Genomic DNA, 103,877 nt, shown 5'->3' with positions numbered 1-103,877 from the left:
GCTCCCTCCAGAGAGCCTGATGCAGGACTCGATCCCAGGACCCCAGGATCACACCCTGAGCCGAAGGCAGACACTTCCCCATCAGAACCCCTGGGCCCCTGTCCCGGGCTAATGTACTGGAGCAGCTCCCCGTAGTCGGACACTCACACCTCCAGTTCTCCTCATTACAAATACGCTGTATTGCATGTCCTTGCTCATCTGTGGGTTGAAGGATTGCAGTGTGAGAGGCTGTGGCGGGGGCAGGGCTGTGAGCTGGAGGGTTTCTCTGTTACCTCGACTCCAGACAGCCTCCTGTCAGGTGCGGGAGAACATGCTTCTCAAGCACTGTTGGCTCCTTTTCAGGCCTCCCTTCTCCTCTGGAGTGGCAGTGCTCCACCCTAGGCTCCTGGGCTCCCTCCTGCTCCGTCCTCTCCTCACCCTCCCCCCGGTCCCCTGTGGGGGCATCCCGTGCCCCACTGCCCCAAACCCCGCGTGCCACCCCTGTGTTGTGCTTGTGCAGCATCATCCAGTGCTCTGCCATGAGGAAGAGGCACGAGAAGAAGGAGAATTAAAAAATTTGTGTTTGTTCTCATCCTTGTATAAAAATTATTAAATTGAGAAATAGACAATATGGTTATGTAATTATAAAAAGACCCCAGAGAGCTTTCACTCTCACCTGGCTCCATTCATAAGACAGGCATTGGATACTTTTTAAACAGTTTGAGCAGTTTTTAAGTTTTTCAAACTTGCCTAAAAGATGCAGGAATTCACATATCAAGCACGAGTGTTTCATCGTTTGTGTCGCCCACATGCAGAGGTGGGCGTGTTTCCCCAGAACCATATTTAAGAGTTTGCAGAGCTCCCAACCAGGATATCTGGTGCCGGGGTCTGCCCCCAGAGGTGTTGCCGCTCCTCCTGTCAGGCAGGTGTTTCTGAGCAGCCGCCAAACAGCCAACTGGCTGGTGCCCTCGAGCAGGGCCTTGGTTGTTTCCGGCCCTGCACTGACTGGCCTGGGCACCTGTGCAGGTATGCCTTGCATGGCTTTGGCGGGTGGGCGCTGGCTCCAAGGGCAAAGGCCCCTCCATCCCCCATCTGTGGCGGGGTCTGTCCTGATCCGGTGGGTGCTCCACCGGGCGTTGGCTGTGGCAGCCTCAGCACATCTGCGTGAGCTACCAGCTCCTGACCTTGGCCCATTTCCGGATCATTCCACAGCCCCCTCGCCCAGACTCAATGATGGAGATGACTCACCCGATGGGGGCCAACGTCTGAATCGTAAAAACACAAAACTGGGCCGTTTTGCAACAAAACCAACTGTGGGCTAAGTGGAGGCAGCTCCATACATGTAAACATCAGACCAACTGTTTTGCGTCTGGTGACCGCCGTCCTCTGCCCTTGTGCCACCTCACTGGGTGACAAGGAGCCAGGGAGCTTGGAGGATGTGAATGCTAGAAGAAATGAGATTCTGTGCGCAGCTCTGGGGCCTGTGGTCCCTGCACGACGGCTCCAGCCTCGGGGGCATGAGACGTGGAACTGAGAAGCCGTTGACCCTGGGATAACCCTGGCCAAGCAGACACGTCGTGGAGACAGTACAGCCGGTTCCTCCACATCGCCACACCTGCCAGACCCCCACTCACTGCACCCCTTGCCCAATCGGAAACCATGGGGCTCGGTAAACACCAAATGTTAATGTCGTTTGTGCCCAGGATTCTGTTAAAGACAGGAGAGAGAATTTCGTTATCTGGATACATTTTTTTTTTAATTTTATTTATTTATTTCTTCGTGAAGGATACAGAAGGAGAGAGAGGCAGAGACACAGGCAGAGGGAGAAGCAGGCTCCATGCAGGGAGCCTGACGTGGGACTCGATCCCGGGTCTCCAGGATCACACCCGGGGCTGAAGGTGGCGCTAAACCGTTGAGCCACCGGAGCTGCCCCATCTTTTTTTTTTTATAAAGAAATAAACACTTTAATTCTCAGCATGGAGGGGACACGTGGCTCCCGTTGTCCTGGGCTGGGTCCTGTGGCCTCAGCCACTGCCACATGGTCACCACACTCCCCAGAAAGAAGAAAGTGGGAGCAGCAACACTGCCTCTCGCTCTTGCATTCAAAGAAATGCAGATGAAAAACAACCAGGGGGGCACCTGGGTGGCTCAGTGGTTGAGTTCTGCCTTGGGCTCAGGTCATGATCCCAGGGTCTTGAGATCCAGTGCCCCATCGGGCTCCCTGCTCAGCAGGAAGCCTGCCCCTCCCTCTGTTCATGCTCTCTCTTTCTCTGTCTCTCAAATAAATAACATCTCAAAAACAAAAATCCCAAGAGGCCATGATATGCTGCCTGATATTTTATACTATAAAAACACACGTTTTTTTTTTTAAAGATTTTATTTATTTATTCATGAGAGACACAGAGAGGCAGAGACACAGGCAGAGGGAGAAGCAGGCTCCATGCAGGGAGCCCAATGTGGGGCCCAATCCCAGGACCCAGGGACCATGACCTGAGCCTAAGGTAGACGCTCAACTGCTGAGCCCCCCAGGCATCCCCCAAACACCTGTTTTTGGCAGAGTGTGTTCAAACCATCATTGTGGGTTATAACATACATTGTCCTGATGTGTTTCCAAGGCACCTGTCCACACCTGCCTTCACCTCTTGCCTCTGTCTGAGGCCCTGGGGTCCGTGGGCACCCGGCGAGCTGGGCTCAAGAAAGCACAGCAGCATTCGCTAAAAGGACACCAGACATGGTGACACTGTTTGAGGTTGGAGCCTCTCACAGCCCCAGTCATGAGTACACGACAGACATTTCCAGAACCTGGACATGCGGCTAAGGCGTCCAGGATGTGCCTCACTTGACTTGAGCTGATGGTGTGAAAGCAAGTTAGAGCCCTGTCCTGGGAGCTGCCGAGGGAGGCGTGGGCAGCCTGCAGGGAGGGCGGCTGTGGGACGATGGGAGGGGGCCTGCGGCCTTCCCCCAGGAGCCTTGGCCCTGGGAAGTCCTCAGAGTCACGAGACTGAGCAGCGCACATGGGATCTCCCCCACTTCTCCCTTCGGTGCTGAGGACCCAGTTTGGTCTGTTGGATCATTAATTAAATAACTAGAGAGGAAAATGGTGCCTTAACTCCCTTCAGACGTCTCTCTAGCATAGCTGGCACCCCTGATCTCAGGTCACCCCTTGCCCCTGTTCCCCATGAGCACATTTTGTCAATTATTACTGCTTAACAAATAACCGAAACTTGGTGGCTTAAAATGACCATAAACATACCGATTCTGTTGGTTTGGGTGGTTCAGGAATTTGGGTGCAGCTTGGCTCTGGCTCGGGGTCTCACTTGGAGGCTCAGCAGGGTGGGCACCCGCTTCCAGAAGATTCCCTCCCTCACTGGTGCTGGCTGTTGGCCGGGGGCGTCCATGCCTGCCCACATGGGGGTCTCCATGGCGCCCCCGGAGCAGGTGGCCTGGGAGGGACCTTGGAGGTCACCTCCATGTTTCTGGTGACCCAGGGGCCATGTTGGTGGGTCAGCCCCATGCCCAGGACACACCTGGCTGTGACTGGCCCTGGGTTATCTAGGGAGCTGGCTGCCGCAGGGGTTCCTTAGGAGACGGTGCCACCTCCCAGGCCACACCCCACTTGGCATTTTGTCCATCGCCTCTTGGGTGTTACACCTGGGCAACTGCCCTCATGCAGTCCCACATCCTTGGGCCATTTGCATGCAGCAGGCTCTGGGCCTGGGTCCTCAGGCCCCATGGGGGTCTCACTGTGGGTCTCCTGCCTCAGGGACATCAGTGGGCAAGGGTGGTGCTGTGGGAAGGCGCCCGGGGACCCTGGTCCTCCTAAAAGCTCTGTGCACTCCGAATCCTCCCCATCCCACGGCTGGGGGCCTAGGGCTCAGAGCTCTCAGCGCACAAGCCGGGACGTGAGCCTGGGCACCTCTGAGTCCTCTGCAGCCTGCGTGCTCGCCCAGGTCATCACATCCTCGTCCTGTGGCTGGTCCTCAGACCCTCAAAACCTGGGCCACCAGGAGGGCAAGCATGCTCCTGCAGCCTGACCGCCCCAGGGAGTGGGTTCACGGTGCGGACACCACGTGGAAGTGCGTGGACCAGCGCGCCCAAGGTGCACTCTTGAGACATGTAAGGCAGGCCCACAGGAGCTGCAGGGATGCCCTGGCTCACGGACCCGGGTGATGTCCTCACACTCATGAGTTCCTGTGCATGAGGCGCTGCCTTGGGGGGCTCCCTAGTGACCCTGCCAGCAACAAGGACACTAGGACTCAGAGAAATCACTTTGTTTCTAAGCAGCATGCAAGGCGGGAAGAAGCCACCAGTGGGACCGGGCCTGGGCTCGGAAGATTGCTCATCTGTGCACTTACTTTCTCCGGAGGTCACAAGCTGCCTTGTGACCAGGGTTGGCCCTGTCCCTGCTCCTCTGATGGCCCACGGGCCTCCTTGCAGTGAGTGGCCCCTGGGGCTCAGGCCCGCGGGACCTCTGGAGGTTTCCGGGGTCGTGGGGTTGCAGGTCTGTGTGGAGGAGCCCACAAGGCAAGGGGAGGCAGGAAGGCCGTGGCCTCCATCGCCTACACCCCTGACGGCTCACTGCCTGGGTCCGACAGCACAGGCTGTGACGCAGAGGCCCAGCGGGGCCCAGACGGCTCTCCGGCTGCTCTGGGCTGTGTTTTCGCAAAGGAGGCAGCTTGGGGAACCAGTGAGCTGGGGCGTGTGACGCTGCGGAAATGCGAAGGCACAGTCCTTGGTGGCCCGTCTTGCAAAACCAGCAAAAGGAAGTTGTGTTTTGCTGCTGCCTGAAGTCCGCACGGAGCAGAAGCACGCCCTCAGAGGGCAGGTGAGTGGAGCTGGCCCCGGGGTCTCTGCCGGCCCTGCCAGGGTCCCCGCTCGGGTGGGGGGCATTCAGAGCAGGTGCGGCTTGCGGGTGGCTGCTCCATGGTGGGAAGCATGTGCTGCTGCATGGCAGTGGGTCTGTCCTTTGCCTCTCAGGTGCCCCTGCCAGCACCTGGTGGGCCACATCCAGCGGCAGGCATGCCATCTGCCGGGACAGCGCTGGGTGTTGTCTAGGGCACCTGAGATTCCTGCTAAAGTGAATTGAGGTTGGGAGAGGCCCAGCCTATGCACCTGCCACCGAATCCCTGGGTGTTGTTCTGGGGAGGAAGGGTGACTGGTCTGCACAGTTCCTGGGGGGCCAGGCCTTCCCACAGAATGTGGCTCTGGAAGCTTCCCCCAAAATCTGCAGTTTGGACACTGGCAGAGCTGGGATTTGGTGGTGCTACTGGGGAGTGGGATCCCGGTGCCGCGACTCCGGGCAGGGAATGGGGGGACACCACGGGTGGCAGTGTGGGGAGCCGGATGCCGCTGTGCTTGTGCAGAGCAGGGCTGTGTTCTGGGCCCCGGAGCACCCGGTTCCCTGGACCCTCGGGGCCTGCAGTTGCCCGGCCAACTCCTGGGCCAGGCCTGAAGAAGACGAGACCCAGGAGCCCTGGGTCTTGACCTATCAGCTGCCCCACTGCACCCAATGCCAACCTCCAGAGCCTGACAGCTTACTGGGGCCGGGCAGGGCGGTGCACAGGGAGGAAGTGGTTTGTTTCCAGCTGGGGGTTTGCAGGAGGCCAGAGGCCCTGGTTCCGCTCCTCCGGCTTATTGTCTGTCTCCCCACAACGACCAGGGGCCCCTGAAGCTGTATGGGACCATGTGCTCTGACTCTCAGTTGGTCTCAGTGGCCACAGCTCAGATGGGGGTGCTGACAGAGGCCTTGAGGACACCTGGGCCCTTGCTGCCTTGAGCCCCTCAAGAGCCCAGGGGTGGAGATGTCCCTGGACTCAGAACAGTGACTGTAATGCACCAACTGGGAGTGCCCCCCCCATCCTCCACACCTGTCCTAGGTGGGCTCTCATGACCCCCAGTGACCCATGAGGAGAGTTAGGCACCTGAGAAATGGGGGTGAGTGTGGAGGTCAGACCCTAGGACACATGTGAAGCCCAGCCCTAAGTGGGGCATCACTCACCTACATGGTCCCCCAGCTGCCCATGGCTGGGAGACCCCCTGCCACCAACCCCAGTGTTCTACCGCCTTCATCCCTGGGCACACAGCCGCTTCCCACATGGCCTGGCTGATTCTCATTGGCCCTGCTCCCTGTCTGTTCCCTCTTCCTGGGACACTGTTCCCTCCAACTGGGACACATCCATCTGTCTGGGGTCCCATGTATGGTGGTAATGATTGGTCATCTCAGAGGTGGTCCCTGGGGGCTCTCATGGGCCTCCATGAAGCCCAGCTTGCCCAGGACACAGAACACTAGCCCCCTGCCAGTGTGTGGCTTTGGGAGGGTGAACCTGCTGCCTGGTGTTCCTGTCCCGCAATAACCTGGAAGGTCACTGTGCAGTCAGGTGAGGCTGCATAGAGTGAGAGTGACCCCGGGCAGGGTCCGTGTGTGTGTGGGTCCTCCCCTGGGGGCAGTGAGAGCAGACCCCCCTCCCCTGCATGGCTGCAGCACTGACCCCGGGGGTGGGGGCCAGGCTACACACCCAGAACCCTGGGCAGCGCCACCTGTGCTCGCAGTATCTCCGCTGGGAGCTGTTGTTGGGCTCTGGTCCACTCGCTTCTCTAGGTATTATAGTGGACGGTAAGCACAGGGGGAGTCCCTGGGGAGCCAGCGGTCAGCCTCGAACCCTGGCTCCCGAGCACCCCTCCCCCATGCACTTGGGCCGGACATCAGGTCCCCTGTCTTGGTTGGCCACTGTGCTGGTGACTGCGGTGCCTGTAGGTATATTCCTGCCCCAGAGTGAGGTACAATGACGCTCAGGAGTGTGCTAGTTTACGGTGATAAAACAGATTAGGGGGGGAAAGCGGGGATCACACCTCTGTGGGAGACGGTAAAGGGGAAGCAGTGCACGTGCTCGGTTTTGCAGGCCCCCCAGGCCTGTGCGCATGTGGCCTCGGTGCCATGCAGCCTTTGTACTCTGCGGCCTTCATACCCTGCACCCTGCGTGCCGTGCACTTGTGCGCCGTGCGGCCCGTGCGCCTGAGCTGGCTCCGCCGTCATGACTCCTCGCGCTGGAGCGGGTACGTTTCTGGGCTGGTGGTCCGGGAGTTTCTGCTGGGCAGCTCGGGGCACACATCATCCCACTGTGCCCTGGCGTGGCTCCCCGAGGCCTTCACGATGGAGCTGGTGACAGGGGCCTGGGAGCTCGAGGCCCGCCCGTGGCCGATGCCCATCAGCCTGGCTGTGTCTGTGTGCTGGGCTGTGGGACACGCAGGACGTGGCCAGCGGGTCTGCAGGCTGTGCTCCACCTCGGGCTTCAGGAAGGTGTGTCCATTTTACAGAGGAGGAAACTGAGGGTCTGCCAGTGCAACTGGCCTGTGGTGGTCCACCTTGTAAGTGCTGGCCGCTCAGCCCAGCGGCACAACCACCTCCCCAGATCCGCACGGGAGGACCCACCGTGGTGTCGTTCACTGCCTGGGGGTGGGGTGGGGTTGGGGGTTGGAGGTGGTGGGGGTGTCAGGGCGCACGGGGGGGACACAAAGCGGGGCACATGGGTGTGGGCTGCGATCTGTCCTCTTGCGGTCTGTGTCAGGAACCCCCCCAGGTCTGTGTCAGGTCCCTACACCCCCCAGGTCTGTGTCAGAACCCCCCCTCCTCCAGGTCTGCATCAGGACCCCCCAGGTCTGTGTCAGGGCCAGATTTCTGGAGGGGCAGGCAGCAGGGTGGGGGGCATGTATAGAGCAGCAGGTCTGGAGGTTTCCAGGCAGCGCTGGGTGTGGGCCAAGCCTCAGCCACAGAGCGTGTTTCTGGCAGGGCCCAGGCGCTTCTGGGGGTGTGTGGGGAAAGGCAGGGTCCCCAAGGAGGTGAGTTCTGGGCGTTTTTGAGTCACTGTTGTCTTGGGTGTCATTCACACAACTTCTGAAGAGAATTTTGTAAAACCCATTTTTTTAAGCTGCTTTTTTTGTGGTAAAACACACAGGACATAAAATTTGTCGTCTAAGCCACTTAGAAGCATCCAGTTTGTTGGCATGAAGTGTGTTTGCGTGATGGTGCAGCCATCCTCACCATCCATGTCCAGAATATTCCATCTTCACAACTAAGGCTGCATCCTCATGAAGCACTAACCCCCCGACCCCCCATCCACTTCCTGTCTCTGTGATTGGACGACTCAGGCACCCCTCGTGGCATGTGTGTCTGCAACAGGCACGCAGCATCACGTCCTCAAGGCCGACCATGCTGTGGCTGCTGTCAGGGTGTCCATCCTCCTGAGGGCCGTGTCCATGTGCCCGCCATGGCCATGGGCCATGCCTGCTGCCTGCTGCCTGCTGCCGTGAATAGTGGTGCTGGGACCACGGGGGCGCAGGTACCTGTTCAGCTCTCTGCTTTCAGTTCTCCTGGGAAGAAGGTGTTCTTGAGGACCAAGTGTCAGAATTCAGTCATGGAATGAAAGCAGCGTCTCTAAGGAAAGCTGTGGCTCACCTAGGAGCCCCCGGGGCAACCCAGCCTGCAGGCTGCTGCCGCATAGGCATCCCATGCCATGGTGATGGTCACTTTCTTTCCTTTTTGTTTTTCCATAATTTCTAAGCTTTCTGAAAGGGACATGTCACTCATGCAGCTTTGGAGAGCACGTAACTTCGGGCGCTGGTATGAGCCAATGGGGCGTCCCCGTAAGCGGGGTGGCACCTCCTTTCCTGTGCTCAGCTAGCCCTGCGCCCCACCTCGCCATCTCTGTGTGCTCCCATGAACTCAGCAGACAGGACGGAGACCCCGGGCTGAGGCCTCAGGGTGAGAGCTGTGCTTCTGGAGCCTGACCCTGGGGCCAAGCAGCCCTGGGATGCAGGCCTTTCTCACAGTGCTGCAGCTTCCGGGTTGCTGCAGCCTAGGCCCCCAGCTGGGACGCTCCCTGATGTCGCCCTGTGTGTCTTTAGGCTTGTTCAGATGGCTGGCTGTGCGTAATCAGCCACTGCACTTAGTGGGGCAGACCAGCAAGCCTGCCGAGTGTCGTCGTCTAGCACAATACAGGGGCTGGCAGGTTTCTCCGGGGCTGTTGCCGGTCAGAGGGTCATGGTGTCCAAGGTGTCTTTGCTCAGGCTCACGCCTCTGGTGGCCTCAGTCTGCAGGGACCACACACAGGGTGCTGGGCGCCAGGCGGCAAGAGACGGGGATGGTGGTGGTTCCAGCAGGGGTTTCTGTGTTGTTCCTGAGGAGGGCACAGCTGGCAATAGGTGGAGTTGGGCGCTGGCCAGCCTCGGGGTCCATCTGCAGGACCATCCCTTTCTGTCTTTGGCAGCCACCAGGCGGGGCTGGGCTCCAGGTCGGGGACCAAGCATTCCTGCTGTCCCATCTGGGGGCTGCTGCACATGGAGCCCCTTAGATGGTCCATGGCACCCTGTGTCGGGGGTGCATTTGATTTCTCCATCTTTCTGAGACTCTCCCAGCCTCAGTGTTGGGGCTGCTGATGCTGGGTGGCAGCAGCCTTGGTGTCAGGGGCCCAGGTTGTACCACGGTTGCCACTCACCAGGGGGTGGCAGGAGCCAGCTTCACTCATCTGGGGCAACTCAGCGCTTGTAAGGCAGGAGCCAGGGCCAGTAGAGGTGACTGAGGGCAGCTCTGTGGCTCCATGGTCACACACACTCCCAACCCCAGGATCTGGACGTGTCAGAATGAGCCTGCAGTGTCTGGCGGATCTGGCTCACAGGTGCTGGCATTCTGCAGGCCCGCGCGGTTCGGGGCAGCCTTGGCTCACTTCTCTGAAACACATCACCCACCTTGGTACCTGTAAGCGAGCATACAGTGTGTTGAGCACAGCTCCTGGCATGTGGGGTGTATGTGTGCACATGCGTGCGTCCCTGTGTTATAGAAGCACATGTGTGGGTGCGTGTGCATATGTGCGTTGCCTCCCAGAAGCCCCCTGCTCCTCTGAGCCATGTGGAGGGCGAGCAGGAATGGGGCTGGCCTTCCCTGCTGCTGACCTTGGCTTTGAAGGGCAGTGGGGAGAAAAGGCCACGGGCTGCATCCTGTGGCTTCCTGAATCAGGCCAGGGCAGTGGTCTCTGCTGCTGCCCCCACACTCCGCTCCCCGGGGACGTCTTCATGTGGGGCCTTGGGCTTTCCCTTCTGGCTGAGTAGGTTCTGCTGTCCTGGGAAGGACAGTGGTCATGGTGCACAGTCTCCAGGGGCAGGCTGCACCCGCTCGGGATGGGAATACCCAGGGGGCACCCGCGCTGCTAGACCTCCCCAGGCTGTGTGCCTGCCACCTGGGCTCTGCCTGGACCCGTCCCTTTTGTAAATGTGGCACCTGGGGAACATCCCCCTGCCAGGTTGGCCCAGAGCAGCTTGGCCACATGAGATGCGAGTGGTGTGGCAGGTGTCATGGGCGGAGCAGGGGCCCAGAGTGTCCTGCCCATGACACCTTTACAGTTTTGTGTGGGGGCGTGAGGGGCTGTGTCCCCATCATTGCTGCTTTAGCCTGTTTCTCGAGGGCGGAGGGGTGTGTATGGAGAGGCTGCTGGCTGCGGGGCGATTGTGGATGTGAGCCCTGGGCGCCCATGTTGGGAGGTGTCAGGTGGGTGCTTGGCGTGGCTGGGTGGTGACCCCTGGCTCTCTGCACCCTGGTGAGACCTGGCCTCCCAGTGTGGGTGCCTCGGGTGGGGCGGTCGGTGGTGGCCCGGAGGTTCGGGCATGGCTGCTGCCCCGCTGCCCTGCTGCCCTGCTGCCCTCACGGTGGCCTGCGCGGGGCTGGCCGGGCGGGGCGGGGCCGCGGAGCTGCCTTCCACCCCCGCCTTGAGAGCTGGCCTGGCGCCTGGCACTGCGGTGGAGGCAGCTTTCGAGCTCCTGCCGTGTTGTTTCAGGACCCCTGTTGCAGACCTGCTGGGCAGGAAGGAGATTTTCAGCCAACCTCCCAGCCCGGCTGACGCTCACGGCCCGAGGCGGCCAACCCACACCCCGGACACAGCCAGTGGGGAGCCAGGCGCAGAGCCCTCCCTGGAGATCTGGGCATCAGGTGAGGGGGCCAAAGGGAGATTCCAGGGAATGTCCATCTCTCCTGGCCGGGTGCCCCCTCCCCCCACCCTGACTCCTGACTAGACTCCTCTCCCCTCCCCTCCCCTCTCCTCCCCTCTCCTCTCCTTGGGCAGGGCCGGGAGAGGGGGTGGGCAGTGGAAGCAACGAGGGGCTCCAGGGCTCTTCGGAGGGGGTAGTAATCTGGGGCACAGCCCTGGCCTCCCTGGTCCAGGTCTGTGGACGGTGGCAGGTCACAGTGATGGTGAGGAGGGCCCCTCAGGACCACCTCCTGGGGTGCAGAGCCCCCAGTGACCTGACCCACTGTGCTCACAGCAGTTGTTGTGCATGTAGTTTAAATGTGTTGAGCAGCAGGTGGCTTCACATTATGGGATTCCTTCCCTTGCTCGTTCCTTTCTTTTTGTCTCTTGACTTTTTTTCCTTTTTTTGTTTTTAATTTAACATGGAAGAAATTTATTTTTCAAATAAGATGCTTTTCATTGTCCTTCCCCAAGAGCCTGTCTGGGCAGGACTCCCTGGAGCCCTGTGGGCTGTTCCCTCCATGCACAGCCCCTCCCACCCCCACCTTTCCCTGGGGGGCACATTTTGGGGGACTGGTCCCAGCCTGGCCAGCCCTGACTCTGCTCATTCCTCCCCACAGGAAGCCTGCCCCCCGCCCTGCCAGCTCCCCACGGGGCCCTAGGAGTTCAGCTCTGAGGATGGAGTCAGAAGGGACGTCCTCAACAACCCATGCTCCCGGTGCTGTCCTGGGGGAGCCAGATGCTGGGCCTGGCTGTGCATCCCTGGAGCTCCCGAGGGCCGACCCAGGGAAGCTCCAAGGACTGCCACTCGGGCCGAGAGCCCATGGCAAGGACCCTGACCTTGGGAGCCCTGGCACCCCAACCACCTCAGGGGACGGCCCCCTGGACCTAGGGCCCTCGGGGGGGCCCAACGGTGGTGCTAAGCTCCCTAACCGGGACAGCGGGATTGACAGCCCATCGTGCAGTGTGGTCAGTGAGCAGTTCCCCTGTGAGGAGGGTGGCGAGGCCAGCCGGGGCCCTGCAGTCCTGGGCCACCTGGAGGCAGCCCCAGAAGGCGAGGCCGTGCGGGAGGCGGCCGATAGCAATGTGGGCGAAGGTAACGGTGAGGAGCCCGACCCCAAGAGCAGCCCCCTGAGGGCCCCTGTGGACCCAGTCAAGGTAGGCCGCCCTCCTGTCCTGGGGTGGCCTGGGCTCCTCTCAGGGGTTGTGATGTTGTGGTTGCATCAGCTGCACCTGGTTTCAGTAACAGGTGTACATCAGCACACTGGAGAGGCCTGGCAGCTGGGTGGCAGAGAGGGCAGGGCCTTGGCCCCTCAGGCAATGACCTCACTCCCAAGCCTGGGTGACCGTCCCCACGGTGCCCCAGCCCTGGCGGCCGTGGGGGTATAGGTCAGTGCTCACAGAACTACCACCACGCGCTCCACGGTGCTGGCCACCCACCTCACAGAGCCCCTGTGAGGAAGGCAGCATGAGTGTCACCTGTGTCAGGGACACAGATCCACAGGGTCGCTAGGGGGCGTGACGGGCAGGAAGGGAGCCCGGGCAGGGGTGAGCCCTGAGCAGAGGGCCCAGGAAGCAGGTGTATCCACGGCATGGCAGGTCTGTTGTGGGAGAGCCCGTGTGCATCCCAGCAGCATCTGGGCTCTGCCCTGGGACACGTGGGGATGGAAACGAGGCAGAGGGCTGCGGCCCAGACACCCCCTGTGCACAGGGAGCATGGGTAAGTGACCAGCTCCCATGAGAGGCACATGAGACACCAGACCTGCTGGCCCTGATGAGATGGTCCTTGCTAAAGTGCACGGGGCAGAAGACAGGCCTGGAGGGCACACTGTTGGGGGGCAGGTGGGAGCCATGTCCTAAAGCCGTGGCTTTGTTATATCCGGGTGCAGTAACACCAACAGATGAGATGAAGGCCAGCGAAGGGGTAGTTTCTGACTTACAGCCCGCAGGAAGAGAGGTGGGCCTGGACCCAGGGCCACACGGGGAGGACCAGTGGGTCAGGGGGTAGAGGGGGTGGGAATTGTTAGCGAGAGTCTGTCTCATGGTTTCTGGGGGAAGGAGCAGGCAAAGCAGGGTGAGCAGGTTTAGGATCGGCTTGAATGACTTGAGCTGCAGGGAGCCGTCCCAGGTGTGATGCCTGGGGCTGGGTGACCAAGGCAGGGGACCTGGGCGAGCCCATGGAGGTGCCCGCCATGCTCTTTGGGGCTGGTAGCATAAGAGGCACAGTACGTGGTCCTTTACATCTCTAGGACTCAGCCGACCCTGGGGGCACCCTCCCTCCAGCGTCAGCGAAGTCCCAAGATGTGCAGACATCCTGCAACACGGAAGCCAGTTGATGTGGCTTCTATGGGCCACACCACTTGTGACGCTCAAGGTGTGGCCCTGGGGGCTCCGCGGGCCACCCTGATCTCCAGGTGGTGGGGGCCGGTGCACACCCAGGCCCACCTCCCATCCTGCCCACATGGGCTCTGCGGAAGGCCCGGTCTCCACGTCTGAGACACGGAAATGCCTGCACTTGTGGGTTCGTCTGTCTTCCCCATCACATGCCGGCCCGTCCTCGTCCTCGGGGATCCTGTGCCTGCCGTCCCCCACCCAGTGGTGTGAGATCGTGCTCCTGTGGGAAGTTAGCCCTCGTCATGCGAGGAGGTCCCGGCCACTGCTGTTTCTGTTGCAGAAGGACACTGAGTCTTGTCAGATGCTGCTTCGGCATAGATTCAGGTTGTCACGAGGGTTTCTTACTGTGTGTCGAGTCCTGGAATAAACCTCCCTGCGGCGTGGGGTCCCATCGTGTCAGGACATCCACGTCAGTGAGTGTCAGGGTCGCCTGTCCCCAGTTTCCCTGTGAGCCATCTGCCCACTGGCCTCACCGAGCTCAGACATGTCTCTCCTCCTTGATGCTTTGGAACATTAGAGAAAGACTGGTATTTTCCCGTGAAGCCACGTGGTCCTGGGCTTTTCTGTGTTGGAAAGTTTTTTATTGCTTATTCAATCCACTTATTTTTGCTCCTTCAGATTTCCTGTTTCTTCACTTCTTCATCTTGGTGCCTTTCTAGGAATTTATCTGTTTGGACCGTCTGATTTGTTGGAGTGTAATTGTTCACGTTGGTCTCTCATGACCCTTTTTATTTCTGTGGTGTCGCTTGTAATGTTTCATTTTTTATTTCTAACACTACTTATTTGAGGCTTTTCTATTTCTTAGTTAATTTAGCTAAGGGTTTGTGAATTTTGTTGGTCTTTTCGAGAAATGACCCTTAGTTTTGATTATTTTTTCCATTGTTTTTCTGTTCTCTGTTTCATTTATCTGTGATCTGATCTCTGTTGTTTCCTTCCTTCTGCCTGCTTTGGGTCTGGTGTGTTCTCTTGAAGTGTAAAGTTAGGGTGTTGGTTTGAGATCTCTCTTCCTTTTTCACACACACATTTACAGCTACAAACAAACAAATGTCCCTCCTCCTCCAGCCTTTGCTGTATTCCACAAGTTGTGGTGTTTGTGTTTTCATTTTCACTTCAGGCTGTTTTCTGTTTTCCTTTGTGACTTCTTTGCCACTTATTTAAGACCGTGTTGTTTGATTTCTACCTCTGCGTGGCTTTCCTGGTTTTTCTTGGGCTGTTAATTTCTAATTCCATTCTCAGTGATTGGAAAAGATATTTTATATGATTTCGGTCTTAGGTTCATTGGTGTTTGTTTTGTAGCCTTATATGAAGAGGGTCATGGAGAATATCCCCTGTGTGCATTCTGTGGTTGGGCAGAGGGTGCTGGTCTGTGTGGTGGATGGTGCCACCTACACCCTGTTTCCTTAGGATTCTGTCTGCAGGACCTGTCCAGGCTTGGAAGTACAGGACTGAGGTCTCCTGGGACTCCCTTCAACTCTATCAAAATTCGCTTCACATATTTAGGAACTGTGAGCTTTGGTGCATAGAATATTGGTTTAAACTTTTAAAAAAGCTTTTTATTAATTTAAGTCATCTCTACACCCAACATGGGGCTCAAACTCACAACCCTGAGATCAAGAGTCCTGCACTCTTCTGACGGAGCCAGCAGGCGGCCCTGGTGTGTTTGTATTTGTAACTGTTCTACCTTCTCAGAGAGCTGGTCCTTTTTATCATTGTGTGATGCTCCTTGCTTCTGGTAGTCTGTGCTGCCTGGTGCCTCTCTCCTGGCCTCCCTTCGCATGGTGGGTCTTCCCACCCTCCCACTTCCAGCCTGTGTGTCCCTAAGTCTAAAGTGAGTGTCTTGTGGACAGCACACCGTTGGCTGCTGTTCTTTCAATCCATCCAGCCAGTCCTTACCTCTTGATGAGAGAGTTTGAGCCATTTACATTTAAAGTAACGACTGTTGGGGAGACCATTGCCATTTTGATCATTGTTTTCTGCATGTCTCGTGGGTTTTTGTTTTTGTTTTTTTTTTTTTTTGGCTGTTTCTTAGTGTCTCCCTTAGTTATCACTGTTTTTGTGAAGCTACATTTTGATTCCCTTCTCGTTGCCTGTTGTGTATATCCTATAGATATTTTCCTAATGGTTACCATTGAAATTACTTAAAACACCTTAAAGGTGGAGCATCCTACTCTAAACTATACCTGCATAATGTCTGCTCTCACTCGCAGCAGGCCTGTTTCCATGGCTTTCAAACTCGGGCTCAGGTCAGGTGCTCCCAGTTGGGCCACAGGCCACATAGAAGCTGATGGCCCCTTGGGCGGTCCCTCGATGTGCCGGGGTGCAGGATGCATGGCTCACAGCCTCATGTCCATCCAGAATGGGACCTCCCGCGCGAGGACTTCAGCATGTGCCATGCGGTGCTGCCCGGGGTGGGGGGAACACAGAGACGTACCCGTTGCTGTTGGTTTTCCCATTTTACAGTGACATGGATCAGTGGCTTCTCAGCTGTCTCTGGAGTTCTCACTGGGACGCTCTGGTCCATATGTTGTTAGCGCCACGTCTCTAGGGAAGGAGGGCCTGTAGCTTTCTGAGTGGCTGTCTTGCTGACAGGCCACAAACCACTTTTTTTTTTTGATGTGGCTGCTGCAGCTGCTCTGTGGTCAAGGTCTCAGGAGGGCAGGGTTGTCTCTGGAATGCAGAGGCTTTGGGGGGATTAGTGGGAGCTGTGGGAACTGAGCCCCTGCTCCAGGGCGTGTGGCCTGCTCTGCCCTGCAGGCCCCCTGGTCGCCCTGGTACCAACCCCACCTCCCCGGGGACCTGTGGTTCCTGTCTCTGCAGTGTCCCAAGTCCCAGAAGCTGCTCCACATTGCCCAGGAGCTCCTGCACACCGAGGAGACGTACGTGAAGCGGCTGCACCTGCTGGACCAGGTAGCCCGCATGGGGGTTCTCACCTTTGTGCACGTGTAGCACTGCCTGGGCCTTACAGCTGGAGGATGGATGACTTGTCATGCAGCCATGCGTCTCTTCCAAACCACCCCCCTTTGCTGTCTGAGCCTGGGGCTGGGGGCAAACGTCTTGGGCTAGAGTCTCCCTGTCCCCTAGCAGTCTGGGGTTCATGAGCCGAGTTCTGCGAGGCGTTGCTTCTGTCTGTAGCTCACAGAATGGAAGAAAGGAAATCAGGACCCTCCGGTTCCTGTGAGCGGTGGGTGGAGGCAGCTGGGCTGTCCCAGTCAGGTCAGCGAGGACCGCGTGTATAGACATAAGTGTGCTCGCTGTAAAACCGTAGCTGTGAGCCAGTTTGATGAAGCAGAGGTTCGTTAAGAAAACGGGAGGCCGCAGCAGCCTCTGCCGAGCCCCTCACCCCAGCGACGGCAGCTGTGGCGGCTCCCCTCTTAGCGCCTCTCTGCGGGCCTCTGCATACCCAGGTTTTCTGCGCCCAGCTGGTGGAAGCAGGCATTCCATCGGAGGTCACCACAGGCATCTTCTCCAACATCTCCTCCATCTATCGCTTCCATGGGCACTTCCTCCTGCCTGAGCTGCAGACGCGGATAACACAGGAGTGGTGAGTGTGGCTCCTGGTCCCCAGGAACGAACGGGCCGAGGGTCCCGGTGACCTTGTCCCAGCAACCGTGTGGGATTCTCAGGGCCAGCGGCCTCGAAGTCTGGGCTTTGTGTGCCTGAGAGACAGGCGGGCGTGTGAGGCCGGTCTCGCCATGCCCCGGCCTTCCCTGTGCAGTTCTGGGCCAGCCCTGACCCGTTTCTCCCGTCCCCGGGCCTTCGCTTCTTCCACCTGCACTTCAAAGTGACTTCAATACCCACTCAGGCTCTATGGGATCTGTGAACTCCAAACAGCAGGGAAACTGTGCTGGCAGGCTCCTCTTCTCTCCTTGTGTATTCTCCTCTTTTGCTTTAAAAAATGAGATGCTCCCCTTCTCAGGGCACCTTGGCTCCTTGGGCTGCCCCCAGGGGGCTGTCCTTCTGTCCCTCTGCCATGGTCATTTATTCTTAGCAGAGGGCCAACTTGACTGAGGATAGTAAGACCTCATGGACATGGCCCTTGCCCTGCTGTTCAGCCCATGCACTTCTCCCGTAATTGCTGGTGCTGCGGCTTTGCTTCGGGGTCTCTGCTGGAACCTCTCATCTCCAGCCTGGCTTGAGCTGGGGCATTGGGAGCATTGGGAACTCAGCCCACTGGGGTCTCCAGCTGCAGCCAGGCCAGTAGAGCACAGAGGCCAGGGGCTTGCGAGGCTCCACAGGCATCCCTGTCAGGTTGTGGATCTTAGTGAGGAGCACTAAGATCTCCACCCGCAGAGCCAGTTACCCAGTGTCCTAAAGGCCGTCGGAGTAAAGCCACAGCCAGACAGACCACTGTCCACACTTGCTGAAAACGAGTTTTGTCCTCAAGGCCTAAGAGAGGCTCCTGGTGCACAGACGCCCGTGGGGCTGCTCCCGTCCCCCAGGGAAGGAGCCAGGGAGGGATGCCCACCCATCTTCCAGGGATATCCACCAGCGCAATGGCTTTGTGCACTTGCTTGCTTTTTGATGATTTCTCTAGGGTCACTTCCCCTTTGAACTGTGCTTAAAGTCAGAAACTATTGGTTTACCATTTTTATGCTTCTTGACATTTATTTTCAAATTCCTTTCTGCACTGTTTTTGGTACCGCACAGCTGCTTTCCCATGACGTTGCCAGTGTCCACTCGTCCCATTCTTCCTGAAATTTGCTCATCTAAGGGCACATGGGGTCTCATGGACTCTCTCTGATGAGTGGCCTGTCATTTGAGCATCCCCTCCCCACTGGCACCCCTGGTCTGGAGCAGCAGTCCTATGCCTGTGTGGTTGGAGGGCCATGTGATCTTCTGGTTTATCCCCATGTCACATGCAGTGTCCCACCCTGCACAGTAGAGGGGAGGAAAGGAAGGCTCAGAGAGGGTGACCAGTGTGCCCACCATCACACAGCGCTGGGACTTGTGCACTTGCCCCACGGACTCAGGGTGAAGTCCCTGTCCCACACAAAGCCCGGACTTTGAGGCCACTGGCCCAAGCCATTTCTCTGATGACCTCTCCTCCCCCGAAGGGACACAAACCCCCGGCTCGGGGACATCCTGCAGAAGCTGGCCCCATTCCTCAAGATGTATGGCGAGTATGTCAAGAACTTTGACCGGGCCGTGGAGCTGGTGAGCACCTGGACCCAGCGCTCACCACTGTTTAAGGACATTGTGCAGAGCATCCAGGTAGGGCAGCCCCACTGGCTGCACGGGATGCGTTTGGGTCGTGTCCTAGCAACATGGTGGCTTGTGCCCAGAGGCTCTGCTGAGTCCCTCAGGGTCGTTGCACAGGAGGGTATGTGGTCTGTGCCACACTGTTGTCGGGTGGCGTCTGGATTCCAACGCCCTGCCTCCCTCTTCCCTCCAGTGCCAGGGACCCCGGGAGGCCGAGCTGGCCTCACCCCCCTTCTTTCTCTCTTCCTGCAAACAGCCCCTTCTCGTCCCTTCAGCGTCACTCTTTCTTATCCGTTTGCCAGGTTCTTGTGTGTTAGGAATGCCTTCTGTCACCTGTCCTGTACCTTATGAGTTATCTTCCTTATCAGTCTTTTATTTTTTTTAATTTTATTTATGATATTGGCCAGAGTTTTTGGTTTTTAAGTAGAAACATTTGCCAGTTTTTTTGTAAAATAGTGCTTTAAAAAATCTTCAAAATAATGCTTATAAATGCATTTTTTTAATGTTAAGGCTTCATGTTAAAAGATTAGAATTGGTGTTCCAAAACAGTCTCCAGGTGGGTTGTGGGATGAGGTAGGAATCCTGTTTACCCTGAGCATGGCGTGTGAACATCACACAGTGCCTCTGTGCACACGTTCACGCATGTTCCTCCATGACTGTCTGTGTTTTCCCCAGATCCTGTGGCCATTGGGTCACTGTGACTTCCTAGTGTAGAGTCCTAGATGCCCCCTGCATTCCTCAGCACCCCATCCCTACCCAGAGAGGACAGTTCTGACGCTGAGCCCTTCCTCCCTGGAGCACCCTCACCCCTAGTCTGGGCCTCTCTAGCCTCCCAGGCTGTGCCCGCAGCCGTCCCCGCAGCCCTGAATGACCAACAGGAACTGGGAGCTCGTACTGCTCGGTCTGCGGGGTCTGCGGCCAGGTGGTGGGCCAGCACCATTGGCAGGAGCGTCGGGAGGCGGGAGGTGCAGGCAGGCGTAGGTGTGATGGTTGTGCACTCCACTAGGGCAAGTTGCACCATGGTTTCCTCTCCCAGGAAGCATGTGTTCCCCCCATGGTCGCAGGAAGTTTCTTGCAGAAGTTTCTTGCAGGGAGATACTTTGAAATTCTGTGGCCATCTGCTTCCTCATCACTCCTGATAGTTCTCCCCCAGGAAGGACTGTTTTTGTGATAGTTGCAGACTGTGCTGCTCTAGCCCTGGAGGGTCTAAGGCACTTGGAGCTCCTTTGAGCTGGAAGCCGCTCTGCTGTGGGCACTGAGGGGCCGTGGCAGGTGGGAAGAAGCAGAGGAGAAGCAGGAGGAGGGCGCACCTCCTTGAGCAGGCGCAGGGGGGAAGAGGGACTCTGGAAGAGGCAGGCAGGTTCTCAGCCAAGGAGCACGTGCCAGGGCATCTGCAGGAGGAGCAGCAGCAAGGACAGGGCGCCCAAGTGGGACAGTACAGAGGTGGCACGGTGGCAGTGCTGGGAGCAGCATGGGGCAGGGACAGGATGTGAGGCCTGAGCGCCCACCCCTGCACTCAGGGTTGCATTGATATCAGAGCACCCAGCAGCTCTTGGAGCCTCTAGGCAGGACCGCGGGTCCCCCTGTCGGGAGAACACATGTCCAGGGAGGGAAGAGGCCCAGCCTCAAGCACCCGAGCAAGGGAGCAAGCAAGGGAACATAGGGTGGGAGGTACCCTGAGGGAAGGCAAGGACTTGCAAGGACTTGTTTTTCTCCTGCGAGGATGCGCATAACAACCAGTGCTGGGGGTCTGGGTCCTTGGGTTCAGTCTCTCCCAGCCTCGTTCAGCTCACTGTAAATGTGTTCTGCAGTCAGCAGAATGGCAGCCAGAAGTGGGCAGGGGCAGGGGAGGCCCACACGGTGTCTGCAGGTGCCACGTGCTGCCTGTCTGCCCCACAGAAGCAGGACGTGTGTGGGAACCTGACGCTGCAGCACCACATGCTGGAGCCCGTGCAGAGGGTCCCACGCTACGAGCTGCTGCTCAAGGACTATCTGAAGAGGCTCCCGAGAGACGCCCCTGACTGGAAGGATGCAGAAAGTAAGCCCCCCAGCTGCCAGGCCACAGGGCTCCTGGGCAGTGGGAGCCGGGGGCTCTGCTGGAAAACCGCAGACAGAGGAGAGAGAGAGAAACAGACACAAGCACAGAGCAGGGCAGATGGCCAAGTGTCCCCCAAGCTCATCTCAGGAAGTAACTGCGAACCTTTGAGGGCAGAGGAAAACCGCCCTGCCCCCATTGCTGTGTGATGGGCAGACAGTGGTTCTGGGGAGGGGGCTGCTACATCTGGCAGAGCTCAGGCCGCAGGAAGAGCCTTGTGGGGCCAGGGGGGCAGCTCCTGGGGAGTGGGGTGCCAGCCCCAGCAGAGCCCCCCCGCCACCAAACACAGTATGTCTGCAGGGCCCCACCCCTGCCTGGCCCAGGCTTGGGGCAGCTCCCGACACCCACAGAGAAAGATGGGAGCAGGGCAGCCCCTGGTGATGCCCGCGGGTACCCTGCAGCCTGACTCGGCGTCTTCCTCCTGCTACAGGGTCCTTGGAGCTCATCTCTACCGCTGCCAACCACTCCAATGCCGCCATTCGGAAAATGGTGAGTGTGGTGCTCCTGGAGGATGCGTGAGGGCCCCACAGCGTGCACGCCTCCTGTGCTAGACAAGCCTGCCCCTTACTGGCTCATAGCTCAGTCTCAGCCAGTACGGCTGCTATGACAAAATCCCAGACAGGCTCACACCACAGTGAGTATCTCAAGCTCTGGGTCCCAGCCCCCTTGTCCCTGTCCCTGGCTGGTGGGTGGTGGTCTCCTCCCATGTCTGTGTGGGAAAAGCAGAGCATGCTCTGGTGTCTCGTGTCAGGGCTTGACCCCATCGTGGAGCCCCCATCCCCAAGACTATGACCTCCCCTATACTTCCACCTCCCGAGGGCCCCACCTCCAGACACAGTCCAGAGGTGGAGGGGAAGGCATCCCCTTGTTGATGTCACACCTCTGAGGCCTGGGGTCTGATTCGGAGGCTCTCCTGGAGCCCATGCCCACACCCTATTGTGACCCAGGTGGCCTTGTCCCTTGTTTGGTCTGCACAGTGCCGGCACAGAATTTCTAAGTCCTTGCCCAGAATTCCAGATGAGGGGGTTCACAGGAGAATCCAAACTTCTGGCTTTGCTGGGAAGCCAGCCCCATAAGCCCCGCCCCAGCCTGTGCCCTCACAGGCAGTTCTCCAGGTCACCACAGTCTCAATCTTGAGACCTGTTTCTTTTCACATGGGCACTGCTGTTTTTTAAGAGGAAAAAAAGCGAAATATTTGTTTGACCCCACGTCTCTCAAATGTGAGATACAAGAGACAGCCACTTATTTCCTCATGGCTGTTGCTGTGTGCAGTCCGGTGCAGTGTCCTCTGCAACTGCCTGTCGTGGGTTTGTTCTGGGGCCCCTGGGACAGGCCAGCCTGAGATCAGGCCCCCTGGGGTTCCACTGCAACCCAAACAGGTTAGATCTTGCTCTGGTCCTTTCTAACTTCCCTTTCTACCTCCCGACAACTAAATCTGACGGAGGCAGAAGAGGTGCTTCTCAGAGTCTGTGGTCGTGAGCTCACAGGGAGCCCCTATGGGTTTCCATCTCTGAGGGGTATGGACACAGCCTGAGGTCTCCCTGCCTGCTTATTCTCACTGTCCACAGCTGTCCCTTCTGCCCCCCACCCCCACCCCATGCTCATTGACTGCCTGTGTCTGGACCAGAAACAGAAGGGCTAGCCAAACCAGCCTGCTTCTGGGACATGGCAGGCTCAGGTTCTGTGTCACTGAGCTGATGTTACTGTGGGCTCAGCTGTGCCTTCAGCTGTGTTCATTCCTGGGTCCCAACTCCTGCCCTGGGTGCTGGCAGTGACAAGTGAGGGCCCATAGCCTGTGGGCTCAGAGCTGGGGTCACAGGCTGCTGCCCCTTTCCTGTCACACCCCAGGGACACTGGTTGGCCACTGACCACCAAGCCAGTCTTGAGGCCAGAGGGAAAGGACCTGCAGACTGGTCTGGTGTCATGAGGGCCCTGGCCATGTGGTCTGAGTGTGGAACAGGAAACCAGGCCGGGTCGTCACAGGCAGTGATGGGGGCTAAATCTCTTCTCTGACATAGAAGGACCCACCCGGTTCTTTGCAGGAACAACCCCAGCAGCTCATGTGATCTGTCCATGCCCTAGTTTCCTGGTCTGTAAATTAGGGATAAAATGGCCCATACCTCCCGGGTGAGTGCTGGAATTACAGGAGCTGATACCCACCTTGCGCCTTGCGTGTGGGCTCCCTGCCCTGACCTGGTGACCTGGTTCCTGGCCCGGCTTACAGGGTGGGGTTCCTCTCACCTCTGGGCCCATCCCCCACCCCAGCGGGCCTGAGCCCTGTGTCTCTCACAGGAGAAAATGCACAAGCTCCTGGAGGTGTACGAGCGACTGGGTGGGGAGGAGGACATCGTCAATCCCGCCAACGAGCTGATCAAGGAGGGCCCCATCCAGAAGTTGTCGGCCAAGAGTGGCTCAGCACAGGACCGCCACCTCTTCCTGGTCAGGCCCTGCCCCGCCCTGCCCTGACTGCCACACCCCCTCACCCTGAGCACCGCCTTGCCCAGCCCAGCTGCAGAGCCCTGCCTCCCTCCTCTGTCGCCCTTCCATTGTGGAGGTGCAGGCACCTCTCACCCCGTGCCTGTCCCTGTTGCAGTTCAACAGCATGATCCTTTACTGTGTGCCCAAACTGCGTCTCATGGGCCAGAAGTTCAGTGTCCGGGAGAAGATGGACATTTCGGGCCTCCAGGTGGGTGAGGCCCTCCCTCTTCCCTCTTCCCTGCTTCCCTGGCAGGGCTCAGGACAGGGAGGGTCACTGAGCCCCGGCTGCTGGAGGGTCACCGCTGCACCTGGCCTCCCACCCACTTTTCGAGCTTCGGCTCTGTGCCCACATGTGGCCTAGGTGTTTCTGAGTCCCACTCAGCCTGGCACCGTGGGTGGTGTGAGCAGGATCCGTCCCTCCACTGGCCTGCCTTCCAGGGATTGCTGCCCTGTGCTTGCAGGACGAAGGACAGCACCAGTCTGGGCGAGCCTCTGTCCCTGCGGGCTTGGTGCTCAGAGCCCCATTTACAGACCCAAAGGCAAAGCCTGAGTGAATGTGGACGGGCTGCCCTCCCTGCCCAACCCTGGTCCCCTGGTCCTGTGTGTGCTTCTCTCCTGCTGCACTGTCTTGGAGTCCACATGAGGTTCTGCAGGCCCGGGATCCAGACAACATGTTGTCTGCCTTCCCTGTCTCCTGAGCCTCTCCACCTCTCCATGTCTCCTGGCATAGGGGCCACAGGAGCTGGGCCTTCCCCAACCTGGGAGGGCTGTGAATTTCTCCAAAAATACTGAGCGCTAAATCCGTTTTAAAATATGAAGGTTTGCCTTAGTGATACAAGAAAAAATACTTCTTACTTTGAAATTCTTTGAACCCAAGTCTAAGAAACACCATCAAAAGTAAAAGCTACAGAAAAATTTTTTTTTCTCATCGTTAGAAGAAATCATTTTTGTAGGTGTTTCTGTGTGAGAAATCAGTGGTGGGTGGTTAACTAGACATGCGAAGGCAGACACTCTCACCTTTGAGGCGTCTGGGAATTCCTGCTATGAGACTCGATCCCAGCTCCTGGGTGGGCCCGCATCTCCCCCCAGCTGGGCTGACAGTGGACTACATCCAGCCTAGTATCTTCGGGGTGGGGAATTGGGGATGAGGGGTGGCTTCCCGTCACAGGGGCTGGTGGAGCACAGACCCAGCACAGGGGGACAGAGCCTCCTGGCCCTTTGAAGATTTCCCTTCCTCTCTCAGGGGCCGTGCCTTCAGGTGCGTTGGTGGGAAAGCTTCCATGTCTGGGGGCTGGTCCCTACTTGCTGAGAAGCCCTGCAGGCGGGAGGGTTTGGCCGGCACAGCTGTCAGTGCAGAGGATGAGAGGCCCTAGGCCTCCTCCATGGACCAGCTCCCCTGGTGTCCCATCTGCCAGGTCACCTGTGCCCCTCCTGCAGAACAGCTTGAGGCTGTCGCTCGGGGCCTGCTAAGCCATCAGCGGTTTTATTTTGTCCTTTGACCCTTGTGCCTCCAGGTGCAGGATATCGTCAAGTCAAATGCAGCGCACACATTCATCATAAAGGGAAGGAAACGGTCCCTGGAGCTGCAGACCCGGTACGGGTAGCCATCCCAGCAGCTGCTGCTGTAAATGTCTATGACCTGAGATTTTAGCAGACGGCTTCCTTTTCTAAACGGAATAACTTTGCAACCCGTTCTTTTCGTTCATTTTATTCACTAGTGACTTAAAATGTAACAGGTCTAAAGGGAAGTTGATGAGAATTGAGCCCCTGGCTTCCTCTTCCCCCACCAGCAGACATTCTTAATCACCTCTGAGCTGATCTTCCCGAACTGGGCATGAAGGTGTCCCAGGTTTTCAAATCACACACAGCTGTTTACCATACGGTCCGTTCTGCTTCTTGCTTTGTTCATTTAGTTTACCAGGCACCATCCCAGATCTGAGCCCCGTTTCCAGAAGCAGCATAATTTTCCATCATGATCACCTGTGCTCAGTCCAGGTCTCACTGTGGCAGGTGCTGCAAGCAGCATCCTTGCACTAGATTTGTGCATGCTTGTCTTCATTCCATCAGAGAGGTTCCTGAAGGAGAACTATTGGTCTGAGGGTAGCACATCTGCTTTAAGTTGTGGTGGCTACTGCCACACTCTCCTGGGATTGGTGCAGGTTTATGCTCTGCTTTGGGGGCGTGTGCGGGAGATCCCATCTCGTTTCTGCCAGCAATGTGAGGTCTTTGTAATGACCTGTTCTGGTCCAGGGATGTGTTGGTATATATCCAGTGCAGAGGAGTCTGCAGACCACACCTGACCCTATGTAGGTGCATCTGACTCTGCCTGGATATACCTGAACATACCTGACAATATGTGGCCATACTTGACTCTGCATCTGACCCCACTTGCCCCACCTGGCTGCACCTGATCCTACCAAATCTCGTGTGACTGCACCTGAGTCCACCTGGCCACACTTAACCTCACCTGGACACACTTGACTACACCTGATCCCACCTGGCTACACTTGATTACACCTGGTCTCGTGATTGCACCTGAGTCCACCTGGGCACACCTTGTCTACCTGGTTGCATCTGGCCCCACTTGCCCACAGTGTACAGGGCACTCAAGGACGGTCTTCCAAGGCCCTGAGCTGCATTGTGAGGCTGTGAGCAGCTCGGGGGTGTGCCAGAAGACTGAGAGGAATGGGGGTTAGCAGCGTCTAAGACAGGGTTAATAAGATGCTGTGTTTGTATTTATAGGACAGAAGAGGAGAAAAAAGAATGGATTCAGGTGAAGCTCCTAAAATTTTAAAGTAATAAGATGACCAAATTCTTGTGCAGTGTGGCCATTTCACGTTGGAGCGAGTGATGGAGCGGCCCCCTGACTCCCCACGTTGCCCACCTGTCCATCCTCCTCGAAATGACAAAGTGCTCTCTTTAAGTACCTTCAGACACCACCAGCCTTTCAGCCCTTTCACTTGTTTAGCACCACAGTAGTTAAGCAAAAATGAAGGGCTAGAGGCGGGCAAGCAGGGAGGGGCCCTCACCCTGGGGCTGAGTCTGTGCTGCTGGGGGGCCTGAGGGGTCCCCACAGCCAGCCTGCAGGAACAGTGGGTTAGTGGGACGAGCAGCTGACCTTGGGCGGGGTGGGGGGGTGGGGGGTGCTGTGCTTCCAGAGGCAACCGGTAAGTGTCCTGGGGCAGCGAGAGCACACTTGCCTTGGGACCAGCCACAGTGGGTACTCTGGACAGAGACCAAAGCCCCTGAAGGCAAAGGTCAAAGCAGAGGCTGAGCAGGGAGCCCGGTGGAGTGCTAACTGGGAAGGCCTTGTGGCTTCCAGAGTTCATAGAAATTTAGGTGGGAAGAGAAAAAGGAAATTCAAACAGAAATGAGGGGGACATACTGACATAGGACATGGAAATATATCCAAAAATCCACACAGAATGTCCGGGAAGTGTCCGCAGCAGCCTGGAATGCTGGGAGGGCACCCGACCACATGCAGGGCAGGCCTGGGACCTGTGCATGGGAAGTGGGGTCTGGGTCGGCCACAGGTGACCTGTCTGTGGGGACGGGTATGCTGGTCTTGCCCTCCTTGATGTGCTCACTGAGGGCCCTTGTTCTCTGGGGGTCTGTCTCAGGTCATCGAGGACACCATAGAGAGGCACAAGCAGAACAGCCAGACCTTCAAGGCCTTCAGTAGCTCCTTCGGCCAGGATGAGGACCCATCCCTCCCTCCAAATCCCTCTGTGAGCACCAGTGCCCCAGGGCTGGGGGAGGGTTGGGATGAGGCCCCATGTGGAAGGGCGGCATCTCGGAGGGACGCTGGTCCCTGCATTCTCCCTGACTATGCTCACCGCCTGTCCTTCACGGAGTGCCCACGGGGGCAGCCAGGCCTCATGAGGTGGGGCTGTGATCTTATCAGTGGGGGCAGCTCGCTTGTCCCCATATGGAGCACCCTGGGGCCAAGGGGGACCAGGAGGCAGGGTACCCGCCCAGGGCCAGGTAGGGGACGACAGCTGCAGCTGCTCATTGGGGGCACTCTGGGTCGCAGCCACCTCCTGAGGGCACAGCCACCTTCAGAGGAAAGGTCCCTCACTCCCATCTCCTGCCAGAGGCAGTCGTGAAACCAAGGATGCCCAACTGTCCCAAGTCCCCAGCACCAGGCCTAGCTGGCCCTCCCCACGGCCTTTCCAGGCTGCATGTCAGGCCACTTAATATTCACGTCAAATCTCTTATATTTTTTTTGCTTTCTGGGCATATTTTAGAAGAAAAGTTTGCATTCCTCCCCAGCTGCCTTGAATAGAGGCATCGTGGATTCAGCAATATCCCTGTGGTTAAAGTGATACAGGAGGAGCCAAGCTGCCCTCTGGCCTAGCAGGCCTGAGGATGAAGAGGAGGGGGTGTTATAGCCGGGTGGTCTGGGCAGGCCTCCGGGAGTGTCCCACACTGGGCCCTTGTGGTCAAACGGGAGGGCCGGGGTGCTCTCTGTGGTTCATGCTGCACTGGGTCTCAGTCTGTGGCTGGGGAACCCCTGCTCATGCTGGCTGTCTCTGTTCCTTCCAGGTGGTGAGTGCCAGCCCTGAGGAGCCTGCCCTGGCAGCCAGTGGTGGAGGGGGTGTTGCAGGGGTGAGTGACACTCCGGCTTCAGCAGGGGCAGGAGGTAGAGGATGAGGTTGGGCCGGAGTGCCCTCTGGGGCACTGTTGGATGGGGGTGCCCTCTGGGGTGAGGGTCGGGGTGCCCTCTGGGGTGCAATTGGATAGGGATGCCCTCCGGCACGAGGGTTGGGTAGCCCTCCGGACTGAGGTCCAGGGGTAAGCCACCCCCATGTGTCCTGAGTCCCCCTGGGACAGGCTCTGGCCCTGCTGGGAAAGGCTCAGGGAGGGGCCCACGCATCGTTGCATCAGTTGGGTGGTGCTCACACAGCCGTGCTCTATACCATGTGTGAAAAGTATGTGGATGAAATGTGACTCAGTGGCGCCTCCTCCTTAGGCAGCTTGGCTGTCCCCAGGGAAAGGTCAGCCCCTGGCTGTGGGGTTTGGCAGGACACTGGGCAAGGGGTTGGCACTCCCAGGGAAGACTTCTCAGGGGGAATGTCCCACCCGCACCTCTGGCCCAGGAAGGCAGGGGTGCCCAGGACCCCACTCCACATCTGCTCACCTGTCCACCTGGGGCAGCACAGGTGGGGAAGGGGCTGGGCAGCCTGTGCCATGTCCTCCCTGGTGGACATGCTGACCGCCCCCTGCCAGTGGTTTGGGGGATTAGGTAGAAGGGTGAGGGTGTGTGCCTGGCCCATCGTGAGCATCCAGGGCAGGGGAGCATGGTTACTGATCCCTGGCCTACTGGTCATGGACCCCAGTGACAGTCATGCCCCAAGACACCAGGGGGGTGTGGCACCTGCAGGCTGCTGAAGGGCGCTCCTGGGTAGGCAGGCGGAGCAGGGCTGGGTCCCACCCTGAGGCTGTCCGCCCAAGCCCCAGCCTGACCCCTGGGTCTGAGGCCCCCTAGTCTCCCACCTGCCAGCCTTTCCCTCCCCCTCCCATGCTCTGCCCTCCAGGCCTCCAGCCTCCACGGGTGCTGCCCCTTGGGCAGCCCAGAGCTGCTGGAGAGTCCCCCGAATCCAGTGGAGGCCCAGAGCTTGTCCAGTCTGGTTATGCAGTGTGGGCGTTGTTCTGGGCAGCCCCACCGCAGGGGCCCTGGTAGACAGAGCCCGCCAGGGGAAGGGGATGCTGGACACAGCATCCTGGGGGCGGCAGTGGTCTCTGTGGCCACAAGGAGTGAGGTTCCTCTCAGGAGCTGAATGTTGGTAAGAACGTGTCTCCCATCTTGGCTTATGCTGGGAGGCTGGGCCCGGGGCAGCCCGCATTCCTTATGAGAGCAGAGCTCGGGCCCCCACCATGTCCCTCCGGCTCCTGGGGGCTTCCAGAACCTTGAGAAGTGTGGGCCTCACAGAAGGATGGAGCGTTGGGGGACAATATGGGGGTAGGGGCCAATGACAGGAGGAAGCCCCTTATTCAAGTGGGGCCCTGGTGCCATGGGTGCTGGAGAGCAGAATGAGGTCTCAAGTAAGTAGCATCACTGAGTCAGGTAGCATGAAAGTGGCATGGGCAGTGGGGGATGGTGGTCTTATCACAGCCCATGAGCCCCCTGAGGGACTTCCTCACCCTCTTGCCCTCCCTGCTCTTACTCCACCCTGCCCCAGGGCCTTTGCACCTGCCCAGGACCCTCAGCAGATGAACAGAGTAACTGTCCCCATGCTTTCCTCACTGGTGTGTCCTGTGAGCAGAGGTGTTGGTGGGTGTGGGACAGCTCATCGGGGGTGAGGGTTGGGCCGTATAGGGCCTGACCTGGACCTGTTCAGGGTACGTTTATGGACGGGGCTCAAAAATGAGGTTTCATTCTGACGCCAAAAGTGTGATCCTTGCCACAGATTTAGGCCTTTTCCCAACACACTTAGAGAGGAAGGTGAAGCCCACGTGGCGGCTGGCCCCATTCCCCAGCGCTGGTGTCCTCAGACGCGTGGTTCGGCAAGCGCCTTCCTAGGAGGAGCTCAGCCCAGAGCCCAGAAGTTTCGCAAGGTAGCTACAGCCCTGTGTCCTGCAGAAGTCACATTGTGCTTCACAGATCAGTGCCCCAGGGCTCAGACCCGGGGTGACGTTTGCACCCCTCCACGGCAGAGCCAGGCCCCGCCCCCACCACCCGGCTGGGACCTGGGGATTCACAGAGCTAGTGCTGCCCTTCTACCCCGAGCCCAGCTCCGGAGCTTTGGACAGAGCTGCTCACCAGGAGCCAGGGAGCCAGGTGGGGCCTGTGTCCAGCCTGCAAGACCAGGGACCACCAGGAGGGCATCAGAGGCCCATCGTCCAGCCTCTTGTGGGGCCCAGTTCTTACCTGAGTGTGCCTCCTACTTCTGGGTTGTGGGTCCGAAAATTCTCGAGTGAACCAGACCCTCTGCCCTGGGCACCTCCTGTGCCCATGTTGGCATGTTGGGTGCTTTGGGTGGACACTAGCCGATGCCGTTCTGTACCCATGGAAGACACAGCCTAGGCCTTTCAATGCCCCAGCATCCACGAGAACAATAACCCAGCCAGGTGCTGGGAAGACCCGCCCTGGGCTGTGCAGGTGGGCACCTGACCCGCGTGCAGGTTGGCGCCTGTCCCCTGTGTTGGGAGACCGTGTGGCAGAGGTGGCACAGTGGGCGGGCTGGGCTACGGCCCCTCATTTGTGGTTGCTTCCCCCACCCACACTCAGAGCCGCCTTGCAGCAGACTGCCTTCTGTCCGCCAGCCTCGGGGCTCTGGCCTCCCCCCAGCCCCAGCACCCTCACTGCCTCCATCCCTCGGGCTAGCCCTCCCCTCTGGCCCCTTTGCCCTCAGGATGCCCTGGAAGCCCCCAAGGCCATGCCCTTGGGTCCAGCTGACCTCTGACCACACCTGCCTCCCGGGCCCTTGGCGTCCTCACCTGGCAAACAGGGACACTGGAGCCACCCTGAGGGATGGTGGAGGACCCTTGTCTCCCCTGCCCTGTGCCCTGGCCCCCAGGTAGCACCCCTCCTGTGTCTGGCCCTGAGCAGTCCCCAGATGGTCTCAGGAAAGGAGCTGCAAGTGGGGTAGGGAGATGTGGGAATATGAGGGGAAACAGGTGGTCAGTCAGGGTCCCGGCGCTGTGATGGGCTTCAGGATCGGTTGCCAACTCTGCTGTACAGATGGAGACACTGAGGCTCAGAGAGGAGGAGACTTGTCCATGGTCTTGTGGCTACTGGGGGTCAGGGCAGGGACTGGGGCCCATCCCCCACCTTGTACAGGTCCTACCCAGATGGGGAAACTGAGGCTCAGCCAGGCGACCCCGCAGAGCCCCCACGAAAGCCTCATGCTGCACCTGCTGCCGTGAGAGCCCTGCGTCCCGTCCCACATGGCTGCCCGCAGTGCAGGGGGAGCCCGGTGCCTGGGCGGCGAGGGGGCAGGGGCTGGTTGGATGCGGGCTGCTTTGCTTTCTGCTTGTTTACTGTGTTTCTTCCTCTTCTACGGGATGTTCCCGGGAAACAACTGAGAGGGCACAGTCAACGGGGCTAGGAAGGTCTGGGCCCCATGCGGCCCTGGGAGTGTCTGGGTGTGCCCCCCTGCCCCGGAGGCCTCCACACTTGCTCACTCGGTAGTACCCCTTCTGGTAGGCACCGGGTTCTCTAGGTGTGCCCCTCTGGGTGGGGGGGGTGGTCTTCTGAGCCGTGCCATGCCGGCAACTGTGATCTGCATCCCTCTGTGGCCTGGACCCCCTCATGGGCAGGGCACTGCTTCCTTACTTTTGGACAACAACAGGGTTAAAAAAATACATGTTTGACAATGAAGAAGATACAGGGTTGTTTGTAGAGACGGAGGAGGTGGAACGAAGTGAGACCCCCTCTTCCCTCCCCACCCTCTGTGGGGTTGGATATCCCTGCAGACGTGGCACAACTTGTTGAAATGCATGTTATGGTGTTTTCGTGACTTGTCTAAGGCTTTTTTAAGCTCTCTGAACACAAACCACATTGAGTTTCCTGACTTCCTGTTGTTGCCCCTGTCAGCTGCTGGGTGGGAGGATCAGACAGCTTGGTGGAGATGTGGGGGGGGGGTGCATCCCCAGAGCCTCAGGCCACGCTGGGCACATGCGCCCCCTCCCCAGTGTGGATACTGGGCACCATCCTTTCAGACCCACCAGGTTGTCACTGGCCTCTGTGTAGGCCGAGTTCCAGGCCCCTGAGACCCTCCTGATATGCGACGGTGACCCCAGGGCAGCCTGGGGGCAGGGCTGGGCAGGGGCTAAGGCCACGATTCCTTGGCTTCATTCTCTTCTGCATTTTGCCCCGCACATGCACTGCCCACATTCACCGGGCTTCCCTGCACACTTGCCTCCTGTAGCTCGAGTCCAGGAGAGGGTCTGCTAAGACCGGGCGCGACAAGGAGAAGCTGGGCTGCAGGAGCTGCGGCGAGGCCTTCAACTCCATCACCAAGAGGAAGCACCGGTGCAAGCTGTGTGGGGTGGTGAGTCCAGGCCGGCGGTTCTGCCACGACCAGGGACAGCACCCTGCAGCAGACAGGGAGACCCCACCTGCGGCCTGTTCAGCTCTGGTGTTAGACCGACAGTCTTGTGGGTGAAAAAGTGCCAGATTTGGAAGCACAGCTTGGAGCTGGGTGGCCTCCCACTGCACCGCCCCCCCCCCCCCCGCCCGCAGTGATCATCTCCCCTGTTCTCCTCACAGAGGCCAGAGCCCTTTTTCCTGAGGATGGGCTTCTGAACTTGGTGTTGAAAGGGAGGGTTTTTCCTGGTAAAAGGATTGTTGATTCAAGTACTTCCAGGCTAAGTTATTAAAATGGCACACGTGTTAGCAAGTGGGTCTTAGCACAGAGCTGTGTTAGAACTGGTTTTCCACAGGGCCCCGCAGACTGTGCTGGGCATGGTATTTATTGTCATGCCTTCGTGTGAAACCTTGAAACCCTGGGGAAAGGAGAGAGAAATGTATGAATCCTCACATGAAGGACAGATGAGTGATGGATGTGTGAGTTGTGGGGGGATGGATGGATGGATGGGTGGATGGGTGAAAGGATGGAAAGGTGGATGGATGGATGGATGGATGGATGGATGGATGGATGGATAGATGGATGGATTCATGTGTCATCATCTGTCTATCCACTCACTAATCCAACCATCCAGAGAAATAGAAACAAATCCAGTAGAAATCATGGACATTGCTTAATATAGGGTAACTCTATGTTCAGTTTTTTGGAGGTGGATCTCTGTTTTCCCCAGAAGCTCTGCCATCTTGCATTCCCACAAACAACACACAAGGGGTAGATTTCTCCACGCCCTCACCAGCATCCTCACCAACACTGTTTTGGGTCCTAGCCATCCTGACAGGCATGACATATCTGGTTCCTCCTCGTCCCTTTGATTTGCGTTTCCCTGGTGGTTAGTGATCCTTCCATGTACCTGGTGCCCCTTCCCAGTCTCCTACCATGCGCACAGATGCTGGGACCCTCCAGGAAAGGAAACAAGTCCCGGATGGCCAGCGAGGGCCAGCATTGGGATCCCTGCCCTCTGATGAGGCTCCCCTGCACGTGCTCTGTCCCTCCTGTCCCCAGGGGCCGGGGTCACAGGTGCCCTCTGCCTTACAGGTCATCTGTGGGAAGTGCTCTGAGTTCAAGGCTGAGAATGGCAGGCAGAGCCGGGTCTGCCGAGGGTGTTTCCTGACGCAGCGGGCGGTACCTGAGAGCCCCAGCCCCGAGGTGGCACCTGAGGAGCCCAAGCACAGCACAGAGGTAGGCAGGCCAGGTCCTGTGACTGTCCTGGATGGGAGCCCTGCCCCTGGCAGCCTCTGTGGACTGTGCCCCCAGGGCTTTTGGTGTCCCCTGTGCCAAGAGAGATAGTGCGTGTACGTGTGCGCGTGTGTGCAGCGTATGTGTTCATGTGCACGTGGTGTACATGTTTGTGATACATGCGTACGGTGTGTGTGTGTGGCGCGCGTGTGCAGCCCTTCGCTGTGAGCCATGCCCTGCCTCCTGCGATTCCATCTTGCCCTGTTTTATCTCTGTTTCTGGTTTGGTGCTGCCCATGCTCTCAGTCCTTTGGGGTCCAGACTGTACCAGGAGGCCTCGTGGTGACCCCGGGGTGGGTCAGGCTGGCCTGGGCCCTGGTGCAGCCTGTTTCCCAGGAGGCCAGGCCTGGCCCCCGCCCCCATGAGAATGACACCTACTGCGAGGCTGTACATGACCCCATCCTTTGTGTCTCCAGGGGCCAGCGGCTGTTGACCCCCAGCCCAGCCTGCTCTGCGGCCACCTGCAGGTGTCGGACAGTGGTGCAGCCTGGAGCGAGGTGTGGGCCACCATCCCAGCCTCAGACCCCCTGGAGCTGGTGCTGCACCTGCAGGAAGACAGCCAGGTATGTCCCCCACCTGCCCTCCAGTGGTGCTGGGCGGACACCCTGATTCTTGTAGCCCAGTGCCCCAGGTCCACAGTGCCCAGAGGGGCCTGGGACCAATGCTGCTCAGGCTCCTGTGATCGTCGGGCCTCAGTTTCCCTGGTTGCTCAAGGTCACCCCTCTGCTGCCCCCCATGGGGAAGAGTTCTGTGGTGCCAGGAGTGCCGAGGCCAGGGTGCTCACCTAGCTCTCCTTTGCTTCAGGATGGCTGGCCACCACGCACCGTCCCCCTCTCTGGCTGTACAGTGAGTGTGTTGGACCCCGCGGAGATGCCAGACTCCAGGCATGTGTGGCGGCTGCAGCGGGGCCAGCAGTCCTTGTACCTGAGCACCCCGTCAGTGGACCTGCAGAAGCGGTGGCTGGAGGCCCTGAGTGCAGCTGCCCGCGGGGACCCAGGCCTGGCGGCCCTGTGAGCTGAGCCTCCGGCAGGTGTCCCAATTCTGAAGCCACCCCAGCAGGGCCTGTGGTCACCTGGGAGGTGGTGTCCGAGACTACGTACAGGCTTTGTGCAGGTGTGTGGGGCTCCCGGCCCCCTGGGGGCGGACAGGCCACAGGGCACTTGACCCTGGAGGGACCTCTCTGAAGAGGAGGAAATGGGCCCAGCCACCCAGCATGTGTCCGGCTCTGCCCCAAGCCCCAGCAGTATGGCCTGGCCAGGGTATGGCCTGTCAGGTGTGGGGCACCCAGCTCCAGAGGCAGAAGGAGCATCCTGGGGGTGCCTGGAGACCCCCTTTGAGGTAGAGGTCTGCGGTCATGCCTGCCCCCCCATACCATCTGTACTGTGCGAGCTGGACTGACTGACCCCGGACTCCACCTCCCTCCTGCCCACTCCTGGCCCTGAAACCCGCCTCCCCATTTGGGGGGGCCATTGGTCACATGGGGCATCCCTGTGGGGTGTACCTGAGAAGCCCAGGGGAGGCCCTTGGGCCTGCCCCTGCCTCACGTGGGGCCCGACATCTGTGTCTGTCTCCCCCCGCTGGCGGCAGGCAGTGCTTGTCTGTGGAAATAAATGCTGGCAGCCAGCAGCTGGGCACAGCCTCGGGGTTGGGGTTAGGGTGGTCTGGGGGAGACGGCGAAGGCACAGCGAGGCCTGCGGGGAGCAGGTCCCTGCCCAAGGGTGGGCAGGCTGTGAAGCACCCAGACCCCCCACCCCCTGGTCCAGTTGCTTCTCCGACGACCTCTGTTCCTTCTGCGCTCACTGAGCACCCACTGCCTCCGCAGGCCTAGGGGACTCTTCTCAGGGCACCCTGTCTGGGATGTTCCTACTTGATAGCTAAGGAAACTGAGTCACAGGAGGTCCCTCGGGTCCCATAACTCCAGACTGAGGGAACAGCTGGGACTGACTGGCTGGTGTGTGGTGGTGCTCTGGTGGAGCAGGGGGTGAAACTAGGCCCTCCAGCAGGTGCCCACTTGGTCTTCCCAGCTGGCCCTCAGGAGTTCTCTGGGCCCTGCAGCCTGGCGTCCCTGCACACAGGTTTCCATGGTGAACTGCTGCCCCCAGCAGAGTCCCCTGCCATCCTTGGGAGAGCGTCGGGCAGCCGCGGGTCCACAGGCTGTGTAGCTGCAGCAGGGCTGGAGGCACAACCCCCTGCCCTTGTGGACCTGGCCTGAGGCTGCGGGGAAGAAGTCCCTTCTGTGGGGAGGGGGAAGCAGTTGGACGGGGTCCCAGGGCCACTGCCTTCCTGAGGACACCCAGGGCAGGTATCACAGGAAGAGTGTCCAGGCCTGGGGCAGGGTCTCCCTTGGCAGTGGTCTAAGAGGTGGGGGCCACGGAGTGGGCTGGCTGCAGGGGGGTCTGTGGGTGCATGTGGGGATAGGGCCCTGGGGCCCCAGAGGGCCTCCAGGAAGAGCCCCGTGATGGTCAGTTCGGGGCTGCAGCCTCTAGCTGTTCAAGAGAGGAAATTCAAGTGTTCCTGGGAAGTCACTGCCGTGGAGTGCGATGTCTAGGGGCCGGCAGGCACTCCTCTGCCCACCCATGGAGGGCGGAGGCTCTCAGCCTCTCCACCTGCATCCCCACACCCCCTATGAGTAGTTACTGCCCTGGGAGCAGGAAGAGGTCCCTGCCATCCTGAACTTACCGTATGGGGGGCAGGGGGTGGTCTACAGAGCTCACCTACCCAGCCTGATGCCAGGCCCAGGGGCCGAGTGTGGAGCGAGGGGTCTACCGAGTGGTGTCCCCGGCCTAGGGCCCTCTCCACGGAGGTTCTGCATGTTGCTTGGGGCCCGTGCTACACCGCAGCACCTCAACACGTGTCCTCACTAGGCCCTAGCGGGTACTGGAAGGTGAAAGGAGCCAGCCACTTGCTGAGAAGGAGGACGCTCAGAGGCATCCTGGCTGTAGTGAAATGAGTCCAGAGAGGGACATACACTTGCCCCAGGTCACACAGTGGGGTCATTCAGTCATTCAGTCCACCTATTGGTGCAGCGGGCATTGCTGGTGTGCCTCTGGGGTGCCGCCGCTTAGATTGCTGGGGCCAAGGGTTGGACTCTGGTCCTTGCACACATCCAGCCTCATTTTGCCCCCACAGCCTGCATGGGGGTCTCTATTGTTGAGCCTCCCCCAGGACAGGACGCAGCACCCACCACAGCACCTGGCTCAGCAGGAGCTCGGTATCTGCCAGCAGCCTTGGCGACGTCGAGGACGCTGTTGGCATGCAACCCCTGAGCACTGTGGGTTGGGAGTCTTCGTTTTACAGAAGGGGAAATGGAGGATCAGAGAGATGGGGGGCTGCCTAGCAGTTAGGGCCCAGCCCCTCTGGTCTCTGGGTCTTGGGAACGGAGCCTGTTCCTCCTGGGACGGAGACCTAGGGACTGCCATGCCCAGAACATGGCAGTGGGCACACGGGGGTGGCAGGGTCAGGCCCCAGGGCTCAGGACTGGGGGAGCTCCAGCTGCAGCTGCACAGCATCTCCGGGTGTCTGCAGGTGAGCTCCCTATGGCAGATCCATCCCAGGGCCCAGCTGGCAACTGGGGGTGGCCATATTGGGGACCCCCAAGCCCCAACCCTCTGGATGCCCCCACCCTCACAGGGCTTCTGGTGGGCAGGGCAGCCAGTGCTCCCCTCAGGTATCAGACATGGAGGAAAGCACCATGAAGCCTTCCAGACCTGCACCCAGACCCCCAGGCCTCCCCCCATGGGATCCCAGCCTTGCCTCCAGGATCCCACTGGGTGTGTAGCGAAGGTCTGTGTCCAGGTGCAGGTGCATGTGGGCAGCGCCTGGTGCTGGGGGGACATTCAGTCCTGGCCTGTCCTCCTCTCCCATCAGCATGTCCATCTTTCCCCAGATGATGCAGCCATGATCCCAAGGGACCCCACATGGTCCCCCAGAGAGCCTAAGGGGCTCCAGGGTGTCCCCAAGGGGCTGTGGGTCATCCCAGGGGCTCCAGGGCATCCCCAAAGGGCTCCAGGTTGTCCCAGGGGCTCCAGGTCACCCCAGGGCTGTGCATGTCCCCGAAGCAGCCAGCATGATCAGAGCCTGGGCCGCCACCCTGGTCTGACAGCCTCAGGTCCACCTCTGCTCCCGATTTATGAGGGAAGATGAGGGCCCAGGGTGCGGAGCCAGGTGCCCTCCCCACATTCTGCACACTCTGTCCTGGAAAACTAGCCTCCACCCCACTAGCTCTGGGGCTTCCTGGGCTCTGTGCTGCTTGTGGGTGCAGGGCCTGCTGGGGGGGCCTGCTGGGAGCACCCCACACCAGCCCTCCCCCCGCCGCGGGGCTCCTGTTCCTGCTCTCCCCGCTGCCTTTGTACCCATGGCCGCTGTCTGTGGTCCCACCTTGGCCCTGTCTTCCTCCTGGGTGCGGCTGGCAGTGTCCCCAAAAAGAACAAGTGGTTCCCTTTACTGCCATGACACGTGGCTCCACCCTGCAGAGGGCTCTCCTCCCTGTGCCTTATCCACACCCAGAGAAGCAGGTTACACCTGGAAACACTACATCTGTCCTCAAAGGGGCACCAGGAAACTAACACTTGGGTGTCCCATCCACCTCAGGAAGGATACTGGGGTCCTTGCCAAGGGCCCCCCTCCAGGGCAGCCGGAGCCTGTGTCTTCCCAAAGCCGAGGAGGGAAGGGCTGTCATCCTCGCCCACCCATGGAGGGGTACACGACAGCTAGCATGGAGGGCTTGTCTCCCAGGGGCCCCAGAGCAGGTGTCCAGGAGCTGGGTGGGTCCCCGGGGATCAGGGCGGGGGCCATGTCAGGTAAGGTCCTCTCAGGAGCAGCTCCTGTTATGTAGGCTGGATGCAAGCAGTTCCTTTGGAGGCCACAGTGGGTGGAGAACAAGATAGTTGGAAACAAGCCCACGCAGACATCTTGGGTTGGATGGTTTCCCCTCAAACTCATGTCCACCTGGAACCTGAAAACATGACATTATTTGCAACAAGGCCTTTGCACATGTCACTGGTTCAGACAAGGACAGAGGGGCCCTAACTCCAGTGACGCATTCCATCAGGAGAGGAGAGGATGTGCCGGGGAGGCCCTGGGACCACCGTCCCCATGTCTGCAGAGGCCATGCACCCTCCCCACACTGGACCTCAGGGCCCCAGCCTCCAGAACCAAGACAGAAGATGTTTCTGTTGGTTTAATGACCGTAATGTGTGCTATTGTGGACGTTGTGGCAATTTGCACAGCAGCTCACCCCACACTGGGCGGGTGGCAGTGGAGTCAGGTTGGGAGAGCTCGGGGCGTGAGGGGAAGTTGGCCTCCATGTCCCGGAAGAGCTGCACGAGGGACAACGAGGGCTCCTGCTGGAAGAGTGCCAGGGTGGGGTGACACTGAGCCACCCAGGTGCCCATGGGTCCTGGGCCAGGGCTGTGGGGCCTGTGGTCTGATGGCGACAACCTGCAAGGTGCCAGGGCCACGAGAGCAGGGTGACCAACCCTGGAGGTCAGAGCATCGGCCACAAACGGTGACTCACCCACCCTCAAGTCCCCGTGGCCCTGTGGGCGGCAGCCACCTTTGGCCCTGCAAGTCCCTCGCTCTGTCCTCTCTGCATGTCACTCAGGGTTGGGTGAGGATTCTGGGAGCTGTGGGGACCAGAGGGCGTACCCTGAACGTGAGACTCAAGTGGGTTGGAAGGGGTGGGGCCGAACAGTGTCCCCCCAAACCCATGTCCACCTGAAACCTCAGAATGCGACATAATTTGGAAACGAGATCTTTGCCAAAGTCGTTAGTTTGGGTGAGGTCACAGTGCGCCTGGGTGGTCCCCAAACGGGAGGCGGGTGTCCCTGCAAGAAGAGGCAGCTGCCGCCAGGGCTCGCAGGGAGGAGCCACGAGGACCCTCCCACAGCTCCAAGGCCCCTGTGCTATGGCTCTTCACTGCTATGGCTCTTTGCGGCGGGGCCTTGAGACCTGACGCACTTTGTGGCTGGAGGCACCTGGAGTGACCTTCCTCTGGTCCCGGGGGATGTGCAGGGGCGGGGGGGCGGGGGAGCTTGCGGGTCTGGGGGCCGGGCTGGCTGGAGGGGACTCTGGGCAGGGGTGGCGAGGCGGGGACAAGGCACAGTGGTGGGGACTAAGCACGGTCACTCATTCCCAGGACGGAGAACATCCTCTCCAGTGGCCCAGGGACCCCGCACGCAGGGTTGGGGAGCCTCCCATCCTTTCTTGGGTGACCCCATATGATGCTTGCACCATGCGGCCGACCCTGTGGCAGGCCAGCTCCCACCACAGAGGGGCCACTGCCTGGGAGCCATCCAGCCCGAGGGGCCCCTGGGGGTGTGGGAGGGGTTGGTGGAGGCAGAGGGAGCAGGGACTGCGAGAGCCATCCCTGTGGCTTCCCCCGGCAGGGGCCGAGCACAGTGAGCAGGCCCTAGGTTCTGGGGCCTGGGGTGCCTAGGGCAGGATGGGCGCCCGAGGGCATGGGCTGGTCTGCAGGTGAAGGCAGCCCCGGGGTGTCCGTCTCAGGCAGTGGCACGCCCAGCAGCGGAGGGGGGGGAGGGGTGGTCCCTCCGGGTCCACGTGGCCCCTCGAAACCATTTTGCCTCAGAGCACAAACCTCAGGGGCCTCAGGGGAAGTCTTGGGCCTAGGGGCTTGGCTGAGGGGGCATGGGGGGAAGATGACACCCCTGAGGACCCCCAGGGTGCCACGCATTGAGGTCAAGGTCACTGATGACCTAGGCCTGAGCTCCCGGGGTGAGTGGACAGAATGGGGGGTGCTGAGGTGTCGCCAACATGACCTGGACCAGCCACCGTCTGTGGACTCTGCACAGGGTGGGTGACGGCCGCCCTATGCCGGCCGGTGCAGGGATCAGGGCGCAGGATAGACGTGTGCCCCAGGGTCAGCTCCTGGTCTCCCCAGCCCAACCCAGGTCAGCAGGGAGGCCTGCCTGGAGGTGGCAGCCCCCGCGCCGAGCATGGCAGCACCAGCCGAGCCCCGGCGCTGGGCAGAATGGAAGGAAAGGAGTTTCATGAAGAGCTTCCGTCCAGACCCTGCAGATCCAGAGATCACTGAGGCCCGGGCAGCGGGACGTGGGTGACAAGGAAGGGCTGAACGCCCTTAGGTCAGGTTCACAGGGGTGCTGGCTGTCCTCTGCCGGACCTGGGAGGGATGAGAGCCTGCAGACTGGGGAGAGGGGTCGGGGCGCAGGGCAGGAGGGCTCCCGGGAGGCCTGGCCCTTGTCGCCTTTGTGGTCTGGAGCAGCACCCATGTTGGAGCAGCGGGATCCAGGAGCCCAGGTCCCCCGAGCACCTCGGGTGCCAGGACAAGGTTGCCCACGGTCCAGAGCGTCCGTGAGCAGTGGCGTCCGATGCTGGAATGGCAGGACCCCGTCCTGGGACCCAGAACCCTGGGCCCTTCCCGAATGCACTCAGCGTCGCCTGGGTGCTGACGTGGTGTTTCTGCCTCTTGTAGCCACTATGGCAGCCACTTGGCAAACTGTGCGGCTCCCAGGCCTGAGCCTCAGTTTCTCGGCCGTAACCTAGAGGTGCCGTTGCTCAAGCTGGTTCCTGGAAAACGGCTGTCAGCTTGGACAGGAGGGGGCGAGGCAGGTGTGCGGCCCAGGCACTCTAGCAGCCTCTTCCCTGCCTCCCTGAGGCCACTGGAGCCCCTCCTCCCCCTCGTCCCACCCTGACTGTGGGCCTGACCCCCTAGGCACCTGCCTACCCTCCAGCCAGGGAGGGATGAGAGCAAGGACACCCAGCTTACGGGTGGGGAAACGAAGGCAGAGAGAGCAGGCCGGTCAGCCCCCGCCCCTGGGCTGTGGAGCTGTGTCCATGGGGATGGCCTCCACCTGCTCCCAGGCCTCCTGAGGGGCCTCCCTACAGGGGCCCCAGAAATGCCTCCCCAGGCTGTGAGGTTTGGGGGGGCACCCACTGGGTGACAGGGCGGGGAGTGGTGGGGACAGGCTTTCACACTTCTCTGGTGACTGCAGACACCCCGGGCAGGTGCAGGCCTGAAAGAAGCTTAAGTGGCTCAGGAGCCCTAAGCCCCGGGATCGCCCTTGACCCTCCAGTGCCCTGGTTACTGTGTGCCTGCCTGGAGCACCCATGTGGTTGGTGGCCTGCACCAGGACAGGCCCCTTCCCAGGCCTCAGTCTCCCCACTATAAACCAGGGTTTTCACACATCTTTTCACAGTGGAATCCCGGCGGGCCTGGGAGCGTGTGTAGTGGTTTACAGGTGCCCGACCCTGGAAACTTGTCCTAGTTTCCTGTTTCCTGATTAGAGAATGGATCCCTGCTTAGCGTAGTGACCCCACACAGCACCCAGAGAGGTTGGGAGGCAGGAACCCAGGACCTGCAACCCAGAAGCAGGGATGGAGCAGCCGGTCAGGCCACCGCCCTCCTGTGCGGGATCCCATCAGGAATCCACCACCTGCCCTGGCCCTGCAGTGACACAGGGACGCTGGGGCCATGTCCTCGCACTGTCTCTGCGACCTTGGGCGGCAGCCGGATGTCACCTGGGGTGACACAGCCATCTCCCTCCTGAGAGCCCAGGCAAGCCCGCGTGTGCAGGCTGCTGGCCCGGGAGGACAACACGGGGTCAGAGCTGGGCCCTGGCACGGGCTCACCTGCAGAAGGGTACAGGTGTGACGGTCCCTTGGGGTTGCTGGGGGCCAGTGCGTGGGCGGCACTGAATGGCCTGGCAGAAAGCATCGTGGGGGGTCAGTTCCTTTCTCCCCACGCACTCAGCTCACGGAGCTACAAGCTCAGGTTACTTTACTGAAAATTGCTTTTAATTAAAAGAAGAAGAAGCCAAGCCCATAAGGCCACACGGCTTCCCTGACTCTCACCATGTTCAATGGAACTTCCCAGGCTTGGTTCATTGTGAGAGGATTTTAGGATGAAAATTCATGTTTCTATTGAGTAGAAGCAAAAAAAAAAAAAAAAAAAAGTCAGGAATATTTAAAGAAAAACAAAAAGCAGTTTATACTTGGGCAGTTACTATTGGATCTGAGAGAAACACAGCATGAGGCCCTCCTGCTGCAGCCCAGGCACAGCCCCCTCCAGCCCCCACGACCTCCTGCCCCCGAGAACAACACACTGGTCACTGCCCGGCCTGAGGAGGCTTCCTGGGGCAGCCCTTTGGGAGGAGGGGACGCCTGAGGTGGCCCTTCACCCCCGTCCACATCTCTGCAGGACACGTTGGCCCATCTTCCAGAGAAGAACACTGAGACTCGGGCCCTGGACCCCCGCCCTCCCCGGTTCCTTCCTCCCCCAGGCGTTGCAGCATGCCACCTGCATCCAGCCTCAGGCTGAGCCGAGGAGCAGGTGAGGGGCCAGACCTCTGATGCAGGGAGGCCAAGGCTTCAGTCGGTTCCTCACACATCCGTGCTGGGCTCCCCTTGCCTCTCCCACGACTTCCTTCCGGGCCTCCTTCCTGGCCTCTTCCCCTTGCAAAGTGGAGGCATAGTCCTCTCAGTGGCAGACACACATGGGCTGTGAGGTCACACACACATGCTGAGCACGGCTTTGTAGGGGCAGGTAAACAAGGAGGGCTTCCTGGAGGAGGTGGCTAAGGCCTGAGGGCAGAGAGACAGCAGCTGGGCATAGTCTGGGCACTACTTCCAATCTGGGCCAGGACATGGAGAGCCAGGGCAGGCTGCTGGGGCCTATGGGGACTGTGGGGCCCTCCTCGGTGGTCAGATCCACACTGATGGTGTCCCAGTCTCTGTGATGTCAGGAGGATTGCCAGAACCTTCTCTATGAGAGATTAGAACATTGAGGCCCTGGGCTGGGGGGCAGAGGCTGTCAGGGCCATGGTTCCTGCCGTGGATGGGGTCCAGCTGTCAGGCAGGGGTAGTCCAGGCAGTTGGTGGTCTCTGGTGGGCCAAGTGGCTCCCCCTTGGGGCCTCAGTGTCGCCCCTGCCCCAGGCAGTGCTGCTGGGCTGGCCCAGAGACTCCAGGCGGGGCAGCCCAGCGGAGGTGGAAGCACCTGAGAACCGACCCCAGCCCATCTGGCGGCCCTAGGCTGGGCTTTGCAGCAGGTGGGCCTTCGGAGCCACAACAAGGGACAGGGCTTCCCCCGGGATGTGGCTGGGACCTGGGGCCGGCCCTGCTGCCTCCCGGTCGCGACAGGCCAGCGCCCCGCGCCTCAACACCCACAGCTCGCGGGCCAGACACGAGCACATGCTGCCAACCTTGACACGGCATCACCAGCCGGCCGTGCCCACCCTGCCCCCACCCCAAATCCAAGCCATGACACCCTGACCCCATACCTCACGGCACACAGGGGGTTGTTGGTTGTGTAAAGATTTTATTTATTTATTTGACAGAGAGAGCGAGAGAGAGAGCACAAGCAAAGGGAGAGGGAGGAGCGGGAGCTCCATGTGGGACTTGATCCCAGGACCCTGAGATCATGATCTGATCCTGAGGCAGACGCTTCACGATGGAGCCCCAGGAGCCCCTAGAACACACCATTTTGGGAGACAGCATCCTTCAGAGGTAACCTAGTCATGGTGAGGTCCAGCAGGCTGATGCTGACCCAGTGAGACCTGTGTCCTTGTAAAGCGGGTAAATGTGGGCACAGAGACAGTGTGCGGGAACAGGCAGGGTAAGAAGTCTGCAATGGGGCGATTGGACAGCCCGGGCACCTTCCCTGCAGAATGGAAGGTGGCTCTGCAGACACCTATGCTCGGATGTCATGCCTGCCTCCAGCGGCCCTCTAGGTGGCCAGGCTCCCACCAGCACTGCAGGCTCCCCATGGCCTGAGCCTCAGTCCCCCTCCCCTCCTAGCTCAGGGTGCAAGTCCTGCAGGGGAGTGGGCTGCAGGCCCCCAGCATGGTGTGGAGGGTGTGGGTTCACCCGGCCCTCTCAGTGCGGCTGATAGGGGACACCTGTATGGCCCAGTGGCTCCAAGAAACCCACCATGTGTGGTCCGTGGAGCTGAGGAGGATCAGAGCTCATGGGGTGAAAGCAACTCTCTCCCACGTGTTCTACTGGGGAGGGCTGCTCTGCTGGAACAGCACTCGGGGGTCCCAGAACACTCACCTCTTTGCGCCCCCTGCCAGGCAGCAGAGCCGGTTGTGTCCACCTGGGCCCCTTTCCCAGACTTCCTGAGCCACCCGACTTCTGGCAGTCCCTCAACCTTCCAAAATAGTCCAACCTCAGGACCTTTGCATCTGCTGTTCTTGCTAAGGATGCTTCTCCCTGCTCAGGAGCGGCCCTGAGCCACCCAGAGCCGGCTCAGCCCTGGTGTCAATGGTAGGAGAGCCCCTGGGCGGTTACCAGGGCAGGGCGCTGCGCCGGGGTGGGCGGGGTCGGAGCGAGAGGAAGGGGCGCACCGCAGCCAGGTGCCACGACCCATGGGAGTTGGGCTGCACGGGCGAGCCGGGGAGGGCAGGTCCCCCGGATGCGTAGGCGGGGGCCCGCCAGAGCCCAGAGGTCTGCGTGCGCCCCCAGCTCCCGGGGGTCCTCGGTGAAGACGCACAACATGGCCCCCAGCTGGGGGGGGCCCAGGTGACACAGATGCGCCCCTGTGCCGCTCACGGGGGACACCTGCCCCGGGAACCAGGGTGTCGGGGTGCGGGAGCCAGAGGCACAGCCCGTGTGGGGCGCTGGACCGAGACTTCCCGCGCCGCCAGCTGGGCCCCCGGCCTTGGGGCTCCCGAGGGGCCGGCCCCGCCTCCAGACCCACGGGGCGGGGCCGCAGGAGGGCGTGTCCAGGGCTGCCCCGCCCCCGCCCCCGGGCTCCTGCCCCGCCCCTCGGGCTCCTGCCCCACAGTCCCCGCCGAGGCCGCCCAGCGCCGGGATGCCCGGGGCGGCCGCGACCCCTCGCCGCAGGGCGAGGCCCGGGGACCGCTCGGGGGACGCCGAGCCCGCCCCAGGGAACCGCACAGGTGAGCGCCGGGGCTGCGGGCCGCCAGCAGGGCTCTGCACCCATTTCACGGACGGGGAGGCTCAGAGGCGGGCGGCCCTGCGCGGGCGGGGAGCGGGGGCGCTCGGCTGGAGGTGGCCCGGGAGGGCACGGCGTGGGGGCAGGGGCGCACGACCAAGTCCGGGACCGCCCGACACCCCCTGAGGACGAGGCTCCCCGACCCTTCCACCGCCCCAGCGAGGCCGAAGCCGGGCTGCAGGCGGCTCGAAACCAGGCGGCGGCGTGCAGCCGCCCAGGTGCGCGCCCTCACCCGGCTCTGCCGGCCGCCCCGCTCGGTGCAGGGAGGTCGGTGCGGCGGCCGCGGGAAGCCGGCCTCCCACCCCCACTTCCCAGGTGGGGAAACTGAGCCTGTAGCGGAGTGACCGCCCAGGTCCCGGGGTCGCGGGGCGGGGTGAAGTCCGAGGTCCCCGCAGGGAGGGAGGGCTGGCGTTAGCAGACGTGGTGATTGATTTCAAGAGTGTTCTGAGGGCTGGCGGTGGTGTTCTGGGGGCGGGGGGGGAGGGTGAAGGAAACCCCTCCCGCACCCGGGTTTGAAGGCCGGCCTTGCTGCCTGAGTGCCGGCGAGGTCCAACCCTGGAGCGGTAGAACCGGGTGCTCCAGGGCCTCACCTTTGGGGGCGCCGCCCCTCCTCCTGAGCCACAGGGTCTCTGCATACCTGTGCCCCAGGCCAGGTGCAAGACTGGCTCCCCGCACCGTGGGGGCTGGGCCTGCAGGAGCAGCTGGTCCTGGTCACACCCGGCTCAGGCTCACTGAGGCTGCCACCCCAGGGGTTACTGGTGGCAGCTCCTTCTCCCGTGAGTAACTGAGGCAAGGAGTAAGTTGTCAGCACAGCAGAGGACTCAGCCCCGGGAAGCAGGCCAGGTGAGGTGGGCTTGTTTCCTTTGACCCCCTCCTACCCCACCCCAGCCCTCCCTTACCCACCCCTCCCGAATTTGGTGCTTGGCCTTTGTTCTTGAAGACCCTGTGGCTTGGTTGCAGCACTGCCTGGGGAGCTGGGTGTTGACCAAGAGGACCGACTGGACTTGCACCATAGGGCCAGGGATGGGAAGGGGAGAGGCCCTCAAGTACCTGTATGCAAGACTTTGCTGAGACCTCGGGGTGGGGAGGGGCCGCAGAGGCCAGTCCCGTGGGTTACACCCCTGCTTCTGATCCGCCACAGCTCAGCCTTTTCCCAGCCCGCAAGCTCTGCCCCAGCGCTTGGGGTTGGAAGCCCCCTGACCTGGGATGTGTCTGTCTCTGGCCCCAGTATCGCCACATGCTGGGCGCTGGGCTATGTATACCTGCCCCCAGGTTTGGGGACAGGCGCTGGAGCCGGGGGGGGGGGCGTGTGCGGTGACCCTGCCATGGCGTTCAGCCCCAGGGTCACACAGTCATCCAGCCTCCACCCTTCCCCTGGCACCATCTCTTGAGCCGTGAAGTGGGTGCCTGCTCGTCCCTGTGGGGCTGTGAAGTGTGGGGTCCTGTGCAGGCACCTGGCACTCCTTCACACATGGGGGAGGGGCAGGGAGGAGGGGGAATGTCCTGCAGCCGTAAAATGGACACGTTGCTCTGCTCTTCTGAGAGTGGGTGTGACAGTCCAGCTGTGAGGACACGGCATCCTGTGACCCACGGTGCTCCCTTATTGCCCGTGTGTGGCTGGTGGAGGGGCAGGGGCGGGGGGCTGGCTCAGAGCAGGGGTTTGAATGTTTGTTGAGTGGCTGCTGGGTGTCCGGCCAGCCAGGGAGGCCCCCTTCCACCGCCTACAGGGCCCCGTTGGCTCTGGCCCCCGTCCCAGGGCAGCTGCAGCAACTCCCTGATGGGGCAGATTGTGTGGGAACGTGGCCCTGCAGGAGGGACACAGGGTTCCAGCAGCCGGAGGTGACCCCCCCACGCGGTTCAGGATGGCCTGATGGAGGGGCCTGGGGAGAGGGCTGCCACAGGGGGTGGAGGGCTGCCGGCAAGGGCAGGCCCGGGCATCACTCCTACAGCCCTTCGTGGAGGGAGACCAGGCTCAGGCGAGCCGTGGGAATCCACGTGGCTGTGTTCCCCCGAGGCCAGCGGGGCCTACTGCCAGGTGCGGACAGAGCCTCAGTGTTCTCCCCTGGGAGGGGGCGTGCTCTCCTGGGCTGTGCTCTGGATGGCACCGTGTGGTCCACGGGGTGGGGGGCGGGGAGCCGACCTGCCAGCTGCCAGGGCAGCGTCCCAGTGACCCAGGTCCAGGCCTGCCCTCCACAGGGACGGGAGACACTGCCAGGGGGCTGGTGTCTTGCCTAGAGACACACAGCCAGGCTGTGGGCCTCCCACACGTGGCTGCTCCCCCGTGCTGGGTCTTGGAGTCTCACCCTCCATGGAACACCTGCACATGTACAGGTTACCCTTTTAAATTCTCTCTTTGGTTTCCCTTGCCATTAGGGGAAACAAGCCCTGAGCAAGAAGCGGGTCCCCTGTGGCTCAGGTGGGCTGCCTCCCCCATCTCCCGAATTCCTTTGCCAGAAGGGGAAGATAACTTATTTACCTGGGTCCTGGGGCTGAGGTCAGGGATTGAGGTCAGCGTGGGCTTCAGGGAGGAGGGTGGGAGGGGCCGGCCTGTGGTCCAAGGTTCCAGATAAAAGATTAACAAGTGAGGCCTGATCTTCACACCACGAACCATGCGGGCTGGGCTGGGCAAGCACCTGGTGGGTCCCTGCATGGATGGGGGGTCAGGGTATGGGCTTTGGAGAGTGCCTCTGCCCATCACCGTCCAGGGAGCCCACAGGGTTGGGTTGGGGTTGGTGTCGTCTTTGTGTCAAATCCACTTGCTGCGTTTTTCCTGTTGTTTTTCCTCCTCTAAGGTATATTTGGGCAAAAAAGAGACAAGGACAGGTGTCATGAAGGGCCTGAGGAAGATGCAGCCAAGGCTGAGGGGTGCGTTGGGCCAGCCCGAGGAAGGGCTCGGGGTGACCCCTCAGGAATCTGCCCCAGCAGCCCTTTGGCACCGTACTGCCTCCCTGCCCGGTCCTGGCTGTGCCCCAAATCCTGTGGAAAGGTCTTGGGTATGACATGTATCTGGAAAACGGGCTCAGCCCAGAGAGGTGTTCGCCGGCCTGCAGGCCCAGGCAAGGGGTGCAGGAGACCCTATCAGCCCCGGAGTGGGAGGTGCGGATGGAGGGGTTGGGGGCCCTGGACTGGAGGCTGGGAAGTGCTGCCAGAAGGGGCTGCTGCTGAGCTGCAAGCAGGGCTCTCAGGTCTCCATGGGGTGGTCCTCCCTTCTTGTGACCCTGGGGGCCAGTCACACCTCACAGATGGGGACGTGGAGTCTGCGCAAAGGGGGTACCAGTGTCTGGGGACCCAGTGGGCAGGGCCTGGGGGGCTATCCCCGAAGAGCAAGTATGACCTCCCGTGTCAGTTCATGGGCCCTGGGAGGAGGGGCCTGAGCCCCCAGCCTCTTCAGGGGTTTGTTCCTCAGGCCTGTGTCTTCAGGTGCCTCTACAGGGCTGCATTGCCCCCAGCTGAGTCTCTTGGGAACCCTGCAGCCCCCGCCCCATGTGTCCACTGGGTGAGCTCCACATCTCTTCCTTGTCCTGTGAGGGGGGTGCATGCACTGTGGAGGAGGGTCTGGGGGCAGCGCAGCCCCGTCTCCGCCCCCTACTTGCACAACTGTAGGGCTCTGAGCACTTGGGGAGGAGCACGCCCTCCCCCCCCAGGGTGGTGAAACCCAGGAGGGGTGCCCTGGCCACCAGAAGTGGTGGCCGTACAGAATGTGACTGTTGACAGCGGGGCCTCTCCCCACCCAAGGCACAGGCTGGAGTGCTGTCTGACGTGGCAGGGGTGTGCCCCCCCACTCCCCCGAGGCTACAATCTGGGGTAGACCCTCACCCAGCCCCCGCCACACCCACAGGCAGGCCTCAGGCCCAGAGCCATGGGGTGATGGTCCCCCAGCTGGGGGGGCTGCAGAGCCGGTGGGCAGAGCACCAGGAGTTGGGCTGGGCTCGGGGGGGGGGGGCAGAGTACACCCCCCACTCCATGCAGCCGAGGCGCCTACAGGGGGCTCGCTCCCTGACTCTTTAGTTCCTTGGGATAAACCCGCAGAGCAGAGGGACTGAGCGCTGGCCTCCCAGCTTGGCCCCATTCCCTGTCCTCTGAGCACCTGCTCCATCCCTGGGGCACTGGAGCCTCCTAGGAGGTTCTAGAAGGTTCTATTTGTGCAGACCCAGCCCAGGGCTAGTGTGGGGCTGAGGAGAGTGTGGTGAGCACACCTCATCCTGGATTCAGCCTCTCCATGGGCGATCTCCCCTCCCCTCATGTCCTCCCTCTCCTTCCCCACCCCCTGTCCCAGGCAGGGCTGAGAGAAGCTGCTTAGCCTCAGCAGAATGCAGAAGTAGCAGCTCTAAATCAGGACCAGGAAGTGTTGGCTGCCCAGTGACCCTGGGAAAGGGCCGCGTGGCCAGCCTGTGGCCGCCATGGCCATCTACCTGGCTCCAGTCTCCTGCCTACCTCCTGGCTGACAGGACAGCACGAGTCTGGGCCGACGGGTCCTGGTGGGGGCGCTGATCCCAGCTCTGGTCTGTCCAGGGCACCCTTCCATCCATCATGTACATTAAACTCCTTGGGCGCCTGCAGAAGCAGAGCCTGCTTAGTTACCGCCCAGAGCCTGGGGTCAGTGTCCACGTCCACGGGGAAGGCCAGGCCTGCTGCCCAAGCAGAGGCGTCCAGGTCGGGGCACGCGCCAACACCCTGCGCCCATTCCCCTCATGCCTCCCCCTCTCCCCGCCGCGGGTAGTCTTTTTAACGTGACCAAGGGAACAAGCCAGAGACTACACCTCATGTTTAAAATTTGCATTTCTTTGATTGACAGAGTGTTGTCCTGAAATGTGTTAGGAGCTTTATTGAGATGTGATTCATAGACCGTACGATTCACCGCCTTTAAGAGTACAGTTAACGCATGCGGATCGTGCAGCTGCCACCACAGCCGCTTCGCACATTTTCATCACCCCCAGAAGAAGCCGTGCACTTAGCAGCCCCTTTGCCCCCGTGGGTGAGGACTTGCCTCTTTGGGCATTTCAGACAAATGCAGTCAGACACCGTGAGGTTGTGTATGGGCTCCGGACCTTGAGCATTGGTCCTCACCAGGCTCAGCCACACCGCTGGCCATTCCACTGCTTCTGTCCCCTGAGATCTGTGCATGGCTCCGAACACGGCCACGTCCCCATCCCTCCATCAGCAGGCAGCATGGTGGCTCCTACTTTTCAGCAGCTGTGAATAACGCGGCTGTGGATGCGGGTCCCATAGCTGCGTTCCCGTGGGCAGCATGGGGCTGTGGGTCCCCACCCCCACCCCAGCCCGGGACACCTGTCACCTTCTGACTGTCTCACGTCCGGGCGCTGCTGGATGGGAAGCTGCACCAACCTGACGATCTGAGTAGCGTTTTCCTGAAGGCAACAGATATTGCGCATCTTTTCATGCGCTTATTGGCAGCCATTGGTTTATCTCTAGAGAAACATCCCTCCGGATCCTTGGCCCATTCTTAAATTCTATAATTCAGTCTATAATTCATGCATTTTAAACCCGAGTCCCTGACCGGCAGTGTGACTGGCAGGTGTTCTCTCACACCTGTAGCTCGTCTCTTCACTTTCTTGATCATGTCCTTTGAAACACAAGTGTTTTTAGTTTTAACCAAGTCCCGTTTACCTATGTTTTCCTTTCCTTGTGCGTCTTCTGGGGTCACATCTGAGACACCGTTGTCTAATCCGAGGGTGAAAGAGGCCTCCGCTCTGCTTTCTTCCAGGACTTTGGTGGATTTTGCTCCAGGCCTGTGGCTTCTTCACATGCGTTGTGGTGTTGGGGGCGCCACGGCTGTGCCTCAATTCAGGACTTTGACCTCTGCTGCCAGTGTCTTAGTGTTTTCAGGGTTTAACTTTTGCCCGGCCTTTCATTCCATTTCTCCTCTGTAAGTGTCCCCTGGATGCCCCCGGCCGGGGTTTGTGATCACTTCGCCTCCGGAGTACTGGCGGCTGCCCTGCTGAAACAGGACGGATTTCTGTGTGTCTATCCTGCCTCTGGCGGCCTGGCTGGACTTCTTATTAGTTTCCGCAGGTTTTTTCTGAATTCCTGGGTATTTTCTAGATCCGAGCTCAGGTCATTGGATGGAGAAGTCTTCTTCCTTGATGACTTCAACACCTTTTCATTTTCTTTTTCTTTTTTTTTTTTTAATAAAGATTTTATTTATTCACTCATGGGAGACAGAGAGAGAGAAGCAGAGACACAGGCAGAGGGAGAAGCAGGCTCTTCACAGGGAGCCCGATGTGGGACTCAATCCTGGAACCCCGGGATCACGCCCTGAGCCAAAGACAGATGCCCAACCGCTAAGCCACCCAGGCATCCCACCTTTTCATTTTCTTAACTGGTTGCCCTGCCCCTGGATTCTGAGATATTTGTGTTTTTTTTTTTTTTTTTTTTTCTGATTTACTTGTAACTTTTCTGTTGTGATTCTGACACCATCTTGTTAATATGTGAGTGCCGTCTACAGGGGAGATGCCTCTGCTCGTCTACTACCTTACTTTCCTCTGGGCCATCCCTGGGGTGCTTGTGAGCATGGCCTGAGGCTAGGACTGAGGGTCCTTCTTGACCAGAACCTTCTATCTGAGCTGCCGTGCTGTTGGTGGTGGTGACACTGGTGACGGATGCCTGCTCACAGGGAAGCCTAGCACTGTCCACCCTCACTGGTACCTGCGGTGTGGCGTTGGCCCTGCTATGCCTTTGTGTCTCCACCTGTGAGAAAGTGGCAGACACCTGCTCAGGGGGTGGTCCCCCAGCAAAGCACCGGAAGGTGCCCAGCGTCACCCGAGGTGACCCAGGGTCAGCCCCCAGTTAAGTGCACAGAGCCTGAGGGCGCCCGGCTCACGCTCTCCCCACATTTCAGCCTGTGAGGCCCTATCCGGGCTCTCGTGGGGCAGAGCCAGGGATGGGGTAGGTGTAGGCAGTCACTGTGCATGGTGGGTGTCAGATCCACGGCTCCCGCTGCTTCCTGGTGCGGGCCTGGCTGTGCCCCTCAGGGCCAACTTCAGGGCCCTGGCCCCTCCACAAGCTCACTCTGACGGCTACACGGGCATGGCAAGGCTAGGGATGTGGGAAGCCCGGGCTGGCCATGCACGGATGTGGGAAGCCCAGTGCCACGTGCGTGCATATGGCCTGGGGGTAGATTTTAGAAGCAGAGCCCATGGGGTTTGCTGGTGAATTGGCCGTGGGTTGAGAAAGTTGGGGGAGCTCCAGTTTTGGGGCTGGAGCAGGTGGCGGAGGGAGGCCTAGTATGGATGTCCATACGCCCACGAGGAAGGCCAGAACTGCAAGCGGGGCGTGGGGGCACGTGGCCGGGTCCCGTCGGCCATGGGGGCAGCAGAACCGCATGCCTAGCGGCTCCCGGGCCTTATCCTGAACAGAGAAGCTGCCCTCGGGGGCACACGGCCGTGTGTGTGTCTGTGTGCACACGCATGTGTTGAGAAGCAGGCCAGGGCCGCCCTCCCTGGGGCCATATCCCTGCTCCATGATTTCGGGATGTGGGTCAGCCTCCCTGCACCTCAGGGTGCTGACCTGTGGGGGCGAGAACGGCGGCCCCCAGGCAGGCACTGTGCAGGTTAATGCGTGTACGACGTGCATTCTGCATCCGGCGCACAGCAAGTTCCACGCGAGTGCCAGCCGTGTCATTATGCATTGCCACTTTGCTCAGGCTGTCTCTTTGCACCCTCATGTCAAGATGGCACAGCTGAGCTTGGTTGTCGGGATGTGCCTGATGCCCCTACCTCCGCAGCTGGGCATGCTCGCCAGTTCCAGCCTGTGCCCTTCCATGCACTCGGGAGCACATCCTGCTGTACGAATCCCAACTTCAGACGCCCAATCATTTCCTTTGCCTAAATTTCCGGGTGATCTGGGAGAGGTTGGGATACGCGTGCCTCCAGCAGATTTGCCGGGTGGCGTTCACAGCCTCGTGACCTTCACTCGGGGTCCTTTCCTCTTACTTTTGGTGCGTGAGGCCTAAGGACCAGCTCCCCCGACGCTGTCAGGACAGGTGTCCTTTCCTGCCTCTCGGCTCGTTGCATTTCATCTGCGAAGCGCTGGATCCCCATCGGCTCCTTCCCATAGGATGATGTGTTGGGTCTCGAGAGGTGATGGGACTGAACCTTCGTCCCGTGTTCTCCAAGCACCTTTTCCTAATTGCATCTCCGTTACTGAGAACAAGGGAAGTTCTCCAGTTCACGCTTCACGTGTCCCTTCTTTTACCCTCGATTTTTTCTTTGGAGCTATACTTGGATGCTCGTTATGTGCAGCGGGCCCTCGAGCCTCAAAGGCACTGGGTGTGGACCTCTGCAGCTGGCATTCAGGTGTCACCTAGACTCCCCTGAGGCTTTACCACATGGACGGTCAGTGGGCAGGCGGACCCAGAGGAAAGCAAGTGTCATTGAGAACATCGCGAGTAAGAGAAAACACGCCGGCAGTCGTCCTGTGAAAGGTCCAGGGTATGCGCACCTGAGCCGTTCAAACCCATTTTGCTCAGGGTCACCTGAATCTCCTGTTGTTCTCCGAAACTGCGGAGTTTGCTCACAGGACCGTCCGCTTCATGTTCACCCCGGGCTTACCTGACCATTCCCTCTGTGTTCACCCCCGGGCCCACGCCCACGGGGGCATCCACTCTGTGTTCACCCCCAGGCTCAACTGGCCATCCACTCCATGTTCACCCTGGGCCTGGCTGGATGACTGTCACGCCTGATGGGCTAGCAACTTGTCCAGAGTCCTGTGGCTGCTGGGGCAGCGGTACCTATTCTAGGCAGGGCCCTGCCCACCATCCGGCCTCCGGGGTGGGGTCCTCATGCCACGCCACCTCTGCCCTCTTCTTCCACAGGAACATGCACGCACATGCAGCCACCCCCGCGGGGCACCCTCCAGGTCGTCCGTGGCAACGGCACCTCTGTGGGGACTGTGATCGTGTTCCACTGCCCCTCAGGCCACCAGATGGTCGGGTCTGGCCTCCTCACCTGTGCCTGGAAGGGAAGCATCGCCGAGTGGTCTTCAGTGACCCCCGTGTGCAAATGTGAGGTCCGGTCCCCCGAACCACCCCTGGCTCAGCACCTGTGGGGTTGGGGGGGACTGATCCATGGAGAGGGTACAGTGGGTGTGGTGACCGTTGGGCCTCATGCAGGGTCCCCACCCTGGTGCTGGCAGTTGGACAGCCTCCTGCCGTGTGTGCATGTGCCCCCCAGGCCCAGCACCTGCAGCTTGGTTACCTGGGTCCTCTGGACTAGCACTGTGTCACCCTCGAAGCAGGCAGCTGCATTTGTTCATTTGGTCATTCTCTCATGCATGCACGTGGCAGCTCCAGATAGGGCCCAGCATGTGCCACCCATCCTAGACCTGGGGCTGCTGAGGGCCAGGATGCTCCCCATCGGGGGGAAGAGATGGCTTTCTGGCTTCCAGTTGTGTGTCACATGGGGCATTAGAGGATAACATGCAGTACAGATCCTCCACAGGCAGTCAGTGTTGTGTTGACGCGTGTGCCCAGAAGAGGCTCCATAGCCAACACAGCCGCGATCATGCTGGGCTGACAGGCTGTGGTACTTCTCAGAGCCTTTAACGTGATCGTGGGCCGGGGGAACCTCAGAAGAAGGGTACCGGTTAGGACCAGGCTCTAGGAGACAGGATATTGGGGTTCACTGAGATGGCATGTTCTCGTGCCCATGGCCCTCAGCAAGGGCATCTCGTAGGGTACCCCCATGATGGCTCTGGGGCACGGCCCTGGATGACGGCACCTGGTTGGGCCAGGCCGGGCAAGGACAGCCCTCAGAGGTGTCCACGCCCTCCTCTGGCCAGAACATGGACGTGCAGCTGCAGGGAGCCCAGGGAGGCCCCCGGCCTGGGTGGCCGTGTTCAGGCAGGACCAGGCTGGGTGCGAGTGGTGTCCCCCATGGGCACGGTGTGCAGTGTTGCGAGCGTACCTAGGCCTAGTCTTCCCAGAACGCCCTTAGGACCCAGGAAGTGGCAAAGGTCCTTTGACCCCAAACACAGGTGTTTTTCTTGTTGAATGACCTGAGAAAGCGCCCGGGGCCCTGAAGCGTTGGCGGGGGCTGTGTGCCAGCACCAGAGCCCAGGCTGCAGTGTGGGGACCAGAGCACCGCACTCCCCTCTCCATTAGAGCCGTTCCCAGTGTGCCGCTGCAAGCTCCTACATACCCTCCAGAACCCTGCCTGGCACCCTGATCTTACAGGCAGGGATCCCTGATAGCACCCCCACACAGCAGTTAGCACAGAATGTTGCCCTCCCCACCCTCCCTGAGGGAACGGGCTCGCCCAGGGCCCAGACAAACCCCACGCAGGAGATGGCCTGGTGTCCCTTGCAGCCGTGCCGCCCTACGAGACCTTCGGCTTCAAGGTGGCCGTGATCGCCTCCATTGTCAGCTGCGCCATCATCCTGCTCATGTCCATGGCCTTCCTCACCTGCTGCCTCCTGCGATGCATGAAGAGGAATGAGTCACCGCCTGACAGGTACGCTGGTCCCACTGTCCGAGCTGGGGCCTCCTCCGGGCGTATGGGGTCGGGGGCTGCCCTGGCCCCTCAGGAGCCCAGGACTCGGCCTGCGCCCTGCCATGCCGGGTGAGCCGGACTGCCCAGCGGTGCTGCGCTTTCACCGTCTTCACCATAAATGTAGCTTTTCCTGCGTGTTTTCACTGCAGAACATTCACAGTGTCCGAGCTGCCCTGCTAACCCGACCCATCCTACAGCTTCCCGCCTCGCAGACATGTTGGCATCCTGAGCGTCCTTCCCCGTCTCTCCCCAGGGCAACCCAGCTGTGGCTCCAGCTGAGGGCCGGGGACCTGGAGACAGTGCCCGCTGCCTACCTCGACCTCAGGGGTCTGAACAGCGGCGGCGGCAGCGGCAGTGGCGGGGAGCCCAGGGGCTGGCCTGGCCAGGCGCACGACAACTACAGTTTTACCACGTGGGCATGGGCGCGGCATGGGGGGTGTCGGGCAGGGGCAGGGGGCCCAGATCGGTCAGAACACCACCACCCCAGGCTCACCTGGGCCTCAACTCCCACTCTCTGGGCTGGTGGCGGGCGGTCCTTGGGTCCAGGGTCCAGACCCCGCAGCTGAGCGCCGGGCCACTGCCACCGCATGCGTTTATCTGGGGAAGTCAGACCCGAGGGGAAGCGAGCTCCCTTCCCCAGGACACAGCACGCTCCCTGTCGCTGCCTCCTGTCCTCGCATGATTCCCGCACGCACAAGCTTCCCAAACTGTTACAAGGACGTCCTCGTATGTTCCTCTGACTCAAGGAGTCTGGTCCGGGCGGCGCGTGGCTTGGTGTCACCAGCTTTGAGCATGTGCCCTCTGACCCTGATGACGAATGGCAGCAGCCGCTGGGTCTCCAAGTGCTGTAATCTGGCAGCAGGGCCTGTTGGTCTGGGCCTCTGGACCCACAGAGATTGTCCCCATGAGGTGCCTGTGGGGACGTGGGTGTAGGTCACAGACTGGGGTGGGGGTAGGGTCTCCGTGAGGCAGGTCCAGGTCAGGTGACGAAAAAGGGATCCTGTGAGGGAGGGAACACTCTGCTGCCCCACCACCCAGGCCTCAGGGTCTGGGGGTCACCCCGCCATGCCCTGTGGGTCACAGAACCTGATGTCAGGTTGTGCTGCGTGCAGGTCAGTCACTGCCCCCCATGAGGAGCAAGGGTGGGCTCTGCGGATTTTACTCCTTTTCTGTTTGTGTTGTTTGCACGTCACTCGGAACTCCTTCCTAAAACTTTGTTTTGGAGAAATGTCATGAATACCCAGAAGCAGAGGGACCAGTGTGATGGGTCCAGGCTCACGGTCTCTGTCTGCCGACCCCAGTCCTTCCCTAGTGGGAACCGCACCCACTTCCACTCCCACGAGGTGCTCTGGGCCACCCTGTGCCCCTCCTGCCATGGCCTGGAGCCCCCTGCCCTTTGAGGAGGTGGGGAGAGGGCAGCACTCAGAATTGGGCCAGCTGCCCCCTCCCTCCACCTGTCCCCAACCCGATGGCCATGCCACGTGGTGGCCGCTCGCCCCTGTGTCCTCCCTGGAGCAGCCAGGGTCTCGGTCAGGCCGGGGCCAGATCAGTGAGTGTGACCATCACCGCTCATCCTGCTCTTGTCCCTGAGGCTCAGGGGGTAGCGTCCGCGTGGACATGGGGTGGCTGTCTGGTGCCCCAGGCTGGGCCAGCAGAAAGGAACCCATGTCCCATCTACCTCCCTGGACCCCACAGGCACCAGCATCTGTGGTGGTGCAGTGGCAGAGATGCTGCCCTGTGCCCTTTCCACCACCGCCTCCTGCCTCCCGCCACCCTGGTGGTGTGCCCCAAGTGCTGGACCGTTGGGCCAAGTGGTCTGGATGTTTTCGTTCCCCATTCTGTCCCTGGGAGCACAAGTCCGGCCATCCCCCGGCCGCTGCCCAATCACCTTGGGTTGTGAGTTGTTGTCTGCTTGCTAACGCAGCAGGTGTCAGTGTCCCACGCGTGGGTGCCTCCCCCATGCACACTGAGGACACGCGTCTCCCACGCCTTCGGTGCTGCCCACATCGCTGGCTTTAGTGGGTTTGTGTGCTGAGCCACGGCAGTGACGGGTCAGTTCTGGGTGCAGCGTGCCTACGGAGCACGACCCTACGGGCCCGCTCAGATACCTTCCTCCGGCTCCAGCCGTGGGCAGGGTCTTGCCAATGTAGCCCCACCTCAGACAGCAGATCCTAGACAGGTGCAGAGGTTTGGGGTCACCCCACCCAGCAGCGTCTACCCCGTTACTGACCTGTGACAGACTGTCTCGTGTCTAGCTGGGACGTGCCCTCCTCAGCAGGGCCCAGTCACCCAGCAGCCGCACCACAGCAGCCAGCCCGTCTCTGGGAGGCGAGGTGCGCCCTTGCCCTTGACTCTGCCTCCCGGGTGCTTCCTGGCTCCCGCTCCCGCCCCCTGTGCCAGACACTGTTCTAACTGGAGGTGGGGGCACTTTTCATCCCCCTTTGAGAGGCGTGTCCAGCATCACACGCAACTACTGAGCGTGAGGCCGGTTTGAGTGAAGCCTATCTGGCTCCGAGGTCCATAGACTCGCCTGCTAAGCAGCCTTTTCTCTCCGCTAAGTAATTGATTCATTCATTTACCGAACTAACAGATAGCTTCTCAATTCCTACTATTTCCTAAAGCTCTTCTGAGAATTAGATGTGGGTGGGAGCAGAGATCTAGGGGAAGCTTTCTGGAGGGGCCACCTGAGGTGCACAGAGGGGGAGAGCCTGTGTTGTGGGTTGAGGGTGAAGTGCATAAGGGAACGGAAGATGCAGATGACCTCAGGACAGCGTGACAGGAGCAGGGTCCCCCTGGATGTGCCTGCAACCCCTCGGTCCCTTCTCTGCCTGGGGCCCTCTGGCCAGAGAAAGTCTGGCCCCTGGGGTTTATGCACACCCTGAATGAGCCCCTTCCACACTGCTTCTTGGGCCCCCTGCCTGGACAGGGGAGGGGTCGGAGGCCAGGCAGGGGTGCCAGGTCCGAGCTGCCCTGAGCCCACTGAAGGTCAGCATGGAACGCACCGCAGTTACATGGGGTCCCTGCTCCGCCCCCAAGTCTTGCCATCTTCTTCCTGCAGAGACCTGGGTGAGGGTACCCAAGAGCTGGCTGGTACGGCCCATGGCGTGGACAAGGACCCCTGGACCTCTGGTTGTCCTGCCGGCTGCCCCTGGGCCCAGGCGATGGTACACACAGCAGACCTGGGGCGCACACCGCCGGCCTCCTGGGCCCCCGCAGGAACGTCCCGACAGCACATGGCCTACGTCCCGGGGTGACTGGGGCAGAGTCCAGAGCCTGCCTGCCATGCGGGGGGACCCGCCAACCCCACTGCCCAGCCACCCACCTTGACCTGCGTGTCCAGCTTGAGATTGGTCAGCCTCCAGGTTTTGGGAGCCCTCGGGGAGCCGAGCTAAGGGCTCCGGCAGGGTGTCCTGTGCAGGGGAGCCCAGCTGGGCAGCTTCCATAGAGGTACCCCCAGGTGAGCCCTATGACCTGACTCCTTTGAAGACAGTGGGGGTGTTTTGCGCCAGGAGCAGGGAGTGCTGGCACAGCTCTGTGGGCTACCTTGTCTCGGCGCCTGGCCTGTGAACAGGGACCCAGCTGGGTGCCGCCTCTGCTCTCGGCCAAGTAGTCACGAGGGGACGGGGGTGTGTAATAAACAGTTCTGATCCTGGAAAAGGGAAGGTAAGACTCACTGTCTGAACTTTCAATCTCTGTAACAAAACATCGAGCAGGTTGACTCGAGGTGCAGAAGAACTGCTGTCGTTCCCGCTCCAGGCACCGGGCTTGTGGCACCTCCACTGGGCAGTGGGTCAGCCGGTGGCTGGCTGGGCCATGAGGAGGCCAGCGGCTCAGGCATCCGGCCGCTGCAGCTGTGGGAACAGACCTCGCCGGCAGTGGCCACATCAGGTGGCCTGGGTCTCCCTGCACCCTGGTGGCCCAAGTCCATGACAAGAGTCCTGAGGGCAAGCCTCCCCTTTCGGAGGCCTGGGACATCATTCCAGGCTGTGGCTGCTGCATTCTACCTGAGGCAGAGGGCAGCTGGACTCCACGCTGGGGGTCAGAGGACCGGGCAGGACCCCCAGCCCGCAGCCCCCAACTTGTTGGCAGTGTAGTGAGCAGCTTTCCATGTCTTGCCCCAGCCCTGTCCCTGAGGTAATGGACGTACAGTCCCAGTGTGTCCACACCCACCATGCATAGCCCTAGATGGTGCACCTGTGGCGTGCATCTTGTCTGCTCCATCCAAGATGACCTCCATGACGGCTTGGCCATGCCTCTGCCGGGCTCCTGGCGACCCCTTGGTCCCGCCCTCTGTGTCTCCCTCACCAGTAGTGCTGTGGAGCTTATGCCTGTCCTGGGCCAGTTAAGATCCAACTCTAGTCTCCTGCACTTTGGGTAGGACCAGTGTGGCCATTGGGAAAAGTCCCTAGTTTGTCCTATGACCTTCCCTGCATCCTACCTAGAGCTCCTACAGCCACGCTAGGGCCATGAGGAGTTCCGCAGATGGTCCTAAGGAGTCCGTGCTGCCTCTGAAGCCATGTTTGTCGTTTCCCATCACTTACAAATACATCCTGATGTGGGCTATGTGGAGGGGGCCGTCTGTCCCTTGGTTCTTGTGGGAAGCCACCTGCTGAGGGACCCTTGGGTGGTTTTCAGCTGTTACGTTTGGTACCAACATCCTTCCTGTTCTGGGGTGCTGTTCCATAGGGTGGGTCTCAGAGTGGGGTCCTGAGGGCAGAGAGTATATGCAGCACTCGCTTGGACACGTGGCAGTTTCCATATCAGGCTCCTTTGGGGGACATGGGGGACATTGGTTGGGCAGGGTCCTACCCAGCCCTCAACCAGAGCAGTGCAGTGTCCACACAATGGGGGTTCCTGGCCACATACACACCTCTGATGGTGCTGCAGACTCAGCTGCAGGGGCCCAAGCTGGGCCAACAGGCTGCCCTGTGCCCTTGATCCCCTCGAGGGTGATGAGGATGCTATCAGAAGCGGCTCTGCTCCTTATAGGGTTTCTGCACATCCTGCCGAGGCTCTGAGTTCTCCTGTCTCAAGTCTTGGGTCACCTGGCCCTCTTCATGCCCTAGCCCTTGTCAGGATGAGGCGGTGGCAAGCCTGCTGTCAGGGTCTGGGGGTACCCGTGAGGGGAGGCAGGTATGTGACCCTGGGCTGCTGGTGTGAGGGCAGGAAGACCGGGATGGAGAGGGGCACGGAGGATGGCCCCATTCTGCTTGGTTCCCAACAGCTAGGGTTACAGAGAGGAGTCCAGGCTCCATGAGGGGCTTCAGGGGCAGGGGGGCAGGAGGGAGGGAGAGGATGTGGTGCCCACTGGGGCAGGTGCAGCCTGGATGGCAGAGCCATTGCCCAGGAGAGCTGGGGGTGCCACAGCCAGGGGTCACAGGAGTGGCCTGAGTGACCCTAGCACGTGGTGCCCCCGGAGCAGGCAGCCCGGGAGGGAAAGGGCAGAGCCCAGTGCACTGGATGACCTGGCCTCAGAGGGCACTGGCTTGATCTGCCCCAGGTCACCAGATGCACAGGCCAGGCCGATTGGCCATTGGAGGGCACTGCCAAAGGGTGAGACCAGGGGTGTGAGGGTGGTGGGGCCATCTTGGGGGCTGGCAGCCCCTCAGCAGCCTCTTGCTGTCACCAGCGCCCACACCCCGTCACTTGGTAGGATCATAGGAACCTCTGTTGGGATGGGGGTCCCCTCTACTTTCCCTGTGACGATTAACCCTGAGCTGGGCACGTGACAGGTGTCGAGGAAGCATGTGTGGAATGAAAAAGCAAAGGATCAAACGGTGGGCCCTGGGCAGCATGAGAATGTGGGAGGAGGACATGCTGGCTCCTCCTCCCCACGCGGGCCCCTCATCACCCAGCACTGGCCCTCTGCATGGTCAGCTCGGCCACACAGGCCAGCCCCAGCCCGTGGCACCCCACAGCCCCACTGCCTACAGCCCCTCCTTCCTCGGCTCACTTGTGGAGCGCCTGCTGGATGCCTGCACCGCGACCAAGGCAGATGTGGCCCCGTCCTCGGGAGCCAACGTCCTCGTGGGGAGATGGCAGGCCGTGCTGAGGGGCAGGACCCAGAGCCTGGGAGGTGCCCTGTGGTGCGCACTCCCCGCCGCTGGCACATGCAGGGCTTGACCAGGATCTCAGATCCATGAAACATGAGATTCTCATCATGGTCAGAATGGAGGGCCCATGAGCCTGCCCCCCCTTCACTGAATACAGGGGTGTTGACCCCTTTCTGACCTACAGGATGTCTTTATTAGGGAGATGAGCCCCTTGTGTGGTGAGCTGCCAGCATTCCTGGGTCTTACCTTTGGACCTGGCTGAGGCAGGGACCAAGAAGAGGCCTGAATAAGAAAGGGGCACCCTGGGAGGGTCAGGGCGGCGAGGGGGGGGGGGCAGGTGCAGGTGCAGACACCACCTGGGGTGTGCTTCCATGACCTTTTAAAATAGTTTATTTTCCCATAAATCATGCTATAGTGACAACTCAAAAGAACGGGAAGTCTGAGGTGTAAGGGTCAGGGCCAGTGAGTCAGGAGGTCCAGGGCAGGGGTAGCAACTTCAGGGGTCCCCACAAAGCCCTACAGGGCGATCCCTCCCCATGTGATACCCTCAGTGCTCAGCAGGGGGGTGAGGGATCCCAGGACCCCTGCCCTGCGGGGCCACCGTGGTGGGGAGAACACCATTCTAGGGCTGGAGAGGAGGACCACCTGCCGTTCCCAGGGTGGGGGCCGGGCTACTAGACCCCTGCCCCATCGCACAGTTCCCCCAGCTCCCCAGAGGACACAGTGGGAGGGCGCAGAGGACCAGTTCGTGTGCACTGGGTGGGGACCCTTGGAGAGACTCCTGTCCCTGGGAGGCCTGTCCTCGTGAGGGACTCCAACGCTTTGTGCTTGTGTCCCACCCACCACGCACGGGAGTGGCCGTGGAGGTGGAATGTTGGTGGCGCTGGCTGCAGGAGGGGAGCACTTGGGAAACCCCCAGTCCCATGCAGACCCCGCCCTCACAGCGCTTGACCTCGCTCCTAGACTGAGAAACACCCGAGAGGCGAGGCGGGGGTGACCGTGCGCGGAACGCGGAGCAATGGGGATGCTCCTGTGGAGGGAGCACCCGGCGGCAGCTGGTGGCAGGCGCCCTAGCGCGCAGGTAACAGGCCAGCAGGAACCCCAGGCAGCGCCCTGACCTCCTGCCCCTGCGGTCCCTTGGCCTGGGTCTCCCAGGGAAGCCGAGCACATCCACTCCCCGCTTTTGGGGAGAGGGCAGCTCCCATGCAGTGACCGCCAAGCCCAGCCCCAAGAGTTGGGATTTCCAGACAAGTGCACCTGTTCCCGGAGACCCCCGCGCACCCAGCAGTGCCGGGCAGTCCCGGACCTGCTCTACCCGGACAGCTGACGCACACACGGGGGAGTGCGGCCTTGGGGTGAACTCCGGGTCGGGGCCGCACCTTAGGGCCGCAAACGTGGGAAGGCCAAGCCCTGTCCGCAGTGGCCAGAGTGGCCCCTCGCTCCTTGCTGCGGGCTCTCCAACTCCATCTCCATCTCCACCTTGTAGTTGGGAGCCGCACCTGTGTGGCTGCGGCTTCCTGAGCCGGGGGAGAGCTGCCCGAGCTCACAGAGAGGGAAACTGAGGCTCAGGCAAGGCAAAGGCTCCTCGTCAGGGTCGCTGCCGGGCTGGCGTCCTCCGCTACCGGCAGGGCGCTCAGGAGAGGCCGGCTCCACTCAGGCCACACAGCTAGGTCTGGCTTCTCCTCTCTGTCTCCTACAGCCTGACCCGTGTGACCTGAGGTAAGTCCCTCTCTCTCAGGTTCCTCATTCCGGGCGAGGGGCGCAGCGAGGCGCCAGGCGAGGCGGGGCGCGGCAGCGGACTGTGCCCCCGGCGCTGAACGCCTACTCCCGGGCGGGGCCGGCGTGGGGCGTGGCCTGGGTGGGGGCGGAGCGGGCGGAGCGGGCGGAGCCACGGCGGGGCGGGGCAGCCGACTGGGCCCCCGGCGCTGAACGCCTACTCCCGAGAGGCCGACGCACGGGCGAGGGCGGAGTGGGTGGAGCCACCGCGGGGCGGGGCCAATAGGCGGAGGGTGCGCCGGGGTTGGGGCGGACTCCAATGAGGGGCGGGGCTCAGGGCTGTGGCTGCGACCTCGCCGTCGCCGGAAGGGGCGGGGCTACAGTTGGGGCGGGGTTTAGGGTCCTGGAAAAGAACGGCGGGCGGGACTCAGCGAGGGGCGGAGCTAAGGGCTTCGGGGTACTCCGTACCCTACGCCGGGCGAGCAAGGATCGAGACTTCGGAAGGCCTCGAAGCGGGCGGGGGCGGAGCTGTGACGTTAGCGAGGGTGGGGCTCCGTGAGGGGCGGGGCCAAGGCCTCCGGACGGCGGCGTACCTGTCGCCGGAGGAGGCGGGGCTCCAGTGGGGGACGGGGCTTAGGGTCCTCGAGTTGCCGCCGCCGCTGGGGGCGGAGCGTAACGGGAAAGGGCGGGCTCAGTGCGGGCGGGTTGGGGCTGCGGCGGCGGCGACGCGGGACTGGGCCTGCCGGCGGGGGCGGGGCCTGCCGGGAAGGGGCGGGGGAACCGAGAGGAGCCGGGCGGCCGGCCGGCTGACAACCCGACCCGCGGACCGCGACAGCGGGACGGGCCGTGCCGCCGCCATGACAGGTGAGCGCGGGCGGGCGGGGGTCCGGGATGCCCTCCCGGGACGGGCGCGGCGGCCTGAGGGCGGGGGCGGCGGTTCTCCGGGGTCCCCCTGCAGCCCCTCCAGCCTCAGCCCAGGGCTCCCAGAGGGGCGCGTACCGCTGGGACGGTGCTGTGTCCCGGGACGTCCCCGGGGAACCGAGGATACAGGCTCAACCCCCCGAGGCTTTGTGCTGCGCCGGGGACCCTCACCCCTGCAGCTTCCTTCCCCGGGGACTGGGGCCCAGCCCAGCCATCCTCCCGGAGCCTGATCCCACTGGAGAGCCTGCCCCCCTTGCAGCTTCCTTCCCGGGGCCCAGCCATCCCCCCCCCACACACACACACAGCCTGATCCCACTGCAGAGTGCCCCCCCACTGCAGCTTCCTTCCCTGGGACGGGTGCCCAGCCCAGCCATCCCCGCCCCCCCACCCCGCCCAGGCCTGTTTGGATTGGAGAGCCCACCCCCCTCCTGGTCCCAGCTGAGCAGGGGAACTTCAGTGGGGGAGACACCCGTAATGGTGATGGGTTGGCGAGGGACCTTGGACAGCGCGATCAGGGAATGTGGTTGCTCCCCCGGGTTGCTCACTGGAGTCCCTCCAGTAGGATGTCATGGGCTGGGACCTGATGTTTTTTGGGACCACAGTGTCCCACCTAGGTCAGAAGAGACCCTAGCTTCTTCCCATTCCCCTGTCATCTCCCCTAATCCTTTATATTTGTGGCTAAGTGCCTCCCATCCAGAGTTGCTGTAGAGGGACATATAGGGTGTCCTCTATGTGGAGAAGGAAATAAAACCTCAGGTTAGATGAGTGCCAAGCCCCAGGCTGCCGGGGTAGTCAGTGGCAGAGGCAGAACAAGACCTGTGTCCTGCCCAGGGCCCCTCAAGGTCCTGTGGGGGACTCCCCTCCTGCCCCTTTCTCACAGCCAAGTCTGAGTGCCGAGCCTCTAGAGATCCCTCCTGTCACAGCCTGTCGCTTCTGAAATGGGGAACTGAGGCCCCGAAAGTGCAGACCCAGTGTAGTCAGATGGACTGTGCTTGCGGGGCTGCAGGGATGAAGTCCCTGGCTCACTGACCCTGTGCACTGTCGGGGCACCTGCCTTGTGCTGGTCCTGGGGCCTCCATGACAGGTTGCAGGATGAGCATTTGGACCTGATGAGTTTGCCCAGGCCAGTGCTAGCCAGCTGTCACTACAGCTGTTCCTGTTGCTGTGGAACCAGGCCCTGCCTTGTGGGGTGCTGGGGACTGAGCCCTCTCAGCTCCACACCTGAGGCCAGGTCCAGCCCTGAAACAGGAGGGGATTCTGAGAGGGACAGGAGCCAGTGGAGCCCAGCAAGGGCTCTGCAGGGGAGGACAGTGAGCTGAGCACGACATGGTGCAGGGAGAAACCACAGGACAGGTGTTCCCATCCTTGCATAGGGTCCCAGGCAGGATGGTGCCAATGGGGGCTGCTCTGCAGGATGGCTCAGTGGCCTGGGGTAAGGCAGCTCCCACAGGACCTTGAGTGCCAGGCAGGGGTAAGGGGTTGGGGTCTGTGGTCTTAGCACCAACTGGGTAAGAAGGTAGGGGAGGTGGGGCTTGGCCAAAGAAGCTAGCAAAGTCCTGCTGGGTTTTGTGCCAGAGCATTCCCCTCTATCCTTGAACACTGTCTGGGACTGTTGATCAGTGCCTGGGACCAGAGCCATTTCATTTTCCTGTGCTTTTTCGTTCCTGGGTGTGGCCCTCCGGGTGTGGTTCACACGCACAGCTTCTAACCACCACAGAAAGCTTCAGCCCCAGGCTGTGCCACCATGTCAGGTGACTCACACTTTCCGCAATAGACTTCTCTTTGCTCGGGCTGCAGCATGAGGAGCCGCCACAGCATCTACCCCTTAGTCCACCCATAGCCCTGGGCCATTCATTCCAGCACTCTTTAGTGAGCTCCTGCTGTGTGCCTGCCGTGTGCACACACTGCAGAGACAGCACTGGGCAGAAGAACCTGCAGCCAGGCCAGGAGCAGACTTGATGCAGCTAACTGTACAGTTAACTACTATGTTAATTACACAAGTGGGGAGTCTGGATGTCAAGAGGTTGCCACAAAGCTGTGCATGGGTCCAGCCTCCATCCATCTTCACTCCCTCACTGGCTGAGGTCTTAGGCAGGTACTGTATCTCTTTGCCCTGTTTTAGTGTCCCCATTCACAAACAGGGGAGGTGGTCTTGCAGGAGTTGCAGAGCTACTGGAAAGATGGAGATGATCTGTACGCATAGAGCCTACAGAATGGCTGGTCCTGGGGCATGTGCCATGAACTGTGGCCACTGTTCTTGCCTCTTGAGTCAGAGAGGCTGCAAGTGGTGAAGCCAGATGACCAGGGTGGTCCTTCCCATGTGGCCATGCGGGTCTTCTGGTGGCCCTGCGGGTAGCTTCCTCAGCACGGTGGGGCTGCTGATGAGTCTGTCTTCCAGGTAGACTTTCAGGGCCTGGAAAGATTCAGAGGTTCGAAATGCATATTTTGGGGGGAGAAAGACCAGCCAGGAGGAGGTGGCAGTAGGAGAGAGAGAGAGATGAGTCGGCCCCATGATGTGACCCCATTTAAAAATTTTTTAAAATTTTATTTATTTTAAAAGAGACACGCACAGAGAGGCAGAGACACAGGCAGAGAGAGAAGCAGGCCCCTTGCGGTGAGCTCAGCGTGGGACTTGATCCCGGGACCTGGGATCACAACTTGAGCCAAAGGCAGGCGTTCAACCATTGAGCCACCCGGGTACCCCGGTGTCACCCTATTTTAAAAAATCAACTTTACTGAGATTATTTACTGACAACAGGTACACTTATTTTAAATTAATAATTTTAAATTTTTTGACAAATTTATACATCCATGGAAATACCAACCCAGACCCAATGAAGTCAAACATTTCTATCACTCCAGAAAGTTCCTTCATGCTCCTTCCCAGGCAATGCCACTGGACCCAAGGATTCATTTGCTATCTGTCCTTTCCTTTTTTTTTTTTTCTTTAAAATTTAGCTATGGATTTTCAAAGTAGGATTTCTCTTTAATTAATATGTTTTATTTTTAGAGTTATTTTAGTATACAGAAAATTGAGCAGTTGGTATAGAGGGTCCCATACTCCTCCCCAAACCCACTTTCCTTTATTAATAATATCTTGCATTGATGTGATATATCTGTTACAGGCAATGAACCACTGTCAATACATTATTACTAACTAAAGCCCATAGTTTACATTATAGTTCACTTCTGTGTTGTGCATTCTATGACTTTTGAAAAGGGCATAGTGTCCTGTAGACCCCCCCATTACAGTGTCAAACAGAGTGGTTCCACTGCCCTAAAATTCCCCTGGGCTCTGCCCCTTCATCACCTGTTCTCGCCTCAGCCCTGGCAGATCTTTCTACGATCTCCATAGTTTCACATTTTCTGGAATATCGTATAGTTAGTATGTTAACTTTGCAGACTGGCTTCTTTCCCTTAACAATATGCATTCAAGTTTCCTCCCTGCCTAAAAAAAAAAGTTTCCTCCTTGCCTTTTTGTGACTCCAAAGATCTTTTCTTTTATCCCTGAATTTTATTTCCTTGTAAAACTGATTAAACAGAGCCACTGCACAATTATGCATTTACCTGTGTGTGTGCTAAAACGTACATAGTTTACCGTGTTAACCATTTCAGTGGCATGACATACATGCACCGCGTTGTGAAACCATCAGTACTGTCTGCTTCCAGAACTTGGTCATCACCTGGGGAAAGCTGTCCCTGTACCCAGCAACTCCCTTCCTCCCCCGCCCCCAGCCTCTGGCTCTCTCTTTAATTTGACGTTCTGTATATTTCATATAAGTGGAAATCATGTAATATTTGTCCTTTTGGGTCCTTGTTTCACATAGCACGTTTTCAGGGGTCACCATGTTGTAACATCTGTGCCAAGTTTCCTCCCTCTGTGCCTGTGGAATGTTCTACAGGGTGCGTTTATGCATCCGTCTGTACGAGGACTCCGGGGTTGTCTCTGCTTGTTGGCTGCTGTGAGTAAAGCCACCCTGAATGTCAGGCAGGTCAGCGAGTCCCTGCTCTCAGTCCTGCGATGAGTGTGTGCCAGGAGGGGCTTGCTGGGTCCAGGGGTAAGTCCGCGTTTGACTTTCCTGTTCTCTGCAGGGATGGCACCGTTAGTCCCCCAGCGCTTGCTTAGGGTTCAAGTTGTCCCCGTGTGTGTCCCACTCTCTGCGTTCCTGTTTGTATGTGACTACATGTGAGCACCCGCTCCCGAGTGTGAAGTGTTTTCTCATTGTAGTTTTCTCTGCGTTTCCCTCGTGACGAGTAGCTGTGAGCATCTTGGCATGCTCTCCAGAGTCCTGTATGTCTTCTTCACAGAAGTGCCTTGTCAAGTCCTTTGCCCATTTTTGAATTGTGTCACATATGGGTTTTTGTTGTTATGGAATGATAGGAGTTCTTTTTACATTCTGGGTATTGCCCTTATCTGATGTATGCTTTGCAAATATTTTCTCCCATCCTGTGTGTTGCCTTTCTCCACACACAGGCCTACCCACTCAGAATAGGGTTTCCTTCTGGACTCTATTTTATTCTGTTGGTCTGTATGTCTGTCCTTATGCCTGTGTCACAGTGTTTTGATAGTTGTAGCTTTGTTGTAAGTTTTAAAACCAGTGTGAGTCTTCCAACTTTGTTCTTTTTTTTCAGGATGGTTTTGGCTATAAAGGTTCCTTTTAGGATGAAAACCAAGAAACATCATTGGAGTTTGGATAGGAATTACATTGACTCTTTAGATCACTTTGGGAGTATTGTCATCTTCACACCATTAAATCTTCCAGATCCGTGAACAGAGGGTATATTTCCATTTATTTTTGTATCTTTTTAAATTTCTTTCAGTGATGTTTTGAGTTTTCAGTGTACAAGTCTTTATCCTCCTTGGTTAAATTTATTCCTAAGTATTGTGTTCTTTTTGATACCATTGTAAATAGAATTGTTTTCTTACCTTTCTTTTTGGATTGTTCATTGTCAACGTATAGAGATAGAACTGATTTTCATGTATTGATTTTGTATCTTATAGCTTTGCTGAATTTGTTGATTGATTTTGACCTTTAAGATTTTCTATATATAAAATCATGTCATCTGCAAAAAGAGATAATATTACTTCTTACTTTTCATTTGAATACATTTTATTTCCCTTTTTTGTTTGATTGCGCTGGCTGGAACTTCCAGTGCAACTTTGAATAGGAATGACGAGGGTGGGCATCTTGCTTGGCAGGATTCCCTGGTCATAGGGGAAGTCCTTCAGTCTTCCCACACTGAGTATGATCTTTGCTGTGGGCTTGTCATATATGACCTTCTTCATGTTGAGGAAATTTTCTTCTAGTCTTAATTTTTGGAAAATTTTTTTTCTTTATTTTTTAAAAGACTTTTATTTATTTGACAGAGAACACACAAGCAAGGGGAGGGGCACAGGCAGAGGGAGAGGCAGACTTCCCATTTAGCAGGGAGCCCGACCTGGAGCTCAACCCCGGGACCCCAAGATCATGATCTGAGCCGAAGGCAAATGCTTAACTGGCTGAGCCACCTAGGTTCCCTGAAAGGTTTTTTCTTTTCTTTTTTTTTTCTTTTCTTTTTTTTTTCTTTTCTTTTCTTTTTTAAGATTTTGTTTATTTATTCATGAGAGACACAGAGAGAGAGGCAGAGACACAGGCAGAGGGAGAAGCAGGCTCCATGCGGGGAGCCAGATGTGGGACTCGATCCCAGGACCCCGGCATCACGACCTGAGTTGGAGGCAGACGCTCAGCTGAGCCACCCAGGCATCCCTAACGTTTTTTCTTTAATCAAGAAAGGGTAAATCTAGGGAGATCCCTAGATGCCCTTTCTGCAAAGCTTGAGATGATTGTGATGTGTGTGTGTTTTACTTCATTCTATTAACGTAATATGAATGGATTATCACATGTTGAAACATCCTGGTATTCTGGGGTATGATCCTTTTAGTATGCTGTTGAATTCAGGTTACTAGTGTTTTGTTGAGGATTTTGACATCAGTGTTTATAGGAGATATTGGTTGTAGTATACTTGTCTTGTATTAGGGTGATGCTGTCCTCATGGGATGAGTTAGGAAGTATTCTTTCTGTTTTTCGGAAGAATTTAACTATTAGTATTTAAATGTTTGGTAGAATTCACCAGTGGAGCCATCTGTTGCTGGGCTTTTATTTGTTAGGATAATGTTGATTAATAATTTAATTTCCTCGCTAGTTAGAGGTCCATTCAGATTTGTCTATATTTGTGTTTTGCTTTTGGTACATTGTGTGTTTTTAGGAATTTGTCCACTTCATCTCATTTGTCAAATTTGTTGGGTTACAAATTTTCATAGTATTCTATTGTAATCCTTTTTATTTCTATAAAATTGGTAGTCCTGTCCATACTCTTATTTCTTATATTAGTAACTTGAGTCTAGCTCACGGTTTGTGAGTTTGTTGATCTTTCCAAAGAACCAACTTTTGATTTTGTTTTTCTATTTTCCATTGCATTTATCTTTGCTCTAATCTTTATTGTTTCTTCCCTTCTGGTATTTTGGGTCTAGTTTGCTCTTCCCTTCCTGCTTCCTTCAGGTGTAACAGGTAGATTGTTGATCTGAGATCTCTCTTCTGTTGTAAAGTGTATACAGCGTAAATGTCTTCCTCTGAACTGCTTTCATGGCATCTTGTAAGTTTTGGTGTTTTGTATTTATATTTTCATTTGTCTCAGGGTATTTTCTAATTTCCCTTGGGATTTCTTCTTTGATCCATTCATTGTTTCATTTTCACATAATTGTGCATTTTCTAGTTTTCCTTCTGTTACTGATTTCTGGCTTTATTCCATGTGATCAGAAAACACCCTTTGTATGATTTCAGTCTTTTAAAATATGACTTCTTTTGTAGCCAAACTTGTTTTGTGGTCTTTCCTGGAGTGTTCTGTGTGTGCTTGAGGAGAGGGCATTTAGGCCCACCTTGGAGTTCTTGTGGGTTTGGTTCCAGACAGTAAATAATAAAGCAAATATTGCAATCACGCGAGTCTAGTGAATTTCTTGGTTTCCCAGTGCGTATAAAAGTTGCATTTACACTATATTGTGATCTCTCAAGGGCACAGTAGCATGTCTGGCAAACAATGTACGTACCCTAATTAAAAATATTTTATTGCTAAAAAATGCTACCAATCATCTGAGTTTCCAGTGAGTCATAATCACTGATTGCAGATCACCATTAACACTTAATGATAATGAAAAGGTTTGAAGTAAGGTTTGAAGAATGAAAAGTTTGAATTGTAAGAATTATCAGAATGTGACACAAAGACATGACAAACAGGTGACGTTGGAAAAGTGGCGCCTGTGGACTCGCTCCACGCAGGGTTGGCACAGACCTTCAGTTTGTAGGAACACAGTGTGTGCGAAGCCCAGTTAGATGGGATGTGCTTGTGCTGTTAGGTGGACCGTCTGCGTGCATGTGTGTGCGTATATGTGTGCATGTGTGAGTGTGAGTGTTTACAGCACAGCCCATACCCGCAGTTCCCTTGCTGTTCTGGCTGTTCCTGGAAGTGGGGTACTGACGGCTCTGCTGTTATTATTCATTATTACTAAACTTTTACTATTATTTGGGGGCTCTGATAGCTGGCGCCTGTTTTAGATCTTGAATTGACCCTTATATTGACACGTGATGTACTTCCTGTCTCTCATCTTTGGGACAGAGTCTCTCTTGTCCTATTTGTGCAGCCGCCCCTGCTCCTTGGGCTGCTATTTGCCCAGCCCCTGTTCCCCTCTTCTCACTCTCAGCCCCTGGGCATCTTTGGGCTAGAGTCTTTTGGGGACAGCATATAGTTGAATCATACTTATTTTAATCCAGAGGAAAAAAGCTCTACTTCCCTCTATTCCTGCCCCCAGCACTCACCCTCCCGAGGCCCCCTGATGCTTGTGCTCACCAGATATGTGGTTCTGCCTCCCATAGGGTAGTTAGTTCTCTGACACCCACTGTGAGTCTCATGGTTCAACTCACTTCTGATGCATCAAGTCCCACCTGTTGAGGGCTCAGTGCTGCTGCTTCTGACTGAGTGGCTGTAAATTGAGGGTCCCATGACCCCATTTCTGGTGCAGTCATTTATTCAGCTCACAGAACCTGGGAGCTGGCTCCACATACTATTGCCAGTATGACAGAGGGTATTTCAAAGGACACAAGTGAACATCCACATGGAAGAGGAGCTTAGGGCACAGGCCATAGGAGGGGCGCAGAGCTTCCATGCTCCTTCCACAGGGCCAGGCAGACCACCTTCCCAGCGCCTCATGCACTCAGCAACCAAGCTCTTCAGGCTCCTTCCTGTGGCTTGGTACACGGGTTGTTTTAGGCACAATAGATGAAACCACTGCCCTTGGTGACTGATTCAGTCTCAGCCCCGCTCCCCTCCTGGAGGCCGGGTCCAGAGGACAGAAAAGCTCCAGGCCTCTAACCATGTGCTTAGCTTCACCAGATAGCAGCTCCTATCCTGTGGTTCTTCAGGGACTTCGGGAGTCTCCGCCCATTGCCATGAAGTCAGAGGCTGAAAGGGGCTTGTTAGAAAAAAGCCACCTTCCCCTTCACATCTCCTCACTTAGGACATCCCCAGGCTCGTGGGAGCTCTGGACCAGGAATTGGGATGAAGATCAAGAGTGTAGTCCCTACTTTAAATCACAACATCACAAATCCATTTTGCCGATCTGTGTCTTTAATCTGTTTACATCTAAATACATACTGTAATGACTGATAATAACTTGTTTCTGCCTTTTTGCTATTTGTTTTCTGATGTCTGTAGCATTTTTGTCTTTTGTGGTTAGTCAACTTTTTCTAGTAGCACATTCTGATTCCCTTTTGTCTGTATCCCGTGGATATTTTCTTTGTGGTTATCCTGAGTATTGCGCACAATATAACCATCGAATTGACTTGATGCCGAGTTAATTCCAGTCACACACAGGCGCCCGGCCCCTGTCCGCGGACACGTACGCCAGGCTGCCACGGGGTGGAGGTGAAGGTGGGGGTGAAGGTAGTTGATGCTGTGGAATCACACTCCCCCTGGGGGATCCTATGTCCCCACCAACCACAAACACCACAAACCCACCCCTGGTTGTTAAAGGCCCGTTGTTCTGAAGAACATTCTTAACAAGGAAGAAAGTGCACTGTGATGCTCTAGTGATGGTCCTGGAAGAAGAACAGTGGGGAGAGCACCCCCGGCCCCCAGGTGGGCACCCTGCTGTGCTGCAGCGGCTTCTCAGGGCCTTGCGAGCAACGCTGTCCCATGGCCATGCCGACACAGGCTGCCCTGTCTTCTCCAGTGAGCTCTGTGGCATCGAGAGCGGCTGGAGCCTCCACTCTGCCTCTGAGCCCAGGGGGTCATTCCAGTGCACTGGCGCCCACCATCTCTAGTGCGGGAAGGGCAGGACGGGGGTTCCGGGCTGTGCATCTTGCACTCGGGTGGGAGGTCAGCAGTTGTCAGGCTGCTTATGGCTGATGTGCCTCTGGGGGCCACAGTGTGTGTGGTGTGGGGGCCTGCTGCCCACCCCCCAGCCCTGCTGGTCATGCCCTCTGCCCTCTGCCGTTTCAGAGCAGACCTACTGTGACCGCCTGGTCCAGGACACGCCTTTCCTCCTGGGCCGGGGACGCCTCAGTGAACAGCAGGTGGACAGGATCATCCTGCAGCTAAATCGCTACTACCCCCAGATCCTCAGCAACAAGGATGCACAGAAGGTAGTGGTGGGGGCTGGCACGTCCCATTCCACCCCCCCTGGGCTGGGAGAAGACAGGAGGTGGAAGCCTGGCTCTCGCGGTTGCCTTGGGCCCAGAGCATCAGCTCTGCCAGCCTCTATGTCTCCTGTCATGGGGACCTGCGGGTGGCCCTCCAGAGATGCCAGGGGCACCGCAGGCCATGGGGCAGCCAATGCACCCAGCGGGCCTGGGGCCAGCCAGGCTCTACCCCACTGCCGCAGGGTCTGCACCCTGCCTCCTGCAGAGGTTCAAGGATGGACAGACTTTTGGGGACACCGAGGGAGGCTGGGTGCCGCTGCCTGTGCCACCCGTTCTCTGAATTCCCCACAGGGCCAGGGCCTTAGGGTGCAGGGCCCTCCAGCAGAGGAGGGACTGAGTAAGCCCTGCTCTTGGAGCTGCAGCTCCTGCCCTGGTGCAGGGTGATGGGGTTTGTGTGTGGGGCTGTCCGCAGGGTTGGGGCCTCTCCTGGGCACAGCGAGCTTGATCCCAGCACAGCCAGCATTTCCATGGGCCCTGCGCCGGCTCAGAACTTCAGTTATGAGAGGGGCAGTAAGTTAAAAGTATGGGTCAAATGTATGCCTTTTATTGTACTTAAAAGTCTAAGATACATTTGTTGTATAAAAAAATTGAAAAGTTTGAGATGTTTATACAAGAAAAGGGAGACTCTTGCGTGTACACACCCACGCTGTTCCGTTCCTCATAGTTTCCATGGCTCCTGCCATGTGCTTCCTGTGGCCTTGGATTTCTGGTTCAACTCTGGTTCCAAGGGGGATGATCCACTGCCACCAGGTGGCAGCACCAGGCCACAGCTTCTAGGTTCTGGGGATCCAAGTGCCTGGTGCGCTGACCTTTAGAACCACACGTTTCTCCATGGAACACATCAAAAGAACTTGGTTTTTTCTGCCAAACCCTTGGGTGTTAAAAGCTTGGATCACATTCCTGTAGACTGTACAAGTTATTTCCTTATGCGATCACTCGTCCCTTGTGCTGTCACCTCACTGGTTCCTCATAAGGACCCTACCATTTGGGTTTTATTATATCCTTTTTACAGGTGAGGAAACAATCGTGGGGTGAAGTGACTTGCCAGAGTCACACTGCGAGCCATTAGATCCTAACAGTTGGAATAAATCCCCGCTGTCCTTGCTGTGTCCCGGCCTCCGCAGGGAGGGAGTGCGGGACCCTGGCTATGCTGTGACCGCAGCACTGCCTGAGGCCCCCCAGGCCCTGTCCCCCACTGACCTCCCCTGCATCCTTCCCGCCCTCAGTTCCGGAACCCCAAGGCGTCGGTGCGCGTGCGGCTCTGCGACCTCCTGGGCCATCTGCAGCGGAGCGGCGAGCGGGACTGCCAGGAGTTCTACCGGGCCCTGTACATCCACGCGCAGCCCCTGCACGGCCTGCTGCCCAGCCGCCTCGCCCCGCGTACGTGCACCACCGCCCTCGTGCCTGTGTCTCCGTGGGTCCCGCCACCGCTCCGCACCGTCCGGAGGCGCACCCAGGGCCTCAGGCTGGTGCTAGCCTGGAGGGACGGTCCCCGCCGGAGCGCCCAGGTGGCGGCTTAGTCCTGAGGTCCCCCTGGTCCCCTGCAGGAGGGGCTGCTGTCCGCCGTTGTCTGATGTGCAGCCAGAGGGAGGAGGGGCCCCACCGCTGGGTGTGGGTCAGGCACCCAGGCGTCCTCCTGGGCCATGGGGAGAGCGCGCTCCCAGCCCCGGGCGGGGGCGGGGGGTGGGGTGGACAGCAGTCCCAGGGGGACAGGTGCCTGCCCCCCGGGAACGATGGCCCCGCCCGCGGCCCCCCGGGTCTCAGGAAGTGGACAGAAGACGCGAAAGTCAAGGTCCCCTCTGCGGTGCCTACCCCTGAAGCCCGGCCCGGAAGGCTGGGTACTCACTGCCCGGTGCTCACATCCGGGTCTCGCCCCCACACCCACGGTTGGGGATGGGCCCCCTGTGGGCGGGACGAACGCTTGCCCTGCCCCGCTAACCTGCCCCATCGTCTTGTTTCCAGAGCATTCCGATTGCACAGACCTAGACTCAGGCGCCATGGGCCACGAGCTCAGTGACAGGGGTAACCGCCTCCTCCTGTTCTCTCTCACCCCCTCACCCCCCCCCCCAAGCTCCCGCTCCTGCTCCGGCTCGGGGCTGCTCCTTCGCTCCCTCTGCATGGGCCCCGGGGTGCTTGCTGGGCGCCCCCAGGTCCACAAGCCGCCTGTCTCCCCAGGACCCGTGGCCTTCCTGGCCTGCCTCGGCCTGGCTGCGGGGCTGGCGCTCCTCGTCTACTGCTGCCCTGCAGGTGGGTGCCGCCTGGCCTCTGCGTGCCTCAGTTTCCTTGCCTGCGCAGTACAGGGCGGGGCCGGGGGGGGGCAGCCGTGGGCGGGGAGGGGCGGGCCTCGGAGGAGGCGGGCGCAGGGGGACTGGAGCAGGACCCCTGCCTGTGGCCCCTACCTCACCCCCCCATGCACGGCCTTTCTCAGCTGAGCGTGGGGGGCCACCAGGCAGGGCCCTCGCGTCGCTGGGCTATTGGGCCTGGGGAGGCCTGGGCCGGTTTCTGAGGCCGCCTTGCCTCCCAGACCCCAAGGTGCTGCCGGGGGCCCGGCGCGTCCTGGGCTTCTCGCCGGTCATCGTGGACAGGCACGTCAGCCGCTTCCTGCTGGCCTTCCTCACGGACACCCCGGGGGCGCTCTGACTCCCCCTCCACGCGGGAGATGCCCCCGCAGGCCGCCACTTCTTTTCTAAATGCTTGTTTTTCACTATTTATACTTTTTAAAGAAAGTTATCTTCGCCTGACAAAGGTGCTCGACATTAAATGTTGGAGCCTTGTCACTTCTCTCAGGAATGTTTTCTAGATGATTCCCACCAAGACCCCGTGGCCCCTCCGGCGAGGGTGGTGGAGCCTGGGGGCGCCTGGGCACCCCCGCCCACCACGTTCCTTGTCCCCCCACAGGTCCTCTCCAGGCCGCCCTTCCCACTTCCAGCCCCCACCCCCATGGTGTGCACCCATCCCTGCCACCGTGGCTGCCACGGTGCCCCATCCTTTCCATTCCCACCGTTCCACCCCACCAGTGTTCTCGTGTGTCCCCGCGGGTGGGGCTGCACCCACACCTCCTGAAGAGGAAACAGGAAGGGGGCCCAGCCTGTGAGGGCACCAGGCTTTCCTGCAGCCCTCTGCCCCTCCGTGGTGTGTCCCCATCAAGGTCCTGGCCACACCTGGCCTTGCCAGCCCTGTGTTGGGAGGGGAGGCCGTCCCCACCGGGAGGCGAGGACCTGGCCTTGTGGGGTCCACTGGGCCCATCTATGACCACAAGCTGGAAATGAGCATGAGATCCTGTCCCAGATTCTAGGCAGGGTCTTGGAGGAGAACAGTCCACAGAACCTTTAGAGATGAAACTGTCATTGTGCCATCTGAGGTCCTGGCCCCTGGCTCCTCACCCCCCCACACACACCCCCAACACCCCCACAACCCCCACACCCCTGCAGCCTGGGGTTTGATGGCACCAGACACCTCATCCTCAGTGTGGGGACACAGGCCTGGCCCCTCAACCAGGGTGTCTACATCCCTGTCTCACCTGTCAGCCTCAGGTTCAGGATCCCAACATGGAAACTTCCCTTGTGGACACGGGAAGGCAAATGTGCAAGTCCCTTGGCATCGGGCATTAGCCCTGAGGGCCCTGCGAGCCCCCAGAGACCCCAGCGCTGGGCCGTGCCTTCCTGCCAGCCGCCCTCATAGCATTGCACCCCCTCCGGCGTCTTGTCACCACCTGTTACTGCCGCCAAGGTGGGGCTTGCACCCGCCCTCCCCGCACATCACATGCGCTAACGAATGCTTCCCCATCAGCGCCTCCCCCACAGCATCCTGGGGAAACAGAAACACGTCTGTCAGCCCAGGTTCCCCCAGGATGTTTATGGAGACTTGGGCAGGTCCCGTGGAGGCAAACGGCCTGGAGCAGGGGGAGCTGCTCTGGGCGTGGTGCCCCACCCTTAGCTCAGGGCCCACCTCCCCCACCCCCCACCCCCTCCTGCCTCCATGCCACGGGCCTTGCTGTGCCTGCAAGCTCAGCCTTGGCTGGCCTGTGCGCTTGTGCGCTGGGAGCCCCTGGGAGCTCCCCGGACAGCGCCGCCTGGTCACATGCTCGCCACCGCTTCTCTTCGAGCTTGCCCGATGGTGGCAGGGAGCGGGGGACGGGGTGTCTGGGACACCTGCGGGGACGCAGATAGGGCTGCCTGTGCTCCACGGTGAGCCCGCATGGCCGGGTGGGGAGTTGCGAGCCTGCTGGTTCCCCAGAGTCCCTCCGCAGGCCAGGCAGGGCTGGGGACGTGCGTCCTTCCAGAACTAGGCCCCCGGGCTGTGCCCCTGCTCCCAGCACCACCAAGGCTGCCTGCCAGTGGGGCGTTCCCTGCTTCGCCCTGGCCTCGAGCGCAGCCCACCCCTGAGGCTCAGGCTGCTGTGTGTGGTCTGCAGCCCCCGCCCATCGTGAGGGGGCAAGATGCCCATTCCTGGAGTCAGTTTCCTCCTGGGCAGGCACCCTGGGGTGCTCTCCATGTCAGGCCCACTCTCAGACACAGCTGGGAAGAGGTGATGGGCACACCCTGGTGAAGGGGACAGACGCCTGGGTAATGGTGGTGGATGCTCCCAGGTGAAGACACCCCGGGAAAGAAAAATGAGGCCGCTCCGTGTCGGTGCAGACACGGCTGCCCCCAGGAGGGGAAGAGAGGTTTCCAGCGTATTCTAAATTCAGCTGGTGACCCTGTGCTCTGAACGTTTGTGTCGCTCCAAAACCCACAATATCGAAACCTAACTTCCAAGGGGATGATGGTAGGGGTGAGGGCTTTGGGGGGTAATTGGATCATGAGGGTAGAGCCCAGGATGGGATTAGTGAGCTCAGAAAAGAGACTCTCAAGTGTCTCACTCTGCCATGTGAGGACCCAGCAAGGAGGAGCGGTTCTCACCAGACACCGAATCTGCCGATGCCTTGATCTAGACTTCCAACCTCTTGAAGTAAATGTGTACATCTAAGCACCCAAACCAAGACAGCACCCTTGAAGAAACATCCCAGAGACAGGTGGGCCCAGCAGGCCTGTGGCGGGGAAGGTCCTACTGCTGTCTGCCACCTGAGACCCATGAGGCCACTACTTCCCAAACGGGGTAGTCACTGCCTGTCCCACGTTCAGTGGTGCATCAGGGCAGGAAAGGCACCATAGGTCACAAACTCCCCTGCCCCCTTGCCCCATCAGCCTCAGGCCCTCACTGTCCTATATCCTCACCTCCACACGTCTATAGCTGGAACACCCGCGATCCTTGCCTGAGCACATTTCACATGCTGTGCCCACAGCTGGAACACTCTCTCCATGGATTTAACCTTCAGACTTTGGTAAAATGTTACCTCCTCCAGGAAGCCCTTCCAAATACTACAGTAACAAGAGTAGGTCCTCATCCTGGCTATAAGAGTCCTGGGATGCCTTTTCCACCTTCAGAAGAGTGCAGAGGCAGGGAGAGGCTGCCCGGGGTAGAGAACAGTTCCCAGGATTACATATGTGACGGGCGTGAGGAGGGTTAATGAGAGAGTGAAATGAGGTGTGAGGAGGTATGGGAAGGGTGTATGGAGGTATAAGGAGGTGTGTGTGGGGTGTGAGGAGGGTATAAGGAGGTGAGAAGTGAGATTGAGGAGGTGTGAAGGTGTGAGGAAGATGTGAGGTGTGAGGAGGATGTGAGGGGGGTGTGAGGAAGTGTGAGGATGTGTGTGGAGGGTGTAAGGAGGGTATGAGGGGGATGTGAGGAGGTGTATGGAGGTGTGTGGAGTGTATGAGGAGGGTGGGAAGAGGTGTGAGAATGATATGAGGTGTGAGGATGGGTGAGGAGGTTATGGAGGTGTGAGGAGGGTGTGGCGGTGTGAGGAGGGTGTAAAAGGATGTGAGGAGGTATGTGGTGTGTATGAGGAAGCTGTGAGGATGTGAGGAAGTGTGTGGAGGTATGAAGAGGATTTGAAAAGGGTGTGAGGAAGTGTAAGGAAGGTGTGAGCAGCATGTGAGGTGTAAGGAGGGTGTGAGGAGGTGGTGGGAGGTGTGAGGAGTATATGAGGAGGTATGAGGAGGGTGTGATGGAGGGTGTTGGTGAAGAAGGGGTCTCCTGTGGCAGGAGTTTGGGCTCTAGATGCCCTTCCCTTGGGCGGATGTGGTTGGGTAAGGACACAGCCTGGTGTTTGTGAAGCAGGAAATGCAGCTGCATCTTGCACAACACAGCGCTCCCTCTAGGGAGAGGGTGGCGTTGACTGCAAGTGCAGAGTGTCTGGGTGAAGGTGCTGACACTGCTGGATCCAGGGTGGTTATTTCCGGTTTTCCTGGGTCAGTGTTCTTCAGCAGGCTCAGAAAGTCCCGTTTTCCCTGTTGCCCCCCAAACCTCTGCTCAACGCCAGGCCTGACCAGGCCCCTGGGTGGCCTCCTGCCGGACGGGCCCCAGGCCTACAGTCCCACAGACGGGATGAGGGCCCCTCAGCACCAGCCAGGCAGCAGCTGGGACCCTGGTTCTTACCCATCTGGAAGGCCAGGACCCATCCCCCTGCTGAGAGTGTGGGCTGGGTGCTGCGGGGTGCGGGGGTACTGCTGCCCTGGGGCACGTTCCTCACGCCCCACACATGTCCGGGTCCTTCCTCTTATCAGGTCAGGGCATGGAGGCCTGGATGGGAGGACAGTGGGGAGGAAGGCCAGGGGTGGGAACTGGTGGTAAGTAGACCTGGGAGAGAGGGTGGCCAGGGTTGGCTTTCCTTCTACAGCGCAGAGCTACTTCCTCATGTGTGGACAGGCCCAGGCAGCGATGACCCGTCCACTGCTACCAGTCGTCATCCTAGCCCATCCGCCATCCTCTCAGGACACATCTGCTCCTGGTCCATGTGGCCTCGGGCTCTTGTGCGGCAGGCCCCTTCAGCCCCCCTCAGGCCTGACACCCCCTGGGCTCCCTCAGTCCCCTGCCCAGGCCCCCTCAGGCCTGATCCCCCCAGGCCCCTTCAGCCCCCCTCAGGCCTGACCCTCCTGGGCCCCCTCAGGCCTGACCATCCCCAGGCCCCCTCAGCCCCGACCACCTCCAGGCCCCCTCAGCCCCCCACCTGGCCCCCCACCCACAGCACCCAGGCCACTGGTCTCCCTAAGGCATGTCTATCTCACATCCTTCTCACATCTCCTGGCTCCTCGCCCTCCTCCCTCCTTCACAGGGTCTTACTGTTCCCCAGGGCTCTGTGGGCCCCGGTTCTGAAGTACCCACCGGGCCTAGTTCATGTGGTCTGCAGCAGACATTTACTGAGCACCAACTGTATGCCAAACATGGTGCCACAGACACAGGGCAGAGGTGGTGGCATTGGCCTCAGAGAGACTGGCAGGTAGGACCGGCTCTGTCTGGGGGCAGCCCTGTCCTGGGGCAGGCAGGGCAGGAGCAGGTAGGAGCAGACATGGGCCAAGTGGCCCTGTGGATGCTGACGCTGGCCCATAGAGCCAGAAGCAAAGCAAACCCAAATGGCCCATGGTGACTGGGAGCGTGGGAACGACCCACAGCGGGGCCTGAGAGCCACCAAGAGCTCTCAAGGCCTCAATGGAAACATTGGCCTCTGAGAGCACATCAAGGCCTCAATGGAAACATGTGGAATGAGGGTCAGGGGTCAGAGTGGCCACCAAGGCTCAGGCCTGGGAGCTGGGGGGGCACACTGAGAGCAGGGGCAGTGGGGCCCAGGATGCAGGCCCGCCCGCTGCCCCCCAGTGTCCCCAGTGTCCCCAGCGCCCGTGGAGGCAGCCGGCCTGGCCACTGGGGCATGGTCCAGGCCCCTGGGCTTCAGCTCTCTGGCAGGTGCTAACAAGCTTCCTGTCCTGGCCAAAGGAGGAGCTAGATGACCTGTTGGCCATGTCCATGGCGCTGCCCCAGGTGATGACCACCCAGCCCACATCATGGGCCACAGATCCCCGCGGATCCCCCGGTCCACCTGTGCCAGGCCCTGGACAGGACAGGGCCAGGGAACAGGCCACCCAGGACAGGAGCAGGGAAGGGAGAGAGGATGGGGTGCCCCGGGTGGGCTGGCAGGAGGCCCAGGTTGTGGGGACAGGTCAGGGTGAGAGCCACGTCAGTGAAGGGGAGGCTGAGCCCCACCCTGGGGCTATTCCCCAGTCTGTGACCTCTGCCACCAGCCCCGGGCGCCCCCACACAGTGCTATCTGCCCCCACACTGCCGGGAATACCTGCCCTCCCTCTGCCCACCTGCTCGTCTTCCCCCCAGGGCCTCGCCTACACGTGGATCACCACCTTTCCTCCCTCCATGCAGGATGCAGAGACGCTCGCCTCTGCAGGTGGCTGCCCGGGGCCCCAGCTCCCCGCTGCCCAGTGCGTCTCCACCTCCTCTCCTCCATTTCCCCATTCTTCCCTGGACGATGTGGCTGATCGGGGGGAGGGGCGGAGAGAATCCCAAGCCAACGAGGCACCTCGCAAGGAGCCTGACCGAGACCATGACCTGAACCAAGATCAAGAGCTGGACGTCTGCTCAACCCATTGACCACCCAGGCCCGAGGCAGGAGGTGCGTCAGCTTTATTGGTTGTTGGTGGCTTAGATATGCGGGGGCTCGGGCCCCTGAGGAGGGTGGGGGCGCTGCCCCCTCACTGCTGGTGGCAGGTGTGTTCAGGGCCCGTGGCCAGGGGGCTGGCAGGCCTGTGTCCTGGGGCACCAGGGTGGGGCCCCGAGGCCCAGACGGTCCTTGCACTGGCAGAGGGTGGGGGGTCTCCTTGTCCCTCTGGAAACATCCTGAGACCAAGGCCGACTGGGCGCCTCACCATCCTTGGGCTGCTGTGTGTCCGTGGTGGCCACGACCCTGCCCCAGTTGTGTGTCCTGAGCCAATCTCAAGGGGAGCAGGCTCCGTGTTGGCCTGGGTGGCCTCACCACGGGCAGCCTGTCCTGGGATACGGCCCGGCGGGGCCCGCCTGGGTTCCTGCAGTTTCCAGGACCAACTCCCACAGGGGAGTGGGCCTCAGGGCGAGGCGGCTCCAGGATCTGGGTGGCTGTGGCTGGGTTCCATCTGGGGGCATCTGCCGACAAGGGGGAGGACGGGGTGAGGGTCTCCAGACACGAACATTGGGCCATGAGAGCTCCAGAGCCAGCAGGGCCTAATTCCGACCTGGGTAAGCCTCAGTTTCCCCTCAGGGTTTGAAGGGAGAGCGGAGGCCTGTGGGCTGACTCATGTGACCCTCGCTGGGCTAATGCTCCGAGAGGCTCAGGACAGTGTCCGGGGCACACAGCAAGCAATTAATAAATGTCTTGGTCACCAGGCCATGACCAAGGGAGCAGGCTGGCATCCAGGGGGTTCCACTGGGGACAGCTTGAATAAACCAGGGCCAGCCAGGCTTAGAGCCGGACCCCAGGTGGGGCCGACAGCCATGGTGTGAGTGGCACAGAACGGGCACTCGTGTCGGCCCTCCTCCTGGGGTCCCACCTCCTCGTCTGCTGGCCGCTCCCAATAGGCAGGTGTTCAGGGAGCTCCTGTCCACTCTGCCAGGGGGGTATTGGGGGTCAGACGACTGTTACCAGTGCCCATGTTCTCCCTGGGTCAGGCCCGAGGAGTGACCAGGGGGCTCAAGGTGTGACCATGGGGCCCGAGGAGTGTCCACGGGGCCCCAGGAGTGACCAGGGGGCCCGAGGCCATACACCCCTGTGGTGTGCAGCCTGTACCAGGGCCTCAGATGGAGGACGTGACACACGCTGGGCCTGCTGACCTTCTACATTTGCCCTTGAGGCACCTGGGATCCTGTGTCTGGCACCCCCTTGGGCCCCAAACAGCATAGGGGCTTCTTTGTTGAACATGTAATGGGGGTCACCCAGTCTCCCTGTGGCTCCTGCTTCCGAGTGGGGTGACCTTGGTGGGTGCTCACCTCTTTGAGCAAGGACAGGGGGTGAGTGTGGGGGGGGGGCACACGGCCAGGGGTGCCCACCCTGTGAGGCCCGGACAGGACCGACACAGGGCACAAGGGTCTGCTGGTGGTGGAGTAGGGGCCTGACAGGGCTGGCCAGGGGACAGAGGTGGCGTGTGCCCTTCTGGCTCACCTGAGCCCCTACTGCCGGGGGGCCACGTCCATCACCGGCTTCTGGACACCAAAGGCAGTGATGAAGATGTTGACCACGACGATGATGAAAATCAGGCCGGTGGCCAGATTGTTAAGGAAGTCCAGCTTGGCGTGCTTGGCGGGATTGTTGAGGTCGTACCTGACTGCGGGCACAGGGAACAGGCACTGCACCAGGGCCACCGTGTGCAGGGTGGGGACTGTGCAGTGGCCGCGGAGCAGCAGCCCTGTGTCCCCCACAAACCAGAGCCCAGATGCCATCTCAGGACAGAGCCGACATGAAGCACCAAGTGCACACAGGCAGCACCTCCCTGAGCACCCATGGTGCTCATGCTGACCCAAGGGCCTGTCCTTACGCCCACTCTACAGGTGAGGGAACCGCAGCCTGGGAGGTCAAGCACCTGCCCGAGGTCACACAGCCAGCAATGAGGGGCGCCCTGACCTCACTTACCTCGGGGGCAGGACCATCTGGTCCCTGCAGACCACTGGATGGTCACGTGTTCCTATACCCTCAGCTTGGGCAGAAGGAAGGACAGAGACCCAGCAGGGGGGGCTCAGAGGGCTGCATCGGGGAGCCAGCCCTGACCGCAAGGCTGAGTGGGGCCTGTTGGTAGTGAGCAGCCTGTTCCAGGGGGGATGCAAGCAGGAGCAGCAGATCAAGGGTGGGAGCATCCCAGGCCCTCCCCCCCACCAGGCCCAGCCCAGGCTCACACCAAGGAAGATGAGCAGCACGCCCACACCAATCTGCAGTGCAAGGGAGATGGTGATGAGGACCACCAGGGGCACGAAGAAGGTGAAGCTTGGGCCCTGCTCTATGACGGCCTTCAGCTGGGAGGCGTTGGCCATCAGCAGCGCGATGTCCAGCATGCTCTCGGCCGCGCTCTTCTTGTTGGCGTAATGGTTCACATTGATGGGCCGGTTCCTGCCCCAGCGGGGTGGCTGTGGGGACGGAGCAGTCAGCCTGGGCGGGGGCAGGGGTGGGAGTGGGGGGCTGCACACGAGGGCCGGGGTGAAGGGCAGATGAGAGGCCCTGACGAGGCCGCGTGGCCCCTCAGGACCGGCCCTGGGAGCCCCGGTCCTGGAGGACACAGAGCACGGTCCCTGCACGTGCTCCAGTTGGGCCAGCGCCGCCCCCCCCCGCCGCCCCCTGCCCTCCCCCTCCAGGCCAGTGGCTGCTGGCCAGGGCAGGAAGTGCCACCGGAGCCCTGTGCGATCGCAGGGCTACAGCTGAGCTTAACTGCTGCTTTAATTTTTATTTTGAAAAACAATTTTCAAGCATTTTATGGAGCCGTGATCGCCACAGAAAAGGCTATACAATTAACTCAGCAACTCGGGGCCTCGGGAGCCCAGGTGCAGACGCGACACCATCCTCCTGCTTCGGTCAGTATTCCGGTTTCTCAGGAGGTGCAGCCCCACAGTGCCGCAGGGGCATGGCTGCTCCTGTGCCCTTCACGCCCTATGCAGGGGGTCACGGCCTTCAGGAAGCCCTCCCTGCTGAGGCGCAAGTGCAGGGAAGTAGGAGATGCTCTCCTCCCTCACAAGGCCTCCCTCAGCCCCCAGCCCTGTCCCCTTGTCCGCAGGTGACCCAGAGTTGTCAGCCCATCGCTGGGGCCTCTGGGGGCACTTGGTAGCTCATGTTTCTAAATCATGAAAGATGCAGGCCAGGGAGGTGGCTGTGGGGGCGGGGGGCGGCAAGTGAGGAGCCTCCTCCTCTCCTGCCACTGAGGGAAATCTCCCCCGGAACGTGGAGAGCGGAACGCAGGGGGAGCGGGGGCGGGCGGGGGCTGGCTCTGTGACCCAGAGTAACATGCCCAGGAGGGAGGCAACCAGCCAGCGGACCGCCCCGCCTGCCCCACCGCCTGAGGCCAAGTAGCAAAGCCACTGGGTTTAAACTCCCAGACCCTCGGCCCCAGCCTGGCACGGCTTCTGGGATGTTCCACCCACAGCCAAACCCTAGGTCTCTGCTCCACCTCTTGGCAGCGCCTCCAGCTGCACCCCCTGCTAGCTAGGCCACCCCCGCCAGGGCCCAGGCGCTCGCCCTGGGGTCTGGGCGTGGGCTCCCACCGCCTAGGGGCGGGCACCCCATGGCACCAGGCTGGGCCCCAGCTCGCTCTCCAGAGCTGCCTGGCTGGCCGCACCCTGTCACGTGCACTCCCGGGGACAGGCATCCCGGAGGCGCTGGGCTGCAAACCACAAGTGCAAAGTGCCTTCCCCGGGGGGCCACACGGTGCTTCCCCCATCCACGTCCCAGAGAGCCGAGTGCACATGTAGCAGGAGCTCCCACCTTCCAGGGGCAGGGGTGCCAAGTGCACGTGCACACACAGCACATACCCAATTATGTGCACACACACAGCACACACACAAGCACATGCACGCACACAAGCATGTGCACGCACACACGTACGTGCACAGTACAAGCACGCACGCCTAGGCTCACTGCGCTCCCCTTCTGAGTCCTCCTGGACTGCGGGAGTGGGGCAGCCATGCAGTCACATACAGGACAGGACAGGGACAGGAATGGGGGTCCCCATTCCCTGTGCCCCAGGCACAGTATCCTTCTTGCTCATCCTTTGGCTGGGTGCCCTCCTCTGGGTGCACCCCAGCCGCGTCCTCACACACACCCACTATGGGTAAACTGAGGCTGGCACAGGAAGCGCCTGGTCTGAAGCCAAGCACAGGCTGTATTGTGAACTCAGGCCCTGGGATCAAGAGCCCCCTGCAGAGGGCACTATGCGCCGGGAGGCACCAGTCTTCCGCCGTGCGCCCCCAGGAGAGTCAGCACCCTCCAGCCTCAGTCTCCCGGTGTGCGCGGCAGGGCCAGAGCAGCAGCCCAGGAGCTTCTGGGGACGCCTTGGCCCCAAAGGACCAGCCAGGGCCCTGGCTACACGCACCTCCCGGTGCAGGGCACTTCCTGCCCACGCGGCCATCTGCTTCCTATTCCAGCTGTGCAGTGAGGGGGGGTACCAGTGGGAGCCCTGAGGCCCGTCACGTGGCCTTGACAATGCACTGCCCGCCACGGGCCTCCGGGGCCCCATCTATGTGGCAGTCCACACTCCGGGAAGCCCCACACCCACGGGGGTCCCCACTAATGGGGAGGGAACCCATAGCCCAGGGGAGCTGTCAGGGGCCAGCACAGCCTGGCAGCCGCCCCATGGGGAAGGCCTGGGAGCCTGGTGCCATTGCCCGCCTGCGGAGAGCCGGGCTGGGACCTGCCCACATCGCCTCCACCCGCGACCCCAGACCCAAGTAGTGCAGGGAACCAACAGCCAGTTAATGTGTTCCCAGGGCCCAGTGGTGGTCCAGGAGCAGGGGAGGTGGCCAGTGAGCTCAGCGTTTCCCCCTAAAAGCCAGGAAGGGGCCTGGGCAGGGGCTGGAAGAGAGCAGGGAGGCCCACCTTCCATGCCCACACGCAGAGGGCCTCAGGCCACAAGGCTGGGTGTCCTCAGCTTGGGTGGGGACGTTGTTGGGACAAACGTGCCCCGGCTCTGCTGCACCTACGCACCTGGTTCTGGCCACAGCTGAATGGATGCTCCAGTCCAGGCCAGGTGTGGGTGGGCAGAGATGGGGTGCCCACCAGAGCCCCCTGCTCCCCTGCAGGACCCAGAGCTTTTGGTTCCTGATGCCCTCTCACCCGCCTGCCCTGCCTGCCACTGACCCCAAACCCCACATAAAAGTATGGAATGGAACCCCTGCCCAGAGGCAGCTTCCCGTTTTCAGAACGAGAGACCAGTCCCCCACCACATCCGTGATGTCCATCTGCCACCCTGATAGGAGCTAGGGTGGCACTTCCACTGGCCTCTCTAGCATCCCTGAATGCCACACCAGGGTCTGTGCCTCAGTTCCCTCATCTGCAAAACGGGCACATGGGCCTGAATGCAGGCACAGAGGCCCCTGGGTCTGCCGGAGCACACCCGGCACACAGCCTCCCAATCGAGCTGCACGGATTCACAACAACAAAAAGTCTGTAACAAGAGAAAGGACAAGTTCAGGGGCCCCTGGGTGACTCGCTCTCAAATAAGTAGAATCTTTAAAAAAAAAAAAAAAAAAGGAAAGAAGAAAGAAAGAAAGAAAGAAAGAAAGAAAGAAGAGAAAGAAAGAAAGAAAGAAAGAAAGAAAGAAAGAAAGAAAGAAAGAAAAGAAGGAAAGAAAAAGGAAGGAAGGAAGGAAGGAAGGAAGGAAGGAAGGAAGGAAGGAAGGAAGGAGAAAGAAAGAAAGAAAGAAAGAAAGAAAGAAAGAAAGAAAGAAAGAAAGAAAAAGAAGAAAGAAAAAGGCCAAGCCTAGGACATGACCGTGTGAGCCAAGCAGACCCAGGGACCCTGCGGCTCCAGATCCTAACCCACCCCGGCACCTCTGCGTGTGCGCAGTGAGTACCACCAGGAGTGGGGGCCTCAAAGACCTTCCCTCTGGGGAAGGACCTGAGAACCTAGGAGGGTCTGGCAGGGCCTGGGTTGTCTCTCATCTGACCCCCCAGAGTGGGCACGAGCCCACTGCTCAGACATGGCACAGAGGCCAGCCCTGGGAGGTCTCCCATTCCATGTCAGCGTCCGGCAGGAAGTCCTGCTGGGGCGGGGGTGGGGGGTGTCCGCAGCAGCTGGGCCACGGGGCTGGGCAGGCCTGCTTCCTGTGGGTTCAACACTGGCCGGCAGTGACCCCGAGGCCACATCAGGGTCACCTTTTAGAACTTGGCCAAGACCCTGCCAGTCTCAAGATCTGCCAGGAAAGCAGAAGTTAGGAAAAGATCAAACTTCCTTCGGCAGCTGAGCTCTGCATGGCCCAGATGTGACCCCCGGAGCCATAGCCCACCTGGTCCTGCTGCCCCCTGCCGTGCCCTCCACCCACTGTGCCCCCTGTCTCCTGCAGTGGCCGAGGCAGTTGTCTCCAAGCCAAGACGCACCAGGGCATGACACAGCCAAGGGCTGTTTCCACAGTAAAATTGATGTTTACTAGTCCTCCTGCCTCCAGCCACAAGTGAGACACCCGCTTCCTCCCGCAGGGAACCCGGCCAGCCTGGCCTATGCGAGGTCATGAGGGCACAGGTGTGTGTGTGGCGGGGGGGCTGCAGGGTTCACCTGCTCAGGGGTCACATGTAGGGCTCTTCTGGAAGGTGAGCAATCCCACCCCACTTCCCACAAGAGGACACTGTGGCCTGCCATGGGTCTCCTGAGGCAGACAGGGGCTTTTGGCCCAGGCCTCCCAGTCAGTCCCCCCACCGCCAGGGGCCCAACAGAGCCCACCCACCCTGCCATCCAAGGTTCCCACTCTGGTTGGTGGATCTGAAGACCCAGCGGCTTGCCCCTCACCCCAGTGAGACTGTCCTCCTGCCCCGACCCTCACACAGATGCCTGGGGCTGGGGCTCAGATTCAAGCAGCAGCCAAGTTCCGCTGGAAGGGAGGGCTGTGCCTGTCCTCAGGGTTTCCTCCGGGAGAGGGTCCTGTGCGGTGGGCAAGGATGTGAATACTGAGTGTCCAGCACACAGTAGCCCGCTGGGTCCTCATCACGCTCTCTGAGAAAGGCCCTGCTAATCTCCCATGTCACAGATGAGAAACTGAAGCCCAGAGTCACAGACGAACACACGAGGCAGGTCCTAAAGGTGGGAAGGGCAAGGAGGAGGCTGGAGAGTGGTGTCGGGGGGCTGGGGTGCAGGCCCTAGGCAGGGCGAGCACCAGCCTTGAGGCTGCCCACCCTTCCAGAAGCCTCCCTGCCGGTGAACGGAGACCCGTCCCCTCACATTGGCTCTCGGGAGCTACGGAGGGGCCTGGCCTTACATCACCTGCCTCCTCCCCAGCCCTGACCGCTCGGTGGGCCAGCCTTGGGCCTTTCGCTCTCTGTCCTCTCTGCTGGGATGTCCTTCCCCACACCACAGAGGGCCATGCCCCCCCTCCCCCCCAGGTCCTGCAGCACCCAGCACCACCCGCTGTCCCCACTGTGCAGGGAGCTGGCTCCACTCCCACCTGCCCATAGGTGGGGTTTTGCACTTAGGTCTTGGCTTCTCCATCTGGGCTGGTCTCCACTCTGAGACAGCCGCTCAGAGATAATGGGGTCACATCTTCCCATACTGGTCCCAGAGCCAACCCCTGAGCAATGCCTACCTGACTTCACTGGGCTCCAGATGCAAGGGACCCCGCAGGCGGCAAGGCTGTCCGTCCTATCTGCCAAGGCCCAGGAGAGCAGAACAGCTTGGGGCAGAAGGTGCAGGGTCCCTCCCTTCCAACCCACCCGCCCTGTTTGTTGCCTGACTTCCCCAAAGGCACGGAAAACTCATTTTTCAGACCACGCGCAGGAGGCCCAGAGAGGTGAGGCAGGCTCCCCAAGCACACACAGCCCACTGTGCCAAACTGCTTACATGCCAGGGCAGCGCCGCGCCAGGGCCGCCTCCGTCTTTGGTTTCCTTACCCACCACCAACCCCAGGACAAACGTCCTGTGCCATCCCAGGGTAATCAGGATTTACTGAACGGTGGACAGGGAGGCTGAGCCCCAGGAAGCTTCTGCCAGGGACAGGCAAGGCTGGACAGCAGCAGGGAGGAGGGCCTGCCCCTGACCCGGGCTGGGCGCACCCCACGGACCTCAGCCACCGCAGGGCAGCGCTGCCCGCCCCTGCTCAGGCCCCGGAGACTGCCACTCCTGCCCCCATCCCCAGGAGGTCAGAAAGTGAAAGAATGTTCAAAGTCAACAAGTTACCGCGCTGGGCCCAGGGAAGACGGCACCGGGAGCCCCGATGGACCCCGGGGCGAGGGGGCGAGGCCCCTCCAAGGTGGGGGTGGGCCCGCCTCAGGCCCACGGCCCTCCTGGGCCAGCAGGGTCTGTGCACAGGCTTCAGGGGGGGCCCTGGGGGCACGCACCCCATAGTGCGGCGGCGGTGGACACGGCGGGTGACGTAAGCGTCTGCCCGGGGCTGGCCCGGGGCCCAGAGGCTGGGATCCTGCGCGCCGGGGCAGGAGCGGGAGGAGACGCGGGGGCCCAAGTTAGAGGCCGGCGCGGGAGGCGCGGGAAGGCGGCGCCAGCGCCCCTCGGCCGCGCGGCTCGGCGTGGGCACCTCCCGGCCCGCCCCTCGGCCCTGCACCCGAGGCCGCTGCCCCGGGGCCACCGGTCGGGCCCCGCGGCGCGGGGCGCACAGGGCGCACGGGGAGCAGCGACCCCGGCACCTCGCAGTGCGGAAGCGGCGCGCTCCCGGTCGGCGGGCGCCCCCGGTGCCCGGGGAGCAGCGCGCGGCGCCCAGAGAGGGCAGGCGCCGGCCCGGATCGCACAGCGGCGCGCGCTTACCGAGGCCTCCGGGGAGCCGGGCGAGCCCGGGCGCAGGTCGCCGTTGAGCTCGTATTCCTCGGGGCGCGACTCCATGGTGCGGCCGGCGGAGCCGCCTCGCTCGGGGCCAGAGCGCCGCTCGCGCCTGGGCCGGGGGCACCCCGCTGCGCGCCCGCCCCCGCCCCCGCCCCGACTCCGCCCCCGCCCCGCCCCCGCCCCGCCCCGACTCCGCCCCCGGTCCCGCCCCGACTCCGTCCCCGGCCGGGCGGGCCCGCGGGGCCGGGAGGGCTCCTTCCTGTCCCGCGAGGACGGCCCGGTTCCCCCAGGCCTCGGCCTCGCGCGGGCGGCTGCGCGTCCGGCTCTGCCCCCGTCGTGGACACTTTTAGCCCTGACAAGAGGCCAAGAGCCAGCGTTTCCGGGGCCACTTGGCTAACTGCTGAGCGCGCCAGGACGGCGAGGCGCCGCCACGCCCGGCCCGGCCCGCCCCTGCGCCCCCTGTCCCCGCCGGGGGCCCGGTGCCCGGATGGCGCCCCTTGCCCGGGCGGGGGCCGGGCGGCTGTGGAGGGGCCGCGGGGGCAGGAGGGGCAGGGCCTTACCCCCGGGCTAGCGTCCTCCGGTCCTGACCCTGAGCCCGCGGCCTTCCCGCTTCTCGCACCGCGTGCATCGTGTGCACCGACGTCCACACCGAAGCGCCCCTCGTGTGCAGGGAGCACAGCCACTAGCGGCCGGGGCAGCCAAGGCTCCTCCCGCCGCCGGTAGGGCCCGGCTGTGGCTCGGTAACCCTGGACCCGGCAGCTGCGTGGGCTGGGGCAGGCGGCCAGGCCTCTCTGTGTCAGCTTCCATCTGTGAGGGGCGGTGGTCCTCTCAGGCCCTGGGGGCTGATCTGACATCCAAGAAGGTAAGTGGCGCCCCCACCCCCGGGGCCAGAAAGCAGCAAGTTAGGTCACTGAGCTGGAGGCTTGTTCATTGGCCCTGAGCATCATGGGATCCAGTGTGCCAGGTGGTGTTCTGGACATGGGGAGGAGGTGGAGGGCGTGGGGGGCGGCTGCAGCCTCAGCTGGAGGAGAGGCTGCCTGGGGCCCTGGGGAAGGGGCCTCCGCCCCTCAGCACAGCCAGGCCCAGGAGGGCCAACCGAGCACCCGGCTGAATGCTCCCCGGGTCTGTAGGGCCTGCACCGGAGCCCCGTGCGTGACAAGCCCAGCGCCTGCCCTGCCCAGGGTCCTGGCCCCACTCCAGGCTGAGACCTCCCCTGACTCCCCCCTCCCCTGCCTCACCCCTGCTGGGAGAGCCCCATTACAAGTGAAACCAAAAGCCTGGAAAATGCAAGTCACCCAGGGGATTTATCAGAAAAAGGGATCTTCCACTAAACAGGGTCTGGGCCTTCCTGCTGACTCTTTTCTCCTCTCTGGGGGGGAGCACCAGGGCCCGCTGGGGGATTGGCACTGCAGGGGGGTGGCGCTGCAGGGCAGCTGTCCCGGGGCGTGCCAGTCCCTGGAGCGGGCTCCCACCCAGTTGGAGGCTGAGGGCACAAAAACTCAGAGAAGTGGTCAGTGCCTCTGTCCGGCTTCAGGGGCCCGAGAGCTGGGGAGTGTGGGCAGGAGCCGTAGTGCCCTGGGTCTGGGCAGGTGTGGGTGTGGCGCCCGGCAGGCACCCCTCTGTTCTCTCAGAGCCCACACCTGACTGCTGAGAGCAGCTGGAAACCCAGATTTTTCTTTCCTGCAGAGCACTCCCCCTCCTGCCCCAGGGTTGTGCTGGCTCCTGGAGGGAGGGTTCTGAGGGGGCAGGGGAGGCTGGAGGCTGGGAGGTGGTGAGGAGAGCAGGTGAGAAGGCCTTGGGGGGCCAGTGGGGCTGCGGCGGCGTGACAGCTGGGGAGCCCTGGGCCTCAAAGCCCACGTTCCTTGCTCCATCCGGGAGGAGGGCAGGAAAGATGCTGCTATAACGATTCAGCCTTTACACTTGGGTTTGTGAGTATCACTGCCCCCCCTCACCTTTCACCTTCCAGGGATCAAGGTCACAGGCAGCCCTTGCAGCAGGGGCTGCCCTCTGGTCTGCCTGCCCCCACCCCCACCCGCAAGTCCTCAGGGAGGGACTCCTGGGCTCCTTGTATCATCCTCATTTGCCCGGGAAGTGTGTGTTCCCTGATTTCCCAGTGCAGCCAAGAAGGGTGAGGCCTCCTGCCTGTCTCCCCCCAAAACCCCCCAACCCCCGCCTGTCCCTACCTGGTTCCAAATCCTCTGCAGAGATGGACATGGGCATCCAAGGTGAGTTCAGGATGCAGCGCTGCTGTGAGGGTCAGTGGACAAGTGATGATGGGGAGTGTCCCCAGAGAGGGGGCGGGAAGGGCTAGCTGTGCTCCAATGCAGACACAGGTTGGTGCCTCACACGTGCAGACACACCTGCACCGGCATGACGGAGTTCACCTGTCTCCCGAGAGCTGCGTGACCAGGGACACCCTTCCTGTCTGACAAGTGGGGACGCTGTGGGAATTTAGCACAAGGCCCGCGTCCAGCACATGAGGGCTGCAGAGCTTTGTGGGTCTCCGTGCCTGGAGCAGGCCCCGGAGGTGGCAACTCCCCCGGGAGGGATCAGCACCATGCCCTAGGTGGGCATAAACCCAGACACGACCCACCCGCGTTACCACGGGGAGAGCACGACGTGTCACCTCAGGCCCAGGCCCACATGTGCACAGATAGGCCGTGTTTCCTGAACAGGGTCTTAGGAAGTGTCGGGGTCTCTGGCCCTCAGTCTGTGCGGCGTGGACCCCAACAGGTGGAGGAAGGGGCCACCATGGGAAGGTGGCATGCCAGGCCCCACACTCTGCTGCATGTCCCTAAGGTCAGGGGAAGGAGGCCAGGCTAGGAGCAGGTGTGGAGCTGCCCTCCACCTTAGAGACAGGGGACGTGAGCCTGGGTCACATGGGCATGGCTGGGTCAAGGGTGCTCCCGGGTCAGGGGGTGTGAAGTGGGCACCCATGCACGGGTCTGCACCATCTCCCACGGTGCACCAGCGAGATGTGACCTGCCAGGCCCAGGCGGTGAGAGGCAGCAAGCCCCAGAAGCGGAGACACTGAGTCATGGCGCAAAGCTGGCCCAGACAGTGTGACAAGTGGCTTCCTCCCTGGAGCAGGGGCAGCCAGGGCAAAGGTGGCAGGGTCAGCGGTCACCCCACTGTGAGTTCTTCCCTTCTCCCCTGTCCATTTTCAGCTTAGCACATGGCTTCCCAGAAGAGAAGCTGCGTGTCCCTGGCTCTCCTGCCATGAGAGGCCCGTGTGGCTTTATTCTGGCAATGGGAGGGGGTGTGCAATGTCTGGGAGGGGACCTAAACACAGAGGGGGTGCGGTTTTTTATTACTTCCCCCTCCCCCCATGGTCTGGGGGATGGAACACAGATGTAATAGCTGGGGCGCCAGCAGCCACCCTGGCCCATGAGGGGAACTTGGGCCTGGGAGTCTCACGCAGCAGACCTAAGACAGAAGCAGCTGGCATCCTCAGTGCCTGGCCCCAGGCCTTCCCTGCGCTCAAGAAGTCTTGAGTGCAAATAAGAAAAAAAAAATCTTATCTTGTTTTGAGGATTCCATAATTTTGGGGGGTCTATGATACAGCTGATTTCGATTATTATTTTTTAATGTGTTATGTTTTTCATTAATAAATGGATTTTCTTCTTTAAACACAAACCATGTAACAGATTGAATCACTTCTCCCTCCCATCTTAGTTTGGAAATGTGTATCAGATTATGTCATTGGCCAGTTTAAATCCCTCTGAAGTCTTCCTGAAAAAAATCCTTGCTCCTGGACCCTGAACACCTGAGACCCTGAACCCTCCCCTCCCTTCAGCCACCCCTCTGCCCTTCCCATTCCATGGACTCTATACCTCAGGGCCTTTGCACTCCCGGCTTACCCCATCTGAAGATCCTGCCCCCAGGCCTCCACGTGGTGGCTCCTTCCATCACCTGATCACAGACTTCTGCAGTGGCCCTGGGCCCCTCTCACCCCACCCCACGCCCTGGGCAGCTCCTGAAAGCACCGTGTTTACATATGCGTGTGTCCTCGTGGTCCCCTCCCTCACAAACACAAGGCCCCGTCCCTGCTGACCCTCAGCCTACGCCCTGTGCTGCCGGGGCATGCCCTAGCCCGGTCTGCTTTGTGCAGCCTCCAGGCACCCCTCAGCCCCACTGGCTGCGTCTCATCCTGCAGGTGCTCCGCAGACCACTAATGACGGGTGGTGGGCTCTGCGGTCCGGGCCCTGACGTCACTCGCTGACTCACAGCCACGCAAGTGATCGTGGGCGTGTGGACGGCTGTCTGGAGTCCCGGGCAGGTGGCCTGTGTGGTTTGGCAAAGAGACACTGCTGGCAGCTCTGGCATAGTCTGGGTTCCTCCTACTGCTTCTGAAAGGCCGCTGGCCAGTCCAGGGAGCCACCGGGAGGAAGGCCTGACTGCAGGCCAAGGGGAGGCCCTCTGGGCCGCAGTGGCTGCGGGACCGTAGGGCCCACACGCTCCAGGCCTGCAGCCTCCTTCCCTGCCTCCCCCTGCCCAGGGCCGGAGACCCCCCATTCTCCAACTCTGGGGGCCACCTCCTCCAGGAAGACTCCGGATACCCCGATCCACCCTGCACACCCAGGTCTCTCCCTGCCCCTCCCAGGGACATCCCCACCCCCTCTGCACACACATGGAGGCTCCTGGTGGCTTCCAGGTTGTTTCCTGCTTTGGGGTCCAGGATCCCGCAGGTTCTGACCACATAGAGACACCACTACCATGAGCCCCGGGATGTAACTGTCAGGAGTTGCTCAGGGCCTCCGCTGGGGCCTCAGTGAGCAGAACCTGTGCTCCCAGAAGGGAGATTTGTCCTCAGGTGTCCTGAGCTCACCCTATCCACCCCAGCTGCTGGGGCCTTTCCTCCGGTGCCTCAGACCCCATGCTGGGGGGTGTATTTGGACCCCAGAGGCACAAATCCCACCCTGTCCCCGCCCTGCACCTTCCAAACCTGCCAGACACCACACCTTGTGGCCCCATCCAGGGGGATGTCCTTGTCCTGCCTCTGCTCCCATCAGCATCACAACCACTGAGGGGCCCGGCCTTCTGGCACATCCCCAGTTCCCGGGGAGGCTGTGCAGCTGGACTGGGGACCCCAGCTGAGCCCCAAAGTGAGGATTTAAATCAAGCCATGGATCTGACTGAGGGGCACCGAAGGGGAAGCCTCCCACCCACAGACACTGGCACTTGCCACTCCCAGCACGGGGCACATGTCCCCTGCCGCGGGAAAGTCCAGGCTCGTCCATCAGCGTGGCATGTTAGGAGATGGGTCTGCATCAGCTCAGGAAGGAAGGAGGCCTGCAGAGGGTCTTCCCAGGTCCCCGGCCCAGCCAGCGCCATCCTCATGCTGCTGCGTTCCTGAGGACCATCCTGTCCCTGGTCACGTCTCGCGGGTGATGAGCAAACTTGGTCCAAGGGAAGGCGAGGCTGCCTTCTCCCGGGAAAGGGTTTGTTGTCCACAAGCAGGGGTCCTGGAGGACGTTTCTCTAAGAACAACTGCAGACGGGGCCACACGGGCGCAGGCTGCCCTTTGCTCTCTGGCCGCTGCCCACCCTGGGACACCTGCTTGACTTCTCAGCCTGAACACGCCAGGCTCCTAGCTCTCCCCGCAGGCTCCTTGGGCCAGCCTGGCAGCGGGTCCCTGCTTCCATCCAGGGGTCAGCCACGGCTGATCAGAAGGCGGCAGGCTGAGAATTTCTGCTTGGATTCCACAGCGGCTCCTTCCCGAGGAGCGGGCACACAGGTTTAAGGGTGACAAGCTTGCCCAGAAAGCAGGTAGGGGCCAGGCGTGTCCTGGAGGCCAGGTCTGCAGGGGCTGGCCCACCCCAGGGCTGCTCCTGTGGCCACTGCCGCTCGGGGGCCGAACCTCCAGACCGCCAGGGCCCCGGTCACCTCGTCGAGGCCAGTTTGGGAACCAGGACATGCGTGTGACCTGCTTGCCTCTCCGCGGGGCCCACTGCCTGGCCGGACTCGAAGTCGTTGCCCACCCTGTGGGGAGGCTCCCCGAGCGCCCCGTCTCCGCCCTGCTCTGCTGGCGTCCAGGCTGGCAGCAGGCCTGGCTCTGGTAGGCCCGTTGCTGGGCAGAGGCCGGGACAGTGTGCAGCCGCTCTCCTTGAGGGCATCTCACAAGTTGGGGGAAACCCAACCAGTACAAAGGGGCATTTATTGGACTCGGGGCTGCGTCTTGCCTGAACACGGGGAGGACAGAAATAGCCTTTCACCGAGCGCCAGTAGGGCGGGGCTCCGCGGTGCACATGTCGCCTCCCGCTCCTGGCTCCTGAGTCCGACCCTGCTCCTGAGGAAACTGTTAGAGGCAGGGAGGGAGGAGGGGGGAGGAGAGGAGAGGGGGAGGGGCAGGGACGGGGAGGGAGGGGGGAGGAGGGGGAGGGGGAGAGAATGGAAACCGGAAGTGGTTCCTGTGGCCCAAGTGCTTCCAGCCACAGCTCACCTGACCTCGGGGAAGATGATAGCAGGTGGCCTCATTCCAAGAAGAGACTCCTGTGTCCCTGACAGTGGCTACTTTTCCCAGCGTGTGCAGCTTTGCTTGTGCTACCCTTTCCGACTAGGAAGTGTCTCCAAAAGTGCACCAGTAAGCAACAATTAAGCCCCATGTGACAACTATCAATAATGTCTAAGACTTTAATGTGCTGAAACCAAGACTAGCGACGTTTTGAAGACGTTAAGGAGCCCAGTTGCTAGTAACGGAAAGTTCAAAGACTTTACAAATACAGGATTGTTCTCTGTCATGAAACAAGCATGAAATCAGGAAGTCTGAGGCTGGCATGACTTCTCCATGGTGTTATTGGGGACTTTTCTTCTCTGCCTTGCATACTGTGGAGTTTCCACCCTCAGAGTAGTAGCCTCATGGCCCAAGATGGCTGCTGGAGATCCCACCATCGGTGGTGCCGGAGGCAGGCATAGGGGCGGCCGGTGGGGGTGGTTTCCGGTTGCCTGGCTCTCCTTAAGGAGCTTCGCAGATGACTCTGTAAATTCTACTTACATTTCAGCGCCTCCCCAATGCTGCAGGAGGCAACCTGCCCCTGGAGTAAAGCCAGGGCTCATTCCCTGAGGGCCGTGGGCAGGCGATCCATGTGGCCTGCTGCAGGCCGGCACCTCTGAGTCCGCCGGCCGTGCAGCTCAGTGGCCGAGCCCTCCAGAGGCAAACCTTACACGCTGTCCGCGAGGGGGTGCAACGCCCTCATGCCCCACATGCACTGACCCTCAATCACTGACCATGATGATCTGAAATAAATTTATTTTTTTTAAAGATTTTATTTGTTCATGAGAGACACACAGAGAGAGAGAGAGAGAGAGAGAGAGAGGCAGAGACACAGGCAGAGGGAGAAGCAGCCTCCATGCAGGATGCCCGACGTGGGACTTGATCCTGGGACTCCAGGATCATGCCCTGGGCTGAAGGTGGCGCCAAACCGCTGAGCCACCCGGGCTGCCCTGAAATAAATTTCTAGTGGGAAACTCGCGCACATGCTGTACGGCATGCACGTGCTGGGGCAGCCTGTACATCATGGTCAGTGTCATGCATGAGGACACACTGTAGCTCAGCACAGCACTCATGCCGTGACTTCAGAGGAAGGACTGGTCAGCAAGATAGGCGTCGTGTCAAAATAGCATGAGTTACCAGTGTCTGAGGCTGGAGGTGCAGGCCGCCTGCAGCGGCCAGATTCCCTTTTCAAACTTTGCGAAAGCTTATTTCTCACACATACATTCTTTACATAAAATAATTTAAAACACTTATATAAATGATAAGACATGAACACTAAAGATGTACATAAACGCTGAAACCTGTTGTAATAATATAAACAATATGCAGTTAATAGACATAATAAAATACTCTAATAAGCAACATAATGTGGAATAGAATTTAGGAAGTGAAGGTGTGGGGCACCTGGGTGGCTCAGCAATTGAGCATCTGCCTTCACTCAGGTCTGATCCTGGAGTCCTGGGATCGAGTCCCACATCAGGTTTCTTGCATGGAGCCTGCTTCTCCCTCTGCCTATGTCTCTGCCTCTCTCTCTCTCTCTCTGTGTGTGTCTCTCATGAGTAAATAAATAAAATTTTTAAAAAGGAAAAAAAAGGAAGTGAAGGTGAGAACAGAGAGATTAAGTCTATGCTGTGGGAGGAGGGGCGGGCTGCTCACATGCATCTGGTACAAGAGCGGCTGGGAAGGTGAGGGAGTGCCCTGCTCGTGCATCTGGGGGTTGGCTGGGGCTCGGCGTGTCCCCGACCTGGGACCACCTGCTCCTTGGGGCCAAGCCTCTCTTTCGGGGGCCTGGGCTCCCCAGCCTCGCAACAGGGCATGCGAGTCCTCCCAAGGCCTCAGGTTGGGACAGCCACTGAGGCTGCAGGTGGCTTGTCCTCAGGTCACCGTGGTAGGGAGTGTCCTCCGCCCCGTGAGGGAGGCATGTGCACACATGTCATCGTGACCAGAACTGACCCGGACACATAGCCTTCCACACCACTCTTCTTTATATGAAGTCATGTCCTTTACACAACAGGATCGTTGTGCTTACGTCATATGTGGCTTAGTTACGTGCGACGAGCACATCTCTCCACATTGTGAAAATTCTCCTTCGGCACAGGACAGCCTACGATGTTTTTGTGGTCGAATCCTAACTTACTCAAGTGATGCACGTGATGTTTTCCTTCTCTTTTCTGCTTCTCTCTCTCTCTCTGTCTCTCTCTCTCTCTTTTTTTTAAAGATTTTATTAATTTATGAGAACAGAGAGAGAGAGAGAGAGAGAGAGAGAGAGAGAGGCAGAGACACAGGCAGAAGGAGAAGCAGACTCCGTGCAAGGAGCCCGACGTGGGATTCAATTCCAGGACTCCAGGATCACACCCTGGGCCAAAGGCAGGTGCCCAACCGCTGAGCCACCCAGGTGTTCCTCTTTCCTTCTTCTCGAAGCAAAACTGCAACAACCCTGTCTGCATGCTTCCATGACCTCTTCAAGAACGTGTTTCCGTGAGCGAGACCGTGGCCTCCAGACGCCCTGACGATGCTTGCTTTCACCTGCAAGCCACGTGTGGTCTCCCTCACAGGGGATTGGCCCGGCCTGTGCGACTAGTGACCTGGGCAGAGCGAGCCAGTGCCCTTGAGGCCGGGTCGTCCGGTGCACCGGGGCTCTGCCTTTTCCCTCCTGGGCTGCCTGCTCTGGGGGCACCACATGCTGGGGACACACAGTCTGCACTGTGGAGACCCCCGTGTGGGCAGGCGCTGATGCCCCCAGCCAGCAGCCGGCACCACTGAGGGAGGGAATCTTCTGGAAGCGGGTGCCCGTCCGTGGAGCCTCCAGGTGAGACTACAGCCTCACGGGCGACCCCGTGCCAGAGCCACCCTGCAGAATCACTTCTGGTTCTCCGCCACAGAAACTACCAGACACACTGAATGATTATCAGTTTTTTGGCTACCGCATCTTAGGGTCACTTGTTTCACAGCCATAGAAACGAAAACTGTACTTTGGTCCTAAGGCCGAGCTGCTCTGTGGTACCAGAAGAGCTCCAGCATCTTGGGGACCCACCGGGAGGACGACGTGGGGTTTCCCTGCTGGTCACCCAGGGCCGCAGCGCACTCCTCTGTGACGCCAGGTCACTTGTCCCTTGTGGCAGTGGGAGTCAGTCGTGTGACCACAGCTGGACCTGCAAGGCCCGGCTTGGGTTGGTGTCAAGTCAGCACTGTATGGCTGCCACAGGGATTCATTCACCAGGACCCTTGGACGCCAGCGCCACTGCAGTGACGCAGACGGTGTCATTGGGGTGGCGGGGGTGGGGGGATCTTCCTCCTCCGACCTGTGTGTACTTGCAGGCTCCCCAGGGCATACCCGGTGCAGGTGCAGGTGATGTGTGTGCCGGTGCAGGTGTGTGTGTGCCGCCGCCTCATCATGTAACTGCAACAAATGTGAGACCCTCCTGTGGTGACACTGGTGCTCCTAACCCCTAATCGAGGCGCTTCTACTGGCCTTGCTGGCCCCTGTCCGGTGACCTCTTCCCAGCACTCCTGGAGCATCCCCAGGAGTGGATGCGGGGGGTGGGGGGGCCCAGGCAGCAGTAGGGACGCCTTGGGGAGCACCTGCACCCTGGCCCCACCTCCCCGGGCTCCTGAGGACATCTCCCGCATCTCTGGGTCCTGATGCCCGTGATCCCCGTGATGCCTGTGATCTCCTGTGGCCCCATGATGCCCGCGTCCCCAAGATGCCTGTGATCCCCCACAATCTGTCCCCGAGATGCCCGCATCCCCAAGATGCCCCAGTCCCCTTGATGCCCCTATCCCTGTGATGCCTCTGGCCTCCTGAGGATTGTAGGAACCTCCAGCAGTGGCCTCTGCTCCCAGCCCACAGTCCCCCACGTGCACGGTCTGTGGTGCGTCCTTTAGGGAAGGCTGTGACCTGGCTGTGGGGCAGGAGGAGTGATGCCTGATCATGAGGAAATCATCAGGGGAGGACTGAGGGGGGACGACAGGAGCCTGACAGACCAGCTCACCTCTGGCCATGTGGCCTCAGGCCACGGTCTGACTCTGTGGGGGAGATCCCATGGTGGAGCCCGGGTGCTGAGGAGCACCAACCTGTGACCCTGCTGAAGGGTGTCCTGGGCAGGACGGGCCAACAGCAAGTGGCCCTCACAACAAGCCAGCTATAGGTACTATTATCCCATTTCATAGACAAGAAAACTGAGGCCTGCAGAGTGGTCGAACCCGTGGGTAGAGGGGGAGGCTGGAGAGCCCAGACATCCCCGTAGTGCTCTCCCAGGGTAGCAGGTAGGGTTGGGGTCCCCAGCTCCACATGCTGCAGGTCCCACCCACAGGGACAAGGGCACAGGTGGTGGTCAGGGCCCCGGCATAGCTCAGACTTCAAGGAGGCTTGGGGGCCACCAGGGTGGCTGGAGTCGCTGTGGTGGGGGCGGGCCGCAGCAGGTGCCTCCCTGGCAGGAGTGAGAAGGTCATCAGTGGGAGCCCAGGCCACTGTGTCCCCTCACCCCCCGGGGCTCGGCCTTGGATGTGGCCTGTGGGAAAGCGGAGTGGGGCCTGGTGGCCAGAGGACAGATGGGGATGGTCGCGGGGAGCCTGACCACCACAAGCAACACCAAATCACGGCCGTGGGCACTGGCTAAGTCCCCCGAGGGGTCCCTCCATCGCCATCACACGTGGGCAGAGGCTGCGGGGTGCTGCCGTCGGGGTCAAGGCCGGGGGTGGAGCCCAGCGATCAGGGGACACCAGCTCGCTCCTCACCCTGTGTCCTCACTCACAGACTCCCAGGAAACAGAAAGGATTCAGAAGAGGAGGGGGTCTGGTAAGCCTGACAGAGAAAGATGTGGGGAGAGGGACACAGAGATGGAGAGACAACAGAGAGATAGAGAGAGAGGGGGATGCAGAGAGAGATGGAGACACAGAGAGAGGGAGACAGACAGGATGGAGATACAAGTTGGAGATACAGAGAGAGGCAGAGAGACAGATGGAGACACAGACAGAGATGGAGACAGAGAGACAGATGGAGACACAGAGTGAAGGAGGGAAAGCCATGGGTGGGGGGGAGGCCAAGAGACCCCCATTGCCCCCTCGCTCACCTGTGTAGTGTGGCTGCTTTCGAAGCTGCTGCCCACCTATGTCTGTCGGGGCACAGGTACATGGTGGCCCTGGGCTCCTCCAGAGAGCGGGCAGGGGGCCTGGCTTAGGGTGTGTGTGTAATGTGGCTCTGGCCTGAGGGACATGGGGGACTCCTGTGGGTGGTCCTGCGACAGGCCTCCGTGACCCGGGGTCCACCCTCTCGCTGAGGCCCTGGTACCTAGCTCCCCCTGGGGTGGCCGCTCCTCATCAGCACAGCATCCTGGTGATGGCGTCAGCCCTGGACCGAGGCCCAGCCTCACAGGGGTCATAGGGGGTCCTCCAGGATGCAGCCTTGCGAGGTGAGCCTGCCCTTGCCCTGGTATAAAAGACACCTACCAAGGACTAGAGTACAAGTTTCCAGCCATATTTGAAAATAGCAGCATTAATTTTTCTGCCACTCATTTGTTTTTCAGAAATTGCCTAAAACACACGTTCTGATTAGAAAGGCTGCAGATGACCTTTCCCTTCCTTCCATGCTGGGCGTGGTTGGGGATGGAGGGGACACCCGACTCATGGGAGATGGGTTCTGGGAGCAACATAAGCCTGTGGTCTGGATGCTCCGAGTGGGGAGATGCCGGCTGTCACTGCAGCCGGGCGTCAGGCAAGACATTATCACG

General features: G+C 60.0%; 4 protein-coding genes and 3 long non-coding RNA genes across 11 annotated transcripts; 4 read left to right on the top strand and 3 right to left on the bottom strand.

The window, feature by feature from the left end:
• Positions 1–4,645: 4,645 nt before the first annotated feature.
• FGD3 (FYVE, RhoGEF and PH domain containing 3) lies at positions 4,646–35,107 on the top strand. The gene is made up of 18 exons (XM_077910990.1): positions 4,646–4,804; positions 10,803–10,954; positions 11,612–12,149; positions 16,203–16,292; positions 16,790–16,926; positions 18,440–18,596; positions 20,484–20,622; positions 21,110–21,168; positions 22,972–23,118; positions 23,273–23,365; positions 24,672–24,751; positions 25,900–25,930; positions 26,778–26,885; positions 27,703–27,765; positions 32,031–32,153; positions 33,285–33,428; positions 33,901–34,047; positions 34,289–35,107. Exons 3-18 carry the CDS (start codon positions 11,670–11,672, stop codon positions 34,496–34,498), a joined length of 2,208 nt encoding a protein of 735 aa, XP_077767116.1. The 5' UTR covers positions 4,646–4,804; positions 10,803–10,954; positions 11,612–11,669; the 3' UTR covers positions 34,499–35,107.
• Positions 35,108–42,234: 7,127 nt separating this feature from the next.
• LOC144321732 (uncharacterized) lies at positions 42,235–43,192 on the bottom strand. Its single transcript, XR_013387278.1, has 2 exons — positions 42,806–43,192; positions 42,235–42,379 (listed from the first exon to the last, which is right to left on the bottom strand). It is a non-coding gene; the product is annotated as an uncharacterized LOC144321732 (long non-coding RNA).
• A 68-nt stretch (positions 43,193–43,260) lies between these two features.
• LOC144321700 (uncharacterized) lies at positions 43,261–44,798 on the top strand. Its single transcript, XR_013387265.1, has 3 exons — positions 43,261–43,507; positions 43,796–43,964; positions 44,531–44,798. It is a non-coding gene; the product is annotated as an uncharacterized LOC144321700 (long non-coding RNA).
• A 445-nt stretch (positions 44,799–45,243) lies between these two features.
• SUSD3 (sushi domain containing 3) lies at positions 45,244–59,584 on the top strand. 2 transcript variants are annotated; one of them, XM_077910965.1, is made up of 5 exons: positions 45,244–45,358; positions 54,248–54,436; positions 55,739–55,883; positions 56,176–56,334; positions 58,981–59,584. In XM_077910965.1, exons 1-5 carry the CDS (start codon positions 45,271–45,273, stop codon positions 59,174–59,176), a joined length of 777 nt encoding a protein of 258 aa, XP_077767091.1. In that variant the 5' UTR covers positions 45,244–45,270; the 3' UTR covers positions 59,177–59,584. The 2 variants fall into 2 exon arrangements, with proteins under 2 accessions (XP_077767091.1, XP_077767098.1); XM_077910972.1 differs by lacking the exon at positions 45,244–45,358 and adding an exon at positions 46,175–46,257.
• Positions 59,585–64,356: 4,772 nt separating this feature from the next.
• Positions 64,357–77,124, top strand: CARD19 (caspase recruitment domain family member 19). The gene is made up of 6 exons (XM_077910954.1): positions 64,357–64,555; positions 74,144–74,286; positions 75,570–75,723; positions 76,306–76,365; positions 76,519–76,590; positions 76,868–77,124. The coding sequence occupies exons 1-6, from the start codon at positions 64,549–64,551 to the stop codon at positions 76,981–76,983; spliced, it is 552 nt and encodes a 183-aa protein (XP_077767080.1). The 5' UTR covers positions 64,357–64,548; the 3' UTR covers positions 76,984–77,124.
• Positions 77,125–82,836: 5,712 nt separating this feature from the next.
• Positions 82,837–92,586, bottom strand: NINJ1 (ninjurin 1). Of its 4 annotated transcripts, none has more exons than XM_077910944.1 (4): positions 92,216–92,524; positions 85,092–85,317; positions 84,362–84,524; positions 82,837–83,349 (listed from the first exon to the last, which is right to left on the bottom strand). In XM_077910944.1, the coding sequence occupies exons 1-3, from the start codon at positions 92,507–92,509 to the stop codon at positions 84,370–84,372; spliced, it is 675 nt and encodes a 224-aa protein (XP_077767070.1). In that variant the 5' UTR covers positions 92,510–92,524; the 3' UTR covers positions 82,837–83,349; positions 84,362–84,369. The 4 variants fall into 4 exon arrangements, with proteins under 4 accessions (XP_077767070.1, XP_077767074.1, XP_077767072.1 ...); XM_077910948.1 differs by lacking the exon at positions 92,216–92,524 and adding an exon at positions 91,641–91,796; XM_077910946.1 differs by lacking the exon at positions 82,837–83,349 and having other exon boundaries at positions 84,384–84,524; positions 85,090–85,317; positions 92,216–92,579.
• Positions 89,817–91,403, bottom strand: LOC144321664 (uncharacterized). Its single transcript, XR_013387262.1, has 3 exons — positions 91,059–91,403; positions 90,469–90,528; positions 89,817–89,963 (listed from the first exon to the last, which is right to left on the bottom strand). It is a non-coding gene; the product is annotated as an uncharacterized LOC144321664 (long non-coding RNA).
• Positions 92,587–103,877: the final 11,291 nt, after the last annotated feature.

This window comes from Canis aureus, chromosome 1, assembly GCF_053574225.1.
Source record: "Canis aureus isolate CA01 chromosome 1, VMU_Caureus_v.1.0, whole genome shotgun sequence".
Taxonomy (NCBI): Eukaryota; Metazoa; Chordata; class Mammalia; order Carnivora; family Canidae; genus Canis; species Canis aureus.
The sequence above is the reverse complement of the archived record's forward strand: the minus strand, read 5'-3'. Positions and strand labels throughout refer to the sequence as shown.

What these genes read in the sequence shown, in the direction of transcription:
- FGD3 (XM_077910990.1), top strand. Translation starts at nt 11,670, where the DNA reads ATGGAGTCAGAAGGGACGTCCTCAACAACCCATGCTCCCGGTGCTGTC. An exon ending in CCCCTGTGGACCCAGTCAAG is followed by an intron (nt 12,150 to 16,202) that starts GTAGGCCGCCCT and finishes CTGTCTCTGCAG; the next exon opens with TGTCCCAAGTCCCAGAAGCT. An exon ending in ACGCGGATAACACAGGAGTG is followed by an intron (nt 16,927 to 18,439) that starts GTGAGTGTGGCT and finishes CCTCCCCCGAAG; the next exon opens with GGACACAAACCCCCGGCTCG.
- CARD19 (XM_077910954.1), top strand. An exon ending in GCCCAGCCGCCTCGCCCCGC is followed by an intron (nt 75,724 to 76,305) that starts GTACGTGCACCA and finishes TCTTGTTTCCAG; the next exon opens with AGCATTCCGATTGCACAGAC. An exon ending in CCACGAGCTCAGTGACAGGG is followed by an intron (nt 76,366 to 76,518) that starts GTAACCGCCTCC and finishes CTGTCTCCCCAG; the next exon opens with GACCCGTGGCCTTCCTGGCC.
- NINJ1 (XM_077910944.1), bottom strand. Translation starts at nt 92,509, where the DNA reads ATGTCAGATCAGCCCCCAGGGCCTGAGAGGACCACCGCCCCTCACAGA. An exon ending in CGGAGGACGCTAGCCCGGGG is followed by an intron (nt 85,318 to 92,215) that starts GTAAGGCCCTGC and finishes CCGTCCCCACAG; the next exon opens with CCACCCCGCTGGGGCAGGAA. An exon ending in CGTGCTGCTCATCTTCCTTG is followed by an intron (nt 84,525 to 85,091) that starts GTGTGAGCCTGG and finishes CTGTGCCCGCAG; the next exon opens with TCAGGTACGACCTCAACAAT.
- SUSD3 (XM_077910965.1), top strand. Translation starts at nt 45,271, where the DNA reads ATGCCCGGGGCGGCCGCGACCCCTCGCCGCAGGGCGAGGCCCGGGGAC. An exon ending in AGTGACCCCCGTGTGCAAAT is followed by an intron (nt 54,437 to 55,738) that starts GTGAGGTCCGGT and finishes TGTCCCTTGCAG; the next exon opens with CCGTGCCGCCCTACGAGACC. An exon ending in AATGAGTCACCGCCTGACAG is followed by an intron (nt 55,884 to 56,175) that starts GTACGCTGGTCC and finishes GTCTCTCCCCAG; the next exon opens with GGCAACCCAGCTGTGGCTCC.